This window comes from Archocentrus centrarchus, chromosome 20 (genome assembly GCF_007364275.1).
Source record: "Archocentrus centrarchus isolate MPI-CPG fArcCen1 chromosome 20, fArcCen1, whole genome shotgun sequence".
Classification (NCBI taxonomy): Eukaryota; Metazoa; Chordata; class Actinopteri; order Cichliformes; family Cichlidae; genus Archocentrus; species Archocentrus centrarchus.
In genome coordinates, this window is record NC_044365.1 from 19,308,130 (window position 1) to 19,420,191 (window position 112,062).

The 112,062-nt window shown below is 41.1% G+C and overlaps 4 protein-coding genes across 10 annotated transcripts in view; 1 reads left to right on the forward strand and 3 right to left on the reverse strand.

Moving 5' to 3' along the window:
• Positions 1-3,206, forward strand: part of LOC115799403 (toll-like receptor 13) — a 5,929-nt gene extending 2,723 nt beyond the window's left edge. The window contains exons 2-3 of one of the 2 annotated variants that reach the window (XM_030756549.1): positions 341-458; positions 2,184-3,206. In XM_030756549.1, the coding sequence (XP_030612409.1) occupies positions 341-458; positions 2,184-2,421 (356 nt within the window). In that variant the 3' untranslated portion in view covers positions 2,422-3,206. The remainder of the gene's footprint in view (positions 1-340; positions 459-2,183) is intronic. The other variant, XM_030756550.1, reaches the window with a different exon arrangement.
• A 334-nt stretch (positions 3,207-3,540) lies between these two features.
• On the reverse strand, positions 3,541-4,936 carry ccl20b (chemokine (C-C motif) ligand 20b). Its single transcript, XM_030756551.1, has 4 exons — positions 4,752-4,936; positions 4,536-4,638; positions 3,920-3,994; positions 3,541-3,812 (listed from the first exon to the last, which is right to left on the reverse strand). The coding sequence occupies exons 1-4, from the start codon at positions 4,831-4,833 to the stop codon at positions 3,749-3,751; spliced, it is 324 nt and encodes a 107-aa protein (XP_030612411.1). The 5' UTR covers positions 4,834-4,936; the 3' UTR covers positions 3,541-3,748.
• Positions 4,937-15,738: 10,802 nt separating this feature from the next.
• On the reverse strand, positions 15,739-56,656 carry map3k15 (mitogen-activated protein kinase kinase kinase 15). 4 transcript variants are annotated; one of them, XM_030756833.1, is made up of 30 exons: positions 55,644-56,656; positions 52,940-53,079; positions 52,492-52,515; positions 52,123-52,200; positions 50,633-50,826; positions 46,864-47,032; positions 46,577-46,683; positions 45,622-45,792; positions 45,423-45,535; positions 45,066-45,225; positions 43,335-43,485; positions 43,131-43,238; positions 42,473-42,522; positions 41,667-41,762; positions 41,418-41,505; positions 41,199-41,332; positions 39,956-40,083; positions 39,529-39,659; positions 38,623-38,728; positions 36,591-36,748; positions 36,232-36,415; positions 34,704-34,881; positions 34,027-34,201; positions 32,179-32,364; positions 31,740-31,845; positions 31,318-31,558; positions 29,954-30,066; positions 28,094-28,200; positions 27,910-27,986; positions 26,498-27,187 (listed from the first exon to the last, which is right to left on the reverse strand). In XM_030756833.1, the coding sequence occupies exons 1-30, from the start codon at positions 55,957-55,959 to the stop codon at positions 27,094-27,096; spliced, it is 4,083 nt and encodes a 1,360-aa protein (XP_030612693.1). In that variant the 5' UTR covers positions 55,960-56,656; the 3' UTR covers positions 26,498-27,093. The 4 variants fall into 4 exon arrangements, with proteins under 4 accessions (XP_030612691.1, XP_030612692.1, XP_030612693.1 ...); XM_030756834.1 differs by lacking the exon at positions 52,123-52,200; XM_030756831.1 differs by lacking the exons at positions 26,498-27,187; positions 27,910-27,986; positions 28,094-28,200; positions 52,123-52,200 and adding an exon at positions 15,739-17,226.
• A 4,808-nt stretch (positions 56,657-61,464) lies between these two features.
• On the reverse strand, positions 61,465-102,715 carry sh3kbp1 (SH3-domain kinase binding protein 1). Of its 3 annotated transcripts, XM_030757128.1 has the most exons (19): positions 102,530-102,715; positions 91,231-91,388; positions 80,944-81,058; positions 79,333-79,439; positions 77,762-77,897; positions 77,489-77,565; positions 76,644-76,739; positions 70,527-70,596; positions 69,172-69,266; positions 68,984-69,079; positions 68,833-68,884; positions 68,632-68,703; positions 66,902-67,037; positions 66,724-66,794; positions 66,493-66,599; positions 64,289-64,426; positions 63,601-63,812; positions 63,454-63,517; positions 61,465-62,284 (listed from the first exon to the last, which is right to left on the reverse strand). In XM_030757128.1, the coding sequence occupies exons 1-19, from the start codon at positions 102,531-102,533 to the stop codon at positions 62,246-62,248; spliced, it is 1,845 nt and encodes a 614-aa protein (XP_030612988.1). In that variant the 5' UTR covers positions 102,534-102,715; the 3' UTR covers positions 61,465-62,245. The 3 variants fall into 3 exon arrangements, with proteins under 3 accessions (XP_030612988.1, XP_030612989.1, XP_030612990.1); XM_030757129.1 differs by lacking the exon at positions 68,632-68,703 and having other exon boundaries at positions 62,038-62,284; XM_030757130.1 differs by lacking the exons at positions 91,231-91,388; positions 102,530-102,715 and adding an exon at positions 81,477-81,850 and having other exon boundaries at positions 62,044-62,284.
• Between the last annotated feature and the right edge of the window lie 9,347 nt (positions 102,716-112,062).

The following is a 112,062-nucleotide window of genomic DNA, read 5'->3' on the forward strand; positions in this document are numbered from 1 at the left end:
CCACAGCAAGTAGGTTGTGCATTTGAACGTGCTGGCTGGCTGCGTTTTCACTCTGAGCCTACATGGGGTCTACAGCTTCCTCATGCAGCTCAAATATATGAATATTTGGTTACCTCATGATTAGAATTAGGCTGTAAGTGTAGATGTGAGCATGATTTCCCACAACCTTTTGACCTGAGGAGGCCCCTAGCACACACTGAATTGGATAAATGGTTTAGAACAGACTTATGTGTACCTTCATATGTACTCCAGAGGGTGTCACCACAGTACTTCAGTGAACTGCTGAGTATACAGGCGTTGTGGTTTGTATTTATTTTTTTTTTCTTTTTGTCTTTCTCAGGGAAACCTATCATAGATAACATCACAGATGCAATTTATGGAAGCAGGAAGACCATTTGTGTGATCAGTCAAAAATACCTTGAGAGTGAGTGGTGTTCCAGAGAGATCCAGGCAGCCAGGTAAATATCTCTCGGCTGGCTTGGGAACACCTTGGCGTCCCCCTGGGTGATCTGGCATAGGTGGCTGGGGAGAGGGAGGCCTGGGCTTATGTATTTGGGGTGCCCCCACAACCTGGCCCCAGATAAGTGGAAGAAGATGGATGGATGAATGGATGGATGGATGGATGGATGGATGGATGGATGGATGGATGGATGGATGGATGGATGGATGGATGGATGAATGGATGGATGGCACTTTATTATACAAAGCATTAACCATCCAAAACAGCAGACAGTGCACAAAAGAGATGATACTGAGACCTGCTATGATCTATGAGACGGTGGTGCTGACAAAAAGACAGTAGGCCATGCTGGAAGTGGCAAGAGTTGAAGAGGCTAAGCTTTTTCATTGAGGAGTGACCAGAATGAAATGAATATGTCAATAAGAAAGCTCAGGTTTAGTGGTTTGGAGACGCAGAGGAGGGATAATGGATATACTGGACAAAGGCTGTTGAATATGGAGCTGTCAGACAAGAGGAAAAGAGGAAGAGCTCAGAGGAGGTTTATGTATATAGTGAGGGAGGACATGCAGAGGGTTGTTGTGAAGGAAGAGGATGGTAGGGATAGGGTGAGAGAGACAGATGAACCCTTGTGACAACCCCTAAAGGTAGCAGCTGAAAGAAAAAGAATTACATTTAAAGTGTCATTATGAATTCTGCATATCTTGACATTAATCAAACACAAACATGCAATTTTTAGCCATCACAAAGGGATTTTTACTATTTTTGCACATAACTAAAGCACTGTTGATCAAAGATAAGCTTTGTAATACAATGTTCCAATGCAAAGCATTAAGGCACACTCTATAATAGTTGTTGGGCTTTTGTTTTTTCTGAAGTCATGACTGGAGGTCAGTCCATGACTGTGTTCCACCGTGTGTTTTTCCATGTCGTCCAATCCCATCAAGAATATAAGTCGTTTTTTTCCCACATGTGGCTTTGTGTGGCATGTGAGTCACGTTTGTGTGTAATGTTGTTGTAGCTCAGGGGGATGAGCAAATCACCAATTAATTGGAAGGTTTGTGGCTCAATCCCAGGCTGTTCTAGTCAGCACAACAAGTATCTGTGGGTAAAATACTGAAGTGCTTGTATGAATGAGGAATGTTGTATAAAGCACTTTGAGTGCTCAAATAGAGTAAAAAAGTGCTATATAAGAACGAGTCTACTTGTTTTTATTTTTTTCTGCCCCGCGGACTTTACAGGAATCCGAGAAAATCCATATTTACCTATTTTTTTCAGGGTTTTCCAGAGAAAAACATTTTATTCACACAACTTTTTGTGTATGACTGCTGGAGGTCGCTGACACCAGTCTTAAGAAAATGGGTTTATTTTAAACTACTTTGATAAAACAGTTGCAACTGAGAGGGCAGAAGAGCAAGAAGTGGTCAGTCTGCAAAGCTGACCTCAGCCGTGCCTTAATCCACACCTCATCAAGTGTAGTCAATCAGTAATTAGCAAAGGCAGCACCTGAATTTTTCTCACTGCCACTACAAACAGTAGGGGGTAAAGAGGGCTGCAACAACCATGTTACACTGGCATGCTCAAAATTTCATCAAAAATATTTTTTCTGTTTTTAATTCTCCTAATTAATCTTATATTTTACTCTCTTGAACCATGTTCATGGATTGCCTTCATTACTTTACTTTCTTACAAAAAGCTCTTAAGCTTCCCTTTCCTCCATCCTTAGTTTCCGTCTTTTCGACGAGAAGAAGGACGTGCTCATCCTGGTATTCCTGAAGGAGATTCCCAGCTATCTGCTGTCTCCTTACCACCGCATGAGGAAGATGCTGAAGAAGAAAACCTACCTGAGCTGGCCGCGAGCCGGAGAACACACTGAGCTGTTCTGGGAGAAACTCCGGCAGGCGCTGGAGACCAAAGATCTGGAAGAGGAGTCGTTACTTCTCGCTGTGTCAAATACGGCGTGAAGGAAAACTTTGTTTCCTCAGCAGTGGACTAACCTAAATTTTTCACATTTATGCAACTTTTTCTCAGCGTGTCAAAGAAGCATTTATGACCCAGAAATATATGCATGTTAGCTAAGATTATAGGCTTTGATTTTATTCAAATTTTTCTGTCAGTTATTCTGTAGGAATAAGTTATAATGTTCAGATGTCTCAAAATATTTTTCAAATATTACACACTTACAAACTTAATCAGAAGCAGGGAAGCAAGAAAGGATGAAAAAAGGATTTTTGTTGATCAAAGTATTGCAAAGTCACTGTGTTAATCCGTTAAAATACTGTACATCATAATTCACTCAAACATACCTCAAGTCTTTTTGTATTGCTGAAACAAAGAAATTGTGTTTTACAAGCAGTAACAGACAAAAGTTATCGGCTAAATTATCTTTTTTAAACACGTTTTTTAATATTTTTCCCAGTTTTGGGTTTGTTTAATCTCTTATTACTCTCCCTGCATTTCTGATTTCTCATTCAAAGCACCCCAGAATATTTTTATTCTAACTACATCAAACTAAATCTTTTCTTTTTTTGTGACTGTATATTTGGAGTATCATAAATCTTGATGTTAAACCTTGGAAACCCAAAGGCCTCAGTCATTGCAAGCAGCCTTGTGATCTCTTGACTATGAAAAATAAAGGATAATAATAAAATAACTCTTTTTGAGTAATTGTGTAAGTAGGCTACTTAAGGTGGGATATAAAGGTGAAGATTTTTTTTTTAAGAGATCTAACCTCATTTGCTGATCATTACCAGACAATTAATATGTGAGTATGCCAAATGTTCCTGTATGAAGCATCTTGATGTTTTAATTTTATTTATTATTATTTGAGAGTTATTGGCAGTGGGATTAATTCTTATTTTTCCGCTGTATAATTAGGACAAAAATAAGATTGCACAGTGTGTGACTGGATGTGAAGTTCATACAGACAGACACATGTATTATCAACTAACTCATTTAATATTCTTTGACAAATATCAGTTACAATAAATATGTCTCATATTCTGAGAATACAGCATTTCATATCTTATCCCCTCGAGAAAGGAGCTGATAAACAGCAACACAAATTTAAAAAAAAATTTGCATTACTTTCAAATTAATTTTATTTTTTTTTGAAGCACTAGCTTACAGCCCACACATGTATTAAGAATACTACACTTCCTGTTTATAAAACAGAACAAATATAAGGAAAGGTCACACAATAAATGATATTTATATGTAGCATCAGAAGTACTATAATGAAGCTCCTATATTTTGGCTTCTTGGGTGCAGATGAGGAAACTTAAACAGAGATCAAGCAGATGCCTTGTCGGAATTTTCCTTCTTCACGATCTGAGAGCTCTTCCTCCTCTTTTCACTGCACACACACAAAAAAAAAGGGAATCAGTTTTGCTCACTGAGCAGCTGAGAGTGAATTTAATGTGCAGAAAAAACAATACACCACAGGGGTGTGTTCATACTTACTCCACACACTTCATTATTTTCTGGGTCCACAGCTTTGAGGGGTCGGCGCACACAAACCTGCCTGCAATGTGGAAGCTGGTGGGAAAGAGGAAGCGTTCAGTTACACTCAAGGTGCGGTTTCTCTCTGTGGGGTTTCATTCCACTGTGTCAGTCTGATTATTATTCATTATTATTGCATTACTTCCAAGCAGGTAACTTGTAATGATTGATTTTTGTCACAGATTAACGGCTCTTTTCACATGAATCACAAGCTTAAGTCAGTCTGAAATACTGGAAATGCCAAGCCACACACAGCCATTATTTTTTTCACCACAACATAAATAAATCAGTATACACACAATATTATGTTACACACAATTTGTAACAAGACATTAGGCTGAAATGTTGGTGCCAGCTTTTGTTTTAGGGTTTATTTTTGTATTTTAAGTACTTTTTTTTTTTTTTTTTGACAGAACAATAAATCTGGTTTCATTACAGAGTAATAGAATTTAAACTTTTTGGACCTTTTACAGACCAATTAAATTAACTGCAAAAATGCTTCCTACTTCTTATTTGATGCCATCATGATAGGTGTCAGACACTCACGCTGCAGTGCCAAAAAAACTGTTAAACTTACACAATGGCGTTGATGTCACAGGAATTATTGATGTTCTGGACGGTGTAGCCCAGAATCCGTCTGCAAGGCGGCTGACGCTTGGAGTACCTCAGGCAGCAGCTCGCTGTAAACACACAAAGAATCCATTATAAACCATGCTTTCGTCTTTATACTGCCCATATTAGTATATGAAGCCACGTAATTAAGTGCATCAGAATTTTAACGGGAATGACTCACCTGACTGTGCGCTGCTAATAAAGGTGGTGAGGATGACAAGAGAGCACAGAACTGCCACGAGACACGTTTTGCTGCTGGCCATAGTTGCTGAGCTGACTCTGAGCCTTCACTCTGCCCGTCTATGTATGAAGATGACGAGGTGTAAAGCTCCTGAAGGCGTTCAGTGAGAGTGTGACAGGCACCACGGTGATCAAGCCTTTAAGTAGGCTGTCTCTCGGAATTTCCCCTGCCGTGCAGGATTGTGCAATCCTGAGGCATTGTTAAAACAGTGGGAAAGGAAATGGAGCAAATTCCACCTGCTTGCTGACAGCTTCCAAACTCGTGGTTGAAGGAAAGACAATGAAAAATTAAATAAATAAACCTTGCAAGTTAAATATTGGCAGCCTGAACTATGAACTTGGCGCTGGACTTGCAATTCCAAGTAAAAACCTCACAGTCTGAAGTTCAATAAGTACACATTCAAGGCAGGCTTCACAAAGTGATCTTTTACAATTAGTTTAATTAATAGAGACATAGCCAATTTTAACAGTGAAAAAAAAAAAAAAAAACTTAATGATAAACGAGGACTGGCTTAATGAAAGGAAAAATAACTTCTGTGCATTCATCTCCCATTAAAACCTGAACTTCATTGTGCTGACCTTTAGTGAACACCCCCAAATCGGGAAAGTACCTGTTTGCAGAGGTACTGAATCAAATGACCTGTCAAAAAAGAACTGGAATTCTTTTTTTGAAATCAAAGGCGTTGCCCCCTAGTGGCCATCAGTAATAATGTATATATAAGGTATTTCATCACTGGCTTCACTTTACAGACACTGTCCTCTCTCTCTCTCTCTCTCTCTCTCTCTTTCTCTCTGGGTCCTCTAATAAAGCCTATGAATAAAACTAAACATGTAGCATTTTCAAACCTACTACACAAACACGTGCTAACTAATCACTGAGTGGCAGCGACACTTGACAAACCGCAACACACACTGGAAGCACAGACAATTGGCCTTCAAAGTACAAGTTGTGCTGCTGAAATCAAAATGTTTCAACAGGTTTAACTCTTACTTTGATGGTGAACAGTCTCCGTTTCCAGTATGCGTCATAATTGCTTAGCAAGTAGCTGATGACTGTAAACAGACAAATCAGCATCCTCCATACAATCTACGGGGTGACCACAGCAACCTGCTAGCGACCAAAGCAATTACAAGGAATTACAGTTGTTCCGGGAATGCAAATTTTTCATTAGTGCTAGGTGGTTCCCATGGGGTCACTGTCCAGATTTAGGCCTGCATGATTTGCAATTAGCAGTCAACTTCACTGCATCTGTCACTAATCTCCAGCAACCGCTTGTCGAGGAATACTCATTTTCCCACACAATCACACAAATCTCCAGGCCTGGTACCTTAGATGGAGGGGAAAAATCCAGCCTCCTTACATTGTCTTCGTTGGTGCAGTTTCCCTAGTGGATAGTTGGGTCTCACTTTAAGAGCAACTCAATCCCCATAAACCTCAGATTCGGCTGTTTGGTTTCTCCACTTAGTATATTTTGTTTGATTGCTGCGAGCCAAAAGCAGCACATTTTTATTCAGAGTTAATTACACTTGCCAAAACTGACATTAGCTTATAGTTCCTCATCTCTACCCTCGTGTCTACAAAACATATAGCTAAAGCCAAAATCCCACACTTCAGGTCTCAAAATAGTAGTCCCCAATATATGGGTGACATCACAGTGGACATGTCCATCTTTTGTAGTCAGTTTATGTTGGAAAATAAAACAGAGATTATAAATTTGTGGTCAGAAACAAGAGTGCTAATGCTGCTCTTTGTTCATTTAACAATGCAGATGATACTTTAAGTAGGCTATAGTTTTTCTTTTTATTAACAAGACTGTGCTGTAAATGATCAACTATGAGAACAAATTGCTAAACTTAACTTTGACTTAAGTCTGCATTTAAATTGCTTGAATTGTATGAATTCATACAACTCAAGCCCTAACAGCTGTAGCTCTCTTTTGTTTCTTCATTCCTGCTGACGGCTGAGTGAGTCTCTCTCTCTCTCTCTCTTAAATATGTGTTAGAGCTTTGGTATGTGTATCCTCATTCTATGAGGTGCATGTCTACTGTACACAAAATAAACAGAGGATAGGACTGTCAAAATCCCCAGCATGCCCACCACCACCACCACCACCACACCATGTGTGAAGCATCATTGTAGGAAAAATGGGTTTGATCAAGGAAGCTTATCTTATTTGCACATATTTGAGATTCTGTTATCTCAGGGCATATCAGAAAGAAAGCAGTGATCCTTTTGTAAAAAAAAAAAAGTCCCTCTGATCAGTGCAGTAACTGGGTAAACACTGAGTACACTGAGCTCAGAAGCCTCTAAATAAATTCAGTTGAAACTTACAAAGCAAAAAAAAATTGTTTTGCTTTGTTTTTGTTTGTTTTGGAGTTTGTTTGTTTTTGCTGTTTGACTCATTTTAAATGTAAATTTTGAAATATTTTCTTCTCTACAAACTTTCCATTTGATTAAGAAAACAAAGAAAATACCTTCCATTCACATTTTTTTGTTGTTGTTATCAATAACAAAAAGGTGTGGCTTATCATTTCGAACTTCTAGTGTTACTGCACTTGGTAATGCAACTGCACAACAGCTCTTAAATGACTTAGACTGACGTTAGTTTGAACTGGTAGATAATCTGCAGACTTTATGATGGCCTTATGAAGTCCCTTTCATCATGCCATCCTTGAGACATCCTGATCGTTTTTACACTGATTAACAATGGTTATAGTTTCTGTTATGAGCCATGAAAAAGATAATGTGCAGTGACAAGATAAGATGTAACTAAACTGAAATCTTTTCACACATAAATTCTTTAGCTGACTGTTTCAGGCTTATACAGCATTGTGCCAACTACTGAGACTGGTGACAGTATGGGATTAGCACTAGTAACAACTTGTCCACCTTCAGAACAAACATTTCAACTCTTAGACCAAGTTTGTTTGTTTTTCCTTCTGACACTAATTACACACACCAGAAACTGGGGCCAGTGTTATATTCTGCAAAATAACCTTCCCAAACTGAGATAACTTTAATGTTTCCAAATGTTAATTTGATACAAATTTAACACTAATGCTAGGCTAAAACAAACTACGTCATGGTTGCATTGCTTCTGCGGCATTGCCATTAACATTTTATTTTTTTGGTCAGCACCACTGTCTCCTACATCATAGCAGATCTCACTGCCATCTTGTAAATACTCCCTCTCAATCTTGCTGCTATCCTGTCACAAATCACCCCTGAAGCTCATCTCCACCCACTCCACCCTGTATGCACCTACTGCACACCTCACCACTGTCTCACTGTCCACATACATGTTCTGCACCACCCTCACAGACTTCTCTGCTACTCCTGACTTCCTCATGCTCTACCACGGTTCCTGCCTGAGCACCCTATCGTATGCTTCCTCTAGCTCCACAAAGACACAGTGGAGCTCCTTCTGACCTTCTCTATCCTTCTCTATCAACACTCTCAAAGTAAACATCACATTTGTAGCTCTCTATCATGACATGAAGCCACACTGCTGCTTGCTGATCATCGCCTCTTCTTAACTTAGCTTCATGTTTTACTTTGTAGAGGAAATTGTGGAAATGTCTAAAACTCATATTAACCACAGACCTTTTCAGGCATCAAACCTATAAACCATTCAAAAAAGGCGCGGACTTTGAAATTAAATGCTAAATTATTTCCAGGTCTCATTTCTGCAGTACTCTATGGAGTCTTATTTGTATTGCTAATTTCATTTTAAGCAGAGTCATAAAGCACTGACAGAAGAACTGCAACTTGAACTTTGAAACCTCACTTGAGCAGTTTGAATATAACGCATCTTATTTCAGTTTGAATTCTTGACATGTTTGGACACGTTGACACTTCCTTGTCTGGGTTTAACTGTCACGTAAATGAAACGCTTAAAGATTTTCCATTAGATCTCCTTCTAGAGATTCATTTACAGCTGCTATACGTAATGCATAAAAAAAATCCAGATAACATTGTGACGTACTGTTGAGCTATCGCCCCTTTATATTCTATTTTTAGCATTGCATGAGCTAAAAATAGCAAATACCTGAGACAGTAGTAGAGTGGTATACCTATGCATGTGATCTCATGTTTACAAAGACAAGGTGAACCATTTCCTTGTTGGTGACGCAGCTGCATGGGGAAAAACACAGAAGACAGAAGTGCAGGCCATAAATGAACCCTGTGGATCAGAGTTTGCACATATTTGCAGGTCATTTAGAGATTTATGTGTGCTTTTATGTGTTGGGAATTCAATAGGTTTATTTTTTTAAATATTTTTTTCATTTCCTAAAAAGATCACACTTACCAGAGTGAAACTATTCATTCAACAGTGGTTGCAAAGTTTTCTTTTGTTGCTGTATATTGCCCCTTGTAAAAATGTTTTCAGGCAATAACATTTGCACAAGTAAGTACAGGAAGTAAGTAACCCATAAAAGGTACAGGCTCATCATGTTAAAGTTGCCTTGCCGTGCCATGTAATTAAAACTAAGCTGAATTGATTTGAAAGGCCACACACACAGAATATAATAATATAGCTAGAAAAATGCTGACTGTTCTTTTGCTGCATTTACAATGATTACTACAATGATTCGTTAATCTGAACATATCCCAGAAGCCACAAGATTTACAGTACCAGTCAAAAGTTTAGACACACTCACCTATTCATATCAATGTCTGTACCCCTGTACCCATTCCTGCTCCCAGCCCCAGCAGTTGCATCTAGTTCCCTCTCTGCACTCAGTGTCTCGTCAACCTTCAGCTCCAGAGCCACCTCGCCAGCCTTCAGCTTCACCTGCAGTTTCAGCAGCTGCTTCAGCAGCTGAGTCGCCTCAACTGTTATCTGCATCTTCAGAGTCATTTGAGTCCTTTTGTCACCTGCATCATATGGTCTGCCGTCATCAATCATCATCATCATCTGGTCCTCTGCCTGAATCACCTGCATCATCTCCAGCCTCCACAGCACCAGAGTCTTTGTCCCGGCCACCAGTGCCAGAGTTTTCCGAGCCGCCTGCACAGGTGCCCTAGTCGTCTGAGGAGACAGCTGCATGCCCTGCAGAGTATCCTGAGTCCTTCAAGTGTCCTGAGTGTGAGCTGCTGCAGCCACAGTCATCAAGGGAGATGGCTGGGCACCCTGCATGGCAGCCTGAGAAATCTGAGCCTCCAGAGGGTCCCGTTCAGTCCGAGCTGCCAGTGGGTCCTGCTCAGTCAGAGAGTCAGAGTCTTGGAGTTTGAGGTCACCTATGTCAAAGGTGTCCTGTTACCAGAGTGTCTTCATCTTCACCATTGGCCACGCAGCCTTCCCCCAGAACTGCTTAGTTTCTACTGTAATTCTTAGGCAGACCCCCTCCATTATAGTCCCCAGCCCCTGGGTCTGGTTCCACAGCCTCAGCCACCCCCTGAACTGTGTTGCCACCCTTATGGTTTTCCTGTCAGACCCCCTGAACTGTTATGGCCTTTTTGCTAGAGACGGGGTTTTTTTCCAGCTGTATGCTACTATTTTTTGTTCTGGCCCAGTGTGGTTTGTTCTGTTCTGTTCTGGTTCCATGACCTGGGAGATTTTCTGGACTGCTTCATTTTCTTGGCTCTGTCACTCCTTTGTTTTGGTTTTTTGTCTCCTTGTGTTACATCAAGTCTGCATTTGTGTCTTGGTTGGTCACTTCCTGTTTTATTTTGACAGTCCCTTGTCCTGTGCGCTTTGTGTTCAGTTTTGCTTCCCTTGTGTTATTAGTCTTATTTCATTCACCTGTTCTTCCCTGCTGTCTTCACCCTCTCTAATTACCTGTATGTGTATTTAAACCATAAGTTTTCTTCTGTTCATTGTTGCATTGTCATCTGTGTTCCCCGTGTGCGCGCCTCATCCTCCTCTTGAGTTTCTCCTTCTGTTCTCCAAGGGTTTCTGTCTTATGGATTATTTACATGCCTTGCATGGGGATTAAGGGTTTGTATTTTGTGTTTTGGAATATTGTGAAAACGGTTCCACCATTAAAGCTGTTTTTGAGTGCAACTCTGTTCTGATGTGTCCTCCATTGGGGTCCAGCCCCGCCTGCCACAGAGCCTCCATTTGACAGTATAAAGTTAAATAGGTTAATGAATGTTCAGAAGTAGTTTGCTCTGTACACGTCTTTAGCATTAACAATTTCTTTGGATAAATATGGCAGTTTTCTTATTGTTAATATGGTTGAAAATGTAGATTAGCGTACTTTTTTATATATATTTGCTTGATAATTTTCTATTTAAACAAATGGATATAGTGGATACAGTCTTCAACTGAGGACAAAAACAGAGCAAACCAGAATTGCTGAGATATACTCCCATCAGGAGGTTTTGCAAATTACTACAATATTTGTCCAGACTCACTTAATATACCGTATATAATGATACTTAATATATACTTTGAAGTGTATTTCAGTTAGCAGCAAGCAGCAGTAAATAACACATTGTTTAAGTCAAGAAAAGGAGGTGTGGAGATGGTGGTGGGTTGCAAAGCAGCTTGCTTAGGCAGCATCAGCTATCACTTGATGTCATGCACATATTGCTTGGCAGTTGTCTGCCATATTGGGCGTACTACAACCACCAGTTGCTAGAGAAAAATGTGTATTCCATGACTGTTTGGCAGTGTTTCCTTGCAGTTCCTGGAGGAACGGCACCCAAAAATCTCTTGTGATTACTTTGGCTCCTAGCAGATTGCCACAGTTGCCTGTAGTTTTTAATGTTTGTCTCTGAATACTCACTACTACCCGAGAAGTAGTAGATTTTGAAATGGTGCGACGCAAGCTGGAAATGGAGAGGATTCACTTTCCCTGTAAATTGTGCCTCAGTGCTGCGGCTAACGTGTTTCAAAAGGCACAACTTTTGTAGCCTTCATTTTTGGTATGCGTCACACTTTTCACAGTTGCACAACAGCTCTGAGTGTAGCCAGACAATGTTTGTACAACTGCAGCAATATGTTAGTGACCAGAGTAATCACAATGAGACTTATGCCAACATTTTTCCCTAGCAACAGGTAGTTGCCTAGGGTGTGTGTGTGTTATGAGTTATAAGTTATTATCAAACAGGATAGTCATGAAAGATTAATAATATAAATCTTTCACAATCCTGCTTAGTCACACGGTCATGCCACGGTTAGTGGCAGAAAAAACAATCATTTTTCTGGTGAAAGAGGAATTTCCCATTGTGTTTCAGAGTTATTGAATCATAGTCAGTTATTCTGTTTGTGCAGAACAGATGTCCATGTGAATGTCCAATATGTCTGTGTTTTACTTTTGTAGTTTTGGATATCAAAATGTCATCAGTTTATCATTTCATCATTAGTGTGTGAATCCCTGAGGTAAAGCATTTTTTGCACGTTTTGCTACCAAGATCTCTCTGCTGAATTGTAACTGTGAAAAGGATACAAAATATACATCAAAGGCAGTCAGCATAGGGATAATAATTCACTCTGCTGGAGTGTTGTAGCTATTAATAAACAAACAAAAAACATGGAATTTTTTATTGGAATATTTTACTGAATGTAAACATATTATGTAAATGTAGAGCACAATGAAAGTGTTTAGGCAAATTGAACAGAGGTTTTATGACACAAAGCTTATCAAGAACAACAGGAAACTACAGACTCTAGTTTACTTCATTAGAGATGAGACACACTGTGCTGGGAAACAGTTTTTGCCCGATTTCCTATTTTTTGCATATCTGTCACACTTATGTGTTTCAGATCATTAAACAAAATTTAATATTAAATCAAGATAACCTGAGTAAACACAAAATTCCAGTTTTCAAATGATTTCATTTAAAGGAAAAACTATACAAACCTACCTTGCCCGATGTGATAAAATAATTGCCCCACCTCCTTAAATCATGAATTAATTGTAATTAACCAAATTTTGACTTAAGTTCAATTTCATTCACTTAAACTGAACTTGTCTGACAAAGTGAAGCAGGCTATAAGATCTCAAACCACAACACATCGTGCCAAACAAGGTCATTGACATCTACCATTCTGGAGAAGCCGTTTCTAAGACTTTGGGACTCCAGTGAACTAAAGTGTGAGTCATTATTCACAAATGGAGAAAACCTGTAACAGTGGTGAACCTTCCAAGGAGGGGCCTACCAAAATTACTCCAAGAACACATCAACAACTCATCTAGGAGGTCATTCTTCAAGTTAAGGTCAGTGTTCATGATTCAACAGTAAGAAAGAAACTGGGCAAAAATGGCAAATGGGAGAGTTCCAAGGTAAAAACCACTGCTGACCAAAAAGAACACAAAGTCTCGTTTCACATTTGCCAAAAATAAAAACCATCTTAATGAGCCCCAAGACTTTTGGAAAATATTCTGTGAAAATAGGTTTAACGTTTTTGGAAGTTCTTTTTTTTTTTAATCTTTCATAATACTAACACAGCATTTCATTGCACTGAAAACAAAAAACAAAACAAAAAAAAAACCAAAATGAACACGTGACTTAGTCAAATTCCAGATTTAAATCAGATTGAGAAGCTTTGGCGTGACATTTAAGTAGGCCGTTCATGCTCGAAAATCTTCCATCGTGGCGGAATTTAAAAAATGCTGCAAAGAAGAGCGGGACAAATTGTTCCACAGCGATGTACAAGGTGGCACAACCACTTATTAGGTTTAAAAAAATAATAATTATGGTTGTAAATGCATGGAGGTTAAAGTTCTTCCTGGGTTTTTCCAGGAAATTTAACCTGCCGAGCTGACACACAAACATAATGATAAACATTTATGCACTGTCAAATACCGTCCTTGTGTGAAAAGTAACTCTAAGATCTCCTTCCAAATCCCCTGAGTATCCTGAACAATACTTCAGTACAACAGCTCAAACTTCACACCCATTCCTGGACTTCAACAAGAGCCACAACTTCTCGTCTGGAGCAAATAAAAGTAATTGTAACTGTATACACATCAAGATTAAACTTCTTTCGGGGGAATTTTCAGTGAAATGTAACCTCCCGAGTTCACACACACAAACAGAATAATCATCATTTATGTGCACTGTTAAATATTGCCCTTATCTAATAAGGTGAGTGCACGACACACAAAAAGGTCGTTCTAAGCCCTCCCTCGGAATCTCTCAAGTATCCGTAATCATCCTGGTTGCATCTCAAACTTCACACGCATTCCCAGACTTCAGTGAGAGCCACAACTTCACGCCTTTTGGTTAAAAATGACGCTTCTTTGTAATATTACGCTGGTTCTTTGTTGCCTGGCTATCATGATGACAAGAAAACATACATGTCAGGGTGCAGGTAAGCTGTTTTTTAAAAACATTCTTTGATTAAAATGATAGGAGTAAAACCTTTCCCCAGCTCGTCAAGCTATGTAAATTCTGTTGTCTTTATTCATCTCGGCAGAACGAGTGGCCGACCTCTCTTGTGCAAGAATCCGCTATCCTACCTTTAGGTACAAAGTATATGCAAGCAGCTGGAAAGAGGATAGGGCTGTTGTTGATCAGATAAGCAAAAACTTGTAAGAGCTTGGAGACATTTTAGTCATTTTTTCAACCAAGCGCATTTGTTTATTTATTTATTTTTTTTAACAGAGATTGTGTTTTAAAGTTGAAAAAACTGATGTGTATCTTCATGAATCTTTTCTGACCTTGACTGGATGAGCAGATTTGTTTAAAGCCAGAATGGATGTACATAAAATGATGTGCTCTTTGGATGGTCAGACTTCCTGAATTGTTTTTTAGTTGTTTTCTTATGCTTTTAGGTTGCGTTTAGTGCAATGTATTGTTTATAATTATGTGCTGTTATTGCATATTGCATGTTTCAAGTATATAATTACTGTACCTGACTTGTCGTTAGGATCACGACTTATAAACAACAAACTAACTAATCTAGGTCAGTCACCATGGTCATTACAAGCCAATATCACATGACAAATGAGAGGAAGGAAGGAAAGCGATTGATCTGCAATAGATGCATTTCTTGCAATTAACCAAACATTTGCTTTCATCCAAAGTAAATGGATGCAAGGTAACCAAACATTTACAATGAGATAGTGGCTCTCCTTGGCACTAAAAGCTCTGATTTAGTGTCTTCTACAACAGGTGCTCCTTTGGTTTTATGACCTGAAGAAAAATAATACTGTTTGATCTACACACTAATTATTTCTAGCACCAGCAAACAAGCTCAAATAAATCCAAATGCCAAACGGCAAAGAGCAGACCAACATGGTCAGCTACTAGCTGACAAGAGCCAAACAGCTAAAAGCCGACTGAATATACTCACAGTTGACAGATCGCCAGACAAAAGACAGATACCCATATTAAAGTTATTCTAGGTCTTATGTGACCACATCTGGTTAATGCTGATTCAAATATCAGATAACCTTTCAATCCATGTGTGCATGTTTGTTTCTACAGGGCAGCAGGGTTGCTGTACATCGTATGTCAAACCCCGTGCTATGAACGCCATCCTAAGACACAGAAATAAGGTGGTGTTTTGCTGGAGGCAAGGGATTACTGAACGGTGTAACATCGAAGCTGTGTAAGATAAGAGTCCTCTTTTATGCTTTTGTATCTTTGATCTGTAGTATTACTCCCAGAACTTGGATTTCCTTATGTAATTTCCCCTCCATGTGCTTTGCTTCTTTTCAAGATGACCTTATTCCCAGGTGTTTCCAATTTCCAAGCACCTCCCCTTTTTACGCCTTCCTTAAAATGTGTTGTAGTAGGCAAGGGGACCAATCTGTACCACTGTACTCTGGTGTCACTCACATGTCCCGTCTCCTCCTTCAAACAGTATTTAGTTAACAACTTAATGATGTTTCTGTTTCTCTTCAAGTGTACTTAAGTGGAGACACCGGCACATATGTGTGGATCCTAGACCTCGCAGGATGCACAAACTTCTTGAACGCTTGTGGTAATGTGGACACACACACACACACACACACACACACACACACACACACACACACACACACACACACACACAGACATATGCATACAATATAAAACAAGGGTATAGCCATGATGATATCACCCATTCGTTTTGAACTCTGCATTCTGAAGCCTCTGCTTTAGCATTTAAGCCTCTGTCATGTTCGTTTTTTGGAGCCAGAAGTTACCATATCTGGATGAGATGGCAGTGTGCTAAGTTATCAGCAAGCTTCATTAGCAAGCTGCATCCACAAGTGTATGAGGGCATATGTATGTGTAAATAAAGTACTGGAATTTCACTTACCAAAACTCAAGAATGAACTTCTTGGGTGACGTGCAGCCCACAGCAACACTTAATATTTGTCAGATACTTCTGTTAAAAAAGACACCGACAGCACAAACACAGCGGAGAGGACCAGTTCAGTGACTCGAATTAGTGGAAGTGAGACCTAGCAGATGCTGATCGGCTACAGCGCCCTCTAAAGGCACGCCTGTCAATCAAAGCAGCCATGTCTATAACTTCAGTATCAAAATGGATACAGTTATTATGAAAAAACCACCATAGAGGGCAAAAACATTTTTGAACCAGACTGAATTTTTTTTTTTTTTTGATGCTGTAAAGTTGGGATTTTTAACACAGGAGTCCGTGGATGTTAACTAGCTTTCAGAGCCAGCCTCAAGTCATCAGTAGGGGCATTGCAGGTTTTGCCACTTTTGGAGCACATCATTAGACCATACAGTAACATCTGGAAAGTGTCTGACTGACAACAATAAAACTGTGGCTCTGTGAACAAAGAAGGAATAATAAAATTAAAACAGAAAACAAAACTTGACTAAATTACAGGAATCCCAGACCCTGTCCACACACACATGGGCATTTTGATAAACACAGCTGAGACTGGACACTAAGGAGAAAAGGACTTGTATTGATTAGCTAGGCAGAGAGACTGAGCTGGAAAGGGTGTGGTGATTAAGGATAGAGGTGGAAATATAATATTGAGTGAAGGGAGTGTGTTGAGAAGATGGAACGAGTATGTGAGGAGCTGATGGATGAAGAATGAGAGAGAGAGAGAGAGAGAGAGGAGGTTTAACAGTGGACAGTGAATCAGAAGAGAAGAGTTGTTGAAGCTAGGCTGAGAAGAGAGGTCACAATCAGTGAGCAGTTGTATGGCTTTCAGAAATAGTATTACCAATGTGATGTTTGCTTTGAGAGTATTGATGGAGAAGGTCAGAAGGAGTTGCATGGTGTCTATGGATCTAGAGAAAGCATATGATAGGGTGCCAAGAGAGTAACTGTAGTACTGCAGGAAGTCAGTAGTGGCAGAGAAGTATGTGAGGGCGATGCAGGACATGTATGAGGACAACAAGACAGTGGTGAGGTGTGCAGTAGGAGTGACAGATGACATCAGGGACTGGCTCTGAACCACTTCTTGTTTGCCTTGGTGATGGAGAGGTTTACAGATGAGGTCAGGTAGGTGTCTCCGTGGACTATCATGTTTGCTGATGACATTGTGATCTGTAATGAGAATAGGGAGCATGTGGAAGAGAATTTAGAGAAGCGGTGGCACTGGAGAGAAGAGGAATGAAAGTCAATAGGAGCAAGACAGAATATATGTGTGTGTGAATCAAAAGTAGGCAGGTTTAACAGGAGCAGCAAGGAGTAAAGGTAGTGAAGGTGGATGAGTTTAAATACCAGAGGGTCAAACATTCAACGTAATGTAGAGTGCACATTTTAACTGAATCTTGAACAAGGACCTGCAGTAATGCACAAATGTAATCATAAACTTTTTTTCTTCTTTCCAGCAACAGAAATGTTAAATAAGGAGCGAGAAAGAACAAGGAGCCTTCCCAGGAAGAGGACCAAAATCTGAACATGCTGCACAAAAGCAATTATCCATCCATCCAGCCATCCATCTCTTACATTTAGTAGGCCTACCTTTTAGGTTCTCTAAATGTTTTTTAACATGTGTTAATTAAACTTATAGCTAGCAAAGCAAATTTCTTGGAAAATCTTAACAACAAACAGTAATACCTGAGCACTGAGGCAAGGCCAAGGTGAGAGGTTGTTTTTATTCAACATGCCTAAAAGCAAACGTCCATGTGAGCTTGGAGAGTTCAGCTAGCAGCGAGCACGAGACTGTCTTGGATTCTAGTAGTATGGACTTCAGAGAAGCTGGTGTATACTCTTTAAAAAGACTTTGCTCATTTTTCTTTGCATTGTACTTGTACAAAAGGTTTTACAGATGTGAGTGCTCCATACAAGTTTTACCTGTTAAATGTGATGAATTTTATTGATTTCAAACAAACTGCATAGCTAAAAAAAAAAGTCCACAAATATGTTATGGAAACCTGACACTATGGCACCACAGTCTCTCAACCCCATTATACTCAGTCATTCATAAGTAAGTAACCTTCAGAGACTCAATAGATTGCAAACAAGATAAGCAGAGTATGTTATAACCACTGTAAATTATTTGGCTTTCAGCCAACATCAACACAGCTATGCTAATGTTTCAGAATGCAATACCATTCTTACCACTGGCTCCAGTGTCCAAATGGCACTGTCACAATCTCCAGCTATAATTACCTTATCTCATACATCAGTTTTGACATACAGGTGTGGGGACAAAGAAGACAGTGATAGAGACATCAGCTGAAATGGAATAAGTAAATCTCTTCAGGCACTATGTGACTTCATATTGTGGATACTGAGAGTATTATTATCAAAGAGAAGACATAAGAATATTTCTGCCAGCTCAATAGCTACAAAGAGTAAGATGTAGAGTAAGATTTCAGTGAGCTGATCTTATCACACACAGGCATGCCACAGGTGTGGGGACAATGTGCTATTCCTTTTTGCTGCAGAAGACAGAAAGTTAATGGTGCATGTGCAGCAAAAGGATTACCAAAAGAGCGAGGCTCCAATTTGGAAAAATGACCACAGATTTAATGTGGTTGGCATTTTTGTACTGGGATTAAATGGGAAGTTCTTTCCACTCTCATTTCTGTCCAAAACAACAAGACTGAAAAAAAAAAACAGCTATTCTGCCTTTGTTAACAGTTAACAACACTGACCTCTTTATTCATCATCATCTGTTTTGAAAGTAGAACATAAGCCAAAGTGGAAAAACACTAGTTCTTGCTCCTGACCAAGTGACAGCAGCAGCCCTTTTGTTTCCAGAGGTACAGGAATCTGTGTATTTCTTATTTTATTGAAAAATGCAATTTTATTATATAAGTATTTTGTTATTATTTTTGTTTCTGTTATAAATTGCATTACAAAGCATTTCTTGTATGTTTATTAAATCATTGATGATTTCTTTTTCCTGTTAATGACTGAGTGGGCTATGTTGCTATTTGATGTTTATGTTCTTTAAAATGCAGAAAAATATTGTACTTTGGCTCTTCAGAAAGGGGTGGACAATGAGGTTTGGCATGATTAATTCACATGAACCCTGTTAACGCAAATGACATACGTCAACACATAAAAACAAACAACAAAAAAAAACATACCTGTGATAGTTCAGCACACTGAAAAGAAAAACAAGTCCACTCTTTCCAGGTTCTTTCCAGGCTGATAAAAAAAATTCAAATTTTTTCATCATGAGATTTTCAGCTCCTCCCTAATTTCTCAAGGGGTCACATGTTTAGATTTGGCACAGATTTTATGCCGTTACTAACATGGCCCTCCCATTTGTCTGGGCGTAGGAGCAGAATTCAAATTTTGTAGAGCCCCTAAATATATAGAAAACAAGATCAAACACATGTGTTGGAGATCTGTTAAGTTCACTTCCTTCAATAAAATTCCTGTCTATTGTTCTGTTTAGGAAAGCAAGCGTCTAAACAAATCTACTTTTTCCATGTAGGTGTGGAACGGAGACAGTATGAAAAACCTGTTGGGTTAGGAAACACGAGTGTGCTGCATTTCACTCCATGTAAATGACAAGAGTTATCAGTTTTCCAGTACAGAGTACAAATAATTATACCGTTTTTAATTGCAGCCTTGAGGCCATGGCCTTTAAATAGATACAGACTATTATCCACTTTCATTATGGTTTAAAGTCACTTCAGTTATTTAAATACAGATTCTTTCACCTGTCAGACAACGTTATTACAGTAACCCATACAAGTGCAAGGGTTGGTTTGCCTAAATCAGTGTTTGTAGTATAGACTAATGGGAAATAAGAGGCTGCTGCTTTTAATAGGATGGATGTGAACGCTGGTTACTTGGCTGGTTGGTCCACAACTTTAGAAATATCTCAGCAACAGTTCGATGGATTAAGATGGTATTTAGAATTGATTCATGGTCTCCAGAAAATTAATTATATAAGATAAGATAAGATAAGATAGTGTTTATTTGTCACATGCACAGTTATACACAGTACAATGCACAGTGAAATGTATTTTGTACCTGCAACCTTATATACACACACATATAAATAAGAAGAATAAAAATAAAAAAAGTAATTCACACTATACACTATACTCTATATACTATACCTATACACACTTTTATAAATTATAATATTTACATTGTGCAATAATGGTCCAGTTAGGGCTCAGAGTTGAGCAGACGGATGGCTTGTGGGTAAAAACTCTTCTTCAACCTTTCAGTCTTAGCCCTCAGGCAGCGGTAACGCCGGCCTGATGGGAGCAGGGAGAAGAGAGAGTGTCCGGGGTGGCTGGGCTGTTTTAGGATCTTCATGGCCCTCAGCCTGCACTGCTTGGTGTAAATGTCCTGCAGGTTGGGGAGGGTGGTTCTGATGGTCCGTTCAGCTGAATGAACCACCCTTTTTAGGGCCATGAAGTCCTGCTTGGTGCAGTTTCCCATCCAGGTGGTGATGCTCCCACGCATGATGCTCTCAATGGTGCAGGTGTAAAAGTTCCTGAGCACCTTGAGTGGGAGCTTGAAGTCTCTCAGCCGCCTGAGGAGGTAGAGACGCTGTCTGGCCTTCTTCACTGTGATGTTTATGTGATGAGTCCAGGACAGGTCCTGTGAGATGGTCACTCCCAGGTATTTGAAGGTGTCCACTCTTTCCACCTCAGCACCACTGATGACAAGTGGATGGTAGTCCCTCTGCTGCTTCCTGCTGAAGTCCACGATCAGTTCCTTCGTTTTGCTGACGTTGAGCAGGAGGTGGTTCTCCTGGCACCAGTTCTCCAGGCGGGAGACCTCTCTCCTGTAGGCTGTCTCCTCATTGTGAGAGATTAGTCCCACAACAGCAGTGTCGTCAGCAAACTTGATGATGACGTTGGACTCTGACGTGGCCTCGCAGTCATGGGTGTACAGTGAGTACAGCAGAGGGCTGAGCACACAGCCTTGGGGGGATCCAGTGTTGAGGGTGAGGGAGGATGAGGTGAGGTGACCCACTCGTACCACCTGTGGTCTGCTGGTCAGGAAGCTGTGAACCCACCTGCACAGGGATGGGCCCAGGCCCAGGTCCAGCAGCTTAGAGACCAGCCTGGAGGGAACTATGGTGTTGAATGCTGAGCTGTAATCTACAAACAGCACTCTCACATAGTTCCCCTTACCAGTGTCTATGTGTGAAAGGGTCTTGTGGAGGAGGAAGGATATGGCGTCATCTGTGGATCTGTCTGGCCGGTATGCAAACTGTAGTGGGTCGAGGGTGGTGGGCAGTGAGGAGGTGATGAATGTCTTGATGAGGCTCTCAAAACACTTCATCACCACAGAGGTGAGTGCTATGGGCCTGAAGTCATTGGGGCTGCTGGGGTGTGGTTTCTTTGGGACAGGGACTATGATGGACTTTTTAAAGCAGGTGGGAATCACGCACAGTTTCAGTGAGAGGTTGAATATCAGTGTAAACACAGGTGCCAGCTGGTCAGCGCAGGTCTTAAGGACACGTCCGCTAATACCGTCTGGTCCAGCCGCTTTCCTGGTGTTTACACGTCTAAACGCCCTCCTCACGTCGCGCTCCGTCACAGTGAGTGTCTCCGCCCCTCCGGCCGGGAGCGCAGCGGGCTGTCGGCTTCCCGACTCAAAGCGCGCAAAGAAGATGTTGAGTTCATCAGCCAGAGAAGCGTCGGCACTCACCGGGTGTGTGTGTGGTGCTTTGTAGTCCGTGATGGTGCGTAGTCCCTGCCACAGTCCCCTGGGGTCAGACTGTTGTAGTTGCTGTTCCAGTCTGCGGCCGTAGCGATGTTTTGCCTCTTTCACCGCTCTGCGGACGTTGTATGATGCAACCTTGTAGTCCTCCATGTTCCCAGAGGCGAGGCCGGAGTTGTAGGCAACGGTGCGGGACCTCAGGGCGTCGCGGACAGATTTATCCACCCACGGCTTCTGGTTGGGAAAAGTCCTGATGGTCCTCCTAAGTGAAGTGTCTTCAACAACTTTCCCAATAAATCCCACAACAGTTTCCGTAAACTCCTCGATGTCTCCGCCCGCGCTGCTGCGAAACATGTCCCAGTCGGTTGAATCCAACGCACCCTGCAGAGCGGCCTCTGTTTGATCAGACCACCGTGTCACTTCTCTCACAGCAGGGGGTTCCTGCCTGAGCCGTTGTTTGTATTTCGGCATGAGAAGTACAGAGGTGTGGTCAGACTTCCCAAAAGGCGGAAGAGGCTTTGCTTTGTAGCCATCTTTGAATGGAGAATAGCAGTGGTCTAGGGTCCTCTCTCCTCTGGTGGGGCAGTCGATGTGTTGAATCAACTCCGGTATCAGCTTTTTCAAGTTTGCACTGTTAAAGTCCCCGGCTACGATGAGAGCCGCATCACGCTGGTTAGCCTGATAGGTGGAAATAGCCTCATGTAGCTCGGATAGTGCAGTGTTTGTGTCCGCCTGAGGTGGAATATAGACCTTATTCAGGTAGTGGGGACGGCATTTCAGGGTTAGGAGCTCCAGGTTCGGTGAACATGATTGTTTCAGAAGGACAACATTCCTACTGTCACACCAGTTGTTATTAATCATTAGGCACACACCTCCTCCTCTTGATTTTCCAGACTCACTCGTTCTGTCCGTGCGATGAACACTGAAGAACTCCGACGGCTGTACGGCGTGGTCCGGTATGAGGGGAGTCAGCCATGTCTCCGTGAGACAGATGATGTTGCAGTCCCTTATGTCCCTCTGATTCATGGTCTCCAGAAAATTAATTATATTTGGTGAACCTTAACTTTTCATAGTGATATATTTCTCAAATCAGGGACTTGGCTACTAAGGACATTTACTTTACTTTACAAATATTAGATCTTCAAGTCCACCAGCATCATCTGTTCTTCACTGGCAATTAGCAAATTTTCATATGCTAACACGTTAAAAGCTAACAGCAAAGCTAAAGGTAGTGAAATGATACCTGCTAAATATTTGCATGTTTGTTTTGCTGTTACACCATGTGCACACAAAAAGTACCAGTAATGGGTTGACAAAAGTCAGTAACCTCACCTAATTTGAATTTGGCCATTCCCTGTTTAAAATTATTTAATTATGCACATCTGGACATTTTCTCTTGCTAGAATTCCTGTTAGGTGCCTCAGCAGTTTGCAGGCTCTTTCCTTGTCTTATCCTTCAACTTCATTTCCAGTTTCAGGAAGTAGACAAAGTCACAGGGAAGCAAGTGTGGGCAATAATCCGTTTAGATGGCTTCTGTAAAATATTCTCCCTTAGATGTCTCAGGACACTGCAGTAGGACGCTACACTGAGATATTTAGATTGCACAAACCAATGAGTGTCAGAAACCAAAGTATGGAGCATGCGCCAGCCCTTCCTTCTTAGATAAGGACTTGGAAACTTTGGATTATTCCATTGAAAACTGCTTGTTTATACTAAATTAAAACACAAGATGCCGTTAGCTAGAGTAGGGCTTCAAGGGAGCAATCTATCAGCACAGGCTACCTGGAAGCATATGGCTGAACTTGAAATTGACAAATCACCAAATTTAGGACGTTTGATTTTAATGAACCCATTTCCAGAACATGTTACTGTTGCTGTATTAACCAAGTCTCATTAACCTAGCATGGCTTCCACAATTCTAAACAGAAAACTTGCACATGCTTCTTTACAGTACATACTAAATACTTTGGAATTTGTGGACAAACCTAGGAATTGCCTCTTTTCTTGCTATATTTGCTTCCTATGGTGTATTGAGCAGTTCTTCTCCACTAACCTGTTGTATTTATGTCTTTTGTCCTGTCTCACTCCACTCATCCCCAGTTTGTCACGGCAGATGGCTACCCCTCCTTGAGCCTGGTTATGCTGAGGGTTTCTTCCTGTTAAAAGGGATTTTTTTTCCTTCCCACTATTGCCAAGAGCTTGGTCATAGGGGATCATCTGATTGTTGTTTTCTCTCTAATATTGTAAGGGCCTTATCATACGATATAAAACATGCATAGACATAGCAACTTAATTCTGTAGCTCTATTCATCACAATAGATGAATGTGCTATTTAAAGGCTGTTACAGATTAGGAAAGCAGGTAACACTGGGTTTCAATTTAACTTAACAGATCAATTTACTTAGAGAATGGCTGAATCATATCTAGCTAATAGCCTCCAATTTGTTCATGTAAATGGGGAATCTTCTTCACACACAAGGTTAATTATGGAGTTCCACAGGGTTCTGTGCTAGGACCAATTCTGTTTAAATTACACCTGCTTCCCTTAAGTAGTATTATTAGAAGGCGTAGCATACATTTTAATTGGTATGCATATGATGCCCAGCATTATCTATCCATGAAGCCAGATGACACGCACCAATTAGTTAAACTGCAGGAATGTTATAAAGACATGATGGCCTACCTGGATGATCTCTGGTTTCCTGCTTCCAAATTCAGATGAAACTGTGGCTTTTGTACTCGGCCCCACAAATCTTAGAAACATGGTGTCTAAACAGATTCTTACTCTGGATGGTATTAACTTGGCCTCCAGTAACATTGTGAGGAATCTTGGAATCATTTTAAACCAGGATATGTCCTTCAATGCACATATTAAACAAATAGACTGCTTTGTGCCACATCTCAGAGTGATGCTGAAAAACTACTTTATCCATTTATTACTTGTATTTCTATTTATTACTTTCTATTTTACTTCTTCTATTTGGTCTATTGTAATTCATTACTATCAAGCTGTCCTAAAAACTCCCTGAAAAGCCTTCAGTTGATCTAAAATGCTGCAGCTAGAGTACTGACAGACAGAGCATATTTTTTCCCATATTGGCTTCTTTTTATTGGCTCCCTGTTAAATCCAGAATAGAATTTAAAATCTTTCTTCTCACATACAAGGTCTTGAATAGTCAAACCACATCCTATCTTAAAGACCTCATAGTACTGTATCACTCCAATAGAGAACTTTGCTCTTCGCTCAGATTGCAGTCTTGTGGTTCCTATGGTATTTAAAAGTCAAACGAAAGCCAGAGCCTTCAGCTTTTAGGCCCATCTTCTGTGGAAGCAGTTTCCAGTTTGGATTCAGGATAAAAACACTGTACTTTTAAGATTCTGCTTAAAATTTTCCTTTTTGATAAAGCTTATAGTTAGGGCTGGATCGAGTAACCCTGAACCTTCCCTTAGTTATGCTGCAATAGGCCTAGGCCACTGGGGACTTCCCATGATGCACTAAGTGTTTCTTCTTCACTCACTTCTTTTCACTCTGCATTTAATCAATTTATTATTAATCCGTGGCTCTCTTCCACAGCATGCCTTTTGTCCTGTCTCCCTCCCCTCACCCTCAACTGGTCATGGCTGATGACTGGCCTTCCCTGACGCTGGTTCTGCTGAAGTTCCCTTCCCACTGTTGCCAGGTGCTTTCTCATAATGAGTCGTCTGATTGTTAGGGTTTTCTCTGTTACTATGGTCTTTATCTTACAATATAAAGTGGCTTGAGGTGACTGTAGTTGTGATTTGGTGCTATATAAATACAATTGAATTGAACTGCATTGAATGCGCACCTAAAGATAGTTTTACAGCATTTACAGTGAGCAGTCAATAATTTAATAAATACAAGAAACTGTGGGAAACTAAGACAAGCAGGTAAAAGGTCATCTGTGGGCAAGGAAACAGGTTTCTGGCAGGTGTTAAATATGAAAGGCATGTAGAATGAGCAGAAACACGCAGGCTGCCAAAGAACAGGCTTGTGTAAACTGTCTGCATAATAGCGTAATTTGACCTCATGGGCCTAACGCCTCAAAGAGAAAAGGCATGAATGATTTCGGTGAGACGCAGAAAATGACCAGATTCATTTCATCATCCCTGAAAACTAAGAGGTGATGTTGAAGCAAATGAGCCAACAGTTCTGCTTTTTCCAAATTTATTATAATGGTAAAGCACATGTCATAGTTGGAATAACAAAAATAATAAATTAAATACAGATACAGAGGAGATGAGAGTTGTTACAATAAATAACATGCATGCAAATCTAAAGGCAGTGATCAGCAGCAGTGATGTGTGTGCATGCTACATTATGTTTAATTAAAGGCTGAAATTTATATTCAGAGACTCACAATATTTCATGTCTTCAGCAGAAGGTAAGCAGGACAGTTTGGTGAAAACAATGCAAAACTAAAAGATGCAGTGGGCCTGTAGGTGATTTACTGACTCCTTATGACTCAGTTTATCAAAAAGGCTGATAAAGTCTTATCACTACAGATGAATACAGTTACTGCTGACTCTTCATCTTAGCACAGCTGTTTGTAGTGTTTGTAGCTAAGCTGCCTCTTTGGAGCTTCAGAGGATCTACTGAAACATGTTAAGGCAACATCACTGACTTTTACAGTCATCTTTCAAATACACAGCAGATTTTTCATATTCTAAAGCACTGGTTTTCAAAGTATGTCCCTCCGGGGGGGGGGGGGGGGGGGGGGGGGGGGGGGGGGGGGGGGGGGGGAGTGTGGGCATGAAAGTAATGTGAAATTAAAGCCATTAATGCAGTTCATACTTGAAACATTGACACCATTTGGAAAAACTCAGTTTACATGAGGGAGTTCGGCTGAAGGTGAAGGCAGTAAACATGACACCCACTCACTGGCAATTTCTACTAGGGAGCAGTCAGGTTGAAGACTGGCTAATGTCACGTGTGACTCTTTTGGCACGCAGCTCTATTGGGGCTGTAGTGCTGGTGTAAATACAAAAATTGTGGTGCTCCTGAAGACAAACACATTAAAAAAGTTTGAGAGTCTCTGCTCTAAAGAAACGTTAGTAGAGCACTAAACTGTTTGCATGTTTCATAAATATCAAGCACAAAGACAAATGTACATACAGTAGTGCCTGCACTAAAGCACTTTGGTCGGGTCAAGTCGGACTCTGCATGGATTCAGTAAGTCCTGTACATTCAACACAAAAACAACATTTTAGAAAAAAGGCACTGCAGAGGCAGAGAGAATGGGGAGATAATGGTAATGTGTGAATATGTGCGTGTTTTCTCCACAGCCGAGTTGTAGGCCATCATGCATCATTTTCGGAGCGCTTCTCATTCGCCAGCCTGTCTCGCTCTCTGTGCCGCTGGATGGCTCGCCAGATCCGACAGAGGACTCCACCCCTGAAAGGAAGATGGATGGTGTTATAGCACGTCACAGCTACTTCTACTTTCTATTATTAGATAAAAGTATAACTTGAAAAAAAAAAACTGTAAGGTTAAATGTTGAACACTCTTATCGCTTATGTCCTCAGAGGTGAAAAAAAGGCAGAGAAAGTCTTATCAATACAGATCAATACCGCAGTCTCATGTGGCAAAGCCTGCAAAAGCATACAAAATAATGGAGCGAGGCATTGCCATAAAATGCAGTACAGTATGGGGGACGGCAAAGGGTCAGCAGTTTGAAATTATTTTATGGCTGCAACAGCTTTTGTTGTACATTTGCAGTAGTCTTTGACTTTATTTAACTCTGGCATTGAACCGGCACTCTGTAACAGGAGATCAAGGTATTAGAACAGGAAGAAGTTGGATTGCAGCATCCCTAGTTTCTAAAAGACTTTTGCAGCTAAAAATCAGAAACAGTCAAATGACATCAGATCCCTTTAGCAGAGGCTGTTTTTGCAGTGAGAAAGCTTAAAGCATTGCGGATGAAGAAAAATGGGGTGATTTAGTTCAGAAAGTCAATGACCTGTGAAAAGAAAATGTCACAGAGGCAATGATGAAGATTTATTCTTCCTGGATTTTGAAAGAGATTTGTAACTTTAATGAAAGATGTTTTTTTCCTCAGACTGCAGGAGTAGCTTCATATACGTTTATTGTTACAGGAAAGAAAGATGTGTAGGTACCGTAGATGTAGGCACCGGAGGTCATCTTTGGTAACGTCACTAAGAATGTCCGCCAGTGTATATTCCTCTAGCACAAACTAGAACACAAATAGAAACACTCTTAGTTTATGGCCATACTTCACTGCCGCAGTGCTGATAAGCAGAATTGGATGTTGAACACTAATGTAACCTAAAGATACTCAACCTTGTCTATGGTGTCAGGGTCTGCGCCCTGCTCTTTCAGCCAGTCAGTGAGCTGCTTGTCCGGCTCATAGTCCGCTGGGATGTGGTGGATGGAGGGCGGTGAAATGTCTGAAAGAACAGGCAGAGGAACACTTTGCTCACAGCACATGTGACTTGTCAGCTTCACCCAAACTCTCTGACTGAAGGAGTATTTCAAAGCCTTTTTTCCATGACGACAAGAAGAATGTCAGATCATCACTTTGGCACCTATACATGTCAAACTAGCTGAACAAGCTAACCACAGACTGATGGGGAACTTCAAAGAGATATGGACTAGTTGATAACTTCAAAATAATATCTAGCTTTTAAGAAGAGTCCGAACCTGAAGAAGCTCCCGGTAAGAGTCAAACTTAAACCACCGATGAGTGCATGGGATTACCTTAATTTCACTGGATAAAATGAAATGCATACACATTACCACTTAAAGTTCTGACCCAACTGTTTATCTGAGACAGTGCAACAAAATGTTTGATGCAATATGAGGAAAAAGTATTTTCTCACCATACACAGAACGTCAGAAGACAGCATAAAATCAATACCCACCATTCTTGTTGGGTGTAGCACTCTGAAGAAATTAGAGAGTGTGAGAGATTGCACTTTAAAATTCCCATTAGGCTCTCACGATGGTTAAAAACCAGCTTGATTGGAGATTAATGACACTAAAGAATAAAGTCCTAAAGAAACTAAAATGTCTTTGAGAACGGGTCAAGGGGAGGCAATTGTTTGGATTTAAAGCTCCCCTCTTGGATTAAGCTGTATATTCTACTTCCTCTTTTACATAAGAGAAGACAGGCAGAAAAGAGAGAACTTGAATGAAGGTGGTTCAGTGCTTTGTAAAGAGTATAATGGAAGAATTAGATCTGGGATTTTTCTGTCCTGCAGGTAAAGACAGTGTTTTTTGATCATGATTGTGCAGTTTTGACAGTGAGTCCGTTTTCATTACATTGTGCCCTTGTTTATTATATGGTTGCAAATACAGAAATCTGAGGAAGAGAGAGTAACTTGAGATCAGAGTTTCTGATCACATCTGCAGAAGCTTTAATTAAACACTCAAAAGACAACACCCCCATATACTATATATATTACCACTGAAATTGACATGTTCCAAACATTGCAGTTTCAGAACAAAGATCTTTAAGAATGAGCCAAACAATAAATAGGACTATACACAGCCAGGTCCAAAAGTATTTGGACAATGAAAAGTTTTGTAGTTTTACCTCTGTACTTAAAATGGAAACATGCACAGAAGCAGGTCCCATGCAAACATTAGATTTATGAACAACACTGTCTAGCAACACGAGATCACTCCCACAACCATCGTGCTCAGCACTCAGAAAAAAAAAAAAAAAATCACATTTCATGGCTCTGGCCTGAACCACTTCACTCCCATAATAGTTTTACTGTTCATTCCTGCAGATAACACCTTATCTACTTCATGGAGTCCAAAAAATGCCCCCCTGGAAAGCTTTGTTTAAATCCCAGTAGAGTGTATTGCTCTTGGCTGTCTGGCATTATTTGGCTTGGCATTAGAAGCTTCACGCTAACTGCTTTAGCACCTACCAAACTGGTCATACGTTCTTGTTCTTTTTTATGTAAAACACCAACAACTCTTCAGAAAATGGAAAGCAAAAAGCAAACATCTGCAATAGCATTAAATCTAGCTTAAATCTACATGAACTGGCCTCACTAAAAATATTTAAGCACCTTCAAAATGCTCCATGCCTTCTTCCCTGAACAAAGTAGCCTTTTGTGGACATAGTTTAAAAATACATAGATTACAAATCTAAGAGGGCAACTAGATTGAGGGATTCAGTGTGTTTACCTGGGGGTCTGTGTCTGACTCGGACAAGCTCTAGATCTTGTGTTCTCTGCTGCAGTATGGCTTTCAAGACCTGCTGGTACTCCTTCTCCTTTTGTAGCAGCTCATCCAGCAGCCTGCAGCAACAGCGATATCTGTTATGGTAATTTCTATAATTTCATCTGGCGTACACCATGGATAGTTGTATGAAAGCATGTTAGACAAGTTAATTTATTATTGAAACTTCCTGTTATAGGGCTTTGATATTCCACATTGAAACAGATTTGGAAACACCCACTGATTGGTAAAAGGTGTAGCTACACACTACAAGGTTACAGATAAATACAAAATCTACATTATAGGGGTTTATGCATTTGCCTAGCAAGTGAAAGAGCCCTGGTTTGATTGCTGGAGGATACACAAGGGGGTTGCATCATAACCAGCATCCCAAAACAGCTTTTTACATTATGACTAAATTTATATTACAAGCCTGATCCTAAGGTGCAGCTGCAGACAACTGTTGCAAGTCAATGTGAATATTTCCTGTCTTTGTCTGTCACAGTCTGATTTCCAAGCAGAGCTACTTATTCCCAAAATTTCCAAGAGGAAAAAGCTGTGTGGCTTGTGAGAGCAAAGAGGAAGCAGAAAAGCTGAGAACCAATAACAAATCCTGCTGGATACATAGTTAAAAATATTAGTAAATACAATAAAAAGCTAAAATAATTTACTAAAGGGTTTTAAGATGAAAAAGATAATTAAAAACTGATAAGTGCTGTAATTAGTTAATAATACCTGAAAGTAGTAAATGAAGCAGATAGAAAAAAAAAAAAAAAAAAAAAGTGATAATTACTGATCGCATGACTCTGGATGGTATGAGTGAAAACATTATTATGTTTCATGGGTACAGCTCACATTATCACATTAGTGTCAATCTGCAAGAAAAAAGAAAATATTAAGGAAGTAATTATTTTATCTCCAGCTGTCTCGTGTCGATCTTTAAAAAAAAAAAAATGCTCTCAATATTGAAGCGTGTTGCCAATCACACATCAAAAGTAACATTAGTAACCTTAAGGTAAATGGACTGGTTTTGGAGTCTTATCATTTTATCATCATCTCTTATCTTTACTGTTTGAGGTATTTTAATAAGGATCAAGCAGGATTTGCTTCTTTTCATCACCCTGGAGGTGCAACAGCCACCTATCACATGGAGCCCTGAAGCAACTGCATTCATTAGCGTGTATGTTGCCGTGCTCACAAGTTCACATTCAGTCCTTGTTTTCCACTTCCTGCTTCAGTTAAAAACGGTACGTGCATGCCTGGAAATTTTTCCACATGAGCCTGAGAAAAATTTTGATCTGATCTGAACCACATTGGGCGTGTACGTGTACCTGTTGGTTTCCTGCTTGAGTCTTCCCAGCTGGGCTCCCAGATGATTATGTGAGCGTTGCTGTTCGTGGCAGTGAGAGGAGTTTAGCGTGCTGACCGCAGAGTGGGTGGGATCGCACGTCACCCCAGTGTCGTCAGTGTGCTGCGCTAAAACAGGGCTAAACTCTGCTTCCTCCTCATCGACTTCATCTTCCTTCTCTGCCCCCTCACACTCTGATGCTGGGCCAAAGTGGGTCTGCAGCTCTGTTGTTGCAGTTAAAAGGTCACGGGTCAAGGTTATTATATGTTATTAGCTTTCTGCTTGCTGTATACTAGATATTAAAATATCTAACCGTGACTTTAAAAGGTAAAATAGCATGGCATACAAGCATCCACTAAATGGAGTGAAAAGCTCATGTCAGGCTGCAGCCCCAGAGATGCCCACCTGGTATAAGGATGGTAATTGCAGCCTGCACAGCTCGGCGGATGATGTTATCCATGGCAAACATCCAGTGGGGTTTAATGTGATGATTCCTCAGGACCTTGTTCACCTGAGAAAGCAAGGACAGACATTTAGACTGCAGTCATATTTTTCAAAACTCTGATTGTAGAAAACTCTCTCTTGCATGTCTAAACCTCTTCTGTCACTTTGATCTGAGCCTAAGGCGAATAATTGCTCTGAGAGACTATGGAGTGCTGGAGATCATCTCTCAGCAACAGGTATGAGCACATTTCTTGCCATACTAGAATGTGGATTATGATGGATTCTGATTTGCCACAGAATACGCATGTTGCAATCAGAAGTGTTGCCTATCATTGTTCTGTGTGTGTGTGTGTGTGTGTGTGTGTGTGTGTGTGTGTGTGTGTGTGTGTGTGGGGCTGACCGAGGCCTGGAAGCCAAACAGCACCAGCTGAATCTGGTTGATGGAGGTAGAGTCAAAGTCGAGGTCCAGCTTGAGCTTAGAGATGGTGGCTGCCATGACGCGCCGCTCCGGGGAATGGATGAAGTCTCGGAGGATGCAGATGATTTGTTTGATGTGTTCCATAGACAGCTGGAGCTCCTCGCTACCCTATACACAGTTTTATCAGAGTGTTTAATTTAAGCCTAGTGATCACAAACTGTAGCATTAATAACCCGGTGTAAAGCTTATTAGTGATTCTGTAGATTAATGTGCCTGGCTGGGTTTTTATTCTAAAATGTTTTAGAGTGATACCCTAATCTTATAAAGCAAACTACTTAATCATCAAGCACTGTGATAGGATATTAGCATTTTCAAAGACCTTTTACGCCCCCTGGTGGAAGTATCAGAAACAACAGTGCTTTAAACAACAATTTAGTTTCCTGTGAGTGACTGGCTCCAAAACCTAAAACCCCAGTTGGGGTATCATGATCCGGGTACCATGACTAGGGTCATCAACTCTCCCCATTAACCCGGGCTTTCCGCTGTCGCTCTGTGCGTGCTTACATTAAAGGGGGTGTTTGATGTACCATTTGACTTTTCTTCTGGACAAAATGGATCAACTGAGTAACACCTTATCACCCCGAATATGTGTGATAAACATGAAAGGGTCTGGAGAAGCTGTGGAGAACATTAGGCTGCCTGTAACATTGTTCAGCATGACCAGTTTGGTGGTGGGTCAGTGATGTTCTGGGGAGGCATAGCCATGGACTGCTACAGGCTAGACAATGGTACCCTGCCATTAGGTACTGGGATAAAATCCTTGGACCCACTGTCAGACCCTGCACTGGTGCAGTGGGTCCTGGGTTCCTCCTGGTACATGACAATGCTCAACCTCATGTTGTGAGAATATGCAGGCAGCACCTGGAGAATGAAGGAATTTACACCACTGACTGGCCCCCACACTCACCTGACCTAAATCCAATAGAACACTTCAGACTGTCCAGGAGCTCAGCAATGCCCTGGTCCAGATCTGGGAGCAGATCCCCAGGACACCATCTGTCGTCTCGTTAGGAGCATGCCCCAACATTGTCAGGCATGCATTCATCCATATGGGGGCCATACAAACTACTGAGTACCATTTTGAATTGGTGCAATTAAATTAAAAAAAAAAAAAAAAACTAGTCTGCCACATAATTTTTTTCACTTTAATTTTTCAGGGTGTTGAATTCAGCCCTCTGTAGGTTGATAATTTTCATTTCCATCAACTGATGTGGATTCCTTTTGTTCCTAAGACATTATCCTGTCCATCAGTATAGATATCCATTGTGATTTTTTCTGTTTTTTTCCGACTGAGATGTGATGTTTTTTAAAGTGTTCCTTTAATTTTTTGAACAGTGTATAAAGCAGAGAATCTACATCATACTTATATGGTATTGTAAATAAAAGAATCAGTGAAAATGTGGCACATCCTGACAATATTAAACTGACCATAAACTTCTCCAAACCAGGTTATGTGTTCAGCACTGGTTACCTGTAAAATGTGGCCCATGACTTTGAAAAATCCCAGATCTTCCCATGTTTCCAAAAGACATAAGCACTACTTCCCAAACCATAATCTTAAACTGGGTCTTCTCAGACAGTTGAGTCCTCGCATATGCCCAGGAGAATAGTCTTATCTCTACACAAAATTCGAAATGCAGACACACAAGTACACAATATATGTCCGCCCGAGTGTGCTTGTGTAATTCTGACTTATGTCCCCACACTATATACAAGACAACTACACACACACACACACACACACACACACACACACACACACACACACACCTGCATGTGGTTTTCCCTGAGGTTGGAGATGACCTTTTCCTGGTCTTCATTGAGGACCTTGAACAGAATGGCTCGTCTCTCGCTGTCCTTCTTCAGCATGAACAAACCGCTGTCCCTGTCCTCAGGAGAGGGGGGAATAGAGCGGTCCTCTGACAGTGAACCCTCATCAGGGACACTGCAACATACCCACACACACAAACACCCAGGCACACACAAACAGAGTCAGCTCACAATATAAAACAAGACATGAAGTGCACAGATGATTTATAACAGTGTGCTGTGTAATTTATTTACAGATACAAGCCTCTCCTGGCTACTATGTGTGCAAAGGAAAGTGCAGAAGCAGCATGAGTCAGCCCTGTGTGACGTGTATGAGTGTACGCACACTGGTGCTCGAGTGATGTGTGCAGAGCCGCCAGCTGAAGCTTGTAAAATTATCAGACCTCATTAATTCTAGTATTGTAAAAGGTAGCGGAGGGCAGTGTGAGTGCAATAAGGCCACCTGCTACCTAAGCACACTCAGATGCACTCATTCATTTACATCGTTTCACATGATATGAACTTTAGTGGCAGCACAATTTGGCATCACGTTGTTTCAATTCCATGCATATTAAATTTGCCAGGATTTTTCCAATTTCAAACTGATGCAAAATCTCACTATTTGCTGTCAGACACACCTCAGGCAGTTGGAACTGGGCGGTTTGAGCAGATTCTTGGAGCCAGAGGTTCTCTTCCTGCCGAAGAATAAGTCATGTTTTGCGTCACAGTCTGGACTCACAGAGCCGTGCTCACTGCTGCTACTGCCGGCGGTCTCACCCTGCACCTGCACCGGCAGGGAGATATTAGGGGTGGAGTCTGGAGAATAGGAAAAAGAAGAATAAGAATAAGACATACGGTGTAAGGAATATTGCCCATTTACCCAGACTCAACTTTACTAAATAGGTTTTTGGGCTATTTGCCATTGAAATTCATCCTGCACACCACCAATATACACTAGTTGGTTTCAGTGGCAGCCATACATACACATCTGTACCATAACACTGCTTGCACCATGTTTGGCACATAATTTGATAATGTGATTATGAGCTGTTTCTCTCCTTCTTCATCCTTTTTGCCTTCCCATCCTTTTAGTACAAGTAAATGTTGATTTCAGCTGTTCAAAGATCTTTTTTTTCCCCAGAACTGTGCAGGATCTTTTAGATGTTTTCTGGCAAAGTTTAATCTCTCCCTCTTGTTCTTAAGTGTAACCAGTGGTTTGCACCTTGCTGTAAGCCTTCTGTATTTCCATTCACAAGTGTCTCTTGATTGTAGACTCTAGTAATGATATGCCTACCCCCTTGAGAGTGTTTGTTTTGGTTTTCCAACCTAATGATGGCCTCCCTCACTGGCATTGACATTTCTTTGGACTTCATGTTGAGAGTTTCAGTTAAAAACTACCAAATGCAAGCCTTGGAATCAACTCCAGATCGTTTATCTGCTTAATTTGTCATGAAATGATGAGGGGAACAGGCAGATTTATGTGCTCACCTGGCCATAAAACTGCCGGTCAACTAATTGTTCAATTTTTGAGCTGCTGAAAATGAGGGACCGTGTACTGTATAAAAATGGCTATAATTCATGAAGAGTTAATACTTTTGTAATACTTTTTGTCAAACCCCTCGAATTAAAGCTTCAAACACATATTGAACTTTCTGATTTAAATGGTAAATGGACAGGTTCTTATACAGCGCTTTTCTACTCTATCTTGAGCACTCAAAGCGCTTTACACAACATGCCTCATTCACACACATTCATACAAGCACTTCTTTCTAACCTTAAGTGCTTTCTATCTAACATTTGCACACATTCACATTTCGATGGTTGCATCAGAGAGCAGCTTGGGGTTCAATATCTTGCCCACGGATACTTTGGCATGCAGAATGGAGCAGCCAGGTATCGAACCACCAACCTTCCAATTAGTAGGTGACCTCCTCTAGCTCCTGAGCTACAGCCACCCCTAAAATTAAAAATCCACTGTGCTGGTGGCACAAAACATTTGTAGTAAAACTACAAAAATGGCTATTTTCCAAATGCTTAAGGACCTAACTGAAATTTGAAAAGTTTTTCTTAATTTAGCAGATCAGCAGGGCCTATTGAAAACACATTTTTACTCTGGCACCACTGCTTAAACATGTCATGTTTACTGGTGTGTGTGTGTGTGTGTACCTGGTGATTTGAAGGCAATCTTGCTCTTTTTGCCCTTGGTGTTGTGCCTGACAAAATTGTCTCTGAGCAGGTCCAAGGCGATGGCCCTCTTATGAGGGTCGGGCTCAAAGCAACGTAGAATGAACGCCTTGGCCTCCTGCGACAAAGACTCAGGAATCTCTGGGTGGATTTTAAACATGCCCACCTGCAACATAAGACCACAGAGATTTGGGGTTAGAAGGCTGGAATAAAAAAAAATAAATAAATACATGTATTTTTGATATATGACTGGACCTCTAAAGGTTTGAAACTGGATATTTGAAGGTTGGTAAGTAAGTAAAAAACAAACAGAAAAAACAACACTCATGCTCAGTGTTTACCTTAAACATGGCTGCCTGTGGTTCCCCCAGCTCATGAAAGGGGGGTTTCCCAGTGGCCATTTCTATGATGGTACATCCTAAGGACCAAATATCAGCTGGTGCCCCATATCCTCGAGGACCCTTATCAATGATTTCTGGAGCCATGTACTGCAGGGTACCTACAATTAGAGAGGCAAATAGTATAACCATTTGTAACAGGGAAAGAGATGCAAGAGTGTCAATAAATCTTTCTTTGACTTGCAGACAAACCAGGAAGTAGTACAAGATGGTTTCTAATAGTTAATATAAAAAAACAATATCCTCACTGGACATTTTATTGGACACAAAGTGCAAACTGAAGCAAAAATAACTAACTGCAATGTATCTTAAACTTAGTTCAAATAATAGATTTCAGAACAATTTTGGTTTTTTTGTCTCCCGGTCTACTCAGAAATTCTGCTCCAAACACTGATGTAAACAGAAAGCCAGCAAGAGCTATAAAAAGGGAAAGTGAGAGCAGAGCGAGTGATGGTCCAGAGAAGAAACAGATAAGGAAACGCGCGCACACACAGGCAGCTGCTAATGAAAGGTAAACACCCTTCTGCCTCTGCTTGATTAGCTAATCTAATTACACACCTTGCTGGCTGCTGGAGCAGGCCAGATGGCCAATAAATGTGTATGTCAGTACATTCGCACGCACTCATGTGTCTCACTGTTTCCATAGAGGCTGATAGTGGCTCTTGACATTTTGAGGGTCATTTGATAGTTACACTCATAGTCTGAGAGTGAGCATTTCTGAGACTCCATTTATGCATCCCAGACTGAATTACTGTGTGTTTATGTATGACAGGTCAGGACTCGTGTGTCATGTCAGGTGTTGCTCATTATACATTTTTTCATCTAAGCAGAAAGCCTTTAAGTTGTTGCGAGAACTTGTTGTTGTGAGTTGTCCCTTAAAAACTTCCACTTAATGCCGAGGCTCCACATCTGTGCCAAAATAAACAATCTTGGCATTAATAAGAAAGAAGTTAAAAACAACAAGAATCAGAACATTTCAACTGCAGCTCTCATGATTTATTTATTTTTTATGTAGAATAAATAAACATAAAGGGCATTTATCCACCTGGACACATACATGAACTAATTTTGGATAGCAGAGATCTGTTAACAGTTCTTGGTCCTAACTGGTGGAACAAGTAGAGGTAGTTCTCCATTAGCCAAACAGTAAATGGAAAGATTGGTTAAACAATTACAATTAATGAACTGAGCAGAACTCAGCAAGTTTTAACAGAACACCAACAGTTTCCTAAAAGCAAAGAGAGGCAGTTGAAAACAGGAGCCAAGGAAATTATAGCACTCAATAGGCAATGTTCAAAAAATGACTAAATGGTTGAAAGAACTCCCTCAGAGTAGCGTGTTAAAATTATGAATAAAAAGATGTTATTTTTGCTAATAGTCCAATTCTTGGATAACAGTTTCTATTCTCTTTATCTTGATAATAGATATTTCTTATTGTATGGCTTTACAATAAGCACTGCTGCCTCACAGATAGAATACCATCTGGAAGGCCTGGGTTCGATTCCACCTTGGCCCAGGCCTCTCCCTCTCTCTGTGTGGAGTTTGCATGTCCCGGTACTCCGGTTTCCTCCCACATTCCAAAGACATGCACTTACTGGGGTTAGGTTAATTGGCTATTCTACATTGCCCATAGGTGTGAATGAGAGTGTGAATGTGAGTGTGAAAGGTTGTTCGTCTCTCTGTGTTGGCCCTGTGACAGGCTGGCGACCTGTTCAGGGTGTACCCTGCCTCTCGCCCTATGACAGCTGGGATAGGCTCCAGCCCCCCCGCGACCCTGAACATGATAAGCAGAAGCGAATGGATGGATGGATGGATGGATGGATGGATGGCTTTACAATACTTTTTTGTTCTTGCAGGATTTGTTGCTAGATATATTTTTTCCAGTTTTTGTATATTTTTCCTTGGACATTTGGGGGGTGTTTGTATTTTAAAATCTGTCATAAAAACTAATGCTGCTGATCGTAGAAACCGTTACCTGTGAATGTTTCTGTACAGGGATTCACTCCCGCCAACCGTTTTGAGGTACCAAAGTCTGAGATCTTCAAGACGCCACTGTAGGTGTTGACTAGCACATTGTCACCCTAAAGAAGAAGCAAATAAGGACAGATTTAAATGCAGGAAGTCATGTGAGTAGTCATTATTCTATAGTCTGATGATGCCTGGATGACCAATGGCTCTATCCTCGGTCCTATCATCGCTCCCACTGACCTTCAGTGCTGTTTTTTTCTGGTTGTTCTTTCTTTCCTCTCTGTCCATCTATGTGGTGCATATCCATATGTGTGTGATTGGATAGTTTTCCCTGGGGTTGTGAGGGTTTCTGAGGGGCATGCCCACTAACCCATTCCGACTGGATTTTTGGTTGGCACACCTGCTCTTCATCTACTAATCCCTCACCTGCAGTCTGAGGACCAGCTCATGAGTTTTGCTCTTTGTACGTATCTCTGGCTCTCAGTGTCTTAGATCCCTGCTGTCAGGAGTCTGCTAGCCTCACCTTTACAATTAAACTCACCTGTAAATCGGTTTTGTCTCTGGTCATCCACTTAATTGAAAGACAAATCTGCCTGCTCACTCTCCACCACTTCAGACCACCTACAGCATGTCTCAGTCAGCAACAAACTCGTTCATACATTCTCTCACCTTGTTAATAAAACCCCTGAACCTAGTCACTGTTGTCTGTGTCCTGTGTAATGCTCAGTAGTTTAATGTCCATTTTTTCCAGATGACACAACCTTACAGCCACAACCTCAGACCTGAGACTATTAGTAAGTTTCTTTTAAAACATATTTAAACTTTAAATTAAGTCACAATGACATTACACTTGATTAAACTGACAGCTGTGTTGCCTACAGTACAGTATCATGTTGGGTGGGATTCCTTCTACCTTGATGTCTCGGTGGACGATTTGGTTCTCATGCAGGTATCGAACCCCCTCCAGAATCTGTCTGGTGTAGAAGATAATCGTGGCCTCCTTCAGAGGACCCCATTTGGACCGCAGCAATGCAGATAGACTTCCTGGAGAAAGAAAATTGGAAAAACACCCAGCTAGTTAGAGTAACTGTCTGACAACTCAGAGTTCACAAGCATGAATTTCTGAAAGAGACTATTTGTCCCTCACAAGCATTAGCGGACACATCATTTAGACAAAATATTTGATATGTTCGTTTTCTGCTCAAAACATGTTTTTGACTTTCCACTGAGGCTCAACTAAATGCAATTTATACTATAAAATATTCAGCATGGGAGGAAACACAAGACAGCTGTTCTAGTACACAGAACTCTGTCTCTTTCTGCGGTTTGCACAAACATACCTCCAGGCACTTGTTCCATGAAGATCTTAATGTATCCGTTCTCAGAAATGGAGCCCAAATACTGAACAATGTTCCTGTGCTTCAGGTACTTGTGAAGAGCGATTTCCTCATGAAGGGGCTGGGAGTACCTGATCCATGGACAGGAACATAGACGTCAAGGAAGACAAATTGCATTTTGTACCCTTGCTTTCGTGTGTTATTACCCCACCCTCGGAGGGGGGAAACGGGGTATTGTTTTTGTCTGTTGGTTTGTTAACAATATTACAGCAAAACTACCAGTCTGATTCATATCAAATTTGCATGAAAGATGGCCAGGGACCCCCTAGATCACCTGATTACATTTTTGCCATAATTGGGATAAGGTAAAAAAAAAAAAAATCCAGAAAAATTGAAAAAAAAATCCCTGTCTTTAACATAGGACAAAAAAAAAAAAATTATATCTCCATCAGATTCATCTGATATTTGGTACAGTTGTGGAGCTAGTGCCAAACCGAGCACCATCTGGATTAAATCCAGATTCGGACTATTTGAATTTAACAGGAGAAACTCCATTCAACACATATTTTTTGGCCATATCTCAGCTGAAAAAAAGACACTTCATCCTCATTTGTTGCAGTAAGAAGCATATCACTATTGTCCTCGGACATGTAACATTTGATCAAGATATTATCCACATACGCAAATATATGACACCTCTATTGCCTCTATCAATCCCATCACTCAGTTCCCCTATCATCGCCCACCTGACAAATTGTGTCTTTTCTCATTATAAGAGAAAAGCTTTTAAAAAATTTTGTTGTGCCCGGCACCACTTGCTAATGTAGGTCACATTTTTAGCCATATTAACCATGTTCACATTGCTATTAATACTGGAAATAACATTAAGTAGCCTTTGTCCAATAATCCATATACATGTGCTGCAAAATAAATTATGGAAAATGTGGTAAAACATTGCTATATGGTCCCATTGGTTTTCGTCTAATTTAAATTAAACTGTCAAATATTTATTAATTGTTGAGGAAAAAGAATTGTCTGCATTTTAACTATGTTTTACCAGTACATATTAAACTCTTAATACATTAAATGTACTTATGGCACCTTTTTTAATGTGGAAATAAATGCAACTTGCTAAAAGGTCTCCTTTCAAGAAAATATAGTTTAATCATTATATACATTTAATAAATTGAATGCATTTCCTTTGGAAAGTATGGAACTGTGAATATAAGTTGGGCTGTCAACCTACCTGCTGGCTCTTTCAGGAATCTCTTTGATGGCAATTCGGACATGGTTGCTGAGATCTCTCCCAGCATACACCACTCCATAGGTGCCCCGACCCAGCACTACCCTTTCCCCTGTCTCATCAGTGTCATACTCGTACTGCAGCAAAGAAATGCATGCATAAAAATGATATATTTGCCTAATTTAAACATTAATGTGAGCACACTTTCAAGCGCACACTGACCTCTAGCGTATCGCCGTCGCCCTCCCCCTCCAGCTCCACAGCATTTCCAGTACCATCAGATATCATCTCTTTTACCATAGAGCAGAAGCTGAAACACATCACCAGACACAGACATTATTACGGTTATCTACAGTCCTCTGCCTCCTGATCACATTCGCGCATACAGTATAGAGTGTACAAACACAAACATGGACAGACGCATGACAAACACACACCTACACAGACACATCTAGAGGTGTGTGTCCTCACCGACCGCACTGCTCCTCGGTGGAGAAGTAGATCTGGAAGTCATCTGAGTTATCGTGGACGTAGAGGAAGCAGCAACGCTCGTCAAACTTGCTGATGCTATAGACAGAGTGGGGGCCAAATTAGGCTGCGCACTCATTTAAAGTAAATCTCATTGTCATACAAAAACTTATATTCACTCTTAACCCTTTTACTACCACAGGGGTCAAGGCCACCAGTGACCCCTGTGGTAGTAGATTACCTTTCACTACCACAGGGATCACCGGTCACCCCTGTGGTAGTAGAAGGGTTAAAGGGGTAATTACAAGTGAATAAAAGGGCAAGGTAATTTATTTTAGAAAGCACTGGAGCAATTTTATTCTAACATGATGAATCTCACTAAAAGTTTTTTTTACTAGGGTCTTTAGATTGTGTGCAAGAGCACAGGTGATGCTTTTATTTCACAGTAAGCACTGACTAGCAACCATGAGGCATGTCCTTAAAAGATATTTCTTTCTTTCTTTCTTCCTACTCAGGTTGCACTGTAATTGCAGTTTTGCAGTATACGTCACTATTTTTGAATATTCAGGCAGATCTGGTCAGCTGGAGATGCCTAATGATGTTCCTGGTGGCTAATTCTTCTGTTTCCTGTTGTGCATATAGCTGCAGGGAGACACAGTATATAAGCTGGTTTCCATCACTCCTAGTTTCCCTGAGTTTCTACAGTGAAGCTGGAGATTGTAGCACAGACCCAAAGAACCACAACAGAAATGGTTCTGCTTGTTTATATTTGTTTCTGTAGCCTTATGTCAAACATGTCTCTACCGTACCTAATCCCTTTGATGGACAATGCAGTGAAGTTCCACTCATGGATCCCTTTCTGTAATAAAAAGAAATTACGTTAATCATTAAATTTTCCCTTTTTTTTTTTTTTTTGAGTATTTTGGTCATTTATTCAGAAAAAGCAACTCTTAACACTTCGATTCTATGTCTAATTTTAAAAATGACAAAGAAACTGAAGGACGTAGTTTGTCAAATCAACAAAAAGTATTAGAGATATCATAACTACATGGTTGCAATATCAAAATTTACAGTAAGTGGTTAAATGACCAAATATGTGGCTATGTCTCATCTACTTCTCTGAATGGCTCCAGCCCTCTACCACTGCTGAAATAGCAAAGGTGGAGAAGGATGTTGCCCACCCCTGGTCTACTCTAGTCATGTGCAATTAAACTATTGCACAAAATGAGGGTGCAATCAGTTGGTGTAATTAAGAGTGTTATTCAGTATCAATGGGTGTTGGAAGATTTCACGTTAATATTTCTTTTGTTTGCATAGCACTTTGTCTGATTTAGTTCAAGTGATTCACCATGTTTTATTTATTTTTTGTTAACACTGAATATTTCAGGTGGAAGGACAATATCCTGTCAATTTTCAATAGTGCAGTTTAGTACTGCAATAAGAGGTTTAGAAGAGTGATGGTCTGACCGTTTCAGCAGGAGAAACATGCCAGATGGACACGTTCTTCTCTTCTGCCTCGTTGTTAATGGACACATAGGATGGCTGGTAAACCTTGGTCGGTTCCAGAATCAGCACCTGTAGACACAAACACCAAAACATTTGATTTTGCATGCATGTTTAAACCCCTCAGTCTACATTTTTCAGCGTGAATCCACTTATGTGTTTACATACTGGAAAACGCAGTCTGTTGGTGGTGTCCTGTGTGGCCTCAACAATGATGTCCATCCAGAAGTTGAGTCTCTCTCTCTGAGGAGAATGCTCCAAGTTTTGCTTTTTAAACCTTTGAATTAGCTGCAAGTTCTGCACCACTGACCGCAAATACCTGGACGAAAATACACAGGAAACAATAATAATCAACCACCACCAGGACACTGTAGGTTGCAGGTCAATGATCAATTTTGTATCATCAGCTCTGCAGATGTATGTTCTGGATGCACGGGGGAAGAGAGGAGCGGAGCTGTCAATTGATCACCACCTGGTGGTGAGTTGGATCAGGTGCCGGGGGATGATGTTGGACAGACCTGGCGCATTAAAAAAAATAGTGAGGGTGTGCTGGGAACACCTGGCAGAGGCCCCAGCCTGTGAGATCTTCAACTCCCACCTCCGGCAGAACTTCGACAGCATTCCGAGGGAGGCTGAGGACACTGGACCATGTCCTGCACTTCCATTGCTGAGGCTGCTGCTCAGAGCTGTGGCTGCAAGGTGGTTGGTGCCTGTCGTGGTGGTAATCCCAGAACCAGATGGTGAAGGGTGAAGGGTGAAGGGTGCCATCAAGCTGAAGAAGGAGTCCTATTGGGCTTGGTTAGCCTGTGGGACTTCAGAGGCACCTGATGGGTACCGGCAAGCCAAGCGGAGTGCAGCTCTAAAAGCTTGGGTGTGGGAGGAGTTTGGTGAGGCCATGGAAAAAGAGTTTCAGACTGCCTCAAAGTGATTCTGGCAAATTGTCAGGTGACTCAGGAGGGAAAAGTGGTGCTCTACTCATACGGTGCATAGCACGAGTGGGGCGCTGCTGACTTCAACTGAGGATATAGTTGAGGGGCCTTCAGTAAAGGAAGTAGAGTCTGGGGATGAGGGAGATGACTTGCCCATCACCGGGGGTGAGTTCACTGAGGTAGTTAAACAACTCTTTGGTAACAGGGCCCCTGGGGTGGACGAGATTCGCCCTGAGTTTCTGAAGGCTCTGGATGTTGTAGGGCTGTCTTGGTTGATATGTCTCTGCAATGTCATATAGAGATCTAGGGCGGTGCCACTGGATTGGCAGACTGGGATGGTGGTTCCCATCTTCAAGAAGGGGGACCAGGGGGTGGGCTCCAACTATTGAGGGATCACACTCCTCAGCCTCTCTGGAAAGTTCTATGCCAGGGTGCTGGAAAGGAGAGTTCATCCATCAGTCGAACCTTGGATTCAACAAGACCAAGGGGTTTTGGTCCTGGTCATAGAATTTTTGACCAGTTCTTTATCCTCTTGAGGATATTCAAGGGTGCGTGGGAGTTTGCCCATCCGGTCTACATGTGTTTCATGGACCTGGTGAAGGCATTCGACCATGTCCCTCAGGGTAACCTGTAGAGGGTGCTGCAGGAGTATAGGATATCTGGCTTGCTGTTATTCATCCCTGTACATCTGCAGCAAGAGCTTAGTCCACATATACAGCAATAAATCAGACTTGTTTGTGGTGGGTGTTGGACTTCGCCAGGGCTGCCTTTGTCACTGATTTCTAGGTGTAGCCAAGTGGAGGAAAGCTTCTGCATTGGTAGCCTCAGAATCTTATTTCTGCTTTTTGCAGATTAAATACATTGTTTAAATAACACTGATATATTAACCAAAATTTATAACTAATCTTTATTATGAAAATCGTGTAATGTCCTGTTACCTTTTCTGTAGTTACAAGGTCTTCTCGCTTACCAGACAGGTGGTTTCAGTTTGAAGAGCTTCTCTGCAGCCTGAGTAGCTTTAGGGATGTCACTTGCTAGCATGCTAACGGTGAAGAACTGGCCCACGTCCCAGTAGTTATTCATCTTTTCCAAGGAACCCTTGCGCCCTAGTAGACTGTTCAGTCTCACCCCTAATTATTAGAAGACCAAAAGTGAACACTGTAATTGTGAGCTAGTTCGAAGTGTTATGGTCTCAGTAGCTTGTTTACTGACTTTTATACAAACGAAATATCAAGGAAATAAGCTGTTAAATGCAAATTGCATGCTGAAAATACACAAATTAGGTGTTTCACAGTTATTTGCACATCAAAAGGGGGTGTCAGGTTACCTATTTTTCTAAGCTCCATGGAACTCTCAAATTGCTGGCCAGCAACTATGAGGAGAACAGCCAGGTTGATACCAGAGTAGAGAGTGGGCTGCAGCTCAAAGCCCTTTCTGTACCTGGCAGGTGGAAGGGGAAACACAGATGAATACACACAGGCAAACAATTAGACACAAATAAGATGTATTTATTCATGTGTTCTCACCATTGTATAGCATTGTCTCTGTTTTTAGTGTCTTTGCAGTCAGAGTCGAGGAAAATGTCTTTGTAGATTCGTCCACAGAGGCAGAACATATCCGGTGCAGGATGTTCGCAGGACTGCAACACCTGCAGCATTACTCTGAGAGCCTGCTCCCTGTCTCCAGGAGTGTTCCTCCTGCACATACATACAAAAATTAATGTGTAAATAGAAGGAAAATGTTTTCACAGGCCTCTGCAGCCCTTTGAAAAGCTAAGTAGACCATTACTTTTTCCACAGGAATTAAGAATATAAGTAGCAGCCAGGTGCTGCTAATCAAATGGAATTGATTAACTGATTATCAGCAAGTGTGAGCTCATCTATAAAAGCAGATGTTTTGACAGTTTGCAAGTCTAGAGCATTCAGATGTGTATTAGCGCAATGCCACAGTCTTCCTTGGAGTGGACATCCCAGCAAATTCACCCCAAGGTCATACTGTGCAATGCTCAAAGCTTGGTCTAATCTGGGTCATGCAACAGGACAATGATCCCAGACCTCAACCTGATTGAAACACTGGGGAGACCATAAGAGAGCTATGGATAAATGAATGCCTGCAAACCTCAATGAACTGAAGCAATGTTAAAGAAGTCATGAAAGAACAAAATTCCTCTACAATGGTGAGAGACTGATAGTCATTCAGAAGACGGTTACTTCAAGTTATTGCTGCTAAAGGTGTTTCTAAATGATATTATATCAAAGGGTTTACTTAGTGTTTTCCCAGGACTACATGAGTCTAGTGGAAACTTAGAAATACACATTTTATGGTATATTTTTATATGGCATGGTAGCACGAATGTCTTCAGTGAAATTAATAGGTGAAAAACAAAAATGTGGTTTTCCACATTAAAGACAGGAGAGCCTAGAACATTTGTTTCACTACAAGGTTTAAATGTTAAACGTTTTGAATTCAGCTCCTGCGTACCTGTTGAGAGCAAAGGCATAGTGAAACTGGATCATGGGCTGGGTGGCCAGATCGCAAGTTGGCAGCATCTCCAGTGTTTGAACCAGTTTCACCATGGCATCATAGTCCTGGGGGTCAATAAAAAAAAAAAATGGGTTCAATTAGCCTGTGGGACTAATCAGTAAGAACGTGTATACAGTATAATTGCCATGATGATGCAGATATCATTCTGATTTTATTTTGAAATATGCTTTATGAGGTGTCCAGCTGACAGAATGAAATGAAGGCCACGTTTTGTGTGTTTGTACCTGTATGTCTCTGTAGGAAAACAGCAGGTTCATGACGATGTCCTGCGTTAGGACCTCTGTGTTATCAATTCTGAGTTTAATGCGGGAAAGCTCCTTGGCCAGCTCCTCTCCCTGGTACTTCTCCCTGGCCTTCCTGATGTCATTGAGGAGGGTGTCCTTAAAGGAAGCACTGCATGTACATGGTTAAGAGCAGAGGAAGAAATTTCATTTTTATGTTCATGTAAAACACAGTTTTTGACCTATAATTTAAATTTAATATGAATTTAATTTACCACTTATTCATACCAAAAAGACATTACTGTAATCCCATCAAAACAGCTAAAACTAATGGTTGGTGCATACTCAGCAACAAAAAATGGACATCAAAGTTTTTAAAGTAGGTACTAACAAAAAGTTATAAAAAATAATGTTCTCTATAGTTGGAAAATTGTATTGTGCAAAACAAGCACATGAAACATCCCTAGAAAAATTACCTCCAATTCCTTACACAGGGCATTGCTGTTATTATTGGAATTTTGACACAAAGATGTCCCTTATCACATGGAGTCTGAGGATTTCCCTGAATATTTCTTGTGCATGGGGTCTTTTTGTTCATGTTTTAAGTTAATGCAAGTTAATTAAGCTATGCACCACTGGTGGTAGCTCCAAAAACAGGGTTGTTTAACCAGTTTTGACTGAAAAAAAACAACTCTTTTTAAAAGTATGTATTAAGTTAATTTTAGCGTTATTTTATGTTCCAATGCATTACATTTTTGTAAACAATGCCCTTGTGCATTAGTAAAATTGCCTGCTCCAAAATATACCAAATTAAGCACTTTTATTGTGCTGCAATAACATCCTATACTTAAGTATGCTATGTTCAACCCCCAGACATAGTCCAGTAGCAATTTGATGCTCTAAACCTCTCCCAAATTATATCTAAGCCTACCAGACCCAACCCCAAACCTCCCCCATCTTCCACACTGATAGATCTCATTCTCACTAACAACCCATCTCATTTTCAGCCAAATGAGTGATCATGCAGATATTGCATGTACTGTACTGTATACGCTCTGGCTGCTCTGTTAAACAATCAACAGTGATTGTGACCAAGCACTCTCTGAAGAAACTTGATATGCAGGCCATTCTTCTAGATGTCACAGCAGTGCCTTGGGACACAATCAATTCTATCTACTCCTCAGATGATTTGTTGTCCTATTTTAAGAATACATTCAATCTGATCATCGATAAACATGCCCCTATGAAAAGATTTACAGTGGGACTGAAAATCGTTACAGCCCGTGATACTCCCATGGCATGGCAGAGTTTATTTATAAAAAGAACACCCTTTGGCAAAAAGCCCGTTCTTCTCAATTTCATGTTGACTGGCTTCAGGCAATGTAGAAATGAAACCACACAGGAAATCAGGAAGGCCAAAATCTCCCACTTTAAGGAGAAATTTACCACCTATGGCACTGATGCAAGAACATTCTGAAGAATTTCTTAAGAATATTTAACCCGTCTCTACAGCTCTCGGTCTTGCCATGATCTTTCCCCTCTTCAAAGGTGGCTCTGGCTCAGACCCCAACTGCTGTCGACCCATTTCCATTTCACCATGCCTAGCCAAAGTTATGGAGAGACTGGACCATGTCCAGCAGCTGAAAACTAAAAACATCTTGTCAGAACCATTAACAATCTCCAAAGGTGCGCCTCAGGGCTCCAGCTTGGGACCAACCTTGTTCTCCATCTACATTAATGATATAGCCAAAGCTGCTGATAGTTCCCAAATCCATCTGTATGCTGATGACACCATCCTATATTCAGTTGGCCCTTCACTCCAATCTGCAGCATCTACTCTTCAACTCAGCCTCACCTCTGTAGAGCAGACCTTTCACAACCTCCATCTCCGCCTTAACGCCAATAAGACCAAATGTATCATCTTTGGTTGAAAAAATGAGGCCTCTGGACCCCTAAGATCAGCGGTACCAATGGCCTTTGGAATATGTTAAATCTTTCAAAAACCTAGGCATCTGGCTGGATTCATCTCTGTCTTTCACAACACACATCAATAACCTTCAGACAAAAGCTTTCCTTTTCTGCAATAAAGCGCACCCTTGTCAAGATGACAATACTCCCAATTCTGGACTAAGGTGACATCTATAAAATGGCATCAAGCACTGCTCTCAGAAAACTGGACTTTATTACTCAGCCATCCGCTTTTCCACTAAAGCACTTCTCCACACTCATCACTGTGACCTCTATAAATTGGTGGCATAGCCCTCCTTTCATACCCATCAGTAGTTTCACTTCGTCTATAAGATAATCCTGGGCAAGACACCACCTTATCTGTCTTCTTCACGTAGCCCATAATAAATTTCATACAAGGTCAAGTGAATACATTAAGCAAACCATCCCCAATACCGCTACTATTTTTGGCTGCACTCCTTTCACTTTGCAACAGCAAATGACTGGAACACTTTACACAGCACACTCAAACTTGCAACTTTAACATTTCTTAATACTTTCAAACCTAAACTTGAACAGGTTATAGTTGATTGTTGCTCTTGCTGATCACCCTGGATCACACTAACATACATTCGGGCACGCGCGCGCACACACACACTGACAAATACATTTTCCCCTATAATCCACACAGACTTAAGCATACATATATTCAAACATGCATACAATCACACAATTAATGCTACCTGACCTTCTGCTACTTATTCCATTCTCATGACTTAGATGTTTGTTCCATGTTAATGTGTGATTATTATTTTATCCCTGGTATGTTTATACATTTACGTGTATATATGTATATGTGTCATGGACCTGTTTTTACTGAGGCCTCTTGGCTAGGTCATGTTTGTAAATTCAGTTACAGTGGTTACTTTTTGTATGCAAATCATGAGAAATGTACATAAAATGTATATATTTTTATAAATCAAACTGCCGTGGAATGTCACACAATTATACAGAAAAAATATTGTCTGATGGTTTATGTAATTTTTTTATGTGCATTTATTAATATTTGCTATTGTACATATTGCATAATATCATCATCATCAATTCACACTATTTGGGGAATTTTTACAAGCTACACACTCAAGTGTTTACATAAGCAGACTAATAAAAAAAAATAATTAACACTAATTAAAAACAAAAAAAAATACTCCAGAAAAACAGTAAACAGTAAATTGCTATTATCTACACACTGAAGTAAAAAGAATCAAATACTGCTAAAGTTTGTTCATTTTCATTAAGATTAGATTTTCCCAGTGACATAATTTTATATATATTATTACACATTCCATTATTGCACAGTACAGTATTCATACTTTTGCTCATTCTGAATACTTTTACCCTCACTGTTCACTTAAATATGTTTTTAGTAGAAAATCTCAATATAATTTGCAAATTATTCTTTTCTTGTGTTTGACTGTGAGGAGCTGTTTCTGCTCAGCTGCAGGAGGAAAGGTGGAGCAGAGTGGTTCAAGAAGCAGTCTTAGGGCGTTGACTGGCACAACATTGACTAATGAGCCTCTCCTTTCCCATGAAATAGCATACTGGGAACTTGAGGTCCGTGTCTCTCACACACACACCCACACGCACGCGCGCGCAAGCCACAAGTTACAGCCTCACCATGCTCAAGACAAAAAGGGTTTGGTTATTGTGACTTGTATGCAAAAATAAACACTGTCGTAATTTACTGTCTACATCTGAGCCTGTACTGTGAAAGAGTTTCTAATGACTGGCTCACTTTAGCACCCTGTTTTTGCTTTTATCTCACCAGGATGTTACATGTATGTCCTTCAGCAGGCTGGTGAAGCGATCGGTCAGGGGGTCGCACAGTGGGCCCAGCAGGTTGTCCCAATTGGGCTGCATGTACTCGCTGGCCCTGCGCTGGGCATCACTCTCACAGCACATATACTCCTGGTTAGGAGTCACTATGTAGGGGATGAAGTAGTAGTTACCGCTGGATGCCTAGAAAGAGAGAAGAGAAGGTTTAATTACAAGCTGTTTATAGAAATAAAAGGACATTGAAAGCCTTGTGCAAACAGTAAAAGAACAGATGCCAGGTATAAAAGATGTCCAGGTGGAGAAAGATAAGGAGGTGAGACAGAGAGAGTAGGGATTAGAGTGATTAATGAGGAGGATCAGGAAGGACTGTTGGTTGCAACATGAGTACATCAGCGAAGGTTTCCAGAAACAATTAGCTCTAACCTCCATCTCTTCTTCTAGCTTTGTGTTACTAATAGGCTGAAAATGTTTTCGGGTGTGCGCCTGTCATTGCTGTTACATGTAATATACATTTTTAAACGATTAGCAGCTGGAGAGGCAGAAAAAAAAAAAGTGAAGTCTTTAAATTTTAAACTGAAATGGTAAACTTTGCAGGTATTCATATTTATTTATTTAAATGTTTCAGGCCACTATTAACTCTGTGAATTTTTACATGTAATGCTGACTCTCTTTTAGCTCTGTTTTATTTTAAAAACCCATTTTCTGTACCTTTTTACAATACTGCACAGATTAAAAAGTCATGCTGGAAACAGACGTTGTTTGGTGTCCTGTCAACAGACGATGTCTGCACAGGAGACAGGGAACTCCCGCTCTTCCGGTTACATACGGGATGCTAGTGAGATAGTCATGAATGAATGGGGCTCTATGGAGCTGATGTGTGATGTAAAAAAAAAAATTTTTTGTTATGATTTCAGCAGAAGAGTTCACAAAAATGCACACTGTTCCTTTTATCCATATTTTTTGCTGGGTCACATTTGTAGTGATGTGTTTTCGACATCACATCGTGATCATTACCATGATCTCATGCATCAAACGAGCAGCAGCAGACCACCAACACCTTAGACCACCACAACTGGCTGCTTCTGATACTCACTTCTTTTGATATAAATATGCTCCCCATGCCTGTTGTAGTTAACTATTTAGCTCCATTTGCTTCTATTCATTGAGGCTTTTTTCACAAATACCTTTTAGGTGAATTGCAGCCAGTTTCCACACAGTGGGATTAAATTTAATCCTGTGATGTTTCTTTCTGGGACGATGCAGATTTGATTTTAGTGCAAAAACACACGTGCATTCAGCACTCTTAATGCATCATGCTACAGCTGAGTATCAATCTCTTTGTTAGGGGTTTTAATCTGTTAACCACACAACACCCCATGGGGAGGTCTTTGTTTTCCAGCCTCACCTCCCTGTCAGTATTATTAGTCAGTTAGGGAAATATCCCAGCATGCTTTGCTTTAGTGTAGGCCTGGTACCTACTTTATTTCGCAGTCCAGACCCTCTGTATTCTGGAGGCAACTGAACCCAGGGGAAACCTAACGCTGGGGGACGAGTGGCCTACTCCACACACAAACACACGTATACCCAAATAAACAGCACACATACAGTCAAGGTCAGTTCCTAGGAAAACTAACAAGTAGTATGACTATTTCAGGAGCCTGCCTTTCATGTTTTAGCACATGTGTCACATGTGTGTACTTGTACACAGTGTGTGCGAGAGTGCTGTGCGCATTCCTGACTGAATTACTGCATAGGAGTGAACAGCACTTGCCACGAATATTCCTCCAGAAATAGAAAGAGACGGTGTGCACACAAATTTTATGGAACATGCACACATGAGAAACTTACTGTGTTTTTCTGTGCCACCATGTCCTGTGAGGAAATAAAGAGCACGTGAGAATATGTTTCCAGACTTTGGGACAGTGACAGTGTATTATTCCTGCATGGCTATTTTAAAGGTGTGAATGTGAGTGTGAATGTTTGTTTGTCTCTCTGTTTTTCTGTTGTGTGCACCCTGCAACAGGCTGGCGACCTGCCTAGGATGTACCCTGCCTCTTGCCCTATTGCAGCTAGGACAGGCTCCAACCCCCACCCCCTCCCACGGCAACCCTGAATTAGAAAAGCGGAAGAAAATGGATGGATAGATGCTATTTTAAACAACTTGTAGAACTGACTGTACTACACACATGTCCACATTAGTCTGCAAAAACATAGCAGATCATTTTGTTCGAAGGAGACGCGGAGGAATGGCATCCAGGGACTCTAGTTACACCGATGGGAGAGCATGCATGTGTACCTTCAGTGACTGTGCAGTGTCGGGGTCGGTGTCGTGGTACAGGATGACATTGTTGGCCATGTCAAAGCTCTCCCTCACGCCCAGGTGGTAAAACAGGGAGGGCTGCCGGCACACGTCACTCATATCCACGACTGCAATGTCTAAGGAGGAAGTGATGGAAGTGACAACATAAGAACAGAGCTCTTTAAAATTAAGGCATTTTGCAAAAGTGACACATGAACTGGGTTTGAAATCCATAAATCCATAAATGAAATCCTCTGAGCTTCATGCTACATCTGCCCCTTGACATTTGACCTCATTAAATGTGAGAAGTGTTCTGAGCAGACTTGAAAGCAACAAAAAGACAGGAGTTCCTCTATTCCAAAGTATGAACACAGACAAGAAGATACATGATGGAAGGCCTTGGGATTCTTATAACAACAGTGAATGTTATCATTTCCTGGAAATGGTTACTTTCATTGAATTTCCAAGAACCAGCACCCAGCCTACCACCAAAGCCTCCTGCACAGAAAAATCTGATTAAATGAGTCAGTGTAAGACAAGTATGGACAAGCGTGCTGACTTGAAGAACCACATTTTTTTCTGCCGAAGCTCAAAGGTAATAACCGCAGGCCCTCGCTCTGCTGCCAAGTCTTGTATCCTCTCAGGCCTTACCTACTCTGCCTGCTGTGAGTATGTGTGACTAAAACTTACATCTGTGCCTGGGTCTTCTTCAGCTGAGGTGTGGACACACTGCAGCCTAGTATAAATAACAGGCAATTAAACAGCGCTCTGGTTTCACTGCCCCAATAAAAATAGAACCTATTAAAGGTGTCTTTCCATGATGCAGAAAGAATTATGAAATAAGTGATCAAAGATTAGCTGGAAAACAGAAGACGATTTGTCCTCAGATTTTATCATATTAAACCATTAACAGCAACAGGTGTCAGCTGACTCAGCAAGTAAATATACAAGAATTAATGTCAGCTAAATAAAGCTATGAGGAATTAAGATCAATATTAAACCCTATACTGCTATATTGGATTTCTATTAATGACGTTCACTGTTTTAATAGTACACACAAGTCTGCATCCAGAGCAGGGTAATGTAAGAGAGTTCAAGTGTATGTTTTGGGTCATTGGCTTATAAAAAGGTAGCGTGGCTCCACAGTACACTGCACATTTGCCCAACAAGTGAAGGGTCCTGGGTTTGATGCTGGGGGGAGATACAAATCTCTTTGGAGGTTGCGTCAGGGTGTAAACAAATCCGCCAAATCTAACATGCAGAGCTACCTGCTGAGTATGACCCCTTGTGTAAAAGAGGGCAGCTGAAAGTGGCTGATAGTAGCTGTGCATAATTATGTAAGTGAACAAAGAAAAGCTTTCATTATTACAACAATCCTAGGTGTGCTAGAAAGATAACACTATGTGCATGGGACACGTGATGAAACACAAAGATCCTGCATTAAAAAAAGAAAAATCTTACTCAAGTACAAAAGTAGAATCAGAGCATGTACTTGAAAAATAAAAAGTAAAAGGTACTGTAAAAAAAAAATGTCACAAATGGTCAGTGTGGGAATACAAGTAAGCATATTTTGCCTACTACTGTAATTTTACCGCAAGTACAACTTTGAGATAGGTATCATTTATATAAAATTACTTCTGGAAAGATAAGTCATGATGTAATGCATTGCTACAGGTTTACAGCTAATTACTGACTGCTGAAAAAATCTACTACTACTGTAAAAATCACAGTTCAGTGCAGTAATTCTGCTGAGGCATGCTGTTATTTAACAGTGATCTGACTGCATAGCTTACAGCAAACCCAAAGCATGCAGCTGTACAACAAACAGTGTAACACAACCAGCTTATTTGAATTAAGAGTCAAATGTTAAACATTGTAACTCAGAAACCACTGGACAAGTAATTTGATAATGTACAGTGTATGAAGTACTTACATTACATCCAGATACAAAAGTAAAATGCAACTTAACCACTGATTTTCAGTACTAATGAATCACTGCATGTGGTGGAAGATTAATTAACATAGTTCACTTAAGTAAAAGTACTACTGCCAAACTATAAAAAGACTACATTACAAACAAAGTCCTGCATTTATAAATCTGGTGCAAAAGCATGAGTACTGTGCTGTTTTAGATTTAACTGCTGCAGTATGTTGCATTTTAAGGTTGAGCTCCTATGCTGATGGAAATAATGTATCTTGAATTAAAGACATTTTTGTGATCATTTTAAATTTCGATACTTTAAGTACATTTTTTTATTTACTGTTGCACTTGTGTAAGATCCGAATTTCTACTAGTAGGATCTTGGAGTATTGACACTATTTTTTTATTTTATTTTTTACAATTTTTGTATTTGTACTTTTTTCCACCATCAAGACTGCATGCTACCCATACGTCAAAGCGTAGCATCATGTGACCAACACAGAATTACTGTAAGAACAGATAAGATAACAATAAGGAATAGAGGGTCTGCATGAATTGATCTTACCCATTCATTTTGCAGGAGTGCCCTTCTTTATTTAAGACTGTTTGACTGTGTGTGTGTATATATATATATAAAATACAAGTTTGAAATGCTTGCGGTTTTAAGTCTGACTGGTACTCCCCCTTGTGCAACTTTTCAGACCCATGTTGAACCTAACCCTTGAGCCCTCTTTTTTCACCTGGAATTGACCTAACGCATGCACCTGAACTGTAACGCACCTGCATCGTAGAAACTGTCCAGCACTGATGTCTCTCCAAAGTCCAGTCTTCCGAAGGTGACCGTGGTGAGCAGGGCGCTCTCTGCGTCGCAGGCTTTCTGCAGACACTGCAGCGCTCCGGACTCCGGGCTGCTCGCCATCACCGACTTCAGCCCATCGTTCAGGACGTAGACGACCCGCAAGGAGCGCTGCTTAGCCAGTGGACTGGGGCTGGATACCTCGCCCCTCTCTCGGTCTCGGTCCCGCTCCACCATGCACACCCCAGCATTGTGCTCTCCCCCCATGTCGGACGCCGGTGCGCTCTGCCCCGTTTCCATAGCCAGGACCTAGGAAGTGTCTTCTTCTCCGCTCAGTGTCTACCTATCCACCCTCTTTATTCTCTTTGCTCTTTCGTTTTCTCCTCCTCTCGCTCACTGCTGGCACACCTGTAGTCGCATGAGAGGAACGCGTCTGAATCTGTCCCGCCGTATCTCCGCCTCATTAACTCACATCATCTCCCGATTATCTCGCACCAAGACGTCCGCTTCATCCAGACTGGATCTGACTAGATCCCCCGAAAGAGAGAGGAGGAGACGCGGAGAGAGGGAGGGAGAGAAAAATACGCTCAGAAGTTATAATATTCCTTTTTGGCTCCGCTGTAGCCCGAATTGAAGTTTTCCATTGAGCGATAATGCTGGAGTATAAACTCTGGTCCTGCCAATGTGCGAAATGTTATCGACGTCCTCCCAGTAGTCTAAATATATGACTGTGTCCTTTTGGTCACCTCTATTCACCGCGCAAAGAAGCCAAGTTATTCTCAGTTATGATTTCAAATAGCGAAGAATATCATATGATGTGATTGCTTTTTTCCAGCTTCAGTTCTTTTTCTGACTGCTTCTAAGTCGCCCTTATTCTCCATAGCAGAAGTTTGTCTGATTTCCAAATATATGCCCTCCAAAATTTAAGCAGTAGCTACTTAGGGGACATTTTGCAGCTTGCACACTGATCCTGCAGAGAATTATATCTGCAAGGCCTCCTGGATACTCACTGAGGACGGGTGCCACGTCTTAATGTTTAACCAGGCTGCCAGAGGCCATTTATCACATGACTGAGACGACAGAGTCAACAGATCCACGTGTTCCCAAATTAGAATCATTAGATAACAACTGGTTATTGGGCAGGAACGTTTCTTTAAGGATCTTCATTGCAATGAACATAATTGAAATGATAGTGTTACGGTGTTTTATAAGTGTAGTCAAAGATTATTCATTTTAATAATATCTTTAAATATCATTGGTGGGCACACTGGTCTTCTGTTTGGTGTCAATATTGGGTTTTATGGTTAATGCCTTGTTTTTTCTTTGATATCAGTAAATGTAAACAAGTGTCAAAGTGTGTCTACAGCAGTTAAATCCTCACATCGAGAACAGAGCAGGCTTGGACTGCAGACAGCAGCTCGTGCATCTGAGGTAAAACTAAAGTAAGAATTGGAACAACTTTGGAACAATGGGTCAGGGGTTTGATTCTTCACCAGGGCACACATCCAGTAAGGGTCCCCAGGCTAGCCCCCCACCCCACCCCACCCCCACCCTGCTACCCAAACCTACCTCAGAATATGAGTGAGAAATATATAACTAAAGCCATACCAGCTCAGATGTCGCCCGGATTAACAAGATCTGCATTAGGTGTTGAGGAATGAGGGCATACTGATGATAAATGGGCTACTGGAACAAGTACAGCATTAGTGGACAAGGAAGAAGAGTAGGGAACTGTTGGACACATGTAACCCCAGTGAAAGGGGTTATATGAAGAGGATGTGGGACCTGCGGATTCTTCAAAAGCAAGCATCTAGACTGACATCGAAGCAACTCGTAGCTCAGTGTTCCAACATCTGCAGGAATCAACTCTTAATGCAACTAGAGTTTGACAAGGTACAACACAAATGCTACAGTAAGGGGGAGATACCATCATCGCCACACTCCAAGATTGGGTACCAAGCCCCAAGAATAACTGGTACGTTGAATGCCAGAGCAGCTCGTGGCTAAGCTGGAAACCTGGACACTCCATGGCTGATTACCAAGACTACGTGAAGTGCCATCTGAAAGTCTGCCAGAAGATGTGAATACAGCACTACAAACAATCCTACTGTGACCAAACAGCTGATTTAATTGGTTTCAGTCTCAAGGATCACAGCAACAGTGAGAATTTAACCAGCTATCATAGATAGATAGATATTTTATTTAATTATTTTTCCTTCACCACATGGGGTCAGCAAATTGTTCTGCTCATACTGATACACTAACATTAATTTGGATATTGTATCTATTTGTTCTCTTTTAGGTTTGTTTTGGTCTCCATAAACTGCTGTGAGAAATAACATTTTTAAATGGGGAAATGTATTAACCTTGGGCTTCAGTGAATAATGGTAGCTATATTTATTTTCTGACAATTTATACACAAAATGATCAATTATTACAATTATCTGAAATTGCGAGTTGCAGGCTTACAGCACTTCCTTGATAGAATCCATTTTCCATCCATACGTGACAAACTACCTGTGATAGATTTCTGCTTGTCCAATTCAGGGTTGTGGGGGATCTGTGTCCCAGCTGCCACAGGACAAGAAGTGGGGTACATCCTTTACGTCCTCAGTCAGGGCTGACTGGGTAATTATTTGTCAAAGGGAAAAAAAAAAAAAAAAAAAATCCAAGTAATTTTTTATAAAATACTACAGAAAAACAGCTCCAAAATACTGTCTTGAACTACCTGCAATAGACTGGCGACCTGTTCTGTCCACCTCTTGCCCTACAGCAGCTGGGACAGGCAACAGCACCCCCATTACCCTGAACCTGTTAAGAAAATGAAAACCGTAGACTAAATTCTGACACTTCAATTCCAGGACCTGTCACAGTTTATATTCTTGTGTAAAGGTACTTGTTTTGTTTTTTTTGATACATTTCCAAAATCAGATTGAGACAAAATTAAAGTAGATAAAAAGTGGGACCTAAGTGGGCCTCCTGCATAGTTTTGTGCTTTGCTGGTTGGTCGGCCAGCTTTGTATTCAGGTTATCCTGACGTGTGACTGACACAGTGATGTAAAATTCACAGCTGTACAGATGTGTCTTCCTATGCTCTCTTTTTTCTTTTCTTTCCCCTCACCAACTGGCCATTAATCACTGCCCCTCCCCGAGCCTGGACATTTCTTCCTGTTCCTGGGTTTCTTCCTTCCCACCACTGCCTACTTGCTCATTGGTGATTGTCTGATTGTTGGGGTTTTCAACTTAATACTGTGCCTTAAAGTGCATTGAGGAGACTGTTGTTAAACTGGTATACTATAAACTTGAAACTTAAACTTGATCTGGAAGTATAGGATCCACCGTTTTAACATTTCCTCCCACATTACTGACTGAAACGTAGATATCTCAGTTTCTGCTGAACAGATTTTTACTCTCCTTTTTCAGCTGTCTCTGATTTGAGGTTGGTGCAACATCCTCTTTCTGTCTTCCCCCACTCATGCTGCATGTTTACAATGGCAAAAACTTTATGCTTAGTTATATTTTTATGCTCGAGTGCAGATTAAGTTGTTTTAGAGCTGCTGGCATTTTATCACATTAAAGAATTTAATAGTTTCCAAAATTATGCGACCAAAAGGATGCTTTCTATAATAAATTAAATACCATTGCTCTCTGCAACTAAGTTTGTTTTTTTTTAACCAAGCTGGTACAGAAATCCTGCAGTGGTTTCAGTGACCGTTAAGACTGAATCCTGACTTCTCCTTTTGTTCAATATGAACTTGGCTAACCTGAGAGCATACTGTCTATGGAAGTCATTCATGCAGAAACACTGGTTACTTGAATAAGTAGTAATAAGACTAATAGGATATGGCATAACACTCCTTCAAACAGCATTTACACTATACAAACATGCACATTTTACAGACAGTCACGTATAAACAAAATGTGCAGACCCAGTACATAATAGCATCTTTATTACACTGAAATATAAAAGTATATATATTTATCACTATCCTGGAGAGAAAGGACCAAGTCAAGAAAACAACTTGTTGCCTCAATTGTAGCAGTTTTCTCGTTGTCATACGAAAGACAGAAAGAAAAAAAAAAAGAAATAAAGATCTGGAATCAAAAACAGGAAGGCCACAGTGACGGGTTGCCATAGATTCTGTGCACATAAAAGGAAGGGAGGCAAACAGCCGTACATGCTAGAATCTCACATACACACACATGCACACACATGTGAGGACCTTTCATTGCCTACATTCCTCAAACTCTGTTAACCTGCTGCCAAAAGAGCACCACAAACAAGAGAAGCACGTGATTCTCAGTTTGATTTTTAGGAGTGAGATGCACCCAGCGCACAAGTTTCTGCTTTCTGGAGTTGTGAGCAAAAGTGAACAAGAAAAAGAAGATTAAATATTAAGGTTTCTGTAAAGAAGGCATTGAGTTAATAATAAATGTCATACAGGTGTGCGCGCTGCAGTTTTCTCCTCAGATAAAATCTTAATTTGCAGCCAAACACCACAGAGCAGGAAAAATTTGCCATCTGTGGTTACTGTGCTTTTGTTGCTTTTTGAATGAGTGCTACATGGAACGATTGATTCCACTTTAATGTCTGCACAGTAAAAATGAAGCTGGAGCACATGTGCATAAAACACATACGCCATGAACCTTCCAAACTTGCTTTAGACTCATCACACTTTTAAGACTTTTTCAGTGTGAAAGTAATTCAGAGATCACTGTGGATAAAGTTCACGGTGCAAAGCAAATAAGGCATGTTAATAGCTAATTAGGCATATACTGTTTAACAAATATAGGTTATGATTATGAGACTAAGTTTTCAGTGTTTGTGATTTTACTGTTCTTCCATAACCTCTAAAGATGTGAGTATATCCCTGTTTGTTTCTGTTGCACAGTAGCAAACTAGCCTCCCATTTCCATTTTTTATGCCTAGTTAAGCTAATCTGCTGCTATGTTTTTTCCCCCCAAATGTCCAGCTACTCCTTTAAATAGCACCTACAGTATCAGTACTTACTGTGCCAGCTGATTAAGCTGTTGAGTATGTGCTTGCAAGGTCAACCACCCAGAGGTGTAATATCTGACTGCAGATTGAAAACACAGAGGTAATATCTGTAGTTACAGGAGAATGCTGCTGCTGCAAAAAAAAAAATGCCAAGAGGCATCAGATTTACCCACCTGCAGCATGAATTTTCATTATCATTTATTCTTTAACCCAAATCTTAACCTTGAAGGGCACACGTTGTGCTTTGTGATGTTTCTGTTATTTATATAGTGTTTCATTTATAATGTTACCACCAGTTTTTTAGCAAATAAAACAAAAACAAAAACAAATGAAAGAAAGGGAAAAAAAAAAGAAAGTAAAATCAACCTCAGGCTCCCTAGCAGCTTCTGGAGGCTGAGCAATCAGAGCAGAATGGGCTCACTGGGAAAGAGGCCATGAAGAGACATGAGCTAAAACAACTGAAGTAAATCATGTAAGGATATGCAAGTAGAGACATGTCTCCTTTAAGTCCGGATCCTGTATGACAAAGAATTTCCAAGAGACTAAAGTTCCTTAGTCACACAGCCCAGTGAAGACTCAGTAGAGCACTAACTGTGTTGTGGACCCTCTGATTCAGGATCTGTTCTGTAGCTCCAGACCCAGTGAAGGAAAATGAAGAAAAAACATCTTGTGGCACATTTTAAAAACTGGTCGCTATAAAAAGCCCCATTTCACCTGATGCCCAGGGTGGTTTGCTACACTCAGATGTTGTCCTGGGAAATTGTTTCGCTGGCAATAATTAACTTAAAAAAAAAAAAAAAAAAAAAAAAAAAAAAAAAAAAAAAAACTTGGCAGATGATTGGATAAGTCATCGGTTTCCAGTCAAGGGTTATCTGGAACCAATAACATCACTTCTCAATCTTCCTGAATCATCTTGTTTTCAGTCTCCCACTGAAAACCAGATGCCTAGCTCCCAGGAAAGTTACTGCTGGGCAAATGCGGCAAATTTGCTTTTTCAGAAGTGTCAACTTTCAGTATGTACACCCACAGTCCTCACATGGATGGAAAACATGCACACATACATGCATGCACACATACACACACACACACACACACACAGATAAAAGGCGAAGGCCGCAGAGTGGACGCAGAACAGCACAGAGGTCGTCTGAACCGACCGGGCTACAGAGGTCAAAGTTTCTTTCACACAGAAAAATGAAGTACCAGTGAGGTTGCCATGGCAGCCCCCGGCTCTGTGTCATTGTTCTGTAACCGTGGCAACACTCAAGGACAGACCACAGTCAGTCAGTCAGTACCGGTGGTACAGCAAGCTCCGATTTAAAAAAAAAAAAAAAAAAAGAAAAAAAGCAGTAAACTGAACAGAGAAGCCTCTTTAGAAGAAAACAAAGAAGTAAACGCAGGATAAGGCGGCGTCGGGGGGGTGGGGGGGGGTGGCTGACTCCGTGGTGCTGAACTGTTGCTGATTGTGATGATCATTTGGCACAAACTTTCTTTTGGCTGAAGTGTCTCAGGCCAGCGGTGAGAATTTCATCAAAGGATGGCCTCTGATGCAGTGATAAGAGTGTGACAATAAGGATGCTTTAGTCTTCATTTCAAAAGGCTCTTCTTAATGTGTTCTACCTCCATCTGTGAAACAAACACAAGTTTGATCTCAGAGAGTCTCAGCACAAATAAAGACATTCATGTACAAAAATATGAATATCTAAATTTGTATCAAAAATTTAATTAGCGCTGGTACTGTAGTATTTCAAAACTATAGTTTAAAACTGGTAGTGAACCAGTGCTAGTAGTTCAAAACTATATACCTCTATACACTGGTACTGACAATACTATGATCATATGATGCACATAATTGTTTTATTGTTCTTTTTGTACACTTTTATACAGTTCTGATTAGAGATTCTTGCTACTTCCCATAAGTATACTCCTTTAAGTTTACATATAGTGGTCCACAGAGAATTAGACTGCATTTGTGGTGTGAATACACTACATGGACAAAAGTCTTGGGCCACACATCCTAATCTTTCAATTTTCTGTCTCATGCCTCGAGAGCATTAAATCAAGCATCTACCCGTACAGTCTGCCTTTATAAACATTTGTTCTGAAGAGCTCGATGAATTCATGCAGGATACTGTAATAGGATGCCATCATTGCAACAAGACAGCTTGTGAAATTTCTTCCCTCCTAGATCTACTGCAAACTAGAAGCATTTAGGAACAACAACTCAGCAGACCACGTGAAGTTACAGAGTGAGGTGGCCGAGTGCTGAGGTCTGCGGAGTGACTCCAGCTCTGAGTAAAGCCACTACTCCTGTATATCCAAAGCAGCCAGTGGAGGTGGTTCAGGCATCTAATTGGGATGCATCCTGGATGCCTCCTATGTGAGGTGCTAGAGGAGATGTTTGGGGAAAGGGAGGTCTGTGCATGTTTGCTTAGACTGCCACCCCCACGACACAGACTCCGATAAGCATCAGAAAATGAATGGATGGATAGATAATAAATATATTTGTGCAAATGTTAATATACCTCAGCAGCCTGCCCAAGTAAAGCTTACATGAGAGACTCATTTAATTTACCAAAACACACAAAAACAAAGCTATGGATGAATTTGACTGAAAGTACAATTGCATAGTATCATTTATTGTGACCACAATTGACCTTTCATTACACAATGTGTGTAATGAAAATCTTCATGATATTTTAAGTGATATTCACTTGTTTACATTAATCCGTGAGCCTGTTTTAATATAGTTAATAAATCCTAAACATCTACTTTCTCCACCACATTTCACTCACCTGTAAATTAATACGAATTGTCCTCTCCTCATCTAGTGCGCTGGCCAGCTGCTTCATCTCCTGCCTGAAACAAACCATCACAAACAGATCACACTTGCACATATACATAACAACCTACACATGTCAGCTTAAGAGACACACGCTCACTTGTGCTGGCTCTTCAGCAGGTCTATGGAAGCCCTCAGGTCTCTCAGCTGGTTCCTGAGTTCCTCCCGAGTTGGGGGTGTTAGCGGCGAGTGCCGGAGCTCGGGCGAGGGGCTCAGACCCGAGGAGGAAGACGGAGAGGCAGAGCGATGGCTAGAGTTTGGCGGGTTCAGGACAGCGGGCTTGCAGGGCAGTGGGGCTTTACTGTTAGGAGCCTATCCCAAATGCAACAAGAAGAAGTGAAGAATTTAGCATTCATAATCTTTCCCCCCCCCCTCTCACATGCAACATATAACTTGGTAGAATTCTTGTGTTTGAGGATCACAGCAAAAGCTACTCAAAAAGTGAAAAAATAAAAGGCTGTGCAAGATTTTAGGGTCAAGAAGGAAATTTCTGTATTGATTTTAAACACTTTGCAGAAAAAGAAGTCTTTAATGTGCTGCAACAATCAAAATCTAAAGTTTCAGGTCAGATTGAATCGACTGTGTGATGTAATCAAATATTTAGCATGAAAAGTAACTTTATGCAAATAAACATAAGCATCAAATGTCATTTTGTTATCTGTCAACAATAACATTTGCCAGAAACCTCGACTAAACTAACAAAAACACAGTTCTAATTCATGAAAATCTGTAGTGCGATGCCCTCTGTTGGATAAAAAGAATAGCACAAGGAACTGCCATGGTCGTACAGAGATGGTGTGAAGTCCTTTCCTCAGGGAAACATCTACAGATCTGGTGGAGATGGTCTCATGATCATCCTTCTCTCGCACCTTGTCCTTCCTGTCCTCCAGTGTTGGCGAATCCAGATCAGTGCTGGACAGAGAAGACTGTGAAAGAGAGAGATGTGCTTAGAAATTAATGTGCTGGTCTTGTTCATTCTGAATGAAGATTTATACTGATGGGCAGCCAGCCACAACAAAATTATATATGAACATAAGAAACTATAAATACATGAATGTAAGGGATTGGGTCATGAAGTAACTTAAATAAAGCCACGAGAAATTCATTACATTTATTGTTAAAAACAAAAACTGCACAGGGTCCTCAAAGGCAGGTGAAGCTATTGATAGCATGTGAAGAAACATCTGACCAAAGCGTCTGCATTATGGTGAAGAGTTATAAAATGAAGTTAAAATAGGGCCACGCCATACTTATGCGTAATACAAATTTATACCAGAAGATGGTGCAGTGAGTCAATGAAGCACCTGGTTTTGCCTACTAACAGCTGATTCAGACCTCTGTGGTGAAGCGTCCTATGATGTAATCTACTCAAGCATTCATGCTTGTATGTGGTGTATAATGTGTTAACTACTTTATGCTCATATCCCAGTATTTTATATGCTGTGCCAGCCATGGCAGAAACAAACAATCCTGGGACTTTTTTCACACCTGGGTGCCCTCTCTTCGTTGTGCTCTTTTTTTGTTTGTTTGTTTGTTTTAGCAAAGGTGAATTTGTTTGCCACCCAAATCTTTCCACTTCTTTGTACATTTGCTGACATCTGTTGAGTCCTCATGTTGAGGCAATGGTTATTATTCTCTCAGTGATCCATTAAAATAACTGCTGGGAAATAGTCAGAATCAACGCTACTGACCCGACCAATCACAGTAGATGTGGGCTGCATCAACCTGATGTGTAGTTATATTCAGTGGTGGACAGTAACGAAGTACAAATACTTCGTTACTGTACTTAAGTAGATTTTTCAGGTATCTGTACTTTACTGGAGTATTTATTTTTCTGACAACTTTTTACTTTTACTCTCTACATTTTTACACAAGTATCTGTACTTTCTACTTCTTACATTTTCAAAACAAGCTCGTTACTTGTGGTTTAATGCGTCTGAGAAACGTTTGCATTTCCGGTCAGTGCGGGAGCCGGCTTCTGATTGCGAGCGGTTTTTCTTGGCAGTCGCAACAACAGGGAGGGAACAGACACCCCACACGGTAGAGGGAGAGGCTCCTGCAACGCTCGCTGGGAGACCGGAAAGAGCCAGAGGGAGTTGCGCTTTACATAGAGGCTGCACACCGGAACGGTGAGGAAAATAAATGACAGAAAACGTAAAGGACTTAAAAAAAGTGTGTTCAGTTTGTCACACAGTGTGTCTGCTAGCTAAAAGAACAGCTGCTGTATTTTAAGGGAGAGCAAAGAATGAGCGATAACTTCGCTCAGATGGAGAAAAATGTAAGAAAGAGGTAGAAACGTCCTCCGAGGAGCTACTTTTACTTTCTTACTTTGAGTAGATTTCAGAGCCTGTACTTTTTTACTTTTACTTGAGTACAGAAGTTGAACCAGTACTTCAACTTTTACCAGAGTAGTTTTTAACACAAGTACAGAATGTCAGTACTTTGGCCACCACTGGTTATATTTCAAGGGTGCACATCAGGTTACGGCAGGGGGAGGCAGGTAAGGAGAAACTGGGACTGTTGTGGAGAGCCCTATTGCCGTGGCCCTCCACAACAGTGTAAATGGCCCCTTGGGAAAATTAATTGCCCACCCCTGAGTTACAGTGTAGGTTACATTGTAGGGTTTCAGAGGGGTTACAGGTCAGGTACTCTAAAAAATGACTGCAGTCCCTGGAAATTCATGTTTTGGACCCCCAACCTCCCAGAAAGAAACCACACTGAGTTGCAAAGAAAAGAAATTATACAAACTGGAACAAATCAAGAACAAACAACAGACTTGCACTCTCTTATGTTTGATTGTCTTTTTTCCTGCTTTGATTCTGCTGAATGCTAAATGTTGGTGATGATAGAAAAGAGTGGGTGGAGTTTAAGCCTATTATGCAGCCAGCCACCATGGGGCGATTGTATTTTGGTTTTACATTTGGAGAAGTATGTTGTCTTTTTTTTTTTTATATACAGTCATTTCTGATAGGCTGACTACAAGCTGACTCACTGGTGTGATGATCTGTGAGCGAGGCCGGCGGTCTGTGACTCTCGGCCGTGATGCTGTTGGATGAGTCAGCTTCTCTGTAGTAGACACAATTGCGTCCAGATCCACATCTGTGCAGACACACACCGGAAACACAGCAACACATTACACACGCTAGCAGAGGGAAAAAAAAAAAAAAAAAAAGACTGCGCTGACACTGCATCACTGCTTGATGCTCCTGTCAGTCAAACTCACCGGTGTCATGTGACCTGTCAGGGGCAGAATCTGGTGTCGAAGCCCCACCCTCAGATTTGGGGCTATCACACCTGAGCAGGTAATACAAAAACTATTAGGCTCAGTATGCTCAGGGATGTACAGATGTTTTACGGGAGTATGTATCTGTATGATTGAATGTGTCTGTGTGTGTACTGACGCTAGTGTGGGCGGTCTCTCAGGGCGCCGCGGGGGTTGGGAGGAAGAGGAGGCGTTTGACTTTGGAAGGAGGGGTTTTTTGGGAAGGAGACACGGGAGGGTGGGTTTAGAGACGTCTCCGAGTTTCCCTTCTTCACCTACGCACAAAGCACATACACAATAATCACACAACCAAAAGGGGTATACACAAACAGATCAGACCTGTATACGCATGCAGAGGGACAGGCGTGACTCAAACACGTGCATCATTAAATGAAAGGAAAATACGCAGAGCTGCAGCAGCAAAAATGACCACATTTTGACCTTTGAAGAGGAATAATTTGGCTGCAATATTAACAAGAATGAAGAGGAAAGGTTGAAGGATGCAGTGGGTGGCAGGAAATCAAGAGAAAAACAGAATAATTGGGTCGTGGAGGACAGAAAGGATTAAAAAGATCAGGCACCAAGGTGATTAAAAATATATTTTTGTAGAGTGACCTGACACTGAAGGCAGCAGAAGAATTAGAAGATAATTATAAGAGTCTGTAACTGTAAAATTATGATTATATACAGCATCAATGGTGTGTCTATTACTAATGCAATATCAAGATTTAATCTTTTAAATATCACCATTATCACCATTCCCTGTCCGTCATGGCACCCCTCTTTAAAGATCACATGTAGACAACGAAGGGCAAACTGTCTCAAACTGAATTTCAGTCATTCTTGATGTAAATTTTCATCCTTTTACAGACTGCTCAAAGACATTTTAGCTGCAATAGCACACTCATACTCTCCTGCTTTGCCCTTCATCTTGACTAAGTGCAGACAAACTCAGACCACAGAGGTTATACTTATGCACAGCATGTTCTGCTCTGCAGAGAAAGCCACACATAGAAGCTTCCCAGCATGACTGCTTTGACTTTCAGGTGTAACATAACAGCAAGCACCACCTCCAAACTGACAGCCACAAATTCATACAACCCAGTAAGACAGAGAAAACAGAATTAAGTCATTTTTTTAGCACAGGCAGGATCCCACCAGTCAATCTACACTGCATTTTTCTTCATACCTGTTTTTCCTTTGAATATTCTTTCCTGTTTAATTTGCTTAATAGTGAAAACCAATTAAAAGAAGGCTGTCGTTTCATGCTGCTATGATACAGTGAGGGGGGGCCGTGCAGACAAACATGAGTCTCACACCAGCAGCACTCTCAGCACCAGTGTTTGTGAAGATTAAAACCACATTAAAACCTGTAGCTTCCTGCTGCACGCAGACTGAAGCTGATGCACATCTTCAATCAAAGCTCTTCTATCTTACTCAAAAGAATGACGAGACAAGTCTTTTTGCTTTAACCTCCTTAGACCCGAGCTCCTGTTTGTGATGCATTTTCAATTTCTCCTAGATATTTGTGATTAGATGGACCTGAAATGTATATATACTAAGCTTCCTCTTTGAACAAGATGTTGTATTTTGTTACATGGTTGTTACATACTTTTGTGAGAAAAAAGACGTCCTCAGATGTGCATAACACAACAAAAACAACATGACTTAAAGTATAAAATACTCTTGAGCACAATGAAGTATAAAGTGCAGCAAAGCCAAAATGTAATGTCCCCATATGTGAACGCAGGGTCTCAGGAGGATAAAGAAGCCCAGCAGAGCGATATATTATTATTGTTACTATGAATAATGTTAGTGATCAGCTGAGTAAGAAAGTGAGATACTGTAGCCGGGCAGGTTGGATTTTACCTCGATCCTGGTCTCTCTGGGGAAGATGTTCGGGCCGGTCAGGAGGAGCCTTCCTGCCCTCTGACTTTTTCTCTACGATCAGAGTTCAAAGGTTTCCTGTTTTTTTTTTTGTTTGTTTTTTTTTACTATTTTCCCGCCTTTTTTTTTTTCCTTTCTTAAATCTCTGACCACAAGCACAAAAGAAAAGGTACAAGCTGTTACCTGTGGTGTGTTTTGCCGATGGTGCGCTTGGAGGAGGTGGTTTCTTTGGTCTCTGGAAACACACACAGATGCAGAAACATCACAAAACCACATCTGCAGACTTCAAACATCACCGTAACCCGGAAAGTTTTGCAAGTCACAGCAAAATCACCTCTTTCTCAACTTCTAGCAGCTTGACAAAGTTGTCTGGGAAGACACCCTGCCTTCCCCCGATCTCCCCCATCCACCAGCCTGCATCGGCACAATCCTGGACAAAAGGCAGTTTAAATAGCTTTTAAGTATTCATTTGGAGTTGCCTGGAAGCGATGCAAACAGGAAATCACACAACGCATCATTCACCTTGGTGATGATGTTTATGATGTCCCCCTCTTTGATCGTCAGCTCGTCTTCATTTTGTGCTTCATATGGAAAGAGGACTTTACACTGCTCCCGTCCTAACAGCCAATCAGAACAAAGACAGTGAGAAACGAGAGGGTCCAGACATTAATGACCATTTAAAGTCTTTCATGCATACTCTTTACAATTACAGCAAACAATAATGATCCCTATCAGTGTTGCATTAATAGACAGGGTGGGACACAGTTCCCTTAATGATACTGCTCAGTGCAAATTATGGCGTGGTAGATTTTAAACAATGGTTAAAAGCTTTTGTGTGGCTCACTACATCATTCCCTTGCAGCACAGCAGTGTTCTGCAGACCTAAATATGATGAGAACAATCAAATTCACACTTTTGCTTTGACTTTTTTTTTTTTTCCAATTGTCTGTTTTCTCGTATAAATTGATATGCACGGGCAAGGAAGCATTTTCAAAATAGTGCAACAATATTAGATACTCAGATGATAAGAAACAATACTTCATTAGAATGAAAGGAAACCTGCATGCAGCGTAGGAAATGATAATGAAAATGTTTTCCAGTTAACTGAATAAGGCTGATGTTTTGTTTTGCACGTGTTTGAGTTTTCATGGCCAGCTGGGAACTTTTCGTCCAATTTGTTCTCATTCCCAGCTTGTCACAAGCTGACTCATTATTCAATGTGCTGGTTAGTCTGAGGGAGTCAACAGGAGTCCTTCAAAGTCTAAATTAGACAGACCGCACGATAGCAGAAACCAAGGGAATGTCAAAAATCTTGCTGCAATTGAGACATTTGCCTTTTAACACCATTCCTTAACCAAACTATGATTTTGTCTTTAACTAACCAAAATTTTAGTGCCTTATCCTGACCTCTGATGCATGCCGTTTGCACTTTATCAAATATTCCTGTCTTTTCGTGCAGGAAAATCTGTAAATCACCATTTTTCTCCTCACTCCACATAAACTGAGGCCAGATGATTGCATTGTGAGTGTGCAGGAAAACTCACCAACTTGTAGGTAATGCATGCATCATCATAACTGTGTGACTGGCAACTGTAATGTGACAGTAAATACAGTACACGTGTACTAATTTGTTGCATTTCTGTGTGGTGTAGTTACTGAAATGTGCTACTTTGGAATGTTACTTGCAACGCTGCTCCTGTTTCCAGGCTTTTGCCTTCCTCGTGTTGGAAATCTTAAAGGGATTTCCCTTTGCCGAGAAGGAATTTTGACCAAGCGCCAGAATATGATGAGTTGAAAATGAGTTGTATGTCAGCTTGTCATTAAAACTGCGTTTTTATTGGAATGGCCTGCATGACTGTTGAGCTGTAACTTCTCACCTTTGGCTTTGCTGTCAGGCTCAGTCTTCATGCTTTCAAGTGCAGCACTCACCGCTTTCCCCTCGCTGGCCTGGGTGATGGAAAGATGACAGAACACCTTTAGTTTCAGACACTCTCACATTCTCATCTATGTTTTAGCACACTTATTTGGTTTGGGGCTCTCTGGTTTGCTCAATTGTTTCAGGAATAATTCTCCAGGCTTCTTGAAGGCCTTCCAAAAACTCTTCCTTGGAAGTCGGCTGTTCTCTTCTCTGTCAAGATGATCCCACACTACTTCAATAAAAGCATGAAGCATGTAGTCCAACTGACAGTGTATCATTGTGTGTTTTTCTATCCAGGTATGATTTTACCACATGCTTCCCAGATAGAACTGCCTTTCTGATGAGGCGTGATTGAACATTATTTTCCAATTTATTATGGACATGGCTTTCAGATACCATTGATCTGCTGCACTTCTTTTGTGCGCCATTTGTCCACTTCCCTCAATTGTTTAAGGACACACTGCACACCTATTCCAAAATATGCCTAGTTTTCGGCTAACAGCGCTGTGGGAATCACCTTGTTGATGCAAAAATATTAGGTTATGCCTGTCAAACTGTTATCTTGGGTATTTTTCATACCAAAGAAAGAAATGGGAACAAATTATGTGTTGTTGCGATTGTTCTTTCCCCTGAAAATGATCAGGTACAAGGACTGGATTGAAAAACGGACGAAAAGGCAGCCACTGTCCAAAGAAAAACTGAAAGACCTTCAGAAAGCCCAGAGAACTATAGCTCAAGAACACTGTTTTTAAAAAAAAATAAAAAACCTACAAGAAAGGGTGAAGCAAATTATAAAGAAATGAGTGCTGGTTCAAGGCTTTTGCACAGTACAGTATGTTTGTGGCTTTATTTGAATGTAAACATCAAATTTCTGTAAAGCACGCATTTTGAATTATCATATTTAAGTTAAGCATTCACATTTCCCCTTCAGTGTAGCTTCCTTGCATGCAGTTGAGCTGTATTCAGTCAAGATTAGAAGAAAAATAACCAAAAATGGACCAAAATATCTTAAACATTTCACAGAAGCTCACCTCAATCAAACTGGTAAGAAATCAAACAGAATAGTGGAGAAAAAAAAAAGGGGGAAAGAAAATCAGCCAACAAAATAACCAGTTTTGTCCTGTGAACTTTTCCAGTCTAAGCAGCTTAATTAGAGAGGATAAGATCAGATTCAGCACAAGAACCAACAAGCTGACTTGCTGACGATGCGTGTGCACCACAGTGTGCGTGTGCTGTTAAAGCAGCCGTTGTTTCCCAGCTGGAGTGAATCCCTCGGTGTTTGTGGAACCAGGGTGGCTCTTCCACAGGAAAATGCACACACAAATGCACACAGAGCACTCAGTCTGTGAGAAAACACACACACACACACAGAGCTCTGTTCTGTTCAGCCACACCGCCGTGCCACCTCTTCTCCAATCCCTCCCCCTCAATCTCTGCTACCCTCCCTAATGAGACCCATGTGGAGCCACAAGCAAAGAGACGTTTGCATGCCCAGCTACTGCATGACACTGCTCTTTGAACATGATTTAAATAATTCATACCACAGATGGTTCCCCACTGCAAAAACGTAACTCTAAACACATAAACATCTCCAGTCCTGTGCAAGGAGCAGAATGAGCATATTATTGTGACATTCAGCATATATCTGAGTATGTGCAAACCACAACAAGTTCATCCAGTGAGCATAGCCAGCACCTGCTGTACAACAAAAAGCAGGCACTCATTTATCATAATTCATATACGCAGTGTGAAAACAATGCCTTGTTTGATGCCGTTTGATCCTCACATAACCCTTCAAGCTGCATGAACTCTGCAGGCTGGTGTTTCAGCGTTGCATCACTGTAAAGCAGATGTTCATCTGCAAAGAATGGTGTGAAATTCAGACAAGAGTAAATACGCTGCAGGGTGTCGAACTGAGACATTAAAGATGCGCTGGTGGCACTGAGCAGAGACATGATTGTGTTAACACTCCAGATTGAGCTGTAGTATAGCGACTACAAAAACTTTGTGAGGTGTAAACAATGTTAAGATTTGTTTAAAAAAATAAATAAATAAGTGAAAAGCCATCTTCTTAGTTCATCAGAAAGATGGCTAGAAAAACAATTGCAAGTCTCTTGACTTTGCTTGAAAAGTGAAAGTGCACTTTGTCTCCTCAACACCTCTGCAGACTCAAACCCCATCTCTTCTTGTTAGGAGGCGCAGAGCCTCACCACCCTAGCTGACATGAACAGTACTTTTTGACTGTCCTGAGGCTTTTACAGACAATGAGACGGATGTTGATTGACTGTCTGATCACACCCACATCCATTCATCTTCTTCCACTTTTGTATTTTAAAAACCAAAGCTGTCACGTTATTACACAAAAGTCTACCAAGCTTTCACATATAAACCTAATTTAATGTCATTGACAGTTGTGTAATATCTGGATGTCTTGGACAGAAAATTGCTCCATGAATTCATGTTTGAAATTAGGCTGAAGTGAAGTCTTTGTAAAACCCTGAAAAAATGATTTAATAAAACCATATAATAATACAGAGAAAACCCCAACAATCAAACAACCCCCTATGAATAAGTACTTGGTGACAGTGGGAAGGAAAAACTGCCTGCTAACAGGAAGAAACTTCCAGCAGAACCAGGCTCAGGGAGGGGCAGCCACCTGCCACAACCGGTTGAGGGTGAATGGAGGGAAGGGAACATCCATAGCTGATGTTGATGGTTGAGGGGGGAAAAAAAATTAAACTTTTCAGTAGCAAAATTCACCAAACCTTTTAAACGGGTTATTATCAGATTTGAGAAGTGATACTAAACATACGGGTTTTATGTCACGTAGACCCTTCTGATTCATTTTGATACTGGCTTCAAAATATTTTTTCCAAGATGACTGCTGGGTGACACAACTGGCTTATAAAAGTCTTGAGTGTCACATGAGCCAGGTTTTTTAGAGTGACTCAACACAGAAAACATAAAGCCAACATCACCAGCATGAAGAGGAAGCAGACATTAGAGCTCAGGTTGTGGTTTCATGTGTACAACAAGTTTTAACAAAATTTCAGCCATTTTTTTTTGAGGACTAAGTTCAGTGAGTTAAGGTCAGTGCGAGAACCACAAAAAGGTCTCCAAATACCATCCAGAACAATCCGAATATTTTTAATTCTGAGTTTTGCAGCATGACAGCAAACATTCCTTTATTCTCCTCAAGATAGTTATTACTGTTTTCCACTTCTCTCTTTCATGTCACTAAGAAAAGCTGTGCACGCTGAACTGCTTTTTTTTTTTTTTTTTCCCCTGACCAACTGGCAATTAATCATGTAGTTCCCTTCATTGTTCTCCAGCTAAATCACTTTTTGGCCAAATTCCACAAACAATTTCTTGGTTCGCTCCAAATATATTTCAGCTGCCTAATAACTCAAAGAAGTGGGCGTTTTGATGAAGTATGATAAGTCAGGATGTTATCCTGGCAGAAGAAACTGAGTATATACACTTACCAACTACTTTGTTAGGTACGTCTATCTAGTACTGGGTTGGACCCCTTTTGCCTTCAGAACTACCTTAATTCTTCATGGCATAGATTCAACAAAGTGAGATGATTTGAGCTTTTGTGTTACCTGCCAGAAGCAGCCATCAGAATATGATTACACTGTGGTCATAAAGGAATGGGCACGGTCAGCAACAATACTCGGGCAGGCAGTGACATTTAAACAATGTTCAGTTGGCACTAAGGGGCCCAGAATATGGCAAGAAAATATCCCTCACAGGTTACACCACCAGCAGTCTGAACTGTTGACATAAGGCAGGATGGCTCCATCACCAAATTGTGATCCTACAAGCAGCAGAATTTCAAACTCATCAGATCAGGCAACATTTTTACAAACTTCTATTGTCCAATTTTGGTAAACCCATGCAAACTGTGCCTTCAGTTTCCTGTTCTTGGCTGACAGGAGTGGCACCTGTTGTGCTCTTCTTCTCCTGCAGCCCGTCAGACATGTTCTTCTGCACACCTTGCATGTAACGAGTGGTTATTTGAGTTACTGTTGCCTTCCTATCAGCTCAAAGCAGTCTGGCCATTCTCCTTTAACCTTTGGCATCAACGAGACATTTTCACCCAGAGAACGGCCGCTCACTCGATATTTTCTCTTTTTCAGACCATTCTCTGCAAACCCTGGAGATGTTTGTGTGGGAAAATTGCAGTAGTGAAATTCTCGGACCAGCTCATATCTACCATGCCACATTCAAAGTCACTTAAACCACCTTTCTTCCTCATTCTGACGCTCAGTTTGAACTTTAGCAGCTCGAACTGACCGTGTCTGCATGCCTAAATGCATTGAGCTCCCGCTATCGCTCTCTCTGGCATGAGAAGGTCATCACTAGTTTCTGTTACACATTCAGTGACTTCTTTTACTCAGCTGACAGCTGATCCCAAGCCTGTGACTCTGAGTCACTACAACAGAAAAAAAAAGTCTGGAGGAAACACAAAGAAAAGTTTTTCTTTTGCTGCAACAACAATATTATATCCAAATTATAAACATCAGCCGTAAACTAGCAGTGACTGGATCTGCGCAGTAAGCCACACCACTCAGTCACCGACGCAGACACACAAACACGTACAAACAACTGACTGTCCAGTTAAAAAGTTACATGGCCTCGTGTGACTCACCCAGATGGATACTCCTGTCACGTCCTCTGAAGCCTCATTACTGAGCGAGAAGACTAGTCTCACCATAAAGCAACATAACAGCCTCCTACTCAGCAGGGCAGGCAGACAAACATCCTTCAGACACACACACACACACACACACACACACACACACACACAGTCTGCGGCTAAACAGGAGGCTTTGATGACTAGTATGCTGGTTTTAATGACTGTTTTACTCCCTTTAAATGCACCTTCATCAGCATAGTTAATGCTCTTATTTCCACCTTTTTCCTAATGAATGTTTAAGCAGTGTTTCATTGTGCGGCTGTTTGAGTCTGTCATTTTCAGCTGCTGATTTTTCATTGGGAAAGCAGATTTCTGCAAAATAACAAAAAGAAAAAAAAAAAAAAGCTGTCTAAAAACTAGAATATTTTATGGCAAAAATATCAAATATTTGCAGTCTAAACAGTAGCAAAAACAAGAATAAATATTTGCATTATTTCAGCATAAAATACCTGTAAAACCAACGTCTTTCTTAGCAGCTGCTTTGTAAATAGGTGAATTAGCCCTTTAAGTCTATGTCTATAAACTCCTCCATTTTCATTAAAATTGTCAAGTATCAATTCTGAAGCATTTCCTTCCCAAAAAAAAAAATGTCTTCCTGGCAGCTGTTTTCTCTTTTTCTGCATTTCCCTGAGAAATCTTTACAAAGCCTGCTGACAGCAGTGTAAAACAACACAGCATCATCACGACTACATCGGCTAAAACCCGTCTCGTGTGATCTTCTGAACACTTACTTTGCTATGCTCTTTAATTTTCCCATGAAGAGGAGAAGAGCATACAGAAGATAAAAACAAAATGATCAATGAGGGTGCAACCCTTTCCCTCCAAAAAAAATCCCAAATGAGAAGCAGAGAAAACTTGTCCCTACCGTCCTTTTCTGAGTCTCCTGTTCAACTGAGACGAGGCTTTGCTACATCAGCTCAGGCAGCGGGAGAATACATGTGAATATGAAGACGTCAGTAAAAAGCTGTATTAACTCCCTTCCCTTCCCCTCTCCTGCTCTCTGTCTGCTCTGTCTGCTCTGCTGCGCTCTCACTTCTGCTTTGCTTGTCAATTCCCTACAGGATGTGTGTGTGTATGTGTGTGAACATAAAACCACTTCCTGTGCTGTAAAACTGAAGCTTGAGGAAGGGGAGGTGCCAAGGCTCTGACTTCCTGCCCTCACTGCTGATGATCATAATTTAAAAAAAAAAAAAAATTATAAACTAAAGTGTATAAAAGAGAGTGTGCATACTTGTATTACTCATGTTGTGGGGACCTGTTTTCTAAATCATCTCAAGGGGACAAAAACAGGGCGATTTCTCGGTTCAATGTTACTGCATTTCTCCAGGAAATGAACATGTGTGATGCAAAGACAGCTGGGTGTGTGTGACTCACCTTGTCCCCCTCTGAGTCCACATCCATTGAACGAGGCCTGAGCTTGATGGGCTGGTCTTTGAAGATATTACCAAAGCCAAACCCTCTGAGCTGACCCTGGGGGTGGGGGGGTTAAAGAGGAAAAAATGACAAACATTTTTTTTTTTTTTTTAAGAAGCAATCCTCAAAAGAAAGAAAGAAAGAACAACAAAAATATCTTCAGTTTCAAAAAGCTCCCTCTGGGCTTAAGCGTTAACTCTAAAGTTTCATTTCTCCTTCTACGACTCAGAACGTACTCACAGTGCAGTGTTACTTAAATCTACCACTGCTGCATCATAACCCTCTTTTGTTATATTTGTCTGTGTGCTTCCTCTGTTCCACACATTTGTTGCCAAAATATGGCCAGGTGCTTAGATCTGCTTGTGCTGCTAGATTTGACTCAAAAGTGTCATGTCTAAATATGACCCGGCATGAAGCTCATGGTATAAACCACAGGGAAGGAAGAGCATTTTCAAGACCCAGGAGAGTGTCTGACTTTGGGTGGGATTGTTTTTCTGTCTGATGATGGTTAGAAGCTGGTCCATAACTCTGCACAAAAAGAAACAAACCAACAAATGCTGTGTACCTGCGGGATGTATTGCAACTATTAATGCTTGGGCTGTAGCAATGTTTAGATGGGTGATTTATCTCAATGTAACAGCTACATTAAATCAAAGATCTGCAGTTTTCCAAAAATGATTAGTGACATTCAGTTGACCTGTCTACTTTTAATACTGTGGGTGATTGTGTAGTGGAGGTCAGTGCGGACCAATGACCCCCAAGGATGTTCACATAGCTAGTGTGGGGTATTACATTTGACTGATTACCTTCTTGGGAGGGATTTCTGACCCCGTTTCTGACCGACTGTCCCCACCATCACTTTCACTGCTTGGGCTGTCCTTATCTACAGACACAGATAATACACAACACTTCTTAGTTTGCTACATCAAAGTAAAAAAAAAAAAAAAAAAAAGTTGATTTAATGAAAACTTTCAAAGCTTGGAAAATAAACAATAAATCTTGTAGAAGCAGACTGATTTTTTTAAAAGTACTGTATATACGCAAGTGTGTTCCTGTGCTCTGATTGGCTGGTGACTCACTTGTGCGTCCACTGCGGGTCTCCTCCTGTGAGTCCACAGAGGGTGTGTCTGAATCCGTGAAGATCTCTTTGGTGAAATTGGAGGGAAACATGCCAGTTTTCCCATTAAGAATTCCCTCCCACCAGCCCTCCTCTACCTGAACACACACAGTTACACAACAGAGACAACACAAAGCAGCACACGTTTATACGCAGACTCAGATTTACACAGATAGAAATACACACGTGTGCAAAAGACTCACTTGAACAAATATGGTCAATGATGGTCACAAGCATATACGGTTCATCACTACCAAACACAGACTTCAGTGTTCAATTTGCCAAAAGATTATATATTCAGCATGGAAGACAACATCCACCAGAAAAAAAATATTGAAAATTGATTAAATAAATTAATGCAGATTCAAAATTATGAGACCAAAACACAAAATTTAAAGGTAAAATGTTTATATCAAATTTTGATTTTTGAATTACTTTTTAGTTCACAAATATTACTTTAACTCAACTTTGATGTAAACAATAGAAGATAATAAAGGTAGCTTATAATTTAGAATATAATTTGTATAATTTGCATTTCATTCTTTTTTAATTTTAATTTGAAAAATTTTTTTTAAAAATTTTAAAAAAAATTAAAAAAAATTTTTTTTAACCTATTTACATTTTTTTCCATTTTGCTTTTTTTTTAAAAAAATATAGAATAGGGTTAAGGTTATCACAAATGATGACAATTATTTTTTCTTTCTTAAGTCATGATTTTGACAAACATCAACATATCTTATAATTTTAATTATGTATAAATAAATGCAGAAAATATTTGAATACTTTAAAAAATGTAAAATATTTTAAAATGTTTTTACTATTTATACCAGGGCTCTTCAACTCCAGGCCTCGAGAGCCCCTGTCCTACAGGTTTTAGATGTGTCTCTGATTCAACACACCTGAGTCAAATATAGAAGTCATTAGCAGGACTCTGGAGAACTTGACTGCATACTGAGGAGGTAATTCAGCCATTTGATTCACGTGTGTTGGATCAGGGACACATCTAAAACCTGCAGGACACCGGCCCTCGAGGCCTGGATGTGAGGACCCTGATTTATACAGTATTTCTTAGTTAATTTTTTCCTTTTCTTCTTTTTTTTAACATTTGATAAGATAAAAGTCCAGTGTCCTCTTTGGTTTTTGTTTGGTTTTTTTTATGATGGAAAAAAGAATAAGGCTGTGTTATTTCAGCTTTTAAGCCATGGAGAAAAGGCCATCAAGTACACACAAACATCCATCCATCAGCTTTCTTAACTTTTATCTAATTCAGGGCTGAGGCCTAGAGCTTTCGCAGGTGACTTAGAGCAAGAGGTGGGATAGACAACGGACAGACTGCCAGTCCATTGCAGCATCCATAAATAACTGGGAAACTCATTCTTCCGAGGAAGAACCAAAAGCTCCAGAACAGCTGTGTGGACCTTGATTTGAGACTGTTGGGTTTTTTTTTGCTTTGTTGTTTTTGTGTGTGTGTGTTTTGTTTTTTTGTTGTTGTTACTCTGTGTTCACACTGTAGGCTCATATTGGAGGTCTCACCTCTGCTATGATCTCAATCACATCTCCTATTTTCAGCTCCAACTCATCTTCATGCTGAGGCACGTAGCTGAAGGCAGCCTTACATCTCCGTTTACGGATTTGCTCTCCTGCAACACACAAACGTGCACGTCACACACAGCCACACACAGAGGTTATGTGTAAACATATGTTGGATTTACTGTACATGTAACATGATGAGCTCACACACTTATCTGTAGTCCATGCTTTAGAGTGATGGAGCACGTGTTACTGACTGATTAAAGGCCATCATGGCTGAACTTTGACCTTTTAGCTGAAAGGCAACCCAGCCATTACTGACACCAAACACTTCACACTGGCCTTGCAGTTGTTTGCCTTACACTCATTACCCTGCTCATTACTCTTGACTCATCCCACAGCAGCTGGGGCATTAAGACATGACCCTGCAGCCCCTCTTTTGTCCACAAGGTGTCAGTCTTCTTCACTTTATACATCACGGTGCCTTTACAGTAGTGACGGGCAGGTTCAATGGGCAGTGCTGATGAATGACAACTAGTATGTTTAACATAACACTGTGTGTTAAATTTAAACCTCTAGTTATATTTATAATATTTATATAGTTTATTAGAGTAATGCCACATAGTAATATATATCAATGAACAAGTGCTATGCGTATCACACTCCTCCTATAAAAAGGAAGACACCCAGGCTAAAAGTGTCATTTTGGTCATGCTGTGTGCGTGTGGTTATGTTCATACTGTACATCTTCTTAGTAGCTTTCTTTCTCTCCGTCTTCTTGCATCTCCTTAGGGTCAGTTTATATCTGTCTCTTCTCTGTGTCTCTTTGAAGTCATTTTTAAGTTGCTTTGATTCACTGCATGTCATTTTCTGGCCCTTTTTTTTGGCCGTATTGTGTTTCCTTGTGGTCAGTTAGTATTTCTTGTAGTCATGCTTTCTGTAGCTTTTAGCTGGTTTCTGTGTCTCTCTTACTTCCAGTCTTATTTTAAAGAATTATGTCCGGTGTATTCCCAGTGTTTTACTTCCTCTTTTTGTTCTTTCCTCGTTCTCAGTACGGCCTGCCTCACCCTCATTAGTTTTACGTACATTCAGTTAGTTTTCTGTATTTCCAGTCTTCCTGATCTCCTTGTTGTTTGTCAGTTTGCTGAGTTTATCCACCACCTGCCTTTTGTGTGTGTCTTTTGCCAGTTCCTGAAGTCTTGTGCCTGGACTAATTGCCTGAATTTACTTTTTTTTGTTTCCCTGACACCTGGCCTTGTTTGGATGATCCTGTTTGTGCCTTTTTGTTTGCTCATATGTAATTCTCTCACAAAGTTACATTTGCTGTTAGCTTTGTGATGATTTTGCTCCATCCTTTTTATCATTTAATTGACTTCCAAACAAAGTAATCCACCCATAACACCAATAGGCTAACTACCTATTACTACTACTGCTGCTCTAGTATAGGGGCCCACATCCCACCCTGGAGCATATAGTGACTGTTCAGTATGTGTGTGTGTTCAGCAGTGAATGTCCCAAATCCTTGCTCACACTAACAGGCTCTATATTTAGGCCTGAAGCCTTAAAGCTACCGAATGACCACAGCGTATGAATGCAGGAGACAGAGCAGAGTACCTTTCCTGCCTGGTCGTACGCTGGTGTCCAACACGGGGCTAGCACTGCCATTGGCAAGGTCAGGTCTGACTGTGCTTGCCTGTCCTCCATCCCTCTTCCCCTCCTTCTTTATCTCCTATAGAGAGAGCGGCACAGGTTAGAGAAATGTAGGTTACATATAAGGTAAGGCAGGATTTAATAAATGGCAGTGTTAAAGCCTCTTTGTTTAAATGCCAGCTTTTTTTTAAAATAGAACAAAGAATTATCAGTGTCAAGAAAAAAAAAGTAATCCCACAAGTCAACAGTAATTTAGCTTAAAATGATGCAACCCAGTCTGGCTCCAATAAAAATGCCTGTGAATCAGTGTAAATGTCAAATTCTTTTTCTTTTTTTAAATTTTAGAGTCGTGCTTAAATCAAGCAGATATATATAAAAAAAAAAAAAAAAAAAAAACACCATTAAAAAAAGACCGTCATGCTATGCACACGTTTGCACAAGTCACAAAATTTAGAAACAGAATACAGAAGAAAAAGCATAAGAAACATTTTACACACGAGTTGTCGATGCTTCATGGTTTCGTGGTTAAGTTTGCTTCCTGTTTAGGCTGGACTTTCATTTATTCACCAGTGCTCTCTGTCTTCACTGCCTCAGTCTTTCCCCGCGTTTCTTCATCCTGTGTCAGTCCCTTTGTTAAGTTCATTCATGTCTCTTTATTTCCGCGGTTATCTACTTCCTGTTTTACTTTGGTAGTTATTTGTTACCCGTGGCTTACATTTACTTTCTTCACGGCTTATTGTCTAAATTAGGTTCAGCTGCGTTTCATTACTCTCCTGCGCTCAATCCCCTTTGTGTAGAAATAGCGCTCTCTTCCCTTCCGTCTTTGTCACGGGGTCTGTGAACCTTCCACAGCGCTCATTGGGATTTAATATAGTTGCCTTTTGGGTCTCTGTCTTTGCTTATGGACTCATATTTTTGGACTCTTCAGGCCCCATGAGCAACACTTTCTGCTAAATCCATCTGCCTACAGTGTCTGCACAATATTTGCAACTCATCACTTGCAAAAATTCTACTTATGATTTTTTTATTATTGAATGACTAATGTAAAGTAAAAACAAACGCACTCTCACAAGAAACTGGAACGTACCTAAAGTAAGCATGCATATAATAGTGCTTTCCTCTAACACCGGACAATCGCCGCAGATTCACCAGTTTCCTGCCTTTACTTACCGTGAACAGCTTGCTGACACCAAGCGTATCACCGCTGAGACGTCAGCTCAAAAGTAGTTTTACTTACCGTAATTACGCGACTGTTTGTCCTATCGGAAAAATTCAAACGGTTTCTGAAAGCTGAGAAATTGCGCTTCACACCCAACATAGGGTTATTATGGTAATTGTTGCCGGAAGTCCGCGAAGTTGAAGCACGTTCTGTCGCCGACAACAGGTTCTATATTAAAGGATTAAATATTAAAAGGAACCTATGATGATGTTCCCTTTTTTATGCCAAATATATGGCTTCATAGAGTACTGGCTTACACATTTCCCTAACGAGTGAAAGGTCCGCATTTTGATCCTGGGAGGAGACATAACCCTTTTTTGGGGCTACGTCAAGGAGGGCAACTGGTGTAAAGATCGGCCAATAATATATTCATTTATTTATTTTATTTTTGGCTCTGTACGATGTAATTGAGACCACTAATAGCCATATGGTGATCTCCGGCACACAGCTCTGGCTGTGAGCACAGAAGCCCGGTGTTCTGGCAAAAAGTGATTTCCGGTAATTGCCAGAAAATGATTGCCTGTATTTAAACTGTTGTAAATTACTTGCTGATCTATAGTCTGTGGAAAATATGTAAAACATATCTCTCGTGAATGATATCAAGTCGTTTTGAGCGACAAACAACATTTCTGTTACAAGATAGACACTGCACTCAATTTTTGGCAGTGATTTTATATAGTCTTTATTTATCAGGGTAAAAACTGTACTTTATCTTAAAAATGTCTTATTAAAGAGAAATCTGGCCAAGAGGGCAGCAGAAAACCCAACAAATATAACATTACACTCTATAAAGATATTTTAAGCGACCAAAGAGGACTGGATTTATTATAATGTATAATAATGAGTCATAAACATACTTGAAAAACAGGTCATTTCTTAATTTTATATATAAGCCCTTCATAAATCATACTGACTACACCCTATTCACCAATGTAAGCAAAGACATTAGACATAAAAGCACATAGAAACATCGGAAATCACTTTATGGCAGACGATCACTTTTTGGCACAACACTGGCCCACTTGCTCTTTTAATTTTCTGTTTGCGAAAAAAGAATCAGAAAGTTTGTTTACTGAGCCGCAACATCTAGACACAGTATAAGAAAAATAAAGCTTATTCTGAAGTGTGAATCATATAACGCTAGAGCCCGAGAATATAAACACAGAACTAAAGATCAGCATAGATAAGCTCCCATTAATTAAAATTAATAAGAACAAAATTCAACTAAAACTGTTGTTAATTTGTTTTCTTTCACGCCAGCTAAATGACTGTGACTTTTATATGTACAAAATATCTTCTCATACACAAATCCTTCATATATAAACAAATGCAAAATCACTTGTGTTGAGTATAAGCATACGAAAATCCACTATGGTTAACTATGGTTTTTGTGCAGTAAAACCATGGTTACTGCATAAAAACCACAGTTAACCATAGTGGATTTTCATAAGGGTCGAGTGCATTTGTATGCAATAAATTTGCTTATCTGCTGGATGCATGCAGATCATCTGGGAAACAGCATTTATTTCCCAGCTGCAGATGCTGCTGTGAGCAGAAATATATTGGATGTCAGTAACCCAGGGGACCCTGACTGTGTACCTGCAAACGAGCAGCAAAAGTTAGTAAGAACAAAGCTTGACCAAAAACACAAACAGAAGCTTCCCTTCCTTCACAGCAGCAGCTCTATCCCTGTGACTTTCACTCGCATAAAGAATCACAAGACGGCACGCGAAACTGATCGAATAAACCAAAGACAGGCGAGCAGACAAATACGCCGACTGACAGAAGAAAAAGGCCGGCGAGGAGACGGCAAACAGGGAGACACAGAAACCGCAGAGATCCTGGGAAACTAGACACGATGGTTCACATCTCCCCACCACATTCATCATGACACTGTTTCATAAGCTCTGGCCTGTGGCGAACGCAGCTCAGTGAAGCAAACGGGCCCGGGTACACTGACTCAGTCCAACTCCTCATACACACTCTGGGTGTGTATTGCCTGGTTTGGCGTGAAAGCCTTAATGAGCCGCTGAGATCCAAAAATATCAACAAGAGAAGACGTTTCCTCGACAACAGCTGAAGCTTATCTGAGGCTAAACGAGACAATTTTGGAGCTAAATAAGTTGGGAAGTGAAGACAGTGACGAAGATTTCAGTGGAAAAATATGTCGTGTTTGTGCAACTATAAAACACTATCTGAGGCTCAGCAGAGAAAAGAGTCAGGATCCCCATAGCTTAGAGGCCAATTAAAAAGTGACGTGGGGTTTGTGTGGTCCTTTTAAAACAGGAAATGGCTAATTAAAAAGTGAAATACTGAAAAGAAACTGTCTGCCAGACAGCAAGACTTAAATATATATACATATTTATAGCTAAAGTAACTCAGGGTAAATTTTTATTTATTTATAAATAAAATTAATCATATTGAGACAGAAAATTAGGGAGTATATTCTTTTTAACTTTGGAGAGAGGATGCAAGCTGTATCTCCTGTTTCCTATTTTTATGCTAAGCTAATTAATAGCTTGCTTCATAATTAACATACAGATAAAAAAAGTATTTCAATTTTCTCATATAACAATAACAAATATTGGCAATTTGTGGCCTGACAAAAGTGGTTTTGACAAATAACTTCATTGTCTCATTTTTGCCATACGTAGGTATCGAATCACCATCACACCCACCCTAATGTCAGCCACTGAGCTGGTGACAGCACACCTAGCTAGCAGTGAAGAAAGCTTGAATAAAAATTAGAGAATTACAGTGGATAACTATCAAATAGAAAACCCTGGAATAAATAAAAACAGTGTCAGCTGCCAGTGCTACCCCTCAGCCACCCCTGGAAGCATTAGTTCTAGAACACATAATTACAGATCTTGGTAGATTTTAATGGGGTTCATATGAGCCTCAGTGACATGCAAATGGCTTAGTAAGAACCAGTAAAAAGCTGTCAATACTGTCAGTTTCTGTGATTGGTAACATTATTCTCAAGTTATCGTATTCAGAAAATTGAAAGTTGGCTGCACGCCCGGCAGGGTGGTAACAATACCCGATCGGCTTTTATAGGCTGAGGGGTTTAAAAAAAAGCATTGTGTTTCCTGCCAGCACACAGTGCTAATATAGTTCAGTTTAAATAAGCAGACAAATTAAAGCCAGATAAATAATCAACTGATCAAGTAACACAAAATTAATTAAGATTATGAAGTTATTCATCTTGATTATTAACTAATAATTAAGCTAAAGCCTAATATCAGCTGAATATTTGGAGTTTGACAGGTAATTTTTTTTCATGTTTTAGAAAATCAGGCGAAGTCAGATCTGTGGGAGAGATCAGAGATGCAGACTTTGTTAATTATGCTGCAGCATTTCTGCTTACTGAGGTCACGTCAAACTTCCCCGTCGCGTTTGGTATTTACCATTTGTTAAATAGGCTAATGCACTGTTAGTATAGACCCACTGAAAAAGACATTGATTCTGCAGGCAGGCGCCGCAGCTTCCACGTCTGACTTTAAAGATTGCATGTCCTGCAGGAAGAGAACACAAAGACCCACACAAATTCATTCAGAAATGTGTGTACACAGACATTGTGTGTACACAGCAGCCATTTGTTAGCCTACAGCTTCTATTTGGTATATATGTGAAGGGTGAGACAGTTAGAGCTACTAGCTGCTCCATGAAATACAACAAAGAGATTAAACAAATTAGATATGTCTTTGTTATTTTTATTTTTTGAGGGTGTTTGTTTAGCTAACGAATATGTTTGTAGATGGAAATCATGCAAAAGGCTAACTGTACTGTTTGCCTTTTTTTATGACTGCATTCATGCTCGACTGCAATTCCTCCTGCGGGGATATTGAGGTTACCCAGAGAAAAAGGAAATCCATCTGAAAAGAGGAAGAGAACGTGATTCATCATATCTGAACAGGAAACACCTGCACAATGTACACTACCGGGATTATGTGTGCTAGTCCGTGTAATGTTTAAAAGCCTATGTGTTTTGCCCTGCAGTGCTCGAATGCGAAACACTGCTGTGTGCGTCCCCTATCACCAGACCTCTGACCTTCTCTCTTCACAGATAATACCAAAACAATGCACTGAAGCGCCCGCTGCATAGTGGGTCGTCAGAACAGCCTGACGCACGGCGGAGAGAGGCGAGGGATGGGGAAACAGAGCTGGCACTTCTAAAATTATTGTGAAATGCAGAGCAGAACAGTGATGCAAAATATTATCCTCCCTTGTTTTATACACTCTGTCCTTATTGCACAACTCTGTGCAGTGGTCGCACTAAAATAGTCACTTAAGATTTTATACCTCTCACCTTATGAACACTATGTTGTGCTGAAGATATAAGGAAAAATGGATAAAAGTGCCATGTTTTAGGCCACCTCGTCAAGAACTGAACTCTGATTCATAAAAGTGTTTAGACCCTTAATCCAAATCTTTGCAGAGGCCCCAGTTTCAGTTATTTTTGGGTCTCAGAATGAGTGAGAACACCTGGTTTTTGCAGATAAGCTGCAGTGTACTTAGGAAAACTAAGTACACTCTGTGCTTCAGTAGCTTGTAGAACCACCTTTAACCACAATGAATGACATCAGTCTCTTACACTTCTTTACAGCGGTGCTTTAGTTCATTGAGTTTTGCATTTATGCACAGCTCTCTTAAGGTCTAACCACAGCATTTTAATCCAATTGAGGTCTGGACTTTAACTGGGCCATTGTCTAGCATACTTTGATATACAGAGGAGCTCACGGTCAACTCAATGACTTCAAGATGCCCAGCTCCCGTGGCTGTAAAACAAACCCACATCATCACCCCTCCATCACCATGCTTAACAGTTGGTATGAGGTGTTGGTGCTAATTTGGAGTGTTTAGTATTCTCCAAACGTGGTGCTGTGCATTATGGCCAAACACCTCCACTGTGGTCTCGTCTCTCCAAAGGTCATTGTTCCAGAAGTCCTGTAGTTTGTTCAGATACAACTTTGCAAACCTAAGCCGTGCTGCCATGTTCTTTATAGATAGAAGAGGCTTTCTCCTGGTAACACTTCCAAAAAAGCCATACTTGTTTAGCCTTTTTTTTAATTGTACTCTCATGAACTTTACCATGTAACATGCTAACTGAGGCCTGTAGAGTCTGAGATGTAGCTCTTGATTTTTTGCAGTTTCCCTGAGCGTTACATGATCTGACCTTGAGGTGAGTCTGCTGGGAAGTCTACTCCTGGTAGCATTGTGTTAGCAATACACTTAAATGCTCCAGGCCTGCAGACTGCCAAAACTTCTGCTTTTACAGAGGCGCTCACACTCAGTTAATCAAATGCATTTGATCATCAGCACTTGGCTGCTCCTTACTTTTTTAAATCCTGTGGAAGCAGTAAGGTACATAATCAAGTTTGCACTGTCATTTGAAGATGTGATCTAGCCTCTGGAAACTGTTTTAATTTTGCATTTTCGCATGCTTTTTCTGACTAAGCAGTAGAGAAGTTAATCATGGCATCCAATGTTAACTATATTAGCAAAAAAAACAGGCATCAAAGCAAACGCTGTAAAACAAACACTATTCACTTTCACTCCCAACATATCAGATCAGAGCATGTGATACTGATTTGCAATATGTGACTGTCCAATGAACGGAGGTCACATGGTTACAGCATTTCCCACAAACAGGATATCCTCCACCTCTGCTAAGAGTCTACAGGGATGTTGATGATGAGGAAATCAGCCACTTGTTTTCTTGGAGAGAAAAGGCTGCAGTGAAAAGTAAATAAATTAAAAATAAAACACTGAGTCATTATTTAATTTAATTTAATTTTTATTTTAAATGCATTTTTTATAGTAAACTGATAGTAAACTGAACATCTTTGGTCTTTGGGGTTAATAGGTCATTAAATAGTGTAAACTAAGTGCTCTGTTAGGGTGTTATAAGGAAATCTGCTCTTGAGAAACAGAAGTGAGATCAGGTCAACATAATTTGGCAAAGATGGTGAATAAACTGTATGTAAAGTGCATGCAGTGTGTGACAGAACTGAGCACTGTCCATCTGACTAATATTTTTTAGATATATCAGCACAGCTTTTCGACTGAGCAGCTAATTAATGATATAACATCACCTGCGACAAAAACATCACAAGCCAGCTAATACTTGCAGCCCCGTGACATCTAAAGGAATGGTTGCCTCGCTAAAGTACTCAACTGCATTAACAATTTTCAGAAAAAAACAGTGTGTTAACCTGAGCCGACCCTGACAAACACCCACAGCTGAAAAACACAAAAATCACAATTATAGTCGGTTATCTTTCCTGGTTTTTGTCCACTGTGGTGACGCGTGCATGCAATTGCTTCCCGTCACCTCTCTCAAACATGTGTGTCCATATCCTCTACTTCCTACGCACACACATTCCTCCACTTGGCAAAGCTTACAGTCACTGATTCCCATAACTGTAGTCTTGTGACAGACCAGTTTGGTATTACTGCATTACTCACAGCCTCCCTCTGTCACTCTCTCTCTCTCTCACACACACACACACACACACACAACATCTATGCAAAGCCTCTGGAGGCCCATTGTCCGGCTCTCTGACGGTGAATGCAAGAGCTGACGTTCAGTCAGCACAAATGAAGCCTGACTGCACAGAGAACAGCCTGACAATAGATGGACTTCTTTGCTGTAATCAAACTGAGTCCTGTTGCCCTTGGTTTGTAGCACATTTCTACTTCCTCTCATGAGACTGTGAGCAAGGTACTTCCTCCTTCTCATCATTACACACTGACTATTTTACATTCCCGAAGCTTTTTGTGAGACTTTCCTCATTTAGGAATCTCACACCTACAGCTGTGCAAGACCTGTTTCAATTACCAAACCAGCAAAACTGAAGAAGAAGAAGAAAAACTAGAAGCAGAAACTGTCATGCAGACACATTTTCCACCACAGAAAAGATGATCTAACTATAATCTAACAATTATTGGTTGTTCCAGACAGTGAGAATTGTCCAAAGTAATATCTTCATTTGCTTTGTTTCATCTGAGTAGTGGTTAGAAACAGAAGGGTTTACCATCAGAAATAAAAACCTGACATTCGCATTTGAGAAGCTCGACTTTATTTGATTTGTTGCGCCAGGGGGGACTGCATGATATCCAATAAACCTTCTCACTTGATTCCAGGTTGGTGGGGTCTGAAGATGTTTGGCAAAGTGAGTCTTGACCCCTGTAGCCACTCTACACTGCATCAGCACTGCATCAGTCACTACCAGTATAATACACACCTGAGTGTCAGTCTGAACTGTTGGTCACGGTTGCCATGTTTGCAGGAAAATTACTTTTAAAGGCTTGTTTGATTTATTTTTTGGCAACTGATTCAGAGTCAGGCAATAATTTATTTTTATCCAGCTCGAAAGATACCTGCTCCAGTGTAGCACGTACACACTCGACAACATGCCAAGTACACACAGCATGATATTTAGACTACCCTCACAGTTCCTGTTGTGGTTGCTGGGTTGGTTTTGTGATACAGACCAGGCGGCCCTGCTGCTGGTGGTTGAGTATGCGGCTAACATACTAGCTGCTTATCATCAGTCAGATAATAAGGGAGCAGAATATTAGTAGTGACCTCTTAAAAACTATTTTTTTAACAAATAAGAAAATAAAATTCTAATTGGCTATTTGACTAATCAGTTTAACTCTTAATAATGGCAAATAACTGAACAGTTTTATAGTTACTTTCTCTCACTCTGTGTTGTCAAATTCATTTTAAATCTTGGTTTTAAATCCATTTCTCAGTGCATCTTTGAATCTTTCTGTTCTGTTCTGTTCTGGTTGATTGGTTTAATCAATGGTGGGATTGGTAATTTGTTTACCCAACACAAAAGAATTCTTTAGTTTAGTGCATCTCAAGCCAGTGGTCTCAGAACACAAAAAGCACTGTCATCAGTGCCACCGTGCTGCGTGAAGTTGACTGAGGCTTAGTTATAGGCATGCTGGATGCTGGCACACGTGTCCAAGCTGCCGTTGCAGTCTTGCATGTCCACGAGAGCAGCATCCCTGATCTGATTGTTCTTGGTAGAAATGACTGGACACAGGTACTCCAACCTCGCATTGTTGCGGCAGCACCTCGCTTTGTGGCTGTTTCCACAGGGCAATGCCCACCCCCACATTGCCATTGCAGTGCAGTCCAGACACTTCCGCAGACAGAATTTAGCCCCAATATGCCTCCTGCTGAACATCCCTGGGACACGCTGATTCATCAGAGGAAGTCACAACCTATGACCACTGCAGACCCGCAGGCTGCACACATGAAGGACTGGACAGCATTTCCTTAACAACAGATCTGGACATTTATACAGTCCGTGTGCAGACGACCCAGAGGAGGCCATACATCATACTGAGAAATCCTCCTAAGTGGAATGATGACTGTGAAGCCTTCAGACCTCTCCAAACACTGTGTGAAGCCAAAACTTATTGAGGCCACTTGAGATCAGAGGCAAATATCACAAGACTAAAATGTGTGTTTGTAAAGGCAAGTCAATATATTACAGTAGGAATAGCAGCATGAAGAAGATGACACTGTGAAATGATATCAATTCAAAGTGTCAGCCGTGAGAGATCCTGATGTACTTTATTCTGTTGCTTCCTCTGCTTGTCTGGTTGCATTGAACTGTTGCAGAAAACAATGCAATCAGTGAAGTAACACTTAAGAATTACAGAACAGTTGCAAACGTTTACTGGTTTAATCCAAAAAAAAAAAAATTCCATTCATTCTTCATCACACACTCAACCTTAATCTAACCTTACTTCTTAATTTGATCTAACCTTAAATCTAATTTTAGTCTAACCCACTTTACAAAGAGTATAATGCTGGCAAATTCTCAAACGTGCACATGTGTTTTCCTGTCCTAAAATAGCAACAGAAACAAGTGCAAATACCCAAAGCAAACCACAGCCACAGGTTTGCTCCGCTGCTATTTGTGGAGGCTCTTTTGTGGGTTTCCATAGTCTTTAAACATGAGAGGAAAAAAAATAGGTCATAGGGACTGTTTGCAATTACTCACCCTGACAAAGTTATCTGGGAACAGCCCCCTGCGTCCACCCAGCTCACCCTCCCACCATCCTCCTTCATCCCGGCGTATGTTCACGATGATGTCGCCCACCGTCAGGCTCAACTCATCGTCCTGCTGAGCCTCATAGTCAAACTCCACCACGGCCTCCACTGTGTACAGAGAGCAAGAGGGAGAGTTGATATGTTACAACACGTAAATGGTCAAACACTGCAGAGGCACCACACTGGAGTCCAGAACATTGCTTAATTTTCTGGGGGAAAACCAGTTTTCATTCACTCATTAAAGATGTCCTTTTTTTTTTTTTTTGCTGTTGTTCACAAACCAAAGTGTGTGTTTTGTCTGAAAAGGCACGAAACACTGAATGCAAATCAAGCTGCTTTTTTAGAAACTCGCACTGTTTATCTCCTTGATCTTCCTCTCCTTTGCCAGTCGCTGCTTTTGTGTCGACGCAAACTGTTTGTGCAGCCCACCTGTCCTCACCGCAAATACCTCACAAACAAACAAACTAAAATATTCACGAAATGTCGTACACATCTGTCACTATCTACTCACTGTCAGGAAAATAAAGCCTGACTCAAAAAAAATAAAACGCTCTCATTCGAACAATGTATGTAAGCGGCTTACCACATACCGTAGCCACAAACTGAAAACGAGGCGATAATTCTGAGTAAACACATTTTCAAAGTGCAACTGAAAGTGTTGCATATTCAGTTTTTACATATGTTGGAAAAGCTTTTGCATAGATGCCACATTTGTGCATTTTAAAGGGTAGTTTTGGTTTATTTCAACCTGCTGTATTTGCCTAATGTGGCTAATGTGGCCCAGCTGTGGGTCAGTGTAGCTTTGCTCTCTCAGTCTTTGTTGAAGAGGTTCTAGGAAAGCAGGAGTTGGATAAAAAGAGTGGTTTTAAACATAGAAATTACAGCATCAAGGATCACTATCAGGGACAACTTGTGGCCTGAACTAATGTTAAGATATGTGAGGCTAATGACACATTACCCCGTGAGCCATTATGAGGACAACCAGAAATCCTCAGTCCACAGATGTGCAGCTAAATCAAATGGAAAACAAGACACAAAGATTAAAAAATAAATAAAAATCCTAAAAAACAAGTGGTTGGTGTTTTGCTCTCCACAATCTTGTGATATCACCTAAAAAAAAAAAATCATTTTACATGCAGGATTTCATGTATCCTGCAACTCTTTCAGCATGAATACACCAAATGGAAAGCCATCCGCAGCCTCACACTCATAAACAAACCACCATGCAGATGAATATGCAGGCTGATGAGGTCTAGTGCCCCAAAATAGATATCCCCATTGCAATCAGGACACTGGCTGTTCAAGGCATCTAATAACTGATTTTACTTCTAGACACACTGTAAAAAAAAAAGAAAAAAATGACATCTTTTGGAAAGCTGCAGGAAGCTCAGATTTGCTGCTCTGACTACTCATTTCCCACATCGTTTGCAATATAAGTGGTGAGTTAAAAAGTCAGCATGACCTATCCAGCCACAATACCCACGAGTGAAAAAAAAAAGTTTGTGTTTTTTCCTTTTTTAGACCTTCACTTTGGCTTACAAGTTCTTCCTTGTGGGCATGAAACTGGTCAAAAAATATTCCCACATGGTACTGCTCGGTGACCTGTATACACACGAACCCTCCTCCAGATGACTCAAAAGAAACTTGATGAGAGTAATTATTCCCTTTCAGTCACTGGGGGTGTTTTCATTTGAGCAGGAGGGAGGTGGGATCAAATTTTATAGGCCCTTCCTGCTGCCTCACACAAAAACATATCAGTGCGGCCATGGGCAGAAATTATTACTTCTTTATTTCTGAGAAAAAGAGAAAAATTATAAAATAATGATAAATAGCATAATAACATGCATTCAGACCTCTTGTGCTAATGAAGACAAGACAAAATCTAAAATGTCCCTGTCAGCTTTAGCGTTAGTTTGGTGTCGAACCATCCTGAGCTTTAAAGGTTAAAGCAAGCGGTTTAAGGCACCCCAGTGTACCTCAGAGATTTTATTGGCCTACTCTTCCAGCCAGTCCCTTTAGGTCTTTGGAGCAAAGGTTACTGCTGGTGCATCGGGCCTTTGGGGCAGTGGTTCCAAAAATCTGGAATAAATTACCCTCATCCCTTTGTTTTATTGATTCAGCTGAGGTTTCTAAAATAAAAACAAAAAGGCATTTGGGTAATTATGTATCTGATCTCATATCATTCATATATCTCTTTGTTTTTTGCTTTTATTGTTTTTTCTGTTGGTGTCAGGCACTTGTAAGCTTTACTTACATACTTAATTTTATTAATTAGTTCCTAGTTTTGAAAATTGAACTCCCCCTAATATGAATCACAGTTGGTTTGGTCCATTGTCTACCTTATCTATGGTGAATTTGGTGCAGCAAAGGAAGTGTGAGACATTGTTCTTTCCTTCTGCCACTCCACAGAATGAAACATATTCACAAATGTAACCAAATTGTATTTTTTTACCTACACCATCTTGATGCTGAATCGTATGCTTCGGTGCAGCTGCCATAATGTTACAGGCTGAGGTTTGTGCCACCCCATAAAAAAAATCATTAAATCCTGAAAATGCCTCTGCTCTGTAGTAACAATTAGCAGTTAGACATCAATAAAAATAAAAACAAGCAAGCAGAAATGTACATCATGCTGAAGACATGAGGTGAACATTTCTGAAATATGGTGAAACAGATTTAACCTGATTCTCTGAAAGAATTAACAACTCAAAAACAAACACAAAAAAACTACCTTCCCTTCATTTCCTCAAAACGTCTCACACCAACTCACATTTTCATACACGCAGAAACATCTTGTGAATGCGTGTGCAGCTGATAATACTTGTAAAAATGCACTTATGTGTCATATCACATTTTGCTTATTAAGGCCAGCTCTCTGCACACACACACACACACACACACACACACGCATGCACCGGCTGCCGAGGCCTAAACTGTGTGGGCAGCTAACTGAGGGGATGCAATAGGGGAGTTTCAGGGGTTGGGTAACCATGGGAACAACAGTATAAGGGGGTTGCTATGACTCAGATATGCCCCCCAGCCCCCAGTAACCTCTTTCACACATGTATATGCTGTAGCATTAAATGCATTAAAGGATGCTGCACCAGCCGCTTCTTGTGGTAGTGCTTGGTGGAAGGTCAGGGTGTGGCTGGGAGTTTAAATCAGAGAGAAGGAGGAAGACATCCACAAGACAAAGCAGACGACTGTAGTCCAAGTTGGTCTGCCACTCAGATGGTGGGATATGATTCTGGCTCCAGATAACTCTACAGATTAGACGCAGCTGAGACAGCGACGTGGCACGAGTAGTATTTTCCTTTTACTGATCTCAGCTGTAATATTTGTGGGGAAGTGGCAGGTTGTTCAGTAAGGAGAAGTACGCTCTGTGAACTGATAGCTTGTGGCAGTTATCGTGCAAACTGCATTACAGTAGAGCTGAGTGGCAGAACAGGGCAACACACTGCAGTCCACCCACCCGCGTCCCTCAGTAACACGCGCGCTGCTGAAGAGGACGACAGCTTGTGGCTCCGCACATCACCGAGTGCAAAGTCGGGTGCAAGTTAAAAAGTGACACAATGTTAACGCCAAATGGGCTCTGAAGACGAGCCGTCACATGTGAAGCCATGCAGAAAGATTGGAGTCTTCCAGTGGCGACATGAGCTTACAAAGCAAAAAGCCTAGGTTGATTATCTGTAGCACGACAGTGGCTAATGTGCAAAGGATAGTCACTCAGTCCTGTACACAAGGTTAACTCAATTAACTCCAGTGCGTGCAGCTATGTACCTGCACACAACTCATGCTGACATCCCTGCAGAGCTGGAGTGTGTTATCTGCTGGGATTTCAACTTCAACATGTTGAAGCTGAAACTTCTTTAACTTGATAAAGTTAAATATGTATGCATATTATTAGAAGAAAAGGCTCCACATTTGGTGACACTGTGAATAAGAAGTCACCGTGCATCAAGAAAATGTGAAAGTACGGTACTCTCTGCAAACCAGTCTTGATGTTGCAACAAAGGAAACAGATTCAAGTTCATTTTATGAGTGGAGATCTTTTTAATGATTTTTATGCAAAGCAAGATTGTGTAACAACATTTTGATTTGATTGCCGTGTGTGAAGCACAGGAGAAAAATAAGGTAAGGGAATTATTAATTAAGTTAAATAAGGCTATTTCTGTATTGAAGTGTGGGAGGTGAAGTCAGTAGTCTCACAGCCTGAGGAAAGAAACCGCTCCAGTCTGGTGTTTCGGCAGCAGATACTTGTGTATCACTTGCCAGATGGCATCAGGGTAAACAGACTGTGGCTGTGGTGGGTTTTGTCTTCAGCTCCCTTTGTCTTGTTTATACAAAAGCTGAGTTTTTAAAGATACATTAATTATCCCACTCCTCACTCCTCAAACACTATCCAGTTATAATCCCCCCCTCGTCTGTGTGTGTGTGTGTGTGTGTTTGTGTGGTTGTTTGTTTTTGGTGGTTTGCCTTCTTTTTTACTACAGGCTGGGCTTTCTTTGATTGCGTCTTGATTATGCTCAACTGCTACGGCCCACCTTCCAATCTCATGTTCTGCTCTTGTATTTTATTTCTGCAGCACACAAAATAAGAAAGGAGGAAGAAGAAGATATTTTTTTACATGTACACTCACATTCACACTAAGTCCCTTACCCTTTTTTCCCTTGTTTTTTTTTTTATCTTCATTTTCTTGTTCATGCAATTTCACCATTTTTCTTGCATGCATATCTATCCTTTGTTTTGTTATATTAACATCTGAATGGTGGGTGGGCTGCTGGGCCCAAGAAGATAAGGAGAGCCAGCTCAGAACAACCAGGTGTCTGCAGTCCCGATCACCTATTAAGCCTCACCCTGAACAGAAAGTTGCTAGAGGTGGTAGAGGTGGGCCTGACCTGGGCCTGGGGCGAAAAAGGAAAGGGAAATGAGGAAAGAAGGCGTAAAAAGGAAAATTCACTAACTTAAATATGTTCCAGTCGTCACTGACAGTATATTCAAAGCCTAATAATGTTTATTCCTTATTACTGTCCAAACCTTATCAAGAAACCACACTGTTGCTCTGGCTTAAATGTTCCTTCAATACCACAAACCCTCCCTTACGTACCGCCCTAAATCCATGGCAGAAAATAGACCCAGCAAATCCATTGTTTGCTCTCATTAGAGTAACACATCATTGGTTTGGGTGTTGTCACTGGATGTGGCAACAACCAAACACCAACACCAAACTAAAACCAGAAAAATACAGACAACTGCAGAGGGTGCTGGAGTTACAGAGCCGAGGAGGTGTCGCCTCCTTTGACCTCTGGAATCTACCAGAACTAGATGGCATGCTTAGAGTTCATCACAATGCACGCAGTACTGACAAATCAAGAACGTGTATGAAATGCCTGTTATGACTTGTGAACATACGATGAATATTAGCTGTTAAAACCACATTCACAGAGAATACGCCTAAGATTTTTTTTTTTTTTTTTTTTGCTTGTGCTGGTGCAGCTATACATTTTGGGAACTATATTGTACGGTACCAGTAAAAAGTTTAGACACACTCACAGATGGGTGTTGTCTGTATTTATGTTTATCTAAAGTTGCATTTGCCTCAAAAGTGAGAACTTCAGTTATTGCGGTCAAAAAAATATGGCTTCCTACAAGTTTCTTGACACTTTTCTACAAACAGCTTGTTGCGCAACTGAAACAAAAAAAGAGCCAAAAGGGATGTTGTCTTATTAGAGCAAGAATAAGAAATAACATTGTTGTTGTTTTTGCATCAATGTGTTGGATCACAAACGTTACACGGCCCATCTTTATCAGTGACAAAAAGTGCAGTTCCTCCAATGGCCACAAGAGCGAGTAAACACCCACAGATTTCCATGTTAAAATATCCAACTTGACACAGTTAAAAAACACTTTTACAGACCAGTAAAAACCACTTTTGGACTCGATAGCTAATTTCCCACTGCAAGAAAACTGTATGGGGGTGACTTGCTCTTTTCTATCTCACCTGTTTAAACTGTATTAAAGCTTAAAGTTGCAGTTGCTCTGAGTGACAGCTGACTTTCTTCTAGCAGACATCTAGGTGTCTGCTAGAAGTCACTTCTGCTCCTATGACTTGCAGAGCTAGATCTCTCAACCATGAACTCTGCACTCTATAGATGTGCCTTACTAAATAAGCTGCCAGCATAACCTAACAATGTAGGACTTAATATGATGTTGGCAAACCCTTTGCAGCTATAAAAGCTTCAGTTCTTCTAGGAAGGCTTTCTACAAGATTCAGGAGTGTTTATGGGAATTTTGACCATTCTTCAAGAAGCACATTTGTGAGGTCAGACACTGATGTTGGACGAGAAGGCCTGGCTCACAGTCTCTGCTCAAATTCATCCCAAAGGTGTTCTGTCAGGTTGCGGTCAGGACTGTGTGCAGGCCAAACAAGTTCTTCCACATCAAAATCCCTCATCCATGTCTTTATAGACCTGCTTTGTGCACTGATGTACAGTCATGTTGGAACAGGAAGGGGCCATCCCCAAACTGTTCCTACAAAGTTGGCAGCATAAATTGTCCAAAATGTCTTGGTATGCTGAAGCATTAAGAGTCCCTTTCACTGGAACTAGGGGGCCGAGCCCAACTCCTGAAAAACACCCCCACAGATTAATCCCCCCTCCTCCAAACTTTACACTTGGCACAATGCAGTCAGACAAATACTGTTCTCTGGCATTGGATTGCCAGACAGAGAATCGTCATTCATCACTCCAGAGAACATGTCTCCACCGCTCTAGAGTCCAGTTTGGGTGTGCTTTGCATCACTGTATCTTTGCACGCTTTGCTCTTGGTGATGTAAGGCTTGGATGCAGCTGCTCAGCCATGGAACCCCATTCCATGAAGCTCTCTATGCCAAGCTCTTGAGCTGATCTGAAGGCCACATGAAGTTTGGAGGTCTGTAGTAACTGACTCTGCAGAAAGTTGACGACCTCTGCACACTATGTGCCTCACCATCCGCTGATCCTGCTCTGTCATTTTACGTGACCTACCACCTTCTGGCTGAGTTGCTGTCATTCACAATCACTTCCACTTTGTTATAATATCACTAACAGCTGACTATGGAATATTTAATAGTGAAGAAATTTCCTAGAGTTGTTGCACAGGTGGCATCCTATCATGGTACCATGCTGGAATTCCTGTAGCTCCTGGAATGGGATGGGTGAGTGAATACTTTTGACCACAGAGTGTATGTGACAAAGGATGTGAAAAGCCGAGCAGAGATAAAGACCGAGACACTCAAGAACTGTTTTTTTTTTCCGATATCTCCAAATATCTGTCTGCAAATATCTCTTAAAACTGTTCTGAGCATAAACTGTAAATAAACAGCACACTATTTTGTCCCAAATCCTTGTCCAGAAAACCTCTCAGATATGAAGAGAAAGCCCCAGCTCAGTGCAGCCACACATGCACTCCGGCCAGCCAGCCAGAATCACTTCAGCCTGTCTCGATAACGCTGTACTGACTGCGACTGATCTAAGGTTTCTATTAAACCTTGTGCAGTTTTTATCAGGAGTTTAATCATTTACAAACATCCAACAAGTGACTATCTATCCTCCTAAACCACAATATTTCAAAGAACAGACAGCAGCAACAATGGCAACTAGAAATGGACACTTCAGAGCCAGGGTTAGTAAACCAATGTGTTACAACACAGAGGCTCTATCCTTTATATACAGTCTATGTTTAGATCACAAATCACCAGGTTCCATTTTGTGCAATGATGTAAGTGCAGATCATTCAGCTTACTTAGGTATAGTTTAACTGCTGCCACCTCTTTATGAGAAATACTGAAAATTAAAGTTAATTAGAGCGATTTAGGATACAGGAAGTCTATTTTTGATCATGGCAACATTTAGCTTACAGTTACTATGTTATCAAACAATGTGTCCATTAGCCTTTAGACATCAGTTTGCAGCACTATGAACAAAATTATAAACACATTCAAGACTTCTCTTCCTCCCTGCATCTTTTCTGTTCCATAAATGACAGTAACAGAAGTTTTTAAACAACTTTTTGATGTTTTGAAGAAGAAATGATTAATCAGTAGTGGTAGCCTTTATCTCCTATGCTCCTGTTGTTGGTAATACGTTGTTTGTGCAGAAGAGTAACAGAAGGCCTTGAGAAGACAAGAGTCTGAATATCTGAAAGACTGCAGACAAAATAAAACTCCCACTCAAGTGGTCAAGAAATACACACACACAAAAACCAAGATGGGTCTGCAGCATCCTCTGAACAGCTGCAGACAGTTTAGATAAGGGGAAACAAGACATACAGACACTGAACTTTGCAAAGCCGTGTAACCACAAGTTTACATCGGACTAGTGGGTGAATTTCAGTGCTGCTGTGGCCGATGATGTCAAGAGCAGCTGTGTGTTTCTGTCTGTAAAACATTCACTCTGGACCAGAGCCCACTGAGAGTCAGAGCCACCCACTCCAACTGTGGATCAGATCATAGGCTTCAGCAAATTCCCCCACATTAAAGGAAAATTCCAGCCACTCTCCGCTCATCAGTCTGCTGTCGAGCGCATCTTGTGACAAAAATCTATTAATCTCCCCCAGCTCGCACAGCCCTGCTCACAGCACTATCATTTCCCAGAACGTCTGGTGATAAGCACCCCCCCCCCCCCCCCCCCCTGCATTCCTCTTGAGGGTTTTAGTGTAGGTGAGCAATGTTGGCAACAACAGCAGGAAGAGAGCGAAAGCTTTTCAGTTTCAGATGACAAAAGTGAAACAGCTTTTGGCCACACTGTACAGTGATGCCAGTAGTGAAACTCGACTATTTTAAGATATAGTATGCCCTCGTGTATAAGGGCACACTATATGCTGTACTATAAGTGAAGGTTACAGTTTAAAAAAAATCTGATTTTTTTTTCCTCCTTTATATCTGCAGCTTAACCCAAAGCTTTGGACTGTAAGCGTCATGTCTGGGGACTCGGTTTGCACAGTATGTGCAGGAACGAGAAAAGGAACAAGCACACGGGGTGCATAAACATAGCTTTATCAAAGTGTAAGGCCACTGCAGGTTAGGGGTGTTGATGAAGTGAAACTATGAATGTAAATAAACTTGGATAAATATACATATACTTGTTTACTGATGCTGAAAGTTCAGAAAAGGTGCAGCTGCAAAGCCTTTTTGTGTTTACCCAACTAATGACATGTTATCTAGTGGCATGTCATTAGTTGGATTAAGTGTCCATTCAAAGGCTGATTATAGGTTTGTCAAATTAAAGATCACTAATAAGGTCTACTCACGTGCTTAAGTTAAAAATACTTATGATGTTTAGTGTCCCTTGGTTAACAGTGTCACTTGGGAACTACACCCAGTGGCCTGAGCTACAAAATGCACAATGTACGAGCAATCTCAAGTTACCTCAACTCAGGATATATTCACAAACTGGTTATGCTTAGTTGCTCAGCTTCATCTTTGTAACCAGAAGACATCTGCAAAATTTTGCATCTCAGGTGGTCACTGAGAGTTAGGTAAACATTCTAATTTAATAATTTCAGCTCTTCTTCGATAAAGTATCTTTTTATGATAGATAAAATGTTTATTATTTCAAGGATGTTATTGAAATATTAATGAAATCATACTTGGCGCTGAGGATGTCCGTTCAGAGGTGTTTTTCATACTTGGCCACCCTAGTGTTTGTTAATGGTGAGGGCAAAATCTGGACACACCTCTCCAATGGAGTTCAGGATGACACCTTTAACTATGAGCTCAGTAATTAAGCGAATAGCTTAATAATAATAATTCTTAACTACTAAACATCCAACGCGTCCATGGCAACTCATCTTCATTTAGCGGTAAGGTTTCATTTTTGCCTGTTTGGAAAACTCCAGTGTTGAACATCTTCTAGTTTCTGAAAATTAGCTTCTTTTTTTTTAGCACGTGGCTAAAACAAAAACCAACCCCAACCATGGATGTGTTGCTAGGCAAGAGGTTACTAGATAAAAATTATGGGTCAATATGGGTTCAACACAGTAACATCTCCCAGGAAAAAAGTTGCTCGGCATGTGTATGAACTAAAATATGTTGAAGTTTTAAAATCTTTTTCATCTTAAATGTCATTTAAAAAAAAAAAATCTTTGGTTTGCATCTTTGGATGTCGCACATGGATTCTGAACAATTAAAAGTAAATTACTTGCCCATATATGGTTCAAATTTTTGTGATTTCGCTTGAGTGGATTATCGGGCAACATTTAGGCTTTATATATTTTAAAACAACAAGGCTCATTGGGTTCAAATAACTAAGTAGTACAGGAAAAGCTGATACTGTACTTCAACGAGGCATAGGCACAAACATTTTTCCACTTAACTTAGCAACTACAGGGATTTGTGGGCCTCTGGGGTAATTTACTGCTTTTCCCAGTTGCCATTCCAGCATTGAAAGTTGCGTGTTTCCCCTGAGGTCAGCCTCGCATTGTTTGTTTACATGCTTGTACAGAGAGACCTCCATTTTTATTTTATTTTAAGTATTTAATAGAAATAGGATGTGAGTGGAAAACAGCTGCACCTTGTAAATCTCTTCATTACTGGTCAGAACTGTGGAGAGTTCAGTTGGTCGCTCAGTCTGTCGTTTACTCCCTTGCAGAGAAATCTTACAGAAATAAGAAGTGGCATGGAAACGCAGGTCCGCATGACGCCTGTACGACGATACGCTCGTTTGTATGACGCTTAATTGATTACTCGACCTCCAATTCTGCGGGTAATTAATAGTCATGCATTGCGTGCAGCGGCGCAGCGCCGTGGGAAATGATGGCGATGATAAGAAGAGTAAGGCCTGTTTCATCCACAGAGGCACGGAGCTGGGGAGACTCTGTGGAACACAATGGGCAGACAGACAGAGAGTGAATGTAAACGTGTCAACATCTGCAACTCATCAATGTGACCCGGCGCCGCTTTCCTGAAATCGCTCCCGTGAGGACGCGCCGCACTCCCACGCGCGGCTTTCTAATCATGAATAAAGCATCGGAGATGTGCGAGAGAAAAACGCCGAGCCTGCGGTCGCCTTTGAAACAAGCTCTGCCGTGCACGGAGCGACGTCAGGGGAGGTGAGGTGGGGAGGACGGAGAGAGAGGATGAACCCTCCGCGCATCTGGACCGGGGGTTGATTCCTGCCCATCCAGATGTGCAGGGGCGCTGGAGGCTATTTGGGGGGATTTCTACAAAGAAGAAGCAAAGAAATTTTTTTTTAAAAAGCGTCACATCTCACCCATTTATGTGTCCCGGTGTGCTGGTAGTGCTCCTGCAGGCTGCTCGGTAAAGGGGAAGGCGGTTGTCTCAGGTATAAGAGGGGTTTGCGCCAGACCGAGCCCCAGCCTCCTGCTCTCACTACAGATCCGCTACAGCAGCGCTGCTGAAACGGGAGGAGCGTCAGACGAAACCATATTCCTTCCTCTTTTTTCTCTCTCTCTCTCTCTCCGGTGACACGGCAGAGGAGGCAGAGCGAGTGGCCAGAAACGGAAAAGGCGCTGATGAACGAAATCTCTCTCTCTCGCTCTCTCTAACGTTGCCTTCAAGTGCACCGCGTAAACTCCGACTTCCCTATTTGCATTTAGCCACAGCAGGCGGGTATGTTATGAACACGCTGTGACGCAATGTGTTGCACCACGCGTGATGTACTTGGAACAGATGGCGCAGGGACAAATGCTGTGTTATGGGACAGGAAATCCCAACACTCAAAAAAAAAAAAAAAATGCGCTGTGCAATGCAATGAGAAGTGCAACATGTTATTTATTCATTATATTTGTTGTCGTGACCACTTCTGAGACAATATAAGAACTGCGGGAGGATCCAAAGATAGTTGAAAAAGTTGGACTTCTTCTGGGGAAAACTGTGGGTAAAAAATTGCAGTTTTTACCATTTTGCCGGAAATTCCAAACATGCAGTTTTATGTTACTGTCAGTATTAAAATGAAACTGACCTTAGATAGTGCTTCAGAATAACTGCAAACATTTCCCCATGGTGCCATCCCAACGTAGAAACTAAGAGAAGGGCTTCCTTGTGTTATGTTGACTCTTGTTTTGGTAAGATATTTGCAAATAAGCGCTCTACAGTGCTTCTGATACACTTTGGTCTATAAACATTTTGACATAATTTTCATAATTTTTGGCTCTTTATGTGACCACAATAGTTCTGAAATGAAACAATAAACCACAACAGGTCTGGGCTGTTTCTTTACAGATGAGCACACCTGCCTTCCCTCCAGCCGCAGCTTTTGGAGGGTTGTGGAGCTATGAAAACCTGTTATTTGGGATGTCAGTGGGTCTCCAGCCATCCTGCAGTCTTCTGTGACTTTGGCCCACAGTGAGATCTGGAATCCTAGATCCATCGCCCTCAATTTCTGCACAGTCTGCTCATTTTCTTGCCCAACTTGGATCACTTCTTTTCAACCACAGCTGCTGACTGCAGCATTCTGCCACCTCTGATGCTGTGTTGATGGTTTGCTTATACTTTAATCCCCAGGTCCTTATGTGGTTTTATAGTGGATGCTGTCGCAAAGCCCCCTGCTTGCAAATTTCCCTGGGAAGATTTTTACATTCAAGCCTTGCTGCACTACTTCCAGGCAGTTTGCGATGCCAGAACATCTTCCTCTCAAACCCACTGTCACAAGTGACTGTGGGTTTGATAAAGTAGGCTGCAAGTAGTAATTATCCTGCAGCATTGGTGATTTATGACCGACAGGTGGGTGACAGGTGGGGGTCAAAGGTCATGCTCGTACAGGAGAGGCAGCCTCTCGCACCACGCGTCCCACACTTCCCTGATGGGCGCCAGCTTGTCATGCCCGGCGGCCAGGCGCTTGGCCTCTCTGGTGTCGCGATCGTCAAATCGCAGGGCTGCGGAGTATGCGCGGAACGTCTTGAGGGGCATGGTCGCGCGAAATATCGAGCGCCCGGTCTCCGCGTGCCACAGGCTCTCGCACGCCTCGCCCCTCGACCTGTACACGCCGGCGAGGATCAGCAGTCCCACGTACGCGCGAAACTCGGCTCGACCCATGGGTCGCCAGCCGTCGATCCCCCTCCCCGCCCCGGCCCTCCTGCCGGCCTCCAGGTTCGTCATCGCGATCACCCGGTCCTCGAGTTGGGGTTCAAAGTACGCCAGGAACGCCGAAGCCGTCGAGTTTTGCGACACAGCATCGCGGGCGCGCTCCGTGGGACCCGGGTTCGACGAAGACGACGAGACGCGCCGCTGCCGTCGCGATCTCTGTCCTCATCATGCCCTCCGGCACCTTCCTCTTCTTCTTCTTCTTCTTCTTCTGTATCGTAATCTCCTTCATCATCATCATCATCATCATCATCATCCTCATCCTCCCTGTCGCAATCTCCCTCCGTGTCACGATATCTCTCCTCATCATGCCCTCTGGCACCCTCTACCCCTTCTTCTTCTTCTTCTTCTGTATCGTAATCTCCCTCATCATCATCCTCATCCTCCGTGTTGCAAACTCCCTTTGTGTCACGATATCTCTCCTCATCCTGGCCTCTGGCACCCTCTACCCCTTCTTCTTCTTCTTCTTCTGTATCGTAATCTCCCTCATCATCATCCTCATCCTCCGTGTTGCAAACTCCCTTTGTGTCACGATATCTCTCCTCATCCTGGCCTCTGGCACCCTCTACCCCTTCTTCTTCTTCTTCTTCTTCTTCTTCTTCTTCTCCTTCTTCTTCTGTATCGTAATCTCCCTCATCATCATCCTCCTCCTCCATGTCCCGTTCTCCCTCTTCATCCTGCCCTCCGCTCTCCTTATTCTCTTCTTCTTCTTCGGTATCGTAATCTCCCTCTTCATAGTACTCTCCGTCCCCGGCCCGGTCCTCGCCGGTAGACTGCGGTCCGCAACTCCGACCCGAGGAGGAGCCCCGATTGTCCGAGGCAGCATGGCCGCGAGACGACATGATTGCCGCGATTGCCTCAGCTAGCCGAGGCGACGGGATCGCAGCATCCGGTGGCGGCGGCGGCGGTCGCGTCGCACGCCGGTAATCGAACGCTCGCGTACGCGACATGACCCGACTTTCCTCTGCCTGCTGTGTCGACGGTCACGGTCCTTTACGATTCGCATGACACCGCTTTGTTTGTTTTAGTGTGTCGTTTGTTACGCATCGACGGAAGCAAAACTTGGCTTGGGGCTATTGCGTTGCAAAGTCCGCGCTCGGTGGTGCGCAGTTTTTTGGGCGGTTTTGGGGTTTTTTTGGGGTTTTTTTTATCTCAATCGCTATCGAGTGTGGGTGTTTGGCGATGGTGATGATGATGATGATGATGATGATGATGATGGTGATGATGATGGCGATCGTAGGTTCGTGTCGTGTTGCCTCATCGATAAACGACGCCGGCCAACCCCACGAGTGCGATTTTTTTTTTTTATCGCAATCGCGATCGAGCGGTTGTTTGGTGATGCTGAAGTCGATGACGATGGCGATCGTGATCGCGATCCCCGGGTTCGCGTCGTCGAGTCCTCGACCTGCGATTGCAGCGGCCTTTGCGTAGCCTCGCTTTCGGTCCGGTCTGGTCCGGTCTGATGTGCTTGAGTGTGTCTGTGTCTGTGTGTGTGAGTGTCCGTGTGTGTGTGAGTGTGTGCGTTTGTGTGTGCGCGTGCATGCGTGCGTGCGTGCATGCGTGCGTGCGTGCAAGTGTCCCCGTCACACGCGGTGCAATGACTATCGCTGGCCACTGGGGGGCGGGGGCAATAGCACGCATGCAATGAATGTCGCCGGCCACAGGGGGTCCTGTTGAGCTTTTTTCTTCTCTCAGCAGTTTTGTAGTCCAAGTTCAATTATGTTGCAAGTAGACAAGTCAAAATGTTCGGTTGTTGGGTGCATTAAACCACACGATTCCTTACATCGCCCCCCGGCATCAGAGCCTCTTGGAAGTGCTTGTTTCTCTGTCGGCAGATACCGTATTTTTCGGACTATACGTCGCTCCGGAGTATAGGTCGCACCAGCCAAAAAATGCATAATAAAGAAGAAAAAAACATATATAGGTCGCACTGGACTATAAGTCGCACTTTTTTTTGGAGGGGGGGTTGATAGAATCCGAGACTCAGAGCACAAATTCCATCTTGAACGGCAATTTAAAATAATAATGGATTAAAGAACAGGACGAACACGGTTACACCTACGTTATGCTAACGTAGCACATTCAGCTACATGACGCACAACGAACACGTGTTCGGTATTGTAACGTTGTAAACACACTTCCAAAGTCGGCGATATTCACAACAAAGGTCGTCTTTATTAACAGAAAAACGGCTGCTGTAGGCCACAGCCACGCCAACCACAACTACAACAGCGGAACAGCAACACACACACAGGCAAGCTCTCGGTCTTTTTCTCTCTCTCCATGCTGCCTTCACGAACCTCCCGAACAGTCCGAAATCCCACAACATCAACACGCTCTCTAACTAAGAGAATCGCTACAGTATGTTAACGTAACATTAAGTTATTCAGATAACCATAGCATAAAGAACATACTAACAAGTTAACCAAACCATCAATCCATTGAATTCTTCATCCTCGGTGTCACTTCTAAACAATTCCGTACACTCCGTAGACGAAGCGCCGCTTCCTCTTCTGTGTCGCGTTAGTCAGACTCGTCGTCAGCTGCAGTTCCAATTATTCCAGCCTTTCTGAATCCCAACAGGATGGTTTGTCACTGAAGCCCATGTTTTCTTGATCCATCCAATGACTTCCAGGAAAGTTGGGTGGCGCATTCTCCCAGTTGCCGTTAAGCTGTGCTCTCCATCCATCATCCACTGCGCCCACAGGTTACGCAGTGGAGTATTTTGGTTCATGTGTTATAAATGTCACATATACGTCGCTCCGGAGTATAGGTCGCACCCCCAGCCAAACTATGAAAAAAAGTGCGACTTATACTCCGGAAAATACGGTAATCGTGTCGCTGCTATGGCCCAACGGGGTGGAGTGGAACGCTCTGCCACCTGAAGGGGGGCGGGGCGTGAAATGTCTCATTCACATTTAAAAAGACTGCATCAAAACGAGCTGCTAAGACACATGCTAAAAGAGGGGTAAATAAGGGGTCTGTGGAGCTACAATAATGAGGAATTCAGACCAAAGAATGCAGTTCTACTTTATATAGACCACAAGTGTGTGATTTACATACAAAAAGGAAGAATTTAAAAACATCATATGTGCCCTTTAAATGCAATGCAAAATTTCTGCCTCGTGAAGAAACTCAAGAAAGCCATACTGTAAAGTAATATATATTTTACTTTAAACTGAAACATTAACAGTGTTCTAGCTAGCGGTTGATCGCCAGGTGTTGCGCCTTGCTGAGGCGCTCTTACGCCAAGCTGAGGATTTCACTGCTTCGTTTTCGGAACTCTGCTGTCACTGCATTTAGCAAACAGGATTGCACCCCGCCCCGGCTAGGTTGCTGCTATTATTGCCGCTTGAGCCTGTATCATTTCACAGCAAAATGCCATCTACCACAGAGCACGCGCAGTTTCATTCACAGTGTGCACGCGTGATCTGGCTACGGTTGTGAGTATCCTTGATTTGGACACTTTAACACGAGTGGATTGCTGACAAGTTTTTCCACTGCTCTGTGCTGTGTGCACCTGTGTTTTGCTCACTATGCAGAGAACGTCAGCTGTTTTTTTTTCTTTACTTGAACTGTAGCCACCAGAAAGGATTGCTATAACCAGTTCGCTAGCGGGGGGGGGGCTGCCACTAGCCCCCCCCCCCTCCCCCAGTACTGAGAGGCTCCGTCAAAATGTTTTTTATGCTTAGTCCCTGATTGGCGACTAAAAAGTAGAAACGTATTTAGGAGGATGCTTGTGAATAAAAAGCATTACAGCATTAAGCTCATGCAGCTCCCAGTTTTTCAACAAAAACAGCAGCAGCTGCTGTTTTACGTGCAGTCTGTCTGCAGCGCAATGAGGCGGAGCTGTTGCTGAGACGGTGAGGTCAGGTGGAGCAACGGGGAAACAGCTGGAGGTCCTTCATCAACCACCTGATCAGCAACATGAACAAAAGAGAACTTTGTAGCTGCTCCATCCACTTTGTTTCACACAGAGAAACATCTGCAGTACGGTAGTTAAAATATGTAGATGAATATGAAAAATTATTTATCTGATTACTTGATTAATTGATGGAATAATCGATAGAATACTCGATTACTAAATTAATCGATAGTTGCAGCCCTACTTGTATTCAGAAAGCCATAGTTAAACATTAAATTTCAGCAGCAGTGGCGCTATGAAAGGGCTTCAAGAAAAAACTACAGGTGGCTGATATTCGAATGTAGGAAATGCTTTTAGCAGCTGATGGATAAAACTGGGGCTGCATAAATCGATTATTTTAGTAATCGAGTATTCTATCGATTATTCCTACGATTAATCGAGTAATCGGATAAGAAATACTTTTTTATTAACAGTTTATCTGCATATTTTAACTTCCGTACTGCAGTTTTTTCCGCCTGTGAACAAACAGCGGTGGATGGAGCAGCTACAAAGTTGTCTTTTCTTCACCTTAACACTTGCTGATCAGGTGCTTGATGAAGGACCTCCAGCTGTTTCCAGTAAAGATTTTATTGGTGGTTACTGAAAGAAAAAGCTGCAGTTTTGGATGCTGGAAAAACATTTCCTTTTGCACTACTTGAGCTCACCATCTCTGTAACAGCTTCGCCTCTTTGCGCTTGCGCAGTTAAAACCGCTGCCTGCTACGAGTGTTTTTGAAAAACTAGTGGCTGCGGGAGCCATGGCGCATGTGTGAGTAATGTTGTTTTTTTTTTGTTTTTTTTTAATTAATTAATTCGGACTGTTTACTGATACAAACAGAAAGAAATAGCATACAGTAAGTATGAGAAAAAACAATTCTACATACAATAGTCATACTGCACAGTCCAGGAGATAATTAACTTAACAAAAAGAAAAGAGAATGCTAGGGGGGTTCAGGATCATAAGAAAACATTCAAAGCAGTACATTCCTCAATGGTTCGAAGTGCCTTTTGTTTGTCTGAGTCTTTGATTGTCCGAATGTATTGCTTGACCTCATTGTGAAAAGCAATAAAATGTGGTTTCCTTCCAGAGTATTTGCAACAATGAATATGATATTTTGACATTAACAACAGAAGGTTTATCAAGTAGCCAGAGTTATTTCTCTGTGTACAGTTTTTAACAAGACCAAACAGTACTGCCTTCCACGATAAGACAAAGTTTTTTTCTATGTTACTGTGAATAAAGTCACACAGTTCTTGCCAAAATGCATTAACAAATGGGCAATACCAAAACAGGTGAACAACAGTTTCAGGACATGTATCACAAAAGCTACAGTTAGTATCTATATCTTTCTTGAATCTGCTTTTTACATAAGATTTAGCAGGATATATCTTATGGATAATTTTAAAAGAGACTTCTTTAACTTTATTTGTAATCAGATATGTATTTGGGAGAAGCCACACCTTTCTCCATGGTATCCCATCCACAAACCCATTCCAGTATGGAATAACATCCGGTCGTGTTGTGCGGTTATCTAGAAATAATGTTCTTATAGTTCTGTTATTTCTTTGCTGATCAGATAGACAAATTTTTCCTACAGGCGTGTCTGCTGGAGACAGACAGGTGAGGTCATAAACGTCAAGTCTCTTTTGGCCCTTAAAAAGCATACATACACCAGAGGGGATGGCTCCAAATACCCTGGCATAGTCTCCAGTTACAGTTACAGGGATATTAAATTTTCTAAGAAATTCTTCATAGGTGAGCAAAAGGCCTTTGCTATTGAATAGCTGGTCAACCCATATGATGTTGTTCTGAAACCAGTGTTCCAAAAACAGAGATTTCTGTTTATATAAGATGTCTTTGTTATTCCAAATCAGAAAGTTGTGGGGAGAGAAATTATGCTTGTAGATGAGGGACCATGAGAGAAAGGCCTGGCGATAAAAAGCAGATATCTTAACAGGGATTTTATCAATGTCATAGTTACAAATAAGAAAAAAGTCAATACCACCCAGCTTAGACAATATATGGAGAGGAATAATATTCCAAATTGAAGTTGGGTTTCTAAAGATTTGCTTTAAAGTATTAACTTTGAATGTATTGTTTAAAGTGTAAAAATCCAGGATATCGAGACCACCATTTTCACATGCATTCATGACAACTGACTTCTTCAAATAGTGATTCCTATTTTTCCAGACAAAGTTAAAGAGCATTTTATCAATAACTTTTAGGGTCTCATCAGAGAGATGCAGAGCCAAGGCTGCATATATTAGCCGAGATATTCCTTCTGCTTTGCTGAGCAAAACTCTTCCTCTCAGTGATAAGTCTCGTAAGAGCCACTGATTTAATTTACTTTGGGTTTTCTGTATAATTGGGTTGAAATTTGCGGTGCTTCTTTTGTTTTGATCTTTTATTATTGAGATTCCTAAGTATTGCACTTCCTCCTTTATGGGAATGCGATACAGTTCAGGTTTTGTACAGTTCTTGATAGCCATAAGTTCACATTTATTAAGATTGAGGCACAAACCAGATGCCTTTGAAAAGTCCGGAATTACATTAATGGCTACAGGGATCTGGCCTTCATTTCTCAAAAAGAGTGTTGTGTCATCTGCAAGTTGTGTTAAAATTAGTTCTCTGCCAAGGAGGGAGATGCCTTCCACAGTACTATTTTTGATATGATATGCCATAAGCTGTGCCACCAACAGAAAGAGGTAGGGGGAGGCAGGACAGCCCTGTCTTATTCCTCTAGAAAGATTGAATCTGGGGATGTGCCACTTGGTAATTTAAAAGAGCTGCTGCTGTTCTTATAAAGTGTCTTTATAGCAGAAGAAAAATAAGTACCAAAGCCAAATTTATGCAAAGACTGTAGGATAAACTGGTGCTCCACTGTGTCAAAGGCCTTATAGAAATCTAGGAACAGAATAAATCCATCATCATCTAGAATATCAGAGTAATCTATAATGTCCATAACTAGCCTAATATTGTTTGTTATGTGTCTTTTAGACATAAAACCTGACTGTGTTTCTTCAATTACTGAGCCCAGTACCATTTTCAATCTTCTTGCAAAAATTAAAGCAAATATTTTATAGTCATTATTAAGTAATGATATTGGGCGCCAATTATCAATCAGGGAAGTGTCTTTATTGGATTTGGGAATTAGTGTTGTTAGTCCTTGCGTCATGGTTGGAGGAAGTTGTTCAATGTGTGAGTAATGTTGTATTGACAAGCATTCTCGAAAATACGTTTCTGCTGCAGGTCTATATTTAGTCACTAAATATAGATAGTCACATTCTCAGCGAGCACAACACACACAGACACTCAGAGAGCAGCGGAGGCGTGGAAATGCATGTCAGCAATAGTTGCCACCCGTCCCGTAAAGTACGGAACCCCGCATGTTACGGAGCCGTATTCCACGGAGTCCCGTAACATACGGGGTTCTGCCATACTTCTTTAAAAGCCTGTAAATCAAGGCCTTGTTAATACCATTCATGTGTTTATCAAGGACTCTGAAGGATTCTGCGCTTGTCACTTTGCGCATCACCAAGTCTATTAGAGAATCCATGGCATCTAAGATTTTCTCCCCATTCTGAGCCCTTATTATTATTATTTTTTTGGATTTCTCAAAGGCCCTCAGGAACAGGAGGAAAATGAAATCTGTGAGAATTTCCTCAGCAAGATAAGATGTTATTTCTAAGGGTTCCTGTGAGTTTTCAGAGCTCGATGACCGACTCTGACCCTCTGTAGGCCTTGGCACAGTCTTGTATCTTTGTTCAGACAGGTCCTGATTTTCTGTGCTTTTACAG

What these genes read in the sequence shown, in the direction of transcription:
- sh3kbp1 (XM_030757128.1), bottom strand. An exon ending in GACCCGCAGTGGACGCACAA is followed by an intron (nt 77,566 to 77,761) that starts GTGAGTCACCAG and finishes CTGTGTCTGTAG; the next exon opens with ATAAGGACAGCCCAAGCAGT. An exon ending in GCTCACAGATCATCACACCA is followed by an intron (nt 64,427 to 66,492) that starts GTGAGTCAGCTT and finishes TCTCTTTCACAG; the next exon opens with TCTTCTCTGTCCAGCACTGA.
- ccl20b (XM_030756551.1), bottom strand. Translation starts at nt 4,833, where the DNA reads ATGGCCAGCAGCAAAACGTGTCTCGTGGCAGTTCTGTGCTCTCTTGTC. An exon ending in TATTAGCAGCGCACAGTCAG is followed by an intron (nt 4,639 to 4,751) that starts GTGAGTCATTCC and finishes GTGTGTTTACAG; the next exon opens with CGAGCTGCTGCCTGAGGTAC. An exon ending in TGTGACATCAACGCCATTGT is followed by an intron (nt 3,995 to 4,535) that starts GTAAGTTTAACA and finishes CTTTCCCACCAG; the next exon opens with CTTCCACATTGCAGGCAGGT.
- map3k15 (XM_030756831.1), bottom strand. Translation starts at nt 55,959, where the DNA reads ATGGAAACGGGGCAGAGCGCACCGGCGTCCGACATGGGGGGAGAGCAC. An exon ending in ACCGAGGAGCAGTGCGGTCG is followed by an intron (nt 41,506 to 41,666) that starts GTGAGGACACAC and finishes GATGTGTTTCAG; the next exon opens with CTTCTGCTCTATGGTAAAAG. An exon ending in ATTCCTGAAAGAGCCAGCAG is followed by an intron (nt 40,084 to 41,198) that starts GTAGGTTGACAG and finishes TCCATGGATCAG; the next exon opens with GTACTCCCAGCCCCTTCATG.